At 40.5% G+C, this 144,179-nt stretch overlaps 7 protein-coding genes across 12 annotated transcripts in view; 1 reads left to right on the top strand and 6 right to left on the bottom strand.

Annotated features, from left to right (window-relative positions):
- Nucleotides 1–1,022: 1,022 nt before the first annotated feature.
- rnft2 (ring finger protein, transmembrane 2) lies at nucleotides 1,023–13,859 on the bottom strand. Its single transcript, XM_034225203.1, has 10 exons — nucleotides 13,719–13,859; nucleotides 13,518–13,586; nucleotides 11,319–11,845; nucleotides 11,135–11,211; nucleotides 10,107–10,207; nucleotides 9,637–9,790; nucleotides 5,032–5,181; nucleotides 3,156–3,221; nucleotides 2,907–3,008; nucleotides 1,023–2,188 (listed from the first exon to the last, which is right to left on the bottom strand). Exons 2-10 carry the CDS (start codon nucleotides 13,562–13,564, stop codon nucleotides 2,054–2,056), a joined length of 1,359 nt encoding a protein of 452 aa, XP_034081094.1. The 5' UTR covers nucleotides 13,565–13,586; nucleotides 13,719–13,859; the 3' UTR covers nucleotides 1,023–2,053.
- A 9-nt stretch (nucleotides 13,860–13,868) lies between these two features.
- Nucleotides 13,869–18,949, top strand: spring1 (SREBF pathway regulator in golgi 1). Its single transcript, XM_034225205.1, has 5 exons — nucleotides 13,869–14,623; nucleotides 17,035–17,191; nucleotides 17,296–17,447; nucleotides 17,640–17,753; nucleotides 18,427–18,949. Exons 1-5 carry the CDS (start codon nucleotides 14,528–14,530, stop codon nucleotides 18,508–18,510), a joined length of 603 nt encoding a protein of 200 aa, XP_034081096.1. The 5' UTR covers nucleotides 13,869–14,527; the 3' UTR covers nucleotides 18,511–18,949.
- Nucleotides 18,950–19,844: 895 nt separating this feature from the next.
- Nucleotides 19,845–29,248, bottom strand: LOC117552005. The gene is made up of 3 exons (XM_034225177.1): nucleotides 29,115–29,248; nucleotides 28,882–29,033; nucleotides 19,845–20,623 (listed from the first exon to the last, which is right to left on the bottom strand). The coding sequence occupies exons 1-3, from the start codon at nucleotides 29,179–29,181 to the stop codon at nucleotides 20,144–20,146; spliced, it is 699 nt and encodes a 232-aa protein (XP_034081068.1). The 5' UTR covers nucleotides 29,182–29,248; the 3' UTR covers nucleotides 19,845–20,143.
- Nucleotides 29,249–35,515: 6,267 nt separating this feature from the next.
- castor1 (cytosolic arginine sensor for mTORC1 subunit 1) lies at nucleotides 35,516–68,079 on the bottom strand. Its single transcript, XM_034225296.1, has 9 exons — nucleotides 67,754–68,079; nucleotides 57,331–57,401; nucleotides 46,503–46,696; nucleotides 44,939–45,074; nucleotides 41,914–42,037; nucleotides 40,678–40,785; nucleotides 40,372–40,454; nucleotides 38,719–38,813; nucleotides 35,516–36,474 (listed from the first exon to the last, which is right to left on the bottom strand). Exons 1-9 carry the CDS (start codon nucleotides 67,864–67,866, stop codon nucleotides 36,403–36,405), a joined length of 996 nt encoding a protein of 331 aa, XP_034081187.1. The 5' UTR covers nucleotides 67,867–68,079; the 3' UTR covers nucleotides 35,516–36,402.
- Nucleotides 68,080–71,477: 3,398 nt separating this feature from the next.
- Nucleotides 71,478–83,718, bottom strand: nipsnap1 (nipsnap homolog 1 (C. elegans)). Its single transcript, XM_034225349.1, has 10 exons — nucleotides 83,216–83,718; nucleotides 80,261–80,388; nucleotides 79,548–79,593; nucleotides 79,022–79,116; nucleotides 78,586–78,656; nucleotides 78,265–78,405; nucleotides 73,344–73,375; nucleotides 73,123–73,217; nucleotides 72,858–72,941; nucleotides 71,478–72,089 (listed from the first exon to the last, which is right to left on the bottom strand). Exons 1-10 carry the CDS (start codon nucleotides 83,284–83,286, stop codon nucleotides 72,025–72,027), a joined length of 828 nt encoding a protein of 275 aa, XP_034081240.1. The 5' UTR covers nucleotides 83,287–83,718; the 3' UTR covers nucleotides 71,478–72,024.
- Nucleotides 83,719–93,632: 9,914 nt separating this feature from the next.
- Nucleotides 93,633–126,842, bottom strand: lrrc74b (leucine rich repeat containing 74B). 5 transcript variants are annotated; one of them, XM_034225210.1, is made up of 10 exons: nucleotides 126,628–126,842; nucleotides 124,902–125,085; nucleotides 124,164–124,297; nucleotides 113,367–113,499; nucleotides 111,389–111,595; nucleotides 109,157–109,266; nucleotides 95,434–95,549; nucleotides 94,908–94,986; nucleotides 94,060–94,155; nucleotides 93,633–93,970 (listed from the first exon to the last, which is right to left on the bottom strand). In XM_034225210.1, the coding sequence occupies exons 1-10, from the start codon at nucleotides 126,643–126,645 to the stop codon at nucleotides 93,854–93,856; spliced, it is 1,194 nt and encodes a 397-aa protein (XP_034081101.1). In that variant the 5' UTR covers nucleotides 126,646–126,842; the 3' UTR covers nucleotides 93,633–93,853. The 5 variants fall into 5 exon arrangements, with proteins under 5 accessions (XP_034081101.1, XP_034081103.1, XP_034081104.1 ...); XM_034225212.1 differs by having other exon boundaries at nucleotides 126,596–126,842; XM_034225213.1 differs by lacking the exon at nucleotides 94,908–94,986 and having other exon boundaries at nucleotides 95,439–95,549.
- Nucleotides 126,843–127,108: 266 nt separating this feature from the next.
- The window catches only part of nos1 (nitric oxide synthase 1 (neuronal)), a 45,903-nt gene continuing 28,832 nt past the window's right edge, over nucleotides 127,109–144,179 (bottom strand). The window contains exons 15-30 of one of the 2 annotated variants that reach the window (XM_034225217.1): nucleotides 143,844–143,948; nucleotides 143,698–143,756; nucleotides 143,491–143,607; nucleotides 143,016–143,075; nucleotides 142,585–142,759; nucleotides 141,497–141,635; nucleotides 140,759–140,837; nucleotides 140,368–140,561; nucleotides 139,457–139,626; nucleotides 137,622–137,832; nucleotides 134,416–134,503; nucleotides 133,604–133,725; nucleotides 133,172–133,320; nucleotides 132,254–132,448; nucleotides 131,374–131,492; nucleotides 127,109–130,232 (exon numbers count right to left, since the gene is read on the bottom strand). In XM_034225217.1, the coding sequence (XP_034081108.1) occupies nucleotides 130,217–130,232; nucleotides 131,374–131,492; nucleotides 132,254–132,448; nucleotides 133,172–133,320; nucleotides 133,604–133,725; nucleotides 134,416–134,503; nucleotides 137,622–137,832; nucleotides 139,457–139,626; nucleotides 140,368–140,561; nucleotides 140,759–140,837; nucleotides 141,497–141,635; nucleotides 142,585–142,759; nucleotides 143,016–143,075; nucleotides 143,491–143,607; nucleotides 143,698–143,756; nucleotides 143,844–143,948 (1,998 nt within the window). In that variant the 3' untranslated portion in view covers nucleotides 127,109–130,216. The remainder of the gene's footprint in view (nucleotides 130,233–131,373; nucleotides 131,493–132,253; nucleotides 132,449–133,171; nucleotides 133,321–133,603; nucleotides 133,726–134,415; nucleotides 134,504–137,621; nucleotides 137,833–139,456; nucleotides 139,627–140,367; nucleotides 140,562–140,758; nucleotides 140,838–141,496; nucleotides 141,636–142,584; nucleotides 142,760–143,015; nucleotides 143,076–143,490; nucleotides 143,608–143,697; nucleotides 143,757–143,843; nucleotides 143,949–144,179) is intronic. The other variant, XM_034225218.1, reaches the window with a different exon arrangement.

A 144,179-nucleotide genomic window follows, 5' to 3' on the forward strand; every position in this document is an offset into this window, starting at 1 on the left:
AGCATGTTCCTAAAGGATTTAAACCTTTAAACCTTAAAGTCTAAATAGGAATTGTAAACAAATGCAATCGTTTACATCGTTATAAACGGCTGTGTTAATTAATAATAACATTTAATGTATGGATATGTTGTGCTAATTACTTGTATTTCTAATATATTATGTAGATGGTGCCTTTAGGAGTAGGACCATACGAGGAACGGCTAACATCATTTGCACTGAAAGCAAGGATGCAGGAGTCTGAGGAGGCGGTCATGAATGGAGGTGTGCAGCGAATATGACCCACAAAGGGAGAGGAAGCAGCGGATTTAAAAGCGTGTTTCAGGGTCGGAACTTTAAGACTGAATAAACTCAATGTGTCATGAAGACTTCATTAGGCCATGGCAGTTTAATAACGAGCTGACAGTGACACACTGAACCCTCAGCATGCCCGTCCTGCCCCCATGTGCCTCTCCGACTCTCTCATCCCAGTTACAAAACGGTGATGTAATGCTCCCCTGGTGGTGTGCAGGGAAAATCTTACGAATACACCTCATTTGACTTCCACCGCACCCACCACGATGTGAGTGCACAATGACAGAGTTTAGACTGATTCAACATTCAAATGTATGTTAAGCTACAGTTAAGGCTAAGTTAAATAAGCTAAGTGTAAACATGTAAATACTGAGAGGATGAATGTTTTTATAGATGTTTTCTACAGTGTTTAGATGATGTTTAAACATTCTTCTGTGCTTTATTATAATTATCAGTTGGGGGCAGTGTTAAGTGGCTTTTTGTCTTAAAGATACAGGACCTGTTCATAGGAAGCTATGCTGTTAATGCTGTCTGTGATTACTGGAAATAAGCTTTCTCTGATATATCAAGTGTAATGTGAGCAGCATTTCTGGAACTGTCTTTTATAAAGTGTGTGTTATTTATACTAATGAAATATTTCATATGGATTTTTAATAATTGATAATAAATGTTTCTGAAATAAATTGTCTGCAGGTGTCATTACAAAAAAACAAGAAATACACTTGACAAAGTAAGCTAAAGTACTTTAATTTAAAACTGAAAAACCTGCAATGCATTTTGCATTAAAGTCATGTGATATACAATGCAACCCAAGGATGAATTGTTCTAAATGTAATGATTCAAAATAAAAAATGAAAGTTTCCGAAGATTTGGCAAAGATTATCAGACATGAGTTCCCAATCTCAACGCAAATGAAAATATATAAGTAAGTCAAATATTAATAATTAATATTATAACAAAATGTTATGATTGTGTTGTCGTGCTTCACCATAAACAATTACACCATGTAAAGTCTGGTTATCAAACAGCCACACACCACCTTACACAATGAAAGTCTGAATTACCTTATCATTTGCTTACCAAGAGCCTGTTTTTACCTACAGGACAAACGCTCAAACTGATTTTCACAATCATTCTTTTTTTTTTTTTCTAAGTAAAACATCGAAAGTTTTCCATTTATTGCAAGCTATAAACCAAATCAAATTACATTCAATAGTTATTGTATAATAAAAAAAAAGAGTAGTAAAGACAGTATGTATATATGACAAAATCATAAAGTATAAAAAAGTGGTACATTTACAACAAATACAGCATGAATACTGTGACCATTTACATTATCACCACACTAAATCTAATTAATATTCTCGTTACAATCGTGTTTTTAGTGACATTTGATGATCACCGTAAACAAAGTTGCAAAGCCTGTGCCCATTGTGATTTAACAATGGTCCAATGGTGACACTAACAATTGTCCTAGCTTTGCGTTTCTTTTAAGTGATGTTGAGGATTTTGTTTGTGCATGTGGCTTCCAACTCCAGCTTAATTAGATGCTCAATCTGCCTTCACTGAAATTATTGTGTTCAACATCTGTTTGGGTCTTTTAAAATGGCTTCAAAACGAATCTTCCCTATATGGTGTGTTACTGCAGTTAGGCCTGCCCTGACTTGAAGAGTTAGCGCACTAAGATAATAAGATAAAAGATGACCCGGCATTATCTAACTTGCATCTCAGCACCATCATATCTCTGTTTGCGTGTCAGAGCTCAGTAGATCTGGAAGTGAGCCGAGGTCGTGCCGTCCTTCCAGCAGCGCAGGGTCTCAATGACGGTGGAGCGACACAGCGGACATGTTCTCTCCCGATCAAACCACAAGCAGAGGCACTCCTCACAGAACACGTGCTGGGGGGGGGGGGGGGGGGACATAATGCACACGCACAGATTACATTTTTGTTCCAGAGAAGAAGAAACCAACATTTATCTTTAAAATCTCTTGTTCAACTCCTCTTTACATCTTTGACTGTTGTTTTTTAGATATTATTGTAAAGTATGAATGAGACATACAATTTAGGAGCTTATTTTTTTAGCAAGAGCACTAACTAGTAGCTGATATTGACCTTTGACCTCCCTTTCAAGATCACAGTTATGATCAAATTATAGTAGCACTAGCATGCAATTGTTGTTTTCTTTCCAATTTATACTTGAAGAGTAACGGCCCCTACACACGGCGGCGTGCGTTGAAGCTTGCCGGCGGGCATGTATGACGCTCGACCAACAACCAATCACATGAATCTCCCGCCCCGGACACACAAGCAGCGGTTTGATTGGCTAGAGCTTGTACTGGCATATGATTCGATTGGCTTACACTTCTGTCGAAGCTTTAAAAGTAGAACATTGCTCTACTTTTGAAGCGAGCTACCCGAGCAAAGCTACCCTTCTGCCCATTCAAAGTGAATGGGCAGAAGCGTTGAAGCGTCAACGCACGCCGCCGTGTGTAGGGGCCGTAACAGCTGAAAGTAGTCGGACTGGATTCACTTCTGACCTATTGGCAGTGACAGTGACCCATCAGTAGTGCTGGCTGTTGTCAGAGGCTCAGCAGCCTTTAACTAAGAGGTCTTACCTGACAGAGAAGGGCTATGGGGTCTCTGAAATCTGCCTGGCAAATCGCACAGACATCCCCCGCCTCGCTGCACTGCTGACTGCCCGCCCTCACGCCATAATTCTGGATCAGACACAAAAAAGAGTGACAATTAAAAAAGGAATTAAACTCTTCCAGATATATTCTGAATTATATATGCAAAAACACAGCGTTGAGTATGTGTTTGTGTGTTTATTGATGTGAAGGGTGTCAAATGAATCTAAATCTGACCTGGGAGCTGCAGAGCATGACGAAGGCCTTGCGTATGGCGGACACACGTCCACAGATGTCGAAGGACTGCAAAACAATAAAGCAACTCTTCACAAGTGGTCCTATTTCTTTGTATTTAATATATGAAATTGCAGTATTTTGATGATGGGGCTGCATCAAATGTTAAGGGATTACCGAAGTTCATTTGGTGGGGTATGAAGTGCAGTAGAATTTAAAACATTTTACACAAAATCACCACGGTCAGCCTCATAGTGGTGCTTTATGAAAAATCATAGTATCATCAAAGTATGTATATGGATCAACCTCTTGGGACCATACATGTCATTTTAATAATTGTATCTCAATCCAGCCAGTCTGGACCAAAGTGTTGGACCACTTCGAGCAACGAACTTCCCTTTAGCCACACCACCTGCTTAATATAAGCAGCAAGAAGTCGGCACCTGTTCCACAGAATCTCACTTATGTTTCATTTCCCATCAGATTCACCGATAGCATGACAACACTGAATCAACCCCGGATGCACATCATCACACACTCAAATTCAGACTATTACTATTCCTTATCTTGGAAACACATACAGAGATAAACCCACACAGACACAGGAAACTGTCCATTCATTTCAAAACAAGCCCATAATTAAAAATGACATCCGCTGAATCACAGGAGTATTGAAAAAAAGCATTTTATAAATATTTACGTAATGATTCTATTGCCGTGCTTATACCATAAAAATGTTTCATTGTGTAAGTCTGGGTATCTAACAGCCACACACAACCTTACAATTGCTAATCAAAATCAAACTCTAAATAACCTCATAATTTGCTAATTAAGAGCCTGTTTTACCAACAGAAAGGACTAAAGAAATGGTAAAACATCCTTTTTCTTTCATTTCTAGCATTGCAAAACAAACAAAAACAAATCAAATTATGTTAAATAGCAATTGAATTGTTAAAAAAAAAAAGTAGTATAGACAGTATGTATATATGGCAAAATGATCAAGTATACATAAAATGGCCACACCACTAGCTTTATATAAACAACAACAAGTTAGCACCTGTTCCAAAGAATCTCACACCATCAGATTTTTGTGACACACAGAGCATTTCAACAATGGAAGCACATCATCATCACACTCATATATTGACACGTTAAAAGAAGTGTGGTCTATAATCGTCACGCAAGCCCACACACTCTTGAGAACACATGATAGTGACAATATCAGGGTGTAAATATGTTCAGCATTGCATCATTTAGCATACAGAAGTTTCACTACTTCCATTTTCCTACAATCTCTGTGATGACTCGAAACTGACACATGGCTCTAAATAAACTTTTTCTCAATAAGTCTTTTTAGGTTTTACAGTAACTGACATTGCTGTAACCACTAAGTTTAGTTTTCCCTTTACTGATGACACCTTTCAACTTATTGTGTTTAAAACCCAGGCCTAGATGTTGTAGTATAAATAGTACATCTCTTATAAATAGTATTGCCATGAATTCCTGAAAACATTCATGCTCATGGAACTACATTTTGACCTGCGTGACCCCACTCGTCTTGCACCACTTCTACTAATAAGAAACCAAAGCAGCCTCCAGTAAGACTCTTAGGGTAACAATATCACCATTATGTCAATTATTATTTCCAAAACATTCCTGTTGTTAGGAGTAACATACACTGTAGGCACTTAGACTTTAAGTAGAATAATCATATTGTAGGTCCTTCACTTGTCTCTTCATCTGTTGTCAGAAGATGTATTCTGATGAATTAAGCACATTTTTTGTAGTCTGTATTTGCATTCTCTCATCAGATTTTGAGAGATAAAGTAGAAAAATAACATTATCCGTGCTCAATATTTCTCTGCTGTGCACTGATTACCTTGCAGAGGCTGTAGATGATGATGAGTGTGGCTCCCAGGAAGTAGCTGTTTGACGGGTCTTCTCCCATGATGTACTTGTACCACAGCTGGATGGGGACCAGGGCCCGAAACAGCTGGCTCAGCTCCTCGATCAGCAGGTAGAACTTACCCTGGACAAACAAGCAATGTTAGAAATGAAAGAAGACTTCTATAAATGCTCCAATCAAACTGTGAGTTTAATGTGCCCCCATTTATTATTTTTAGACAGACAAAACAACAAAACAAAAGCATCCTTTTTCAGTCTTCAACACAAAAAAGAAAAGTGACACAATGTGTGTGTCTTTCTTTGAAGCACTCACTAACTGTCCAAAAAGCCGAAAAGGCTTCGGGGCCCTCTTCTATCTAGTCAAGAGCAGTGCGGTATTAAAAGCTTAAAACAGCATGCCTCCAGCCCAAACATGGCTGCTGTCCAGAGCTCCACAGTTTCACAGCAGTAGATGCAATTTCCTCACACTGCAAGGGAAACTGGCAGCGACTCTTTCCACCTGCTACCCAGTGCCCACATTAAACCCGAACCCTACGGGGGCTCGCTAGCTTCCTTTAAAAAGGGCCCCTTCCCTAAATAATCACAGAAAATAACTTCTGACTGCCACAAAAGTGTGTCAAGTGAATTGGGGATGGCTAAAAACAGTGGCAACAGGAATGAAGGCAACCTTGATTCCCCGATGGCCCCCGTGGCATCCCAGCTTGCGTAATGACTTCCTGGATGTCGTCTGACAAAGATTGATGACTGTGGGTAAAGAGCCACAAGCAGCCAGGTTGGTCGGGGAGAAAGGCCTCTGCTAGCGGCCAATTCATCTTCCTCATTGTCCCCATCAGCCTCGTATCCCACAGTGCCCATCACACCCACGTAAGAAACTGTCAAATTGAAAGTTTGGACGCCAGCCAAAAAGTTTGAGTAAGCTCCACTGCAGGCCTTGTTGGAGCGGTTTCCTGCTTATTGGGTTTCATTACTTTGTCGGATCTCCCAACTGCATACACTTAAAAATATAACTTTACATTAAAGTCATCTGCAAAGCTGTTGTTATTACAGTTTTATCTCAGTCTATATAGGTACACGGGTTGGGTTAAAATGGTTATGGCCACAAGATTAGTACTGTGATATCCAAATATGTTTTATTAGCCTTCTTCTAAAAAGGTGTCATGGGAAGTTTCTGCCTAACAAGCTTCTTCATTCCTTATACAACTATTCTAACGCTGATATTTTAAAACAGCTTAAAGAGGCCCTGCCCTTTGGGGTTTTCCTTCCCTGTAGTGTGTTATATAGGTCTTGGTGCATGTAAATGGTCTGCAAAGGCTAAAATCCCAAAGTTCCATCGAGGCAGTTTCTCTCCCAGCCCCCCGCCTCGAACGCTTTCATTGGACTCCTCTGTTTACTTAGTAACACAATGACATCACTAAGTAACACTCGCGCTTCTATTGGCTCATGCTACTACAAATTGTACGACGTGATGGGCTAAGGAGCGGGATATTTCCAACACATCTTCAAGCAGTTGACCAATCACAACAGAGACGGCCAGCTAACCAATCGGAGCAGACTGGGCTCTGGTTTCGGACAGAGGGTGAAAAGAGGTTCTGCAGCACAGACAGTATGAGAAAAATAAATACTTTTTTGAACATTAAAGCAGGTAAACATCTCACAGTAAAGGCGCAAAATACAATTAACCTGAAAATAAGCATAAAATGTCCTCTTTAAATCGTTCATTGTGTACATCATGTTTGTTTCTTAGCAGTCTTCTTCACTGCTACATTTGTTGCTGCTCTACGACAACAACACTGCTGATCATTCAGTAGAAAAAACAGCAGGATGTTAATTGCTGCCTGCATGTGTGCAGAAAACAAAACTGGGACCAACTTAGTTTCAGTTGTTACCCATCCTGTATTTTCAATTGTATTCACCTGCACCTGAGTTCTTCCTTTATTTATTCCAAACCAAACATTTACATTTGACTAAGTCCGGATGTAATAAGAATTAAATGATGAGAAGGTAATCAAGCAAAAACGCATGAATGCACATTAATCAGTTATAAATGATTTCAAATAAATAATTACTCTTATACCCTTTCTTGAGTCATGCCCTTACTTAGCATTAGAAAAAACAGATTGACGTTAGGCCAACCACATTTTGGAACGAAAGTGTATGCCAAAAGACTCAGACACTTATTTACACATTTCTTGTTGATAAACAGTTGATATGAAGACTCAAAGCCTTCAAAAACAAAGCTGTCATGGAACTTCTGTAAGCGTGTCTGCAATTACTTGAACAGACTTGCACTGATTATGTAGGTTCATTAGTGTATCTGCCATTGGATGCAGTAATGAAGACATACTGTAGGCTGATTACTTGAGTTCATGGAGTTCAGGAATAGACAAGAAGACTGTTTAGCCTTTATATTACAATACACTGATAATGCAATGTGGGACTGTGAAACTACATGTGACACATACAAGCTGTACAATGATGTGTGTGTGTGTGTGTGTGTGTGTGTGTGTGTGTGTGTGTGTGTGTGTGTGTGTGTGTGTGTGTGTGTGTGTGTGTGTGTGTGTGTGTGGAGGGTACAGGTAATGGTCGAACTCTAGGGAGGGATGACCTCACCCATGCAACCCCCTCGAGGGCAAATGAGCTCAGTTGCTGGCTGCCATGGTTCTGATAGGCCTGTAGGTCTGTTTATCAGTGGAAAATGTAATCCTAATACTTTTAACCCCCCCCCCCATCTCCAACCAACACACACACCAGGAATATGAGCAGCACCTGTATGATAATCAAAGTGTGTGCGTGTGTGTGTGCGTGGTAATATTCCGTTGCCTCAGGCCAGACTAACCACGCTCACAGAAACCCATGTTGCACACGCTCACCCAAGGAGTACCATTTAAAACCTTATGAATACAAAACAGTTTCACACTGTGACCCTGTGGCACTTTCTGCACTCGGTGGAGTATTTCATCATGGCTGAGCAGGTTTTCTTTAATTATCTAGAAAGTTAGACAACTTTGTAAGTGAACTTCCTGTGACTTATATCATGGTCTTCATGATTTATGGATAAGGCTGTATACCTGAAACTTAAAACTCAGATTAAATGATGGTAGAGTGCCACACAAGGTCTTCCTCGGTTCAGTAATGTGTTAAAATGATAAATCAAGCCCTTTTAACAGTGTTTACTGTTAAACAGCTGTAAGTTGAAGAATTACATTATATAACCTGAGTTTTAAACCAAGGTTTTCTGGCATGTTTTTGCTGTCAGATGATCACAAGTACAAAAGTTAAGCCATAACTAGTTTGACAAAAAGCTCAAAACATTTATAACATTTGGGGAAATGTTAAAATGCACGTAATTAGAGCTGATATTAACAATACGTTTTATTATGTCTTAACAAAAATATTTTTTGTATTGTCTTCTTACAATGTCTTTGCATTTTTGCGTGATGATATAAAATGTTTAATCAACCTACAAAAAGAAAACTAAACAAATGTGTCAATTATTTCAACACAAACATTGTTAAAAGGTCAAACTAATGAACTATTAAAATGCTATGCTAATGCTTGTGTGATTGTTAAATGTACAGGCATAGGATATAGTTGTAATTTATGGGTATAGTTTGACTGCGTGTCCCATGCAAAAGATGAATAATAAAATCACATGTCCTCTAGATCAGTGGTTCTCAACTGGTCTCTGGCCTCGGGACCCACTTTTTCCTTTGTCAATACATCGCGACCCAACATTTTGAACCACTCAAATCTATTCAACAAAAAACCATGCTGTAATAATTAAAGTGAACTATAGTGCATCCCTTCACAGAACTAAAGTATGCTTTTAAAAAAGGTTTAATGAGATGATGGAATCAAAGCTGAACTTAACATAAAAAGGCACATGCTGAAAACCCAACCCCAGAAGGGGGGTCTGGGGGGATTCTCCCCGAGGATATTTTTAGAAATACTAACATATAAACTACACATTCTGGTACACTCTGAGAAGAAAATAAATAAATCTATTGCTACCCGACATATTAATAATATTTTATGCCATTGTTTGTGTTTCACTTTGTTCTGACAGCTGAACTTACTGCTCCTCACAGAGAGAAGAGCAAAGAGGAGAGAGTTTGTGTGAATTACTTTAAATTGTGGGTAATGGTAGATAGCCCCCATTGTTCTGTGACCTGTCAATCATCAAACCGGGGGTCATATTTCATTATGTGTTCATTTGTATCTGAAGTTGTACCCATGGATGTATAAAGAATAGTTCTACCGCAAAATTATTCTCCGCGGGGACTTCCGGAAACAATCTTGATTCTGATTGGCCAGAAGACTCGAAAAACATCAGCAAAGATGTCTTATTGAGAAGATGATCACTACGTGACAGAAGTTTTCAAAACCGTTTATGGTCTCCGGTACTTCCAGTCCAACGCCTACTGCATGCACAGCGTTAGAAAATCGGGCCTTCAAAATTAAAGTTAGATTTTTTTTCCTACACTCGCACATCTGCGATCCACTTGAAACTGGTCCGCGACCCAAAAAAACACTGCTCTAGATGTACCGAGGGACAGAGGGATACATGTGGAGTACTTACCCTTGATTTGAAGGCCAGGAGAATCTTGGGCAAAAAGAGAACAAAGCATTTCAGGCCGATGGTGAAGTACTTGAGGACAAAGTCAGTGATGCCCACGGCCCAGATCAGATCAAAAAACTCAAAGCTGTTCAGGTTGGGCTTGGCAAATATGAGGCTAGAGAAGAAAGGAAAACAACATCTAGGTGAGTTGTAATAGGGAGGTCTGGTGTTTTTCTCTTTGGATGGTGGACTGAAAAGCAACAGAAAGACAAATGCTTGAACGTTCTGGAAACAAAAAAAATGAAATAAACACAAAATACTCACAGGACAAGAGCAGACAAGAAGAGGAACGCTCCCTAAAGGAAATGAAAGTCAAAATAAAATGGCTTACAGAACACAAAATGAGTGGAAAAACCTAAATGAAATCCAAAACAAAAGATGGCACGCAAAGAAAAACACAGCTATTATTAAAATACCTGCTTGTACACTACCTGAGGTGCAGCTCCTCTTGACTGAATGTGTAATAGATGTACATTATATTCCCTGCAAGGAACATGATGATCCACAGAGCAACCACTACAGAGCGATCCGCCTGGTAACATAAAAGAAACACACAGCTATTTTAGAAAGATAACAATACATTTCTCTACACTTAAACATTTCAATACCGGTAACTGCAATAATGTCACCTTATTAATATGTTCTTAATGAAAAGTTAATAAAAACAAGACTTAAATACTGATAAACACAAAATCATCAGCCTAAGTGAAGAAAGACTGTATGTGTTAAGGTGAACGATTGTATATTGCTGCTATAAACAAAGAGGTGTAGAGAAAACAATGAGAAGATATAGTGATGCACTTATTATTCAGTATTTAACATGTTAAGCTGAAAAGAACAGATACCGGTTTGTGTGTTGGAATGTCATTCTGCGATTACAGAAAATATGAAAACTGTCAAATCAACAGAACAATAACAGTTTTATGTATTTTAAAGGATTTCAAAAACATAAAAAGATTGAAATACGGTATTTAAATACCGGCAAAACCAACAATGAATGATGAATCAAACCTAGCCTGAAACATTTAATTTCTCGGGCCGAAAATGCATTTAAACCATTAGTTCACCACTTTGTTTCCAGGTGCACAGCTGTTTTATGAACGCTTACTGAGGAGTAGTTACTAATACTTATTTTTTTTTTTTTAAATGTACATCTTCTGTATGTGTGATTGGCCTTTGAGTTGCGAGACAAAGACTTGCTACGCATGTCAGAAGGTGTTTAGAGGCAAAATAAAACATTGTAGTTTTTGGTCTTTTCTTGGGAAATTAAGAAATATGAACGAGTCTAGCCTTATCCTTTAATAGACATGTGTGGAAAAACATAGCGTTAATTTGATCTATGCCTACAGTAAATATAAGTGTATAAGTATCAGAATTGGCTCCGAAAAAGTAGAGTGTTGGGAATATCTTTAAAACCTGCATCAAACCAGAAGTTAGGAAATGTGCGTTTTTTTTATACCCGTAATGATACTTGGTGCCTACAAGTGGAATTGGCATAGGCGAAGGTGCTGGCCATGCCCACACACACAGCAATACCTGCAGGAGAGAGGAGCAACATCATAAGACCTTATGCTTCTGATGATTCTTTGATGTTAGTAATGTAAACAATGTGAGCCGCACTATTACTCCACATGCTGGTGTACCTAGCTTATGCTGGAAGCAGACTTTAGCCAGCAGAATGAGGATGAAGGGGAAGCCTCTCTGCAGCCATGTGACCACTGCCTTCAGCTCAGACAGGGCCGGGGCCGGGGTGGAGGGGTCTTCTTGCGCCTCCTCCCTGGAGCTGTGCCTCTCGGAGCCGACGGCTGTGGTGGCCTGCTGGAGCAGAGAGGAGGTCCTGTGCTGCAGGGGCTGGTGGTGGTGGTGGTGGTAGGGGTGGTGGTGATGGTGGTGGTGGTGCGGAGGTGGCCGAGGGAGGAAAGGTCCACCCTCTGTGCGGTGGGGGCCTCCTTCTTCTCTAGACGACGCAGTCATCTGGATAAAAACTTCAGGGGGAGAGCCCAGGACTAAGCCGGCTGCCTGGAATTGGGCAGAGGAGACGGAGCCGGAGGGGACACCCACCAGGCCGGAGAATATCTGCTGGGGGGAAGCGGGTGAGTCGGGTTTCAGGCAGTCAAACACACCACCCTCATCCAGGCTGCTGTCTGATCCCAGAGTTTGGCTTCGGCTCCTGGGTGGGAAAAAGGTACATTAAGTGAGGATGTGACTTTTCTGCTAAGCAGGGGCGGATCTACGGGGGCCAAGAGGGGGGCAGCTGCCCCCCTAACTTTTGTGTCCCTAAAACTGTACTTGTAGAAACAAACCTACACTATGTCCACAAGCTTCTTAAGCAACAAAACAAGCAGTTCATTAATTAAAAGTGAATCATTTTAAATATCATTTTAGGTCCGTTAAAAACGTAGCTACAGCCCTGCATTAAACTGCGGTGCGGCGTTCACAGACCGCGGCTCACACCGCTGCAGAGAGACCGAACTGTCCCAGCACCTGAAGGTGGATCAGCTTCCCCTTGGAGCATTTCCCCTTCCACTAGTTTTGTTTTTACTAAGGACGAGAGCTTGAAACAAAATATTAATAAAACGCTGCCGTTTGAATCGAGAGCATTTAACAGACAGTTGCTGTTTGGGACGTTACATTACAAAATACTACACAGACAGCGCTAAATCCACGTAAATTACACATCACAGCAATGAGGCCAGATAAATTAAACCAGGATACATCCTTTACTGTTAAACTGGATCTAAACACAGCTACCTGTGTGCGTTTGATAAATACTTTCAGATTTTATATTATATGCTACTTATTATAGCTACATGGCCCTAACGTGTAAAGTTATACAAGCATTTGTACCAGTGCTTTTCACAAGTAGACTCTTGCAGGCCAGAGTAGCTGGAGTGATTCAACAACAACAAAAAGACATATCTGAGAAGTGATCAGGACGAACAGAAAGAGGAAAAGGAAAAGAGAGTACACTGAAGAGACCAGGAGGGTCACAGCAGGAGGAAGAGGAGGATATGAAGAGACCAGGAGGAAGAGGAGGAGATGAAGACGTTAGTGAAGAAGAATAAATGTATGTGAGGAATAAAGATGAAGTGTCAGAAAGAGGGACAGAGGCAGGAATCAGGAGGCAGATGAGACTCCAGCTGGACCACATGGTATGTGCTTATTCTCCTTGCATCCATTAAAGCAGCACAATCTAGCAGCTCTTAGTATTGACAAATATTTGTTGAAATGTGTTGCTGCACAGGTCACCTTAGCTCTCTTAAGAGATGGGTGATGTCATTTGTGTACTTAATTATAACTAAGTACTTTTGCTGTACTTACAGTAACTAAATTCTAGGGTATCATGAGTATTATTTGCTGTTTTATACTATATTTTAGTTTGTTTGTCTGAACACCTTGTTTCTCTTGTGCATTAAGAACACTTGTGTAAGGGCATGATTTAACAATAAATTATATATATATATAGCATAAAATACCACGTACTCTCCGCCCTCCCATGCCACCCTGGCATGACCTCTTGCCCCCCCTTTGCCACCCCATGTAAAATGTTTCTAGAACCGCCACTGCTGCTTAGGTTTGTGACCAAATCACAAATCTATTGAAGGGTGCTTTGATCACTAATATAGCTTGGCCTCCACCTTGGAAGCACACTCTTGTTTAATATATGATTTTAAGCATAATTATTTGGATAAACCTTGACTGGAACAAAGAGGCCTTGCCAAAACCATTAATAAACAGCTCTAGGCTGAATGCATGTCGAGGGGGGGAGGCAACATGCATTTGGATGTGTATTTGTGAAAACATATAACTAATAAAAGGTTTCTTGGAGCTATTCTTCCCACCTTTCAGGGGGCATGCCATCCGTGTTGCTGCTGTGTCTCCTCTGCATGGCATCACCACATGACCCAGCCCTGCAATGCAAATCAACATCATCTGTGAGACTGACAGAGAGGCCGGGTGTGAACGTATACATTCAGCTATTCTGCTTATTGTGTGTCTCATTCATTATACAGTAAGCTGAATAACAATATAGACGACATTACCTGAATTAGCACAGTGAATTTCCCCTCAGCTCTTGACATATTTAGTGTCAGGTTAGCTAAGTTGATGATGCTGCTGCTGCAGAAGATGCTCCGACCGTCCAGCTCTAGCTACCAAAAACTTCCGGTATGGCGTCATCGACGTCGCTTATCTACCCAATCAGCGTCCTCCTACTAACCACACCACATCCGCGTTGGAAATTTGTTTTGCAGATGGTGGTTGTCAGATTCTGCTGGATAAACATCACCGTTGGTGCTTGTTTGAAGTAGTGTTGGACATTACAGAAGTGTTTTCTTCAAAGGAGGGGAAACTGCGTCACTAGGCTGCATAAAAGCTTATTAGTATTTGTTTTTATCAGCAGTGCCTGGCTTATCCAGGACAGAAAGCTAGTGCTAACAGCAGCTAGCTAGCAGACTAACAAAGCAGGCTTTAGTGATGAAACACCGTTAACTTGCCTGCATGTCCAACAGTTGACTGTTTTAGCTGTGTTAGAGCATATTTCCTATTTACAGCCATTGCCCGTGTAGTGTAATTATCACTAAGCCTGCAACATGGGTTAGCTAACGCTTCTTGACACTAACAATACAACGACTTTCCTCTTGGTGTATTTATCACATTTGCTGTCTGATAAAGCTAACAAACGTCAGTAAACAGATACAGTTTTGCTCGGTTATACAGTGTTTGAGCGAGTTTCATCACGTATGCACACATCGTTACATATTCCTGAGAAAAAACGTCAGTCAGGGAGTTGATGCCCCAGGAGGGTTGATGTTTTGGACTGTCACCGGACTCCCCCTAAGAAAGCCATGCTATGATGGTGCTACGGCGGCTACTGAGGAAGCGATGGGTGCTGGGAGTAGTCTTCGGACTGTCTCTCATCTACTTTCTCACCAGCACTCTCAAACAGGTACAGACACTACACTAACACTAAAGCTAATTGGTCCTGGGTACATGTGATTTGTTGATGAAATGTCCAGATGGAGGTGTCCTTCTTCTTTTGCACCATAGAAGAAGTCTCCTGAAAGATCAAGGTGCTCTTGCACATTGGTGCAGTCATCCTGTACATGCAATATTGCCTTAAATGAGTCCTGCTTAATATATCATTGTATTGTCTCAATGGCTTTATATACTTAATATTGAGTGACACAAGGACACTGGATAGGAGAGGACAATCTGCTTTACCTCATGAACTGTTGACATTACATTTTATACAGCCCCTAAAACATATTTAAGTAAATCGTTTTGTCTGATCAATAATATAAAACCCAAAGATATTCAGTTTACTATCACAGTTTTATTTTTTTAAACAGCCACAAGTTGACAAGTTGTAACTAGTGAATGTTCTGCATGTTTGCTGAAGATTAAGAGATTATATTATCTCGGTTTTGATTCTCTATTGACTCAGCTCTATCTGATATAAGTCTTACATTTCCGACTTTAAGTCAACTTATTGAGGCAAAAGTCTGCTGCTTAAGACACTGTCTAATACAGTGGGGAAAAAAAGTATTTAGTCAGCCACCAATTGTGCAAGTTCTCCCACTTAGAAAGACGAGAGAGGCCTGTAATTTTCATCCTAGGTACACTTCAACTATGAGAGACAGAATGGGGGGAAATAATCCAGGAAATCACATTGTAGGATTTTTAATGAATTAATTGGTAAATTCCTCGGTAAAATAAGTATTTGGTCACCTACAGTACAAACAAACAAGATTTCTGGCTCTCACAGACCTGTAACTTCTTCTTTAAGAGCCTCCTCTGTCCTCCACTTGTTAACTGTATGAATGGCACCTGTTTGAACTCGTTATCAGTATAAAAGACACCTGTCCACAACCTCAAACAGTCACACTCCAAACTCCACTATGGCCAAGACCAAAGAGCTGTCAAAGGACACCAGAAACAAAATTGTAGACCTGCACCAGGCTGGGAAGACTGAATCTGCAATAGGTAAGCAGCTTGGTGTGAAGAAATCAACTGTGGGAGCAATTATTAGAAAATGAAAGACATACAAGACCACTGATAATCTCCCTCGATCTGGGGCTCCACGCAAGATCTCACCCCGTGGGGTCAAAATGATCACAAGAACGGTGAGCAAAAATCCCAGAACCACACGGGGGGACCTAGTCAATGACCTGCAGAGAGCTGGGACCAAAGTAACAAAGGCTACCATCAGTAACACACTACGCCGCCAGGGACTCAAATCCTGCAGTGCCAGACGTGTCCCCCTGCTTAAGCCAGGCCCGTCTGAAGTTTGCTAGAGAGCATTTAGATGATCCAGAAGAGGATTGGGAGAATGTCATATGGTCAGATGAAACCAAAATAGAACTTTTTGGTAAAAACTCAACTAGACGTGTTTGGAGGAGAAAGAATGCTGAGTTGCATCCAAAGAACACCATACCTACTGTGAAACATGGGGGTGGAAACATCATGCTTTGGGGATGTTTTTCTGCAAAGGGACCAGGACGACTGATCCGTGTAAAGGAAAGAATGAATGGGGCCATGTATCGTGAGATTTTGAGTGACAACCTCCTTCCATCAGCAAGGGCATTGAAGATGAAACGTGGCTGGGTCTTTCAGCATGACAATGATCCCAAACACACCGCCCGGGCAACGAAGGAGTGGCTTCGTAAGAAGCATTTCAAGGTCCAGGAGTGGCCTAGCCAGTCTCTAGATCTCAACCCCATAGAAAATCTTTGGAGGGAGTTGAAAGTCTGTGTTGCCCAGCGACAGCCCCAAAACATCACTGCTCTAGAGGAGATCTGCATGGAGGAATGGGCCAAAATACCAGCAACAGTGTGTGAACACCTTGTGAAGACTTACAGAAAACGTTTGACCTCTGTCATTGCCAACAAAGGGTATATAACAAAGTATTGAGATGAACTTTTGTTATTGACCAAATACTTATTTTCCACCATAATTTGCAAATAAATTCTTTAAAAATCAGACAATGTGATTTTCTGGATTTTTTTTTCTTCTCATTTTGTCTCTCATAGTTGAGGTATACCTAGGATGAACATTACAGGACTCATCTTTTTAAGTGGGAGAACTTGCACAATTGGTGGCTGACTAAATACTTTTTTGCCCCACTGTATGTGGGATCTTCTTCTTTTCAATGAATAAATGAATTTAGAGACATTTGAAGTATTCCAACTAATGTCAAAATCAACAGTTTTAATGTCAGCAGCATTATTTCCAAAAATGTGAATTTCTAGTCCTCTTGCATTTTCTCACTTCAAATCTTATCATATTGTCTGACCCTTATTCCAAACTGTATTAAGTTGGTGTTTAATGGCATTTCATGACCCTGTGTGTATTTTGCAGGAGGAGCGGACCATTCGGGACCGCACGCTCTTAGAGGTCAGAGATCCAGACCATCGCATCCCATGGAAAGTCCGTTTTAACCTGGGCAACAGTAGCCGGCAGATCACTCAGTGCAGGAACTCCATCCAGGGCAAGGCGCTGCTCACAGACGAACTTGGTGAGTAATGCAGCAGCTACCACTAAACCTGATAACATCGCGGCTCAGCGAGACCGTTTCGTTTTCTCTCATCAATATCTATGCTTGTCTTATATGTTTTACAGGATACGTCTGTGAGAGAATAGACTTGCTAGTGAACGGCTGCTGTAACGTCAATGCGCCCAGCTCCAGGCAGTACATCTGTAAGAGCTGCCTGGCCAACGGCTGCTGTAGCGTCTATGAGTATTGCGTGTCTTGCTGCCTCCAGCCTGATAAGGTAACCTGTCCCATCAAGGATGCTCAGGGGCCTGGGTTATGACATAGTCCCAATGCTGCATCTTGCAAAACTTCTGCATGATCATAAAGTGCACATTTTTAGATACTTTAGCCCTCAATATTTAACAAAGACAGAAACAGGTTAAACTGATTTGACTCATTCTCACCCTCTTATCTGTGTGCTCGTCTTCAGCAACCTCTCCTTGAGCGCTTCCTGAATCGTGCAGCTGAAGGTTTCCAGAATCTCTTCACCGGCGTGGAGGATCATTTCGAGCTTTGCCTGGCCAAGTGCAGGACCTCTTCACAAGTATGTTATGAGACCAACAGCAATGAAAATGTCGCAGTCTGACAGAGCACAATCCTATATTTATAGAAACACAGACATTTGTCTGAAATCTTCCATTTGAGTTGTGTTTACACTAAGCATAATTTGTGAACATTTCTCACAGACACACAACCTTTGCAGATGCATTGATAAGTCATCATTTCACAATAAGTAAAGTCAACATTTAACAAATACTGTATATTGGTTTACTTGGGACAGTAAAAGCTAGAACAAAGATATGCGCTACACTTTCCTACATGTTTAACTATGATTCATTGAATGAGGTTTACCAACATTTTAAATACATTTTTATTTTCCTCTTTATAAATATTATTATTTTGGATTGATATCATACATAGATTCTTAAGAGATAGAAAACACACATGTATATCCATTCAACCCTCTTGACATTTGCTCTTCCTGACATAAATTGCTTACCAAATCGAAATGTAAACGTTTTCTTATTTTTATTGTCGATCTCTTTCGATAAGAGGATCAAACAAACTCCTCAAATCATGGTTTTATCGTTACTCGAGCTTAATAAATGTTGTTATCTATGAAATTCCTGATTTATCAAAATTGTTATATTTTAACCCTACTTTTCTTTATAATTATATGAAATGAATTCTGTCTAATCTTTTTCCCTCTCATTTAGAGTGTTCAACATGAGAACACTTATCGAAACCCTCAAGCAAAGTACTGCTACGGAGAGAGTCCTCCAGAGCTCCTTCCTGTCTGAGCATTTGACTTCCTTCTCAAGTTAAGCAAGTTCAGAGCGTCCCTGTTTGGACACCCCAAGGTGCTTGGAGAAGAGACTCAGCAAATGAACTGCCGTCTTGGACAATTTTTGCATTATTGGGACAAAGAAATGGAAACCTCAAAGACCGACCCCATAATGGACAAATGCTGTATGTGATTTGATTATTTACACTTCATAAGTGCATAGAATGCTTCATTCATTCATCCGTGATGATCATCAGGTCTACGTAGCAGGCAGCTCCTCCATCAGGATTCACTTCAAACCGGTTTATGTCATCGAAATAGTTTTCATTTTTTTAAAAGTAAGATCTGGTTCATGTTTTGTTAAATCATAACAACAGCAAAGAATGTGTCATTACTTGTGTGTGTAGTGCATGCATATGAAACTGCTATTTAATAAAAGTGACTGTGAAATGAAATGGGTTCTCAGTTCTGCTTTTTATAAATGGTGGCATTTTGAATGTTCCTGTTACTGGTCCAATTAGCAGTTCAATACTAGAGTTAGTACTTTATCAAAATAAAGAATATACTATAATGAAACGACCAAAGGCTCAAAGACAATTTATGAGTTTAAAGTAATTCTCCACCCATAATATGACCATTTGCAATCAATTTACTAAATAACCCCATGTTACCTTTATACTCTTGAAGAAAACATTTTCTTGGATGCCTCACTGGTGAACAAAGAAAAAGGGGCCGCGCGAACATGGCCCGTTATTAATTCAACACAACATTTTCATAAACAGGAATCTAATCAAATAGGGTGATTCATAAACTAATTACCGTTGTAAAGTATGTAGTGCTGGAGATCAAGACTTGTGCTCATTTAATTTGCCAAACAGAAAATACGTACAAGGAAAACCATTTCAAAAGCTGTTTGTTTAAAACATTTTGTTGTTAACTTGCAAGACTGTTTTGAAGCTCATTCAGAGCCACTAAACATTGGAACATTTTAATCTATATTAATTGATGTCTTAATTTGGGGATGGCGAAGCCCACATCAATCTCTGTTACCCTGTTGTTGTTCTGTAGCTTTGCTTTGATGGGAGTTTGACAGACTTATCTGCTCTACTGCCCATCTGTCCACACATTTCAATACAGTGATTGGAAACGGGTTGTGCTCTCTGAAGGTGATTCCTATCAGCTTCGCTCACTACCTCAGGTGACCCGGCCTGCTCACAAGGGATGGACGGCCAGAGCAAAACAATTAATCATTGTGGAGGCTGAGAAAACAAACTGTCGTAATTAAGAAATGAATTAGGCCCCTTTTAATTTGCCTCTTTGGCAAGTTGATTAATGACAGTCACATGGGAATTATGTCAGCTGCTGAGAAGTAGCAAGTTTATTTGAACAAAGCCATAATTCCATAGCATAATTCACATTTTGGAAAATACTTTATTTTATCTACCTGTGATTTAATCATTATTTTTGATACTACATTTGTACTAAATGTATTCATTCATTCAAACTCAATATAAAAAGTGGTACATTTCAAATGTCCCAAATGCATTAAAAAAACAAGTTGTTTACATTACAAATAAACATTAAAAAGTATTTCAACTATTATAAAAAGCTGCCATAGACTGTAAGTGTTTCTGCATCACCAACAGAGATTACAAGAGGTACCCGCTGCCCTCCAGGTACTTCTGAGGAGTGGGCTTCTTCTGAAGAGCTTTATGTTGAATCATTTTTTTCCCTTTGACCTTTGAACTCTGTTGCCCAAACTTAAGCTCCAGCCAGTCCAGATAGGCCCTGGCCGTCATCAGCAGAGTGTGACTCCACTGCTTCTTTTTAAACGCATCCTTGGGCATTTGGGGCGGGGGTGGCTTCAGGGAGCACTCCCCTCCGAGGGTATGCTTTGCACACGCTGCCAGCAGGTTGACGTTGGAAACGGTGCTGCCGAGCTTCTTGTGAAGTTCAACACTATTCGGGTTGAGGTTGTCCCTCTGGTCCTCCAGGACTTTCTTCAGGCCTTGAGCCATGAAGAGGAGGCTGCACTGGACCTTTGACCCCTGGGGGGGAGAGTCTTTCTCCACCTGGAGCTCAGGGAATCCAGGGGCCCAGATGCCCAGGGGCTCCCCATTATCTTTATCCTGGAACAGAAGACCAGCAGCAATGCTATTGAAACATCACATACAAAATCTTATCTACAATGTGACTGTTTCACAATGTTCCACCAAAACAAGACGTATCTGCATTGATCTACTGTACACTACACCCCAAAAGAAGTTCCAAAATGCTAATTCAAGCAAAAGAAAACGTAAGTGAATATAAGTAAGTGTACATTGTCTTCCAAATTTAAACAAAATGCTTTTGAAAGTGAAAAGTTATTTTATATTCATATTATTCAGAAATAGATGTCAAGAGTTGTGTAATGGCACCTATGTTATCGCAGATGTATTATTAGTGGAGGTGGGAGAAGTACTCAGATCTTGTACTTAAGTAAAAGTAGAAGTACCAAAGTGAAGGAATACTTTGTTACAAGTAAAAGTACAAAAGTATTAGCATCAAAATATAATTAAAGTACCAAAATTAATTACTCACTATGCAGATTGGCCCATTTCAAAATAATATACAATGTTTTGATCATAATGATGAAAGTGTTATCAAAGCTGCAGGTGCAGCTAGTTGAATGACTTTGTATACTGCAGGTTAGCTTGTGAATTTACTAACTAAAGTCTTATTTAAGTGTTTATATTTCACATCATTCATCTAAATCTGCATAATAACTAAAGGTACAAAATAATTGTGTGAAATGAAGCTCAGCGTAAATGCAATCAGGAAGACCGTCTATTCACTATTCCTACGTAACTCAATAAGTGATCGGGGGCGTCACTCTCCAGCTTAACCAATCACTTTGCTCTATTCCCAAGAGCCTATCATAGCGCTCTGCCAAACCTTTTAAGTCTGCTCTCCCCCCTCTGACAGCTGTCATTTCAGGTGACTCCACACAACCCTCCTCCACCCCTTTTCACCTCCTGTCCCTCTGAATCCAGGGTCAAGCTAAGCCACTCCTCTTCAGACCGACCCAACCATCTATTCACCACCACCAGTGTCTCAACCTATAGTCTCAACCCAGTCTCATGGCATTTCGTGTTCACCAATACGATTTTTAATCTATTGATTCGTGTTCACCAACACGATTTTTAATCTATTGATTCGTGTTCACCAACACGATTTTTAATCTATTGATTCGTGTTCACCAACACGATTTGTAATCTATTGATTCGTGTTCACCAACACGATTTTTAATCTATTGATTCGTGTTCACCAACACGATTTTCCCCTTTTTTTCGTGTTGCACAGCACGATTTTAAAAGCAATGTATTTCTACTGGTAATGTGTTTTGTGCCTGCAGCACGTCTTTTTCTCCGGTCGGGTCGTGGAAGACCGGAAGCTGTGTGGTTCATAAAAACATGTTCTTACTCAATATCAAGCCACAATTATTGCTTTTATTTTAAATCGTATAATTTCGGACTTTTATTTCCGTCTGTGAGGAAAATAAATGGGGCGCTCAGAGCCTCAGAATACTGAAATCTGTATTTTTTAAATATTTGTTTCCTTCTAATTTGTTATTCTTTTCAAAATAACACACTGTTATTTACTCACCAATAACACACAATTATCCTTGCTTTTATTTATTGGTTTAATTCCATAATCTCGGGCTTTTTTGGCGTCCGTCAGGAACTGAATTTCAAAATAAAAATAACCGGAAACAGACGTAGGCATTAAGAGTGATTACCCAAGACCCTCAGCTATGGTTTAAGCTCGCTGATTGGATGTTTTAGCCGCAATGCATGCTGGGATTTGGTGTTTATATGATTTGAAATCCGGAAAACATTTAAAAAGAATAAAAGAATACTTAATCCCGAGTGTTCTTGCTTTTCTCTTTGAAAGTCATCACATAACGGCATTGTAATACACGGTTCGGCTGCATTACATATTACAGATCTGCCGTAGTTCTTTATTTATAGAGCCCTGATGAGAAGACCTTTGGAAAAACTGGAAGAAATGCCGCCGAAACTGAATACTTGACGTGGATCATAAATATATCAACAATTAAACAACATCTTCAATTTCTCTTCACACAATACGTCTCCTTGCAGTATCAACAATAATTCGGCTGACTTTTATATTTGATCTAATTCATAGATAGGTTATATTTACACCATAACGGTACACAGCTGATATAAAAGGACTTGTAGTTTTTAAAGATATTACTGATTTTCTTTGAATATAAGAATGTAAATACTGAGTCTGAAATAGTATAGCAATATGCTGTAAAATTATGTGAAAGCATGAATAAAACTACACATCTTCAGATGTTGTACATACATATGTGTCCTACACTAATAATACAGTGCCTAGTGGTTAAAGCATGTTATTGAATTATTGTTTTTATGTGTTATATTTGATTAAAAAAATATTAAGAGTACATACTTTCATAGGGGGAAAGTAGAAGGTCTGTGATAGAAATATAGAATATAAAAAATCAAGAAGATACTATAAGTGATCTCTACAATAAAACAGTTTAGTGCAGGATGTACAAAGATATTAATAGGAGGAGGTGCAAAACAGAAACACGAATTAACCTTTATTTAAGCATTAAATAATACTTTAGATTAAGGTCTTCTTTTAAATAAGAAAAAAACTTTGGGGGTATCTATCTACAGATAAATATTAAGCCTGACAAAGTACTTAACGTCTAATATATTGCTTTCCTGCAATGTTAACTATGTTGAAGCACTTATTTTTAATTGATATTATACATATGAATTATACTCTTATGTATGTAGATAGAATAAGAAATGTGCAGAATATGACAGTTTAATGGTGGAGGTACACACATATTGATAGATGTCTTGTAATGCGCTGTTGAGGAACCTGTGACCCAAGATTTTCATTCATTGCATACACCGTAGTTGTGTATATGATATGTCAATAAACCTTAGAAAATCTTGAAAGGGATGTGCAAAATAGCCATAATATACAGTATTTAATTAACTATTAATAGAGAATAACGAGTAATGAATATACTTTATTGCTCGTTTCCATTCATGTCAATTGCAGATAAATGTTTAGTCTTCTCAAGCACCAACTATCAAATATCTCTCCTGATTGTTGGCACTTGACAATCACCTTCCCTGAATTTTACTCAGGTGTAACTAAAGTCTGCTTTAAGGGTTGTTTATATTTCACATCATTAATCAGAATCTCCAAAGTAACTCAAATAAGTGTAGTGGAGTAAAAATACCAGGTTAACCTCTGAATTGTAGTGGAGTAGAATTACAAAGTAACAATGAGCTGTCATGTGGGTATATATTAATGCTGCGCATTATGGACACAAGCGATTTTCACCCATTTATTAATTATATGTTTTACATTTGATAACACCAATGTGTTTAATACTGGCAACTTCTAATTGTGGGAAAAACTAAAACGTTCAGTAGAGACGTCCCATAGAACATTTTGTGAAACACAATAGCCAGCATGTGTAGTTCTGGGGGGGCGTTCGATTCCAGTTTTGGAAAAGTCTGGCGTGGTTTCGTTCCATTTCAAACTGTTTGACGCTCGCTGTAACCTTGGCACACTGCCACTCTAACATCCAATCCCAGAGCTTGAAGATTAATCACGGGGACTGTAGTCCTAAACGATAGCTGGGGATTATGGGTAGTGTAGTGTCTTCGGCCATCCTAAACTCCTAGAGGCCTACGTCTGTTTCCGGTTATTTTTATTTTGAAATTCAGTTCCTGACGGACGCCAAAAAAGCCAGAGATGGAATTAAACCAATAAATAAAAGCAAGGATAATTGTGTGTTATTGGTGAGTAAATAACAGTGTGTTATTTTGAAAAGAATAACAAATTAGAAGGAAAAAAAGATTTAAAAAATACAGATTTCAGTATTCTGAGGCTCTGAGCCCCATTTATTTCCCTCACAGACGGCAACAAAAGTCCGAAATTATACGATTTAAAATAAAAGCAATAATTGTGGCTTGATATTGAGTAAGAACATGTTCTATGAACCACACAGCTTCCGGTCTTCCACGACCCGACCGGAGAAAAATACGTGCTGCAGGCACGAAACACATTACCAGTAGAAATACATTGCTTTTAAAATCGTGCTGTGCAACACGAAAAAAAGGGGAAAATCGTGTTGGTGAACACGAATCAATAGATTAAAAATCGTGTTGGTGAACACGAAATGCCATGAGACTGGGTTGAGTGTCTAGACCCCAGAGGGGTTTCATCGGATCGGTTCTATCCTCTCGAATGATGCTTCCTGCACAATGGGGCCTAATCGCCAAAATCACCATTACATTAATTTGTGTATCTTTGCAATAAATATGTATTCTTACATCAAAACCGTCTCTCCTGATTGAAGTATAAGTACAAAGTAGCATATTGGAAATACTCAAGTGAAGTACAAGTATCTCAAAATGTTCTTAAGAACTGTACTTAGTTAGGCTACTTTATACCTCTGGTAGGGTGCGTTCACACCTGCCTTGTATAGTCCGGTTGAATCGAACCCTGGTGCGTTTAGCCGCTTGGTGCGGTTCATTTGGGTCGGTGTGAACACCATCCGAGACCTCTTAAGTGAACTAAACAACCGGACTCTGGTCCGCTAAAATAGCTGGTCTCGGAGGCTTGCTTGCAAACTCTGGAGCGGTTAATTGCTGGTGTGAACGCAGTCCGCACCAAAACATAGGAAGCGTAGTATTTACGTGTCACAAGAACGCGGATATCTTCAAAATCTTTAGCGAAAGAGTCTTTCAAGACATCCGCGGTTGTTTAGTTAAAGAGTGAAGCAGAATGAAGTGTTGAACAGTGTTGTGTAAAGTAAAACATCTCCGTCAGCTACATAAAAGTCAGAGCCACCTGTCGTCGGTGAAACGCCCCTCCTTACTGCAGAACGTCTCTCATTATATGTGTTATAATGTTTTTTAACGGACGTTGTCTGATTATATAATCATATGCGCGGGCCGCTAGAGTCTGTTGATCTCCATATTAACAGCAGCATGAGAATAACCTGCCGAAAGTGCCGATGCTCCATGGCGGAGGCTCCGGTAGAAATTGCCGGGATTTGCGTTTGTACCAAGCCCCCAGGAAGTGCGCCGGACTCAGATGAAAATATTCATGGTGGCCAAACGGCGGTACTACACTTCCGTTTGGTTGCCAGGCCCGGAAACACTTTTCCCCATTGACTTACATGGGGAAAGAGTGGTCTGTAAATCGTTGGATACTTTTTTTTAAACAAAATAAACTACCCAGTATGAACACTTGTTTTGCCCTTATTAAAAACATTCGTTCCTCAAGTTGTAAAAATGTGCTAATAACGTTATTCTGAGTTATTTCCCTCTGCATTATGAACGCGCATCTAACCCACGGGACCGCACCGCCCGGCACGTTCATGTTACGTGTTCAGCATGGTCCCGACCAATCAGAGCACACTGTGCTCACAGGGAGGGTGGGGCATGGATGTATAGGGGTGGGGGCTGGAGCTATTGGAGCTACAACGAGCCGTTAAAGGCAGAGAGTGAAATTCAGTGAATACTGAATACACATAGTTTACAGAGATGCTGTATGAGAAACCAATGTGAGTTGCGTTTATCTTTACCCATGGATGCACAATAAGAACGGACCCATATCGTCTTACTGCCATCCCACGGAGCTGTAATAATGGATATATTGCACATGTTTGCTGTAATTATTATTATACTACATGGGCAGTATGATTAAATCTTGTACCGTAAATGTTGTATTAAATAAAGTTAATATTACCGACGTTATTAACGTCCCTGTAGCGTCGTATTGCACGGTGAATATACAGTGCAATAATTATTGCATGCTAAATGAAGCTCTGTTGCTTGGATATCACTAGATCCTGTTTCAGCGTAATATAAGTACATAACGATTGATGTGTACATTAGCATAATTACTAGCTAGCCGCTAGCTGCCGCCTCGTTAATATCAAATCCATCATAATAACAAATCATTACCATGCTGTCATGAACGCGCGGTTCTGTAACTTACGTGTACGCAAATTGACGTGCTTGATGTGAACGAGCATTTTGGTTAAACTTGCGCATGCGCTATGAGCGCACATACGGGTACTTCTCAGGCATGCCGGGTAATATGTGACGTTTCACTCTCAAAAGTTGGGCCATGTTATCATCATGCGCTATTGAGCAACTCTCATAGGAATGAATGAGGCCCCGCCTCCCACGCTGTATCCAGTTCTTATTATACATCCATGGTTTGTACCCCCTTAATGTCTCACCAATTGTTGAACAGCATTTCCGTGCACATGACTTGTGTTTAAAGTTTATAGTCCGTTTGAGTTTTGCCCGTGTGAACGCAAACCGAACCTTCTGAAAAATGAAACAATGTAACAAACTGTGGTGCACCAGAAAACGGACTATTAGGTGTGAATGCACCCTTACAAGTCAGTAAAATATGCAACGCAAAAATGGTCAGACACCCACCGATGAGCTTATTCAACAATGTCAGTAAGTACCATAGACTGTATATAGGTAAGTACAAGTAATGTATACTGTAAATTACAATTTTGAGATTCAAGCTACTATATTTATACTGTATTCCAACAAATTGCAAATCAACTTCAATAGCTTATTTTTACTACTTTTATCGTTAAAGCAAACCAAAAACGTGTTTGAAAATAAGTAATTCTAGCGGTAGCATGTAGATATGTTTTTCTAGAATAATGCATCTCTTTGACATATGAAGTTTGCAGTGGCGACTGGTCATTAGGGGCAGGTGGGGCACAGCCCCACCTAGTGTCAGCAGAAAGTATTAAAAGTAATGATTACAAAAAATTGCAAAAAATAAATTAAAAAATATATAAAATATATTTTAAGATCATGTTTATTCATCTGATTCGTCTGTACATTGCTGTTTTAGTCTGTGTTCTTCTAATTAGTGTCTACAGTGTGTGCCTATTGAGCTGTTTTGAGCCATGTGGGACAAAACCCGATCCTGCCCCTCCCTCTCCCTGTTTAAGACAATGGTGACTGTAAAAACTACACTGCGCATGCTCAGAGTATTGTCCTATTTAATGTGTGTGGCAAAAAAATAATGACCATAGGGGCATAGTGCTGCCATCCCCACCATACGTCATCTCACATAATTCAGAGCTGATTGGCTGTAAGTACGTGTGCCGCGAAAAGTGTGGTGTGTGAAGAGGAGGAGAGAGAGCTGCAGTGAGGCGTCCTAAAACCCGGAAATAAACTGCGCATGGCTTCCCTCCACAAAAAAGCAATGATATTTCTCCATAGGATTTTAGAAAATAGCTCAAAATAAGATCTGTGGGAAACAAACCTGTTAGATAAATGCACGTTTTGTTCAGCCGGATAATATCCACATGTCTACCCTACTTTTATAATTTTCGAATCATAAATCTATTGATTAGATCAGATTTATGATAGACTTTTGAAACTACAAGAACATAAGGAGGACTTTTACAAAAAAGTAATAGAGATTTTTGTCCAGAAGGATAGGCAAATGGACTTAATCTTCATGTCAAGGTAAGACTGCAATTTGATTGAACATGGGATCTTACTAAGAGAGAACAATTCAATATTTAAATGATACAATTACATTTTTTGGGTATCCTTTTGTTGAACTGTCTGTTTAAAATTAATTGAAGCATCAGACAAAAAAAGCTTTTGAAAATAATATGATATTTTGATTTAGGTCAAAATATAATATTTGTAAACCTGAAGAGTCAGTGCCTCACCAGCCATGAACCTCACTGCAGAAGCTTATAGACATCTAAGTTTTTTGTGCCCCACCACTTTTGTACATATAAAAACGCCACTGGAAGTTTGTAACAGAAAGTGACTACAATTTGCTTACATTGCTCTGCATTAGCTTGTGAATAGTGAATATGCGATAGCACTTTTAAAACAACCTCTGTTAATGATGTGCAACTGTAAACTGTTGCACATCATCAGAGACACACAGTATGAAATGATGAATAGCTTATCATGCATATGTTGCTTTTTATGGTATTTTATCATTCATTTGGGTATTGTAAAATAATGTATTGATCATAGCAAATGTTTTGTAAAACATCTATAAACATAGATGGATGGACCATAAATGATTAAGCATCTATCCTCCTATTGTCTTTGTTTCCCCCCTTACTTTGGTGTTTGCGGTCAAATGTGACCGGTCCTGTTTTAACTGCTATTACATTAACACAAAAACCATTCATCATCACCAAATGTCAATTAACACTTTCAAACTGTAAATAGTGTATCAGGCTACTACATGAAAAACTGCAGTAAATAAATAATCAAAATGTCTGCAGTGAAGTATTTATTTTACTTACAAACAATTTCAAGCTCGCTACTACCAGGGTTTTGGTGAGGGCCGTCAGCTCTTTGGGTCGGCATGAAACAGCAGAGTGCTTCTTTGGCGCACGTCCTGCATCCAAGCCTTGCATCAGAACCCCCATCCAGACGAATGCCACAGACCGTAAACCTGCAAATCAAAAACAACATGTTAAATCTTTAAAAGGCACACATGTATTAATGAATGTGTAAAGTGAATAACATACTGTACCTGCTCTGTATGTCATCCTGACTTTGCTCAAGTTCTCAAAAATGACAGGGACTGATTCCTGGGTCATTTAGAATGACAGGTGTGTTTATATATTTGTGAACCTCGTTGCGTGTGATAGCAGTCCTACAGACAAAATCTCCCTTATCTCGAACTGAGTCGTATGCTTTGATGAAAAAGTAAAGCGTCCAATCAATTCCTTTGACATGTCATCACCTTACGTGGCGCTTATTTGTCACTTCCACTTAAGGAAATGCTGCAAACCACTGATGAAACTCTTGAGTAACTTTCCAGCACATAAACATTCTGCAAATAACTTCAAGAGAAAGATTAGTTTGTTCCTTGGTACAAATGTAAGTAAATAATTATTAGGACCTTGGTTTGGGAAATGTTTGTGAAAGTTTTATCAAATACATTTTTCCTCCACACTCATAAGTGGATTTTTAGAATGAATTATGTGTACTCATAACCCAACACTAAATATAAACAACCATGTCATTTCTGTTATTAGTGTTATTTTTTTTTTTATTATTACGTTTATTCTGGTTTGTTTTGTGTTGTATCTTGTATTTTAAATGTATTTATATTATGTTGTGTGAGCTTATCTCTCTGTACAGCACTTTGGTCTGAAGGTTTTAAAGTGCTATATAAATAAAGTTGGATTGGATTGGATTGTGCATCATTTCAGGGTATATATATATATACATACAGTCTATGGTAAACACCGACGGACGCATTTTTCAATATACGTCAGCTGTTATCACATATTTTCATTATGATATATTTGTGTCATGATTGATTCATTCCATCTCTGATCCTTCTCATGCAATACTTCCTGTGCATATATGAGCTAACCACACTCCTTTCAGTACATTATGCCTTTGCGTTGAGGGACATTGCTGATAAAAGATTAACTCCAAAAGTTGATTTTTTGTTGCAGTTATGAAAACAGTAAGCTCTTTTATCAAACCAAATAAAAAGCACACTTATACAGAGTATTACAGAATCTAAATTGCTTTATTAGGTTTAGTCAGAGTACAATGAATAAGGCATCCGAGGTTTTCATTAATCACAAAATAACTTACAAATAGAGCAACAAAGACTGAGGTTATGGTTAACAGGAGGTGGTGCAACAAAGTCCATCCATCCATCCATCTTCTCCCGCTTATCCGTGGTCGGGTCGCGGGGGTAGCAGTTCCAGCAGAGAGCCCCAAACTTTCTTTTCCCTGGCCACATCAACCAGCTCTGACTGGGGGATCCCAAGGCGCTCCCAGGCCAGAGAAGAGATATAATCCCTCCACCTGGTCCTAGGTCTACCCCTCGGTCTCTTCCAGGCTGGGCGTGCCTGGAACACCTCCCTAGGGAGGCGCCCAGGTGGCATCCTTACTAGGTGCCCGAACCACCTCAACTGGCTCCTTTCGATGCGAAGGAGGAGCGGCTCAACTCCGAGTCCCTCCCGGATGACCGAACTTCTCACCTTATCCCTAAGGGAGACACCAGCCACCCTGCGGAGAAAACTTATCTCGGCCGCTTGTATCCGCGATCTCGTTCTTTCGGTCATGACCCATCCTTCATGACCATAGGTGCAACAAAGTGGCCTTTATTAACAATAACAACAACAACGGAAATAAACATGTGATACTGATAAATAATATAGGTTTGATTCAAAAAATGACTTTAGTTTAAGGAAAAATAAATAACAATGATAAATAAAGCTCGTAGCCTCACTGCAAGCGGCCGGATACTTTACCACCTATCTATAATGTACCATTTGCTGCAGGTAAGCATATTGTTGAAATAAATAACACAAAGAAACCAACAGTTTTGTTATGTTAAATAATAAATTACCAATTAATAAAAGACAAGTTCACATTTCAATGGACCCATGTAAGAAAATAAATAGATATTTCATAAATATATGAATAATCCCCGTTTCAAATAAACATACAAAACAGCTTCGTCTAATTTCTCAGTTTCTGTGTTGGTAAGAACTCAAGGTGCTCTAATGTTTTTGTCCTGAACAAGTTAGTTATGTCCCCTTTAAGCTACAACAAACTGCCCATAACCTCGACTTTACATCGATTCATAATAAAAAAAATTAGAATCTATAAATAGCAGACAAAAAACATTATTTAAAGCAAGGGGTAGCATAGTCTCCACACAATACCATAACACACATTCAATGGGGTTTCAAGGCAGATATTCAGGACAATTTAAACATGTTTTTTGGCGTAATATACCAGAGAAGATGATTTGTTATCACCATTTTATCAGATTCTTTTAAAGGTCACCTTTTATGCAAAATAAACTTGTTCATGTGTTTTATACATACATGTGTCCCTTCTCTGTTAAGGGATTCGAAAAGTTTCAGGAAAAATCATTCTCTCTCTTCCTGATCCATCTATATAAAAACATGTCTGATCAGAATTTGGCCAATTTGTGATAACCATTGTAACCATTAGCCTAAACAACCAAGATAACACCCCCCCCCCCCCCCCCCTCCCCTCCCTTTACCACCTGAATCTCCTCCTAGAGCACAATTGTGTTTTTTAAACCAATCATCTCTCAGAGGGGCGTGGGGAGTGGCAGCTCATTTGCATTTAAAGCTACAGGCAGAGAATCAGCACTTTTGAAACAGGGCTGAAACAGAGGGGTTTATGGGATGCTACAATGCATGATCTGTTTGGTGTTTCCAGCCAAACACTTCAGAGACATGTTTTTATATATCTGAGACATATAACATATTGAAAGAGTATAATAGTGGACCTTTCATTTCAAGAGTAAATTCATGCAGTCTATTTGTCACACTCCTCTACTGCCTCTTCAAGTACCCTTGGCACCTGTGTAAGCCAGGCCTTCAGGTTTTCAAGGACACACTTTCCAAATATTTTTTTTCGATAGTTATGCGTGTTGGGCAACTGTGGAGTGGCTGGTGTTGGTGACAAAGCGTTCATGATTTTGAGAATATACTTTATTCTATTTGAAAGCAGGGAGAGCTTTCCCTTGACATTGCGCCGGTGATCCAAATGCTGATATTCGTTTACCTCGGTAATGTGCCAATGAAAAAGCAGATTCTTTGAGTAAATGTCCTGCATCCGCTCGGAAACGCTGGTTCCAGATATATTGGAGTCGGGATCACAATCATCAGAAGGTGTATTCTTATCGAGATGATGAAATGTTAACTGTAAAGAAAAACAAGTAATGAAAATAAATTCATTGTATAGGTGAAAGTCATTATTGTTACTTTTCAAGTGCATTAAGGTATTGAACATGAAAAAAGTTTAAGCAATTTGAATTCTTTGCAAAATGTCAATCTCTTTACAATTCTTTCAGACATAATTAGTGACTGCATTTTTGTTTACATTGATAACAACCATATAAATACAAAGACCCTAACATCTATGAGACAGTAACGTTACAATGCTAGGGTTAGCTGTTAATGGTATCTGAAAGTAAGGTTTTTTTCTAGGCATTTCATGTTTTTTATATTATTTATGGTACATGATTCATTGGCGCCACAGTATACTGTATAGGTGGTTGGATCAAGCATCTCTGTTTTTCATTTTATCACATTAATATCCGCCTAATTGTTTACACTTCAACCTCTTCAATCAATCAATCAATCAATCAATCAATCAATCAACAACTTTATTAATCCCGCAAGGGGCAATTGGTTATGAGCAGCAGCTTATGTCATGTACACAGGCAGGAACATACAAGAAGAAAACACACAGATACTCCCGGGAGCACAGATGTGGATAATTCCAATTTACACAAAAAATCTTGTCACCATATCAGCGCCGTATTAAAAGTGTCCCGTCGCTAATCCAATCTTTTTTCCCTAATTGCAGACTTCACTTTAAAGTCACTGCTAATTCAAACCAAAAACTCTAAAATACTGTATATTCAACATGCGAAACACTGGGTGGCTTTCCCTGTGAAGCAGTTACAGGAATTATTGTGCTGTGTCTCATTACAATAAGTCGATTAAAACTATATTTGTGTATACAAATATTACAGGGACTAATGCAGTGGTGGAAAGCAAGTACATTCCCTCAAGTATTATACTTAAGTACACATTTGAGGTACATTTACTTTAGACGAATATTTTCATTTTATAATACTTCATACTTCTACTTTACTACATTTTTCGAAGCCAATTTGAAAAATGTTACTCCAATACATCTATTTGACTGATTTATTCACTATTTACATTATAGATTCGATTTTAACACACAATATTTAGGACAAACTGTTAACATATGATTATTCGAATAGATTGAACTATCCATCATTATATTTAATAAACTGAGTGGTTCAACATTGGCGTACATTTTTGTAAGACGTTTTCTGTTCAAACATTATTCACAGTTAAATGTGAAGATTTGCTGCTTTTGCTTTAAAATATTTAAATATTTTAAAGTTTTTTCTGCAATGAGTACTATTAGTCCTAAAAGTGCATTTTCCTCATCGTTCTTAAATACTTAAGTACCATTCTCGATGCAGAACTTTTACTTGAAATTGAGTATTTTTACAGTGTGGTATTAGTATTTGTACATATAGCACCACTGGACTAATGGATTAAGATGGAGCAGGCATGCTTAGTTATTATGCAGTTGCACAAACTAGCTGTTATATAGTTGTATTTATGACAAAGCAGCTGCACAAGCGTTAGTACAACACTGTTGCAATAGTAAATACATGTTAAACCAAATCAGTTAAGACCGAAACCTTAAAGATTATAACCATCTGTACTCTGAGTAAGCGGAATAGGCACTATGATGGTTTCCTGTCAAACACATCAGCGATAGCATGACAAAACCCCATTAGATCTAATGAACTTGTCTGCAAGTTAACACAGATATATCACAAACCATGCCTGGAAAATATGAAAACATGGCAAAATCAAAGGGAAGGACTTACATATTGTTCCAGTAGTATATCTGTTTCATGTTTCAATAGGCCTGTAAGATCCTTAGTGCGGTTTAATTCACAGCCGCTGTCAGTCGGAGCAGAAATCACTGGCCTCCACTGAAGTCCCAGGAGCATCAAGACAAGTGCTAATCAAAGAATATGTGAATACAGGTTAATGAAAATGTAACAAATGATAGGGTTAAATGATTTCTGCTTCACATTTCTCTTTGTATTTGGCCAAAAGAGTTAAGAAAGGAAAAAGACAAATAACATGGGATTGAAATTAAGTGAGAAACAATAATCAAATATACGCTCGTGTTTTTTTTTTTTTGAGTTGTGAAACAAGGGGGAAAAAAGGAAAGGACTCTATCACATGTAAATACAAATCAGCAACATTTTCCAATATTGCCTCTCATAGCCTTGTGACTAGCCTTGCTTGCCTCTTCTGTATTCTGAGTACAAATGGAAATCCTTTCACATCACTTGAAGTATTTCCTTCGATATTGTATAGGCCTATTTAACCTGCAAATATGATGGTATTTAGGCCTGCACATTCACACAACTTTTATTTCTGATTTGTCAGCATTATGATAGGCTCTACTTTTTGGAGAAGTAACCTTAGCAGCTAAATAATAAACTGCATTATTAAATACATGATATAACAACTTAGATTTTTAAACTAGTAGTAGTATATATTATTGTTAAGATATTTACCATAGTGCCAGAGAAGTCCATTGCATTTCAAATGCATACTGTAGCAGTCAGTGATGTTGTTGAGGTTCAATCAGCAGTACTTGATAAACAACAAATCATGTAAAAATAGCAACTTTTCTGGCCTATATATACACAGTATAAGAGCTCAGTCATCAACACACACACACACACACACACACACACACGGCAAGAATGTCATTTTTCCATGATGACATTTTTTGAAATGATGACTGTGTGGTTGTTCTTAGTCCTTGAGATTAAGCAGAGGTGTTGATTACATGTATCATGAGCTCTTCAGATAATATCTGGAAAAAGGGTTAACAACCATAAATAGTTAAAACGCTTAAAATGGTATATTTAATATATTTTCATCACATTTAAGACCATTTCACTGTCTACTAGAATTTCTCACATATATAGAAACCACCTTTTAAAAAAAAAAAATTTCATGACAGTTGTTTGTTTGTTGTTCCCAACCCTTAAGGTCGTGATGGAGCAAAGGGGGCAAAGAACATAAGAAATTGTGAGATTAATATAAGAGTGAAAAATAATCAAAATATTACTGTACTTCAAGTGGACACAAGTTTAAAAAGTTTTAAGGGTTTTGATTTGAATGCCGCTCAAACCTCCCTGGTTAAGTTGAGTCATGATGGATGACCGATGTTAAAGGATACTCTGTCAGTGAGGTAGTCATTATTAGTTGGAACATGTTGTGCAATGAGATGAACTGACTCTTGACAAGAAGTCAACAAAGAGTACATGTTTTCAATACTCTTTATTGAATGAAGCAGCACAAAAATTACAAATGTTTACAGAATACGTTTACTTCAAATTGTACAAAACTTGTACCAAAGAAAATGTCTGAGTGAGCTAAATAAAAAGTGTATTGTGCAAATAACAAAAAGAAATAAGACATAGTGTTATTGACCTAGGGTAATACTAAAGTAAAGAACCACTGACCTCTTAAAAAAAAAACACTGACCAAGCCTCTGTCCTGCTTGACAGCATTTGTAGTAGTTTTAATAAGAACTACCTACACATTCGCCTCAGACCAGAACGAGTGAGTCCTGTTTGAAGACTCACTTTTGTTGCTTGAAAAGTATTGTAAGATTAACTTTCTCACAATTCACACTTTCAGTTCCACAAAAAGGATAATTGCAATTCTTGCGAATGGCTTTAAATGTTTAAGATGTTATTTAGACACATGGCCCGGAAGACTAAGTTGTGCATTTATAGCACTGGTGAAATGTATGTGAAGGCGTTCTGCTTTACAGCTAAATAATATTATAACAAAATCAACCTAAACCAAGAGATATCTGCATTCGAGAGAAAAGGTCACTCATCTGACTTTGTGCTTGTGAATTTGAATGTGTGAGTGTTTGTGTTTTGGAGTGATTGTGCATTTTGATGTGCAGGTGTCAGCTTGTGGGCCCCCTGGGATTCAGTGCATCCCGCCTTAGATAGGTAAGACAGGAGGAGACAAACTGTGTGCACACCATCGAGAAGCGCTTCTGGTGTTCATGGCAAGTCCGTAGTCGTTAATACTGCTGGCGATGCAGTGCTAGTCTAGGCACAGGGTTAGCCTCTCCTCCTGCTGCCGTGCCACCATTGGCCGCTGGAGTGAGAGGCGATGGGTCATCCAGCTCAGACGGGACGTCAGAGATCAACTGGCTGCTGGGTCTTTCCTCTGGTGCTGGAGCATGTCTGTTACGCTCACTATGTCCTCTTCTGGGACCTAGGAAATGGCAGAGGAAATGAAAGCAATGTTGGTTGATTTGTATCCTTCGCTGTACACACAACATATTCTCACTTTAAACATTCGTAATGGGGAACAAACCGTTGCCTATTTACAAATCCAGCAGACACACTTTTACCCATTCCGACATTCACTTTTGAATATTTGTGAGAAAAATAACAGATTCTTTACAGCAGGTTTTTTTTTACTACTGCTTGTTGGATCTAGAACAAAGTGTATCAGAGCTTTGAGAGTGAACCAGAAAAACACAGTGGTCATAAAACCAAAACAAGCATGCGTATAATCAGCAGCAACTCCATTTAGAACATTCATTCTGTTGGCCACTATATATTTATTAACTTTGTTGTGTAAAATAAATTGCAAAAAAATACAATCAAATATGTGAAAAGTGTATTAGTGCTTTTATATCTTGCCAGTTCACTATGGCCGTACTACCAACCCCAGAAGAAGATACATGTTTTGTCATCTCCTTCAGAGTTTCTTGCAATTGCCTGTTTTCCTGTCAATAAAAGGCATTTGATGGCCTTATACGGGTCTGACGTCACTGCTTTCAGGTGCCAACACCATGCAATCCTTGCCATTGACTGACATTCTCCCTAGATTTTTATTTAGATCAAATGACATTGAATTTGTCAGTGAGTAATTAACTGAACATTACTGTAGCATCATACCGCACACACCTTCCAGGGAAGGAAATATAGTCAGCTTTGTGACCAAGAGCTTTCTATACGAGTTCCTTTAATTGTATTCTTCCTCTTTTGCAAAACAGGGTTTTCCCCGTTCTCTGGCCTCTGTGAGGAGACCGACCAATCAACTTGTTACACGAGTCCCTGTCTAAACTGCCAATAACATAATGATGTTTCTGGAGCTTTCATGATTAGTCACATCCTGAGATACTGAGCGAGGTGTGAAAGAGAACAGGTAGATATTATTATCCATCATCACAGACTAAAGAGTAGTTGCTTTGAAAATGCAACACATGTGAACGTTTTATTTCAACTTGCAATGTTTTAGTGTTTTTGCTTTTCAATTGCAAGCGTAATTATAGCACATCAGTTAAATAACACATCACTTAAATAACACTTCGATCCGGATGACTTTTTTGAACTGAAGATTATACCTATTATGTTTTCAATCTAGGTCGTAGAGATAATTTCCCAAAAATACTATACTGTACTAAACAAGAAGATTTCAAACGGAAACAGTTGTGAGGTCACAGCTAGAACAATTTAATCAGTGGAATTTGCTATCATCAGGCCGGTCTGCGGTTCACACTGATCCCACTCAGGTTTACAAAGTTCCAGTGAAAATAGGATTTCCTGTATGACACCCATGGTTAAGTACAATGTCATGATAGACTGCATAATACAGCTCTGAAAGTGAGCACTCAAAGCATTCTGAAAGTAGGAGTACAAAGTGAACCCTTGAATACTATTTGGTATACCCAAAGATTTAACACCATGTTTTGCATCCTTTTAGAGTTCAATTCTGGTCATATATAAAGGTTTCTTCGTCATTGTTATGATAACAGGTGGTCGGAGTTAGTGATGAAGTTGGTACTAAGTCTGTCGTATATGTGGTACATTTGTAAATTTACAAACACAAAAGTAGTACTGGTTTAGGCTGAAAACAGTATTTAAAATAGTTGTGCGTTAAAAGTCCTTAACAACCTAATACATGCTAACAACCAAGAAAACATTTAATTGAAGAAACCTTGATTACAGTCTAAAAATAAAAATAAATGTCTATCATGTGACAGTTAATAAGTTAGAAAAGGAAACAATAACTTGTAAATACATTTTCAGAGTGTTTACACATTTACTTTGGACACTACATTTCAAGGATTCTTTTTTTTCTTGAATGATCTTAGCGTTTGTAAATGTGATGGTCGATTGCTATTGATCAAATTGATAATATGGATCATAGGATTTTAATAACCATATACTAGCTAAATAAATTGGTCCATTTGATGAACCTATGAAGCCATATACCTTTATTCTCACATGTATAAACCAGCTTGTAAGCTGATCTGGAATCACCTGGCTCGCTCATGATTTAACTTCACAGGAACACATATTTGTGTATCTCATCATTCTTAGTCTCCCTCATTACAGAAGAAAGACCAAACCTGGAATCTTTAAATATCTGAGCTAAGAGTAATCGCAATAATGTGGCGTGATTTTGACAGCGGCCTATCTGATGACGGTGAGATGCTGGACTCACCAGAGCGTGGTCGAAGCTGAAGGTACTGATGTAATAGGCCGAGATGTCGCTGTCTGCCAGAGGCTGAGATATCTGGGCCACTATTCCACATTCATCTGAAAAACAGAGAGAGAGTGGAGGATAAATGCATTCATATAAGTATCACATAATAAACAGCTGTTATTAAGCCAAATTAAGGATTTTTAAATGCCTGGAAATGTCATCACGTGATAATGTAACATATCTTATTTTCAATTGGTAACATTTTGTTTTAAGTATGTTAGGTAATAATACAAGGACTGGCTTACCTAAAGCCAGTTGAGTAGCACTTGAAATGTTTGGCTCTATGAAACCTGATGTACTTATATGATTCTATTTTCTTCAAGGTTGTGTCTTCCTGGTCGAATGTACTTATTGTAAGTCGCTTTGGATAAAAGCGTCAGCTAAATGCAATGTAATGTAATGTAATGTACAAACAAGATGCATGTGAGGTAAAATATTGGAGTGTACGTATAAGACATGTAATAGAAAAACAAGGAAATGACACTACTAGTGGTCCCATTACACCTCAACTGGCTGAATAATAAATAAGTTATAACAAAATAAATAAATTGAACACAGCAAGTGATAAAAAAGACATTTAGTTTAAATTATATCTCCGTCAACATTAAGCCTTACAAAATAAAGAAATGATACAACTGCCATTACAACTTGACAGCAACAACTCTTTAGACAATATTAGAACAATCCTGTCACATGTTCCAGTAAATCAAACAGCTTGTGTTTCCATTTTAATAAAAAATAAAGTGAAGTTTCACTTAATGTATTGGCTTGCTAGGTCTGAAAGGTACGCAGGATTTGTCTGGACATGCGTTTGCATAACTGCAAAGATTTCTGATGTGATGTCAGATACCACTCGATTCAATTCCATTTCAATGTAAATACTGCTATATTTTACTATATTTTTTCAATGTTATTATAGTTTTCTATCTGTGTTTTACATTTTAGTTTTACGTATGCACCAAAACACCAAGTGAAATTCCTCCTACGTGTCAACCTAGCTGGTAATAAACCTGTTTCTGATTCTGATCAATGTCAGCAGGGGAAGCAGATCCAGAAACAGGTTGGACTGTACCATATAAGTGATGCGCACTAACCTGGTTAGAGCCAGTATTTTGTTTTTTATAAGAAAGGCCACCTAATTGTGACGTCTCTAGTCAACACACTAAAAGACTACAACTCACACGGGGCCTGCGCTAAAGTGACAGTGACGGGCAACCTGCTAGAAAGACGCCGTTGAGGAACAGTTTTTAACTTACCCTTTAAGTTATTAAGTTATATAAGCCTTATCAAGAAAGAAAGAATACCTAAGTTGTTTGTTATTTTATTTGAGTTTTACCTATTTGTTTTGAATATTGTAAAGGCCTCTTTTCTTTGTTGCATGTGTAAAAGTTTGTTATTTTATTTTGAGCAAACACATCGCATAACATCTTCTAAACCACCGGAGGACAAGCAAATCTTCAACTGTAAGTAATATAAAGGAAGAAAACAAATTAAAAATGTCTGTTTAAGGCGTCTAGTGGCTTGATAGATAAGCAAGGAAGGAAGCCACGACAAACCTGTACATAGATTAAATTACTATGTGATTAAGTGTTTTAAAGAAAGCAGCCTTACCAAAGCCCAGCGGCTGTCCCCCGATACGAACCATTCGCCACAGCTCCCCAGAGGAGCTGGTGAAGAGGAGGTCAGCAGGAAACCTGCAGCACAGAGATCAAGCTGAGGTCAACCATCCCACACACAGAGACATTTCAGAAATGGAGTAGGCAATATCCTTTAACGCAAGCCCCAGATATAAGCTAGCAAATACTGACATCCGCAAAGCAGAGACACAACAAAAAAGGGAAACAATTGACTTGCTAGCTGTAGTATGTAATCAAGGAATGTGCTTTTTTAAGGTGTCAAGAGTATGCTTTTCCTTACTGTCTCTGAGCCTCGGTGTCCATCACCAGTGAGATGTAGCCATCGATGAGGGAGAAGGAGAAGAACTTGATGCAGTCCAAACCCTGGTTGGCAGCATCCTCCTTAGGACTGCAGAGGAGAAGAGGCCATTGGTGAGACATTACCGAGCAAATGGACGAGGAGAAGAGAAAAGCATTATTCAAAAGGAATAGAACCAAAACAATGAAATAGTTCCAAAATGTGATTCAATATTGTAAATAATTTGGATCTATATTATAATCAGAGTGTGTGAAAGACATGTGGCTGTGTAGGCAGGAGTGTATTTCATTTCAAATGTTGCAACTCTAGTAATGCAAGCGTTCCTATTAGTGGTTCTTCCTCTAAGGCAGGGGTGTCCAAACTTTTTTCACTGAGGGCCACATACAGAAAAACATACTGGGGCTGGGCCACTCACTAGAGGTGAGTTATACTCCCTCATAAGTTAAGTTATAAGTTAGCAAAACCAATCAAATACATTCAATGACGCTTGATATTTGAATATAAAGAGCCTACATCACAGCTCTCCATAGGGTTTCTTTTATTTTGTTACAAAAAGTGTTGGCAGCTCATTCCTTAAAAAGTGGAGCACGCTCATGAACCGTTTGCCGGAGCCTCGCAGCGGAGTTACTACGGAGCGCATAAAGCAGACCTTTCATGCGATAGCAGAGCGAACAGGTACAGGAGGGGTAGTTAATCGATCGCAGGTGGCATCGTGTTCGCGGACGAATAAACAAATATTAAACCTAGATGGGTCGCGAAATATACTTTGGTGGACGTTATGTGTGGGAAAGCCTGTACAATATAAGACAAATACAAGTTTCATGTGTGGGACATATTCCATTATACTTTTAGAATTTGCCAATTAAAAATGTAGTTTGGATACCCCTGCCCTAAGGGCTTGTAAATGAAACTTCTTGCAATAAAAAGAAAACCCTAACCTAATTTTAAATAATTTTGATTCTAAAAATGGAACAAGAAAGCAAAAAAAAAAATGAAAAAGATATGTATGGAAATTAGCCTGGACAATAATGCACATGTGTAATGTTTATAAATAATTGATTGTGACAAATTATCTAATTTTTGTCTCATGTTAGTAAACAGATGTGAAGCGATTACCTGTGTCTGTTTGTGAAACAGTTAGTGAGCTAATGCCTTGTTAGGATCACGTGCTGCCACCTTGTGTTTTACAGAGGTAATGTGGTGCTGTGAACCACTCACCTGTTGGAATAAAAGAGCACGTCGATGAGCGTGGTGGCGATGGACGGCAGAGTGTCTGGGTCCAGAGACATGACACAGAACTGGTTCTTAGGGATCACCACCGGGTGGACCGTGGGCTGGATGGCTGCGGAGTGAAAAGGAAGCATTGGTTTGTGGGAAAAGCTCAAAGTGTTTTCAGGTGAAAGCCACCACAGATATATTCAATTCAAGTGTATTTATATAGCCCAATTCACAAATCCTATTTGTCTCAGAGGGCTTCACAAGTCAACAAACACAATTGGCAATGTAAAACAATGTAAAAACAACAAACGTATCTTACAAGATCAATGTGAAAATACCAATTTAAAAAGGAACATAACACAATGACACAAATACAGTTAGGAGTACAATAAATACAATTCCATAAAACGAAGGGTCCATGAGGATGTTTAAAAAGTCTTAACTGTACGCTGTACTAAAAAGGAAAGTCTTTAACCTACTCTTAAATGTGTGGACACTGTCTGCCTCCCTAATCGTCACTGGAAGTTGATTCCAGTGCAACGGGGCTTGGTAGCCGAAAGCTCGAGCACCTGACCTTTTTTTGTGGACTCTGGGAACCACCAACAGAACTGGGATCGTAATGCCCTGGAGGGGCAATAGGAGATTAAAAGATCCTGTAGGGAGGATGGTCCCTGACCATTTAGCGCTTTGTATGCGAGTAAAAGTATTTTAAAATCAATCCTGGACTTAACTGGTAGCCAGTGTGTTGACTCGCTTTTTGTTTAAGATATTTTTCAATTGAATTAACCAAAAGTAAATGTTAAGAAATGTATTACGTAGCATTTAAATGGTCATGTCTGGCACTTTGGGGCCCAAGTATACAAATTGAGAAAACTTTGAACAACTTTGATTGTTTTTGGTAGTACATATTTTGTTAACTTCTACTTCATTACTGAAAAAAGACATGTTGTGAGGTTTTCTCGCTCCATGTTTCATTATTTTATTCGTAGGCCTTAATCCAGGGGTGTCAAACTCAAATACACAGTGGGCCAAAATAAAAAAATGGGTACTAGTCGAGGGCCGGACTGGTTCAATGTTTATTGCAAAACGTATTGAAATGAACTTATTGCACATATTAAACCTGGAACTAACAAAGCTTCAATTATTGCCTATAAAAACAACATTAAATAATCAGTTGCATTCATTTCTTATGGCTCTATCTGCAGCTTTTCCTCAGTCATTTCTTAGGATTACATTTTTCCACAGGCCAACAACAGCTTCAACAAAACTATTCCTCTCAAAGAAAAAACCAAACATGCCCTGTTGTCTCAAGAAAGAAAGTGCAGAAGGAAACATCCATGTAAACTCAGTGTGCTGCTCTGTGATGCTAGTTCAAGCCAGATACTTCTGGCATCTCATCTCGGTTGTTTGGGGTCAGGCTCTGAGCTGAGGAGACCCTCAGGATGGAGTGAAGGTGTGCGTGCAATATACCGGCGGGCCAGATCTAATAGTAATTAGAAATTATCCTGAGGGCCGAAATGAAATCTACCACGGGCCGGATTTGGCCCCCGGGCCTTGAGTTTGACACATGTGCTTTAATCAAAAATCTGAACAAAAATCACATCCCTCTATTAATGCACACAAGTTTGACTAAGTATGTTTTAAAGTGTTGCACAGGTAGATTTGATCACTATTGTGCCAAAGGTTTGTCAGTGAGTGCAATCTTGTGAACATTTCCATAGTAGTCAGACATGTGTCAAGTAAAATCCTTTTTGTTCTTTGATGTTTTCATAAAGCCGTGATCTTGAAGATGCAAAGATATGAAAGATTGGTTAGGGTGTCGATATATTCCATTATTGTTCTCTCTCTTCGTACAGCATGTTCTGCACTTTGTACAAATAACTTCCTGTGGAGGACACAGCATGTTTGTAACCCGGTGCGAACCCAGCCTGTTCACATTTTGTCATATAATATTTGTTTAAGCCAAACATAGCTTTATTAAGATCATCAGGAGTCCTTCAACAGCAGGTTCCTTTAGCTAGAAACACATATTCTATTTTACATGTAAACTGAACTCTATTTTCTCTCATGGCGCTATTAAAAAAAGAAAAAGAGAAGCTGTCTTTGCTTTTTAGAGGAACACTGAATGAAAAAGAGGCTCGCAGGTAGAGCACATTAATACATTCACAAAGTATTCATTTCTAAAGTGATTTGTTAAACTGCTTTCTAATCTAAATGTAAAAATAGGTATGATTATGTAATATCTTAAAGCAGTTGTGAATTGAATACAGTATATAATAAATGTTCATACAGCCTATTTATGTTAAGGCCTTGCTAATCTGGTAATGTGACCACCTTACATTCAAATATTAACTGTTGAGAAACAATGTTTTTAAGAAACAGAAATGATTCATGTTTCACTTGCATCTTATTTTCGACCTGTGACGATACCGTGTTTTAAGGTCACTTCCTTTTCTCAGAAACCTGAAGGTGGTGCTAGAGGATCTTTTGTAGTTTCCCTTTCCTGTAGTGTGTTCTATACGTTTTTGTGAATATAAAAGGTCTGCAAAGGCTAACATCCAGAAGTTCCCTCCAGAAGGAGTTTCTCTCCCACACACTTCCCCCCCCCCCCGGCCTGACACATCTCCATTGGACTCCTTTTTTTTAACCTCTGTTACATAATGACATCACTATGTAACATTCACGCTACTATTGGCTAACGCTCCATTGTAAGTGATACGCCAAGGGGCAGGACTTCTCTAAGCCGTTGACCAATCACAACAGAGCCGGCCAGCTAACCAATCAGAGCAGACTGGGCTCTGGTTTCAGACAGAGGGTGAAAAGAGGTGCTGCAGCACAGGCACTATGAGAACAATAAAGAGCTTTTTAAACATTAAAGCATGGACACATGTCCCAGTAGAGGATCACAATACAATTATAAAACCTGAAAGGAGCACAATAGGGCCCCTTTAACTTTCTCCCCTGAGACGAGCTTGATCAATACCTGAGAGGTAAGTGAGCTCATATCGAACAAAGTGACCTCTACCTTCTTTGCCGTTCTTCTGGAGGCCGTTGGGGACATCCTGACAGTGTATGGGGACCGACTCTCCTCCCACCTCCTTGTAGATATTGAACTCCTCCTCCAGAGTGCTGATGACTACAGACAGGTCTTTCTCTTTCACCTACACAACAAAGATGAGGATCATGAATATTGTTTAATCTACGGTGGGTGTATTGTGTAGTCAGTGTACATCATGTAGTTTCAGCCAACACTGGTTCACTTTCAGACATTATTATTAAACTTGCTGACACAAACGTCTGTCAAGTTGTTATCTATTTTTGCCCACTTAACACTTTCACAAGTAATACAACAACTAACTGTTTAGTGCCATCAGCTCAGTTGGGAATTCATTCTTTCACATTATTGCTAGTGGTGCACAATAATTATCGATTATCGGTCCGATATTAGGAATTATGACGTCATCCCGATAAAAGTATTAATAGCCCCGATAATATACAATATATTTTTTGGGTAAAAAAAAAGAAAAAATACTGCGGTGTGGGTGGATTGGGATGAGGGGCGCTTGTTTTTCACTCGGCTCCTCCCGTTTTGCCAGTACTGTGGTATTAGTGGTTTAGGAAGAGGGGAGTTTTTCACAAATCCAGCGCTCCCTAACTATTTCAGAGTTAGATAGTTCGCTTGCTATTTGTATTAACAAATGCAATGCAGAAGTTCCACGAGGAGGGAAAAAGGCAACGAGCTATAATACTTCCAACCTGATTAGTCACCTGAAACATCGCCATCGCTACGATGGTGTGTTAAAAGCGTACGAAGACGCCTGCGCTGCTAAACTAGCGGCGAATCCAAAGCCAGCTGCAAAGGCACCGGGGCTTTTACCTATCGACGAGGCTTTTGAAAAAGGCAAGAACTTTATTTGGGAAAATAAATATGGTCACTTTGAAGAGTCAAAACTGTTCTTGGCTTTGTTTTGTTCATAGTAGTAATGCTCATGTCATTTGCTCACTACTAGTCTTTTTCTTTACCACCAGGTGTGCAAAAACTACAGGTACATTTAATATATATTATATATTATATTATTATCGCTTATCGGTATCGGTCTTGAGAAGCAGGAAGTTATCGGTATCGGTTTCAAAAACCCAATATCGTGCGTCCCTAATTATTGCCGAGTGGACAAAAAGGCTTCTTTTGTCTGGCAGAGCTCAGTAGGTGAAAGGCTTCACTGCGAGATTAGAAGTCTGGAGTTTTTTGTATATGTTTAGATTTTGAAAAACTGCTCCAGACGTCTATAAATTATACAACGTCCTACCGTGCCTCTTTTATTTTAACAAGGTACTTAGGCTGGAGTGCAATAGAAATAAATAAAAGTAAATAAATGAGGCATGTACCGGTGATATAAAAGTGAAGATTGGGGGACGATGGGACCGTGTCCATTGGAGTTACAGCGACAACGTTGTTTATGGCGAAGGATACGCGTCGCCATGGTAACGCCAAATTAAGTAATGTCAGATTTCACCTAGAGCTGTTCAGGGCTGTAGTGTAAGCCATCATGTGAAGTAGAAATAAAAGTATGCAAGTAGACAGGGCTCACCAGGATGAAGTCGGTCTGATAAGTGGAGAGCATGAAGACAGAGACGTGCTGCTCTGCCAGAGGGGCGATGACCGACTTGGCGATCTTGGTCACGCCGACAGCCTGCGAGCTGCTGGAGGCGTTGCCGTTGGAGGCCACGTTGAGCGGCAGCCAGATGGAGCCTTCCACCATCAGATGCTCTGAGGGCTGGAGCTCTGAGTGGGGTGGAGGAGAGAAACGTTGCCTTTATGAAAATGTATCTCATTGAACATGTTCAATTTAGAGTGGCAAAGAAGATGTCAGATTAAAACCTAAATCATTTTTATCAAGGTTTTTTTTGTCAAAGGAGCATTTCAAAGACGTTTTATTTAGCTGAAGGTTATTACTACACATTCAAATTTAGCCATTTAGACATTGTTGATTTATTTTTTTATACGGGCATGCCATCCCATCTTTTACACAGCGTGAATAGATGAGTATTGTTGCCTTTATCAATTAAATTAAGCATATATATGCAGTTTTTTAAACAAAAAAAACTAGGGGATATATTCCTGTGCTAATGCCATTTTTTTGGCCTCCATCAATTTTCACAAATGTAAATCTTATCTAGACTTAAAAGTAGTGCTGTTGCACGATGGTTTGTTGAGAAACAAGACATCAGAGCTCTAATGAATCGAGAAAGACAGTTTAATCAAAAAAAAACTTCTGCAAAACTGATGCACTCATATCTAGAGGGAAAAATAATTGACAGCACACACCAAACAGTCAAACTGCACAAGTGATTATTTTTTATAGCAATTACAATAGTTACTTCAAAATAAAAGCCCCCTTGCAATGAAGTGTTCAGCATCTGCAGCCCATTACTATTTTATGTTACTGCTGATATAATCGTTATTTTTGTGAAGGTGTGAAATATGAGGCAGCTTTAAGAAACAACTTCCTCATGATTGCTGTTTAGTGTTACAGAGACACACACTTCCTCTGCCCGACCTCCTGTCTCTTCGTTCACCATGGAGACCTAAAACGTCCTCGCTATTTATACCGCACAGTTCAACTGAAGTGTGTGAACCTGATACCAATGCATTAGACATGCGGCTCCTAGTAGGTGGTAAAGAAGGGTCAGAGTTCAAACGGGCGTCTTTCCCTTAGACTTGGCTGTAGCAACCGAAAGTCTGCAAGCCAGAAAATGAAAGGCCTGCGGGGTGATGGGCACCCTAACCTTTTTTTATGTCACTATTCCAAATGTAGAATAAATTAACCCTCCTGTTGTCCTGGGGACATTTTTGACCCCAAAAGGAAATCTATTGCCGTCAAAAATAGGTTTTTAATTCATCAAATGGTCTGAAAATTATAGGGGTTGTTCAATACTATGCTCTTAACAATTACAATACATTTGAAGTAATTTCATTGAATTATGACACCTTAAGCCCTCTGGGGTAAAAAATGACCCCGCAGGACAAAGTGGAGCAATGGGGCACATTTTTTTTCAGCACAATGCCACACACACACACACACACACACACACACACACACACACACACACACACACACACACACACACACACACACACACACACACACACACACACACACACACACACACACACACACACACACACACACACACACACACACACACACACACACACACACACACACACACACACACACACACACACACACACACACACACACACACACACACACACACACACACACACACACACACACACACACACACACACACACACACACACACACACACACACCACACACACACACACACACACACACACACACACACACCACACACACACACACACACACACACACACACACACACACACACACACACACACACACACACACACACACACACACACGATAGGATCAATCAATTGTTAGATCAACAAAAATCATAAACAAAAAAGATAAACGAAAAACAAACAGGCCTTTTCTCACGGTTGCTGGGACATTTCACCTTTTAGTCCCTCCCTAGTTACGGCACACTCACATACACAACTTTGATGTATTGGATCAATCAATTGTCAAGTCAAAAACAAACAGGCCTTTTCTCACAAATGTTGGGGCATTTCACATTTTATTCTGAGAGAGACAGGCAGCAAAGTGAGGAGGCAGAAAATGTTGACTGTGGAGGAGGTTCATGAGCTCATCTTTAACCGTGTTATGGAGGAAAAATCAACCGATGAGGAGGATTCAGGGTCAGAAGAGGAGGAAACTCATGAAGAGGTGATCGATGTAAGTTACAGACCAAATTCTTCCTCTGAAGAAGCCCCCACATCGCCCGCTTCTGAAATGGAAGAAGGTTTTGAAATGGAGGAAAATGAATATGAAGAGGTAGAATCAGAAATGGAAGAAGTGTCAGAAGTGGAGGACCGCACTTATTTTGAGGAAGTGGAAGAATCCACTGATGAGGAAGAATCTGAGGAAGAGGACCCAGCTGAGATGGAAGAATATTTCCAATCTAAGGATGAAAAAATGATCTGGTCTTCCATCCCTCCCTGTGACGGACGTCGCACGGTAACAGCAGAGAAAGCAGAGAGAGAGACAAGCCGCCAGGGTCCAACCCTGTATGCAAGGTCTCGTATCGAGGGCATAAAGTCCGCTTTTTATCTGTTTCTGCCCAAGGCCATCGAAGAGTCAGTGCTGAACATGACTAACAAGGAGGGGCAGCGTGTTTATGGGAAACAATGGAGAAAGATGGATCAAATGGACCTGCAGGCATACGTGGGTTTGTTGGTTCTAGCTGGAGTGTACCGATCTAGCAAAGAGGCTACAGCAAGTCTATGGAATGCAGAGTCTGGCAGGGCAATTTTCCGTGCTACCATGACACTTAAAATGTTTCATAAAATCTCCAGTCATAAGATTTGATGACAAAGACACAAGAAAAGATCGCCGGGCACGAGACAAACTTGCTCCAATTCGAGACGTTTGGGACACATGGGTGTCTCTCCTGCCAATGATGTACAATCCAGGCACTAATGTGACTGTCGATGAGCGCCTGGTCCCATTCAGAGGTCGCTGTCCATTCAAACAGTATATCCCAAGCAAACCAGGGAAATATGGGATCAAAATATGGGCAGCATGCGATACCAGGTCAAGCTACGCATGGAATATGCAGATATACACTGGCAAACCTGCTGGTGGGACGTCAGAAAACAAATCAGGGCATGCGAGTTGTCCTTGACATGACAGAAGGCCTCCAGGGAAAAACGATAACCTGTGACAACTTATTTACTTCACATGCCCTTGGCCTGGCGCTGCTGAAAAGAAAGCTGTTCATGGTGGGAACAGTAAGGAGAAATAAACCTGAGCTTCCCCCTGCACTGGTGTCAAAAGTGGACAGGGCTCGTTTCTCATCAAAGTTTGCTTTCACCGAGACCCATGCTCTGGTGTCCTATCTCCCCAAGAAACAGAGAAATGTTCTTCTGATGAGCACTCTGCATCGGGATGCAGCTGTGAGCGACAGGGATGACAAAAAGCCCCAAATCATCGAAGATTACAATCACAACAAAGGGGGTGTCGATAACCTTGACAAGGTATTTCACATTTATTATTATGGAAAGGATAATGCATTGAATTTGTGTGTAGGAAATAAACATACATTTCTGAATATGTTTTGGTTTGTTTATTTTGTTTCAAGGTTACCAGTGTGTACACGTGCAAAAGAATGACAGCCCGTTGGCCCCTAGTTGTCTCCTTCAACATTCTTGACGTGCCTGCATACAATTCCTTTGCCCTGTGGTCTGAGATCAACCCAGCCTGGAATCAGGGGAAGTGCAACAAGAGGAGGCTGTTCATGGAGGAGCTTGGACGACAACTTGTGATACCTCACATCCAGCGACGCAAGGTCAGCATTAAGCTTCATTTCTGTTGCTCTTCCTTCTGTAGTGTCCTCACAATTTGAACTTTTTGTATTTGCACTGTGATTTATTATAATAAAGTTTGACTTGACTTGACAGGTTCTTCCCCGCACGCCAGCCGCTGCCAGTTTGGTTATGGAGGTCCAGCAGTTCTGCTCCAGCTCTACCTCTGCAGCAGCTACCTGTCACCCAGCTCCCACTCACCCAGCTCCCATTCGCCAAGCTCCCCCTCCTGACCCATCACCCAAAAGGAGCAGGTGCAAATTCTGCCCTCGCCAGATAGATGTCAAAACCAAGAAAATGTGCCAAAGATGCAATGCATACATCTGCAAAGATCACACCATTGTTACCTGCCCTGCATGCAACTAAGGGCACATTAAATGTGTAATACAGAAATGTGTGAGGTTTCCACTTTAAATTCTTGAAATAACAGTCAAGCAAGACGGGGTCAAAAATGACCCCAGAGGGCACAAGGTGTGATTATGTGTTGTCATTAAAAAAATATAAATTATTCAAAAAGGGCATCCTTACTAAACTTTGACATATACCAGTCTCTGATAAGACAAATAGTCACAATACGATATGTTCAAATTATTAAATAGTTTCATTTATTTTTTAACTCAGAAAACGGTAACATTTCATATAAAAAAAATCTTTTGGCCCTAAATTCTAAAACTGAGGGGAAAATGTGTGGTAATGGGTTGTACTGAAGTAGAACTAAAGGTGCAACACAAAATTGATTCACATTTTATACTTTATGCGTTAAATATCAGACAAGCCAGATGGGGTCATTTTTGACCCCAGAGGGCACAAGGTGCATAGTAATCGGGAGGACATTACGCTTCCTAGGTCTTAACACACTATTCTTTGCATGCTTGAAATGTGTCTTTATTTAAAGTCTCATAAACCTTTAAAGGAGATGTACTACTTTTTCGTTATGGTTTAGATAGCAATTTTTTTTAACCACATGGTATCTACCTCCTGCGGTGAATAGTTTTTTCTTTGCTCTCATTCAAAGAGCCACAGTTCTGGTTGGCATAATTTGTCGGCCCCTTGTGGCTTCTACACTAGCTTTCACCTCTTAAAATAGGCACTCGGTTAAAAGGAGAGCAAAGGAGACAGAGAGAAACAGAGCACCCGGAGGCAACATATGTCTTTGCAACTACATCCATGTGAAAGGACCAGACAGAAATGTCTGGATGCTGAGTGGGTGGGACTATGACATGTACACAGTAAACTATACTGTGGACTAGGGTTGCCAGAAACTGACCATGATCAAAATCGACTATTCGGTAGCCCTGGCGAATAATAATCGATTATTCGACCGACCCCCCGATTACTATTATTAGCATTAGTCTATATTTTGGTTGAAACTAAGCCAGAAAAAAAAAAACATAAATAATAATAAAAAAATATATAAATAAAATCGATTTTTTTAAATAATATTCGATTATGGAGACTGTAACGAATATTCGAATAATCGAATAATCACTGGCATCCCTACTGTGGACTCTGACCTGGAAGTGTGTTCAGGCAGGAGGGGCAACACATGAATAGAGGACAAACACATACTTTGATAATTGATACATCTATCCATTGTCTTTGGGATGATCTAAAAAATGTAAAGTATATAAAATCTCATTTTAAATAACAGATACTCATCACAATTAATCATGAAAAACACTTAAAATGTAAAGAAATAAAAATGCTTAAATCTTCAGGAAACATTGATATATTCATAATGAATTTATTTTGGAAAGTAAAAAAGGGAAGACTGCAGACATTTGAGAAGCTCAAATAAATTATTTAATTTTGCTGCTGTTTTAAATCAAAATGCACTTAAGTCCTTACAAATTACTTATTTAGGGTTTTAACCTCATGTTCAGCTCCATCACTAAGAACAACAAACAAAACAAATTGCAGTCCAGCAACTGGGAATTAAAAAACTTTAATTTCCTATTTTTCTTCAAGCTTCAGAATTGCCTGATCATAGAATTCCGATATTATGCAAAAAGTATGTTTTGTTGATTACCTTGATGTCATCACTAGGATCATTTACACACAATACATTATAAAATTGTTTTCCCATCATACCAGTGAATAGTTTAACATTTATGGAGTTCCCCTTTAAGTTTCAAAATTAGAGATTGGCAGAAGCTTCCCTAAATTGTTGTTTGGTTGACATTAATCAGTGCATGTCTTTCATCATTCTCTCCAAGTTAAAAAAGCCACGTTTCATTTATTTATCGTATTCTGGCTGCCAAACATGATACTATAAGGATCAGTATATATTGTCTTCTGTATGGTACATATATATGCTCTAAAACATGAATAAGCGGTCAGAGTGTGCATCTGGACCCGGTAACGACATTACCTATTGACGCAGCAACCACTGTAAGTTATATTCTTGTTTAATTAGACTTCTCCGTTTCATTTATTCGACTCTGTATAAATTGTTATTGTAGCTTTAACGGCTAAATCGCGTTTGAGAGATTTTAAATCTCAGATCTGCTCAGGCGAAACCTGCTTTACAGGTCTCAGCACTCAAGCCTGCATTAATATAGGCACGGCCAGTCTACTGATAGCGTGAAGTACAACCGCGTGACTCAGTCATTTTGTACCTTAAAAAGCATTTAAATACCGCATTTAAAATCTGATGAACTCAGTGTGCATCTGGACCCGGTAACGACATTACCTATTGACGCAGCACCCCTGTAAGTTATATTCTTGTTTAATTAGACTTCTCTGTTTCATTTATTCGACTCTATATAAATTGTTATTGTAGCTTTAACGGCTAAATCGCGTTTGAGAGATTTTAAATCTCAGATCTGCTCAGGCGAAACCTGCTTTACAGGTCTCAGCACTCAAGCCTGCATTAATATAGGCACGGCCAGTCTACTGATAGCGTGAAGTACAACAGCGTGACTCAGTCATTTTGTACCTTAAAAAGCATTTAAATACCGCATTTAAAATCTGATGAACTCAGTGTGCATCTGGACCCGGTAACGACATTACCTATTGACGCAGCAACCACTGTAAGTTATATTCTTGTTTAATTAGACTTCTCTGTTTCATTTATTCAACTCTGTATAAATTGTTATTGTAGCTTTAACGGCTAAATCGCGTTTGAGAGATTTTAAATCTCAGATCTGCTCAGGCGAAACCTGCTTCACAGGTCTCAGCACTCAAGCCTGCATTAATATATGCACGGCCAGTCTACTGATAGCGTGAAGTACAACCGCGTGACTCAGTCATTTTGTACCTTAAAAAGCATTTAAATACCGCATTTAAAATCTGATGAACTCAGTGTGCATCTGGACCTGGTAACGACATTACCTATTGACGCAGCAACCACTGTAAGTTATATTCTTGTTTAATTAGACTTCTCTGTTTCATTTATTCAACTCTGTATAAATTGTTATTGTAGCTTTAACGGCTAAATCGCGTTTGAGAGATTTTAAATCTCAGATCTGCTCAGGCGAAACCTGCTTTACAGGTCTCAGCACTCAAGCCTGCATTAATATAGGCACGGCCAGTCTACTGTCGCCCATCAGCTGTAGATAGTTAACTAATTAGAGGGCCATGGCCCTACAGCTGTGTGAACTGAGCAATCAGGCGTCCATTTTTGGGTAGCTCTTTCCTGGAGCGTCAGCTTCAGCGTCAGACAGCCGAACTCTGACAAAGACATTGGAGTCCTGCGGGAGTAAGACTGACAAAGACATTGGAGTCCTGCGGGAGTCACGAGGGAGGCAAAGAGGAGGCAAATCCTACTCTGATTGAGCTGGTGTCTTATTTATCTTTTCTTTAGTTTTCTAGCCCCTCATGCTATAATCATGTGTATTTTCTCCATTCCTGTTCATGTGTCTTCTCGCAATTATCACTGGCCCCGTGTATCTCCTAATCGATATAACCGGCCTGCTCTCGTCTATCCCACATGCTCCACTGAGATCCAACATCTAGTTTCAGGTGGCCTGTGGAACTGCCAGTCAGCTGTTCCTAAGGCTGACTTCATCTCTGGCTACGCCTCCCTGCAGTCTCTGGATTTCCTTGCTCTCACTGAGACCTGGATTACTCCATCCAACACATCCACCCCAGCAGCTCTCTCCACTGCATATTCCTTCTCCCATACACCCAGACCCACTGGCAGAGGAGGTGGCACTGGTCTCCTGCTATCTCCCAAATGGAGCTTTTCCCTCTTCAAGCTACCTAACTTCACTCCTTCCACCTTTGAATTCCATGCCGTCACAGTAACCCATCCTATACAGTTAACCATTGTTGTTCTCTACCGTCCACCAGGCGCCTTGGGGGACTTCTTGGAGGAATTAGATAATCTCCTCTCACTCATCCCTGAAACTGGCCCTCCCACTGTACTTCTCGGAGACTTCAACCTCCAGACGGGGAAGATAGACGAACTAACATCTCTGTTAACCGCCTTTGCTTTCTCACTGTCTCCGTCCCCACCGACTCATAAAGCTGGCAATGTCCTTGATCTCATATTCTCAAGGAACTGCTCTACTTCTAACCTCTCTGTAAACCCGCTCCACACATCCGATCACTTCTTCATTTAATTCTCTCTATCCCTTTCCAAACATAACAAACTAATCTCTTCCCATCCTGCACTTGTCCGCCGTAACCTTCGCTCCCTCTCCCCCCCCTACCTTTGCCTCGTCGGTGCTCTCAGCCCTCTCTTCCTCTGAAACTCTCCTCTCTACTCTCTCATCCACTCTGGACTCGCTCTGTCCTCTCACATCTCGGCAGACTCGTCAGTCCCCTCCTGCTCCCTGGCTAAATGATGCACTGCGTGCTAATAGAACCGTCCTTAGGGCAGCAGAGCGGAAATGGTGGAAATCCAAACACCGTGACGACCTCCTAACCTATCAAGCTCTCCTCTCCTCTTTCTCTGCTTCGATCTCTCAGGCAAAAAGCACTTTCTTTCAAGATAAGATCCAATCTTCCTATTCCAATCCTAAAAAACTATTTTCCATCTTCTCCACCCTCTTGGACCCTCCAAAAGCTCCTCCCCCCTCCTCACTTCTGTCAAGCGACTTTGTTACCCACTTTGGAAAAAAGGTTGATGATATTCGCTCTTCTTTTTCTGACTCACCTTTACTCACCGCTGGGTCACCAGACCCTCCTTCCACCAACACACTTACCTCCTTTTCCCCTCTCTCTCCAAGTGAGGTTCTTACCCTCATTACCTCTGCCCGCCCTACCACCTGTCCTCTGGACCCTATCCCTTCAAACCTCCTTCAGACTATCGCTCCTGATATTCTACCGTTTCTCACCCATTTCATCAACACTTCTCTAACTTCTGGTCACTTTCCAAACAGTCTCAAGGAGGCAAGAGTAAACCCTCTCCTAAAGAAACCCACTCTCAACCCGTCTGATGTTATAAACTACAGGCCTGTCTCTCTCCTCCCGTTCCTGTCTAAATCACTTGAACGCGCTGTCTTTAAACAACTCTCCTGTTATCTCAATCAGAACAACCTTCTGGATCCGCACCAGTCTGGTTTCAAGGCAGGTCACTCCACAGAAACTGCTCTCATTGCTGTCACGGAGGAACTGCACACTGCCAAAACTGCATCCCTCTCCTCTGTCATCATCCTATTGGACCTGTCTGCCGCATTCGACACGGTGAATCATCAGATCCTCCTTCGCACTCTCCAAAAACTTGGAGTTTCAGGCTCTGCACTTTCCCTCCTCACCTCATACCTGAAAGACCGTACCTACAGGGTGACTTGGAGAGGGTCTGAGTCCGACCCTTGTCAATTAACTACGGGGGTCCCTCAGGGCTCTGTTCTTGGTCCCCTCCTCTTCTCCGTGTACACAAACTCGCTCGGATCAGTCATTAGCCCGCATGGTTTTTCTTACCACTGCTACGCTGATGACACCCAATTAATTCTGTCCTTTCCCCGCTCAGAGACCCAGGTCGTTGCACGCATCTCTGCTTGTCTAGCTGACATCTCTCAGTGGATGTCTGCTCACCACCTCAAGCTCAACCTTGACAAGACTGAGCTGCTCTTCCTCCCGGGAAAAGATTGTCCCACTCTTGACCTAACAATCAACATCGGCACCTCAGTTGTTTCCCCGACTCAGACTGCAAGGAATCTGGGTGTGACCCTAGATAACAACCTGTCCTTCACTGCAAACATCGCTGCTACAACCCGTTGCTGCAGATACACGCTTTACAACATCAGGAAGATACGTCCCCAGCTGACTCAGAAAGCGACTCAGGTTCTGGTCCAGGCTCTCGTCATCTCACGCCTAGACTACTGCAACTCCCTCCTGGCTGGTCTACCTGCATGTGCCATCCGACCTCTGCAGCTCATCCAGAATGCAGCGGCTCGTCTGGTCTTCAACCTTCCTAAATTCTCCCACACCACTCCGCTCCTCCGCTCCCTTCACTGGCTTCCGGTAACTGCTAGAATCCACTTCAAGACACTGGTACTTGCTTACCATGCTGTGAATGGATCTGGCCCTTCCTACATCCAGGACATGGTTAAACCGTACACCCCAGCGCGTGCACTACGCTCTGCATCAGCCAAACGACTCGTTGCGCCCTCGCTGCGAGGGGGACCCAAGTTCCCATCGGCGAAAACACGTGGGTTTGCTGTCCTGGCTCCAAGATGGTGGAATGAGCTCCCCATTGACATCAGGACGGCAGATAGCTTGCACATCTTCCGGCGCAAACTGAAAACTCATCTCTTTCGACTCCACTTCGAGCGTTAGAACTACTAACGAAGCACTTTTATACTAATAAAGGACTGGCTTACCTAAAGCCAGTGGAATAGCACTTGAAATGTTTGGCTCTATGAAACCTGATGTACTTATATGATTCTGTTTTCTCCAAGGTTGTGTCTTCCTGGTCGAATGTACTTATTGTAAGTCGCTTTGGATAAAAGCGTCAGCTAAATGCAATGTAATGTAATGAGGACAGATGAAAGATATACACAAGGGTGCTTTACCTTTGAAACCTTCCTCGTCAAGGACAACTGTGTAGTTCTCTGGTGTCTCTGTCAGACTGAAAAACTTGCATCTGAAACAGAAGAGGAAGTACAGATGAGGAGAGGCATGTGGTTGGAGATAGAAAGAACATAAAAGGGCAGGAGATAAAAAGGGGGGGAGAGGTGAAAAGTGTTATGCATTTGCAACCAACTAAAGAAGGTTCAGATTTCAAGAATCAAGTAAATGGGGTTCTCCGAAAGTCACACTGGTTTCAGGACTGTCTGTCGCTCGATAAGCAAAAGCCCGAGCTCCACATTATGCCAGCATTGCTCCTTTGTCCACAGCAAATTGGTGGGTAATACAACAAACTGGGGCACTGCTGCATTCAAGGAAAGGCCTGGCATGACCTTTCTAAAATGTGATGATATGCAAGTTTCAGAAGCTGCAGCATTGCAAATAAGCATCCGATATGAAAATCGTCATATGGGATCGCAGAACTGCTTTATACAAGACATTTCCTCGATGATAATGTAGTTTACTTTCTTTCTCCAGCTTGGTATTTGTGCATCATTGGGCTTCGGGCCAAAAGCATTTGCTTTCAAAGGCTTTGGCTTGGCCTGGCCACAGTGTTCAGTTCTATTGAATGTTGCCTTTGTGAAACAAGTACAAAAAAACAACATCAAAGTACATAGGCCCAGAAGGTTTGGTATGGGTTGAGGGGAAGAACTGGGAAGTGAAACGCATTTTCTTGGATTACACCAGCTCCAAACGACTTTTATGAATCAAATCCAGTTTCTGCAACTAAGAATTTCCTTTTGTTCTTAATCCAAAGAAATACCTTTGGTAAGTGTAACAGCAAAAATAGGGAGATACATTGGAGTTTGAGGGAGTTGTTACTGTGATTACTGTGTACACCAGGAACTGCGTTTGCCCTGTGTCCTGGACATAGATATGAACTTTGACAAAGGAAAATTAGTGTCCACTATTCACTGGCTAGTCCAGAATTAAAGGGGCCCTGTTATGCTTATTTTCAGGTTCATATTTGTATTTTGTTCTTCTACTGTGACATGTTTACATGCTATAATGTTCAAAAAGCTCTTTACTTCTCTCATACTGCCTGTGCTGCAGCACCTCTTTTCACCCTCTGTCTGCAACCAAAGCCCAGTCTGCTCTGATTGGTTAGCTGGCCGGCTCTGTTGTGGTTGGTCAACCGCTAAAGCCCCTGTCACACTGTCCCGGAATTGACACACGATAAAGGAAATGTTCAAATTTGGCTCTGATCGTAACAACATCGGGCCATTCGTGAGGGCACTTAAGCCATCGTATGACTGCCGGTGGAGTTTCTCAGGCACCGGCAGCAACTTCGTGAGCGGTGGCAAAATCTTTGGCATGCCAAAAAATTGTCGAAGGACCTTGCGAAGGTTCATTTTCATGTTGAATTTGTGTGTCCATTTTGCCCTTCGTAAGGCCAGCGTGAGTGCATCTTGTCAAATCGTGTCATCTTCGTCTTTACTTCGTGTGATCATCGGTGCCATCGGGCATTTTTCGCCTCACGAAGACAATACGAAGGAAACAAGAAGCTGCCCGATTGTCTTAGGGCAATCAGGCAGGCAACACGACTATGTGAAGCCCTCGGAATGCCATCGTATTATAGTACGATGACATCGAGATTGCATTTATTGCACAACAAAATCATGTAAACATATTATGTAAATAACCCAATTTGTGTTTTGTGAAAATGAAAAGGATATTACATTTTTTTTGTTACTTTTGTTGCAGTTGTATGTCTTAAATGTAATTTAGGTTAAAGGTGGGGTAGGTAAGTTTGAGAAACCGGCTCGAGATACACTTTGTGTTATATTCCATGGAATGCTCTTAACATCCCGATAGCAATGAATATCTTAAGTGCTTTGACAAAAAAATCCATAAAAAAATGTCATCTGTGGAAGCCGTAGTACTGTAAAAAGCACAACCAATCATTTTAGCCGGCCCGGCTAAAATAACTGGATGGCCTACCTGCCTGTCAGCCTTCCATCTGTGCACAAACTTACCTCGTGCCTCATTGGTCATGTGCGCATTTGTGTGTGTTGGAGGAGGGGCTCTGTAAGGAAGTGGCAGATTTTTTCCGGTTGTGTATTTTCAAATTCCAGCGCACTCCAGCTGGTTTCACCAAAATTACCCACCCCACCTTTAACTTCCTGTTTTATTTAGATGCTTTTATTTTGAAGGCGAGTTTACGCTGTTGACAGGAAGTTGTTGTTGCTATGGAAACAACATGACGGAGTTAAGTAATATCTTCTAATCTACATATAAAGACGGAGAAAGTAAAGAATAAAGTGTATGTTTAAATGTTAGCACCCCCCGAAGAGGCACAAGCTCTTACGTTGAGTCTGGATGCATTCTAAATCATAAGTAAAGTCTACGACCATATTTCCGTGTGTGGTTCGGGTGCCATTGTGTGGCCTTCTGTAGGCATCGTACTAGCTTTGGCTGTTGCTTGGCTGTTGACCAACTTCGGGCCTTCTTCGTTCCGAAATTCACAATTCTATAATTCCATCTGGTGTCAATTTCAGGACAGTGTGACAGGGGCTTAAGAGATGTCCCGCCCCTTAGCCCATCATGTACAATGTGTTGGAGGGCTAGCCAATGGGAGTCCAATCGAGTCCTTCAGGCATCAAGCTCTGATTGGCACCTCTGACAAACTTATTCTCTATAGAGTGAGCGGACAAAGCTCAATATGGGAAATATTTAAAACAACTGACCATACTGTGGTTTTTTTCCCCCATAAGTTTTAGTGGGGAGACATTTGTGTTTTCCTTAAATCCCTCAAATTAAAGCGCTATATTATTCATGTTTTCCAGAAATGTCTCACAGGAGATACACCATTCTCTTCCTCTGCTTGTCGGTCAGCTGAAGCTATTACAGTAGGAGCCTGAGTGAGAGTGCAATACTCCTGACTCAGCAAAAAGTAATCCCTGCCATGAGACCAGACAATCACCCCACATAGAGACAAAGAGAGGGAGCACTAACTACCAGCTGTGGTAGCAACCTCAGCCAGCCTATTGTGCTATATTACACCCCCCCATTTCCTTGTGACCCCTCACCTTCCCTTGCTGGAAGTTTCCTGCAGGTAATGCGTGCCAAGCATCTATCCTGCCAATGAGACAGATAAAGAGAGGAGCTTTATAGCATGTGGTGTGCCTTTGGAGAAGACCGTTGGTGCTCTTATTTTGCACCTGCATGGCCGAACAAACCTCTACAACGTATTGGTTGTGGGTTGTTAAAAACCTGAGGGTATGCATCAGTTTGTATTTGACTTCCTGTTTATAAAGGCAGTGCACTGAGAAGCACACAGAAAGATGTACTTGCCTATCATTATTCATCTTCCTCGCATCAGTCTAAGGAGTATTGCTTTACATTACCTACGATCAGTACACCCCTGTACTTCTTATGAAGGGCAAAGACAACTTTATATCTGTTGTTGCAGAAATGAATTACACATGTCCTTCCAAAAAACTAATCTAATCAGCAAAACGAAGATGTTGTAATATATCACTTGGTAGAATAAATGTAAAAAGAGGGCCAACCCAATGTCTCCCCATAATAAAGCTTACTGCCCTTACTTTATCTTTTTTTAGCAACACATAAAAAGGACAAACAGACAAGTAGAGGACAAATACAGCCCAAATGGAACACAGTATTAGAGATGTCCCGATCCCGATCCCCGGATCGGATCGGCCCCCGATACTGGGTTTTAAGGTGGATCGGGATCGGCAGATCCAATTAAATGTCATGGCCGATCCATAGTTAATATTTCCCATGATTCCATTGTTACGTTGTTTGTCGTTGTTCTATTGCATCAGCCGCCATTATCGAGTTGGAAAAGTGGAACGGACACATATCGTTAGCTAGTTAAAATGTCTGCAGTTTGGCATCATTTTAAAATAACTACAAGTGAGTCGCCGACTGCGACATGCAAAGTCTGTGGTGTGGAAGTCTCACGAGGTGGTGCTAACAGGGTCTCCTACAACACCACAAACCTAATAAAACATCTTAAAAAGCACCACCCCGACGAACACGCCGCCTACTGTAAAGCGACAGCGTCTGCGACTGATGGACTCCATCAACAAACACTGCGGGACAGCTTGAAACGAAAGGCTTTACTTCCTCGAGACTCCGAGAGATTTCGCAAGATTACTGAGCTGATTGTGGAGTGCATAGCAGGGGACGACCAGCCAATTTCACTTGTGGAAAACTCCGGTTTTTGTCGTCTAATAAATTATTTGGGTGCCTGTCTATTTCTTAATGTATACGAAATTAAATGCTGTTTGCCAACACAAAAAGTGATATCGGAAATCGGTATCGGAAAACCGGTATCGGGAAATATCGGGATCGGATCGGAACCTATATGAAAATATCGGAATCGGATCGGAAGCTAAAAAATGAGATCGGGACATCCCTACACAGTATGTAAGGTTTTGGTTCTGCTCAACATAACTTGTTTGTACAACGTGTTGTATAACCTTGTCGGAAATGAAATATGTTGAAGTTGTTCCCACTACCTGAAAGCAGAGTAGAAAACAGGGTGTCATAGATAGGGAGGAGAGGCAATATATATATATATATATTATTTATAAATATATATTATATATAATTTATATATATATATATATATATATATATATATATATATATATTGCCTCTCCTCCCTATCTATGACACCCTGTTTTCTACTCTGCTTTCAGAGTATATGTGGGATAATGTTGGTGCACATTTTCAGACAGTCTCTCCAGAAAGTCAATGATAGCGTTGCACTAAGTGACAGAAATAGTTATGTCAAAAATGTAATAAGTTACAAAAACAGAGATAGAAAGATAAGTTAAATCCCTGGCCCCTTCTGTAGCATAAACAGTTCAACAGTTCAATTCTGGGGTAACACGGCCAATTCTGATGTTGGAAGGTGTGTGCATGTGCATGTGCGTGACTTTCCTAATCTATTAAAACATCTGACAAGCCCTTCTGAAGAAGTGACAGCTTCCCCCACATCTTCCAAGCAACTTACCCAACCAGATGAAACAAGACATCTACAAACGATTATGATATTGGCCTCAGCACAGCCCATCGTCTGTAATGTTAGTCTGTAATCATTGAAAACAATACAGATGAATCAATTGATCAAGTGAAACAAAACTATTTTAAAAGTGTGGCTGTGTGCTTCTTTTCTTGGTAAATATCAGTCAGTCAGTGCAATTTGAATGCATTTGGTTTTGGACTGTTGCCTGATGAGTTTCATGGGAACATTTCAGGTCAATAATAGGTCAACTAATATCAACATATTCGTACAGCACTCTGAAACAGTGATGATTAGCTTGTGTATGATCACTGGTGGTAGAGTGTTTGAAAAACAAGTTTCTTCTATTGAAGCATGAAGGAACACAAATAGGAGGAGACAGAAAATAACAAAAAAAGGACGAGGAAGCAACAGGTAGCGAGGAAGCGGCTGAGTGGGGAAGATGAAAACCAAGCATACCAGAGTCTGGACTTTGATCCAGCTGCACAAAGCAATGGGCGGTAGTTGGTTGTGGGGTTTGTGCAACTCATGCTCCAGCTGAGGAAACATGATAAGAAGCGGAGAAAACTGATGTTGTTGAAGCGTGAGGAAGGATCCTCAAGTCACCTCAGCCCCACTGACAGTGAACAACAAAGCTGTCTGCTACCTCGGCTGCTTTCGAAAAAATGGTCTGTAGCGTTCTCACGACCTACTCTTTATTCAGAACAATGGGGAAGGTTTTTTTTTTTTCTTCAAATGCCTGCATGTTATTAGAGGCAGGGGGGCAGCCTTGTGCAAAAGTGGGGAGCAACAGCCCCAACCTTGACAGTTCACTGAAGCAGACAAGTGGAAAACTCGCCACCGGGGTTTCTGGCTCAGCTGAGGCATTGTTCCAACCCATGCTCTCGTTAGGGAGCTGCAGAAAAAGAAGAAAGAAGGACTCTGTGGAGCCTGCAGGGCTGCATCTAAAGTACAGTAACACCGATATTTTTGGGCTGAGTACTGGGCTTAGTTTACTACCATACACTCCAAACAACAAATTACGACTATGTATAGAATGAAAGCTTGCAAGCTAATAAAAGTGTTGAACAGAAGCATACACTTTTTGTAAGAGTGCGTGAAGATACATACAAGCAAATTAAAAAAACTCATTCTCTTTGCCTGTAATCCTTACCACTATAGCACACATCTAACATGATTCATGGCAACACCGTCCTAAAACCAAACAAAAGGCCTGAGCTAAATCCTCCCTTACAGTATGAGGACATTTGACTTTTCTCATACCTTAACCCTTTTGATGTCAATAGCTAAACATCACAGATTAACATCGAAGCTGATGCAATGTTGTGCCTCATCAAAAAGGGTTCTAATTTTTTGACAAGGCAAAGTCTCAAACTACTTTCATCCTCCATCCACAGGTGTTTTAATCCCTTAGTTGTGCTGGATGATGTTAAAAAGGAACAGCTACATTCTTACAATTTCAGATAAATCCAGCTCCTATAAGTGATTATAACCTTCTTAAAATTATGCTCAGGACTGCTTTCAAATCACTTTGAGCGCACTCACAGGGAGTTGTTTGCTAATGAATAGCAGGGGCCTGAAAGAGGGAGATGGCAAAAACCAACCAAGGCAATCAGGCTTGTTTTTGCTCCATTGTTTTTAGTTGCTATGAACTCAATTTTCTCCACCACTCCCCAATCTCAATTGTCTATAGTTTGAACACAGAGGATGGGGGGGAGGGTAAACAAACCATGCTATAGAAAAAGAACAGGAAAAACCAAGCAAAACACAATAATGCCACAGTATGATGATATAACACCAAAGCATGCAAAACAACACACTGAAAAACAGACAGGGCTACTAATCAAAGGAAGAATGGCCTGCATGCTTTTTCTGGTTGATTCCTTTTCCCCCCCACACTCACAGTGACTGCATCACAGCGCCTGTTTAGGTAGAAATGTAGGCAAACACTTTTAAAACACTAACTGTAAATCTGGGAGCTGCAGTTCCTGATAATATTGCTCAGTAGGAACCTGTTGGCATGTGCCTTTGAAATACTGACGCAATTACAGAACTTGTATTATTCACAGTGGCTTGTTAGTTTTTTAGGATAGGCCTTGTAGTTTATAACGTCATCATGCCAGTGCGTCTGGTATGGACATGTCAAAACCTACTGTCTCATCCTATGCTCTGAGACAAATGCATGATGATGGATGCAGCTAGGCATGAATGGATGTGAAGCATTTGCCAGGATATAAATCTAATCTATCTGTCAATTGACAAGATATGAACAGTAAGTGTTTTCTACTCTCTCATCCTCTCTGGACTCTCTCTGTCCTCTCACATCTCGGCAGGCTCGTCAGTCCCCTCCTGCTCCCTGGCTAAATGATGCACTGCGTGCTAATAGAACCGTCCTTCGGGCAGCAGAGCGGAAATGGTGGAAATCCAAACACCGTGACGACCTCCTAACCTATCAGGCTCTCCTCTCCTCTTTCTCTGCTTCGATCTCTCAGGCAAAAAGCACTTTCTTTCAAGATAAGATCCAATCTTCCTATTCCAATCCCAAAAAACTATTTTCCATCTTCTCCTCCCTCCTGGACCCCCCCAAAGCCCCTTCCCCCTCCTCCCTTCTGTCAAGCGACTTTGTTAACCACTTTGAAAAAAGGTTGATGATATTCGCTCTTCTTTTTCTGACTCACCTCTACTCACCGCTGGGTCACCAGACCCTCCTTTCACCAACACACTGACCTCCTTTTCCCCTCTCTCTCCAAGTGAGGTTCTTACACTCATTACCTCTGCCCGCCCTACCACCTGTCCTTTGGACCCTATCCCTTCAAACCTCCTTCAGACTATCGCTCCTGATATTCTACCGTTTCTCACCCATTTCATCAACACTTCTCTAACTTCTGGTCACTTTCCAAACAGTCTCAAGGAGGCAAGAGTAAACCCTCTCCTAAAGAAACCCACTCTCAACCCGTCTGATGTTATAAACTACAGGCCTGTCTCTCTCCTCCCGTTCCTGTCTAAAACACTTGAACGCGCTGTCTTTAAACAACTCTCCTGCTATCTCCATCAGAACAACCTTCTGGATCCGCACCAGTCTGGTTTCAAGGCAGGTCACTCCACAGAAACTGCCCTCCTTGCTGTCACTGAGGAACTGCACACTGCTAAAGCAGCCTCCCTCTCCTCTGTCATCATCCTTTTGGACCCGTCTGCTGCATTCGACACGGTGAACCATCAGATCCTCCTTCGCACTCTCCAAAAACTTGGAGTTTCAGGCTCTGCACTTTCCCTCCTCACCTCATACCTCAAAGACCGCACCTACAGGGTTACTTGGAGAGGGTCCGAGTCCGACCCTTGTCAATTAACTACAGGGGTCCCTCAGGGCTCTGTTCTTGGTCCCCTCCTCTTCTCCTTGTACACAAACTCGCTCGGACCAGTCATTAGCCCGCATGGTTTTTCATACCACTGCTACGCTGACGACACCCAATTAATTCTGTCCTTTCCCCGCTCAGAGACCCAGGTCGTCGCACGCATCTCTGCTTGTCTAGCTGACATCTCTCAGTGGATGTCTGATCATCACCTCAAGCTCAACAAGACTGAACTGCTTTTCCTTCCGGGAAAAGATTGTCCCACTCTTGACCTAACAATCAACATTGGCACCTCTGTTGTTTCCCCGACTCAGACTGCAAGGAATCTGGGTGTGACCCTAGATAACAACCTGTCCTTCACTGCAAACATCGCTGCTACAACCCGCTGCTGCAGATACACGCTTTACAACATCAGGAGGATGCATCCCCAGCTGACCCAGAAAGCAACGCAGGTTCTGGTCCAGGCTCTCGTCATCTCACGCCTAGACTACTGCAACTCCCTCCTGGCTGGTCTACCTGCATGTGCCATCCGACCTCTGCAGCTCATCCAGAATGCAGCTGCTCACCTGGTCTTCAACCTTCCTAAATTCTCCCACACCACGCCGCTCCTCCGCTCCCTTCACTGGCTTCCGATAACTGCTAGAATCCACTTCAAGACAATGGTACTTGCGTACCATGCTGCGAATGGATCTGGCCCTTCCTACATCCAGGACATGGTTAAACCGTACACCCCAGCACGTGCACTCCGCTCTGCATCAACCAAACGGCTCGCTGCACCCTCGCTGCGAAGGGGACCCAAGTTCCCATCAGCAAAAACACGTGGGTTAGCTATCCTGGCTCCAAAATGGTGGAATGAGCTCCCCATTGACATCAGGACAGCAGATAGCTTACACACCTTCCGGCGCAGACTGAAAACTCATCTCTTTCGACTCTTTCGACTAACAAAGCACTTATATACTAATAAAGGACTGGCTTATCTAAAGCCAGTTGAGTAGCACTTGAAATGTTTTTGCTCTATGAAGCCTGATGTACTTATATGATTCTGTTTTCTTCAAGTTTGTATTTTGTTGGTCGAACGCACTTATTGTAAGTCACTTTGGATAAAAGCGTCAGCTAAATGCAATGTAATGTAATGTAATGATGATCCACTCACTCGTCGACATGGGTTAGTCCTGTTGCAAATAAACAGAATATTAAAGGGCTGTTACTTATAATTTAAGATGCTAAAATCCTCAAGGATGTTGTGTTATCGAGACTTCAGAAGTCACAGAGCACAAAGGCAATCAGAGGAAGAAAATCTTCTCTGACAACTTCTTCATATCTTGAAATGTAGCTGAGACACTGCCTGTCATGTATCACGGGCAGCTCAAAGACAGATGTTGAGCTCTAGCCATGCATATGTGGGACAGCCAGAGTAATAAACAATTACATAACAAAGGGAGGATATCCAGGGATTAACTGAAAACTGGTACAAATGCCAACATGTGATGCGTACAACTTGCAAACGGGATGTTGGCCTGGGTAAAGGAGGTCAAAGTTCAAGTTTGTGTTTGATAACATCTCTTAAAAGACATTGTTTCTCCATGTTCTGCTGAAGCAACATATGTGAAAAAGTATGCGTGCATGTATTTCACAGGACTACAACATACATGCATATTAAGAGCATGCAAAGTGTTTACTGGTGCAGGTTTATTCAAATGTAACCTAGATAATAAAGAAATATAATGAATATATCAAATCTCCATTGTTAGAATGCATTCCCAAAGAAAGGGCCTGTTTTTGGTTAATGTGCAGTTTTACAAACGTTATATATACGTCATAATCTACTGTTATTCCCAACAGCTACATGCATATGAGTCGCTCCCTCATGGAGGCAGAGCAGGGCATGCACAGGCAGATACCCCCAGTAATGGCTCTGCCACCCATTGAATGAAAAGGCGCTGTGGGTTATTTCATATCGGTACTGGATTACCGGGGTGATTCACACAAACATTTGACCCCGATCAATAATAATCTTCTTACCGTGTCCTGTTCCGGAGGAATATCAGTTTAATCAGGGGGTGTGTGAAATTCACCAGCCCATTCTTGGATATGCTGATGACTCGGAGCCTGTGGTCCAATATGTGCAAGTCCATATTGTCGCTAGCGTGCAGTGTCGTCTCCTCGAGTGTGCATACGGCGGAGAAAACGCCTTCCTAGCTGAGTGGTATCATTCAAATGTTAAATATAGGCCTGGATGATGAGCATTAACGACGACTACGACCAACATGTCCCGCTGTGCTCCTCTCACAAGGCGAAAAACATCCGACGCAATCCGACTCCAGCCTCGTAGAACTACTGTATATTCAAATAAAGGGACAGCACCAGAAACGACACGCCCCCTTCTCTTAAAGTGACAGGCTTATGTTTAAAGTCCCGCGCATCCACATACATTGTTCAACTGCGAACAGAAATGTAAGTTTATTCAAATTAAAGTACACGTGCACCACATGGCCAAACATTAAGGTATATACTTGTGTTACAAATGATCAAAAATGTGTAAAGAAATGTTTAATTAAAAAACGACATGTGCCTATACTTCCAGAACTTTCTGGTGGTTGCAAGCTACGTACACACATCGTCTTTTTTAAAGCAATTTGGTTTTTGTACAGACAAAATAACCGATATAACTTGTTAATGAGTTTATTTCAGAGATGCTGGTGCCATGGATGAGAAAGCGATTACAAATTCTACCAAATAAACTGGCACAGCCCAGGGGTTCCCAAACGTTGGCTCTGGCGGGGACCCCCCTGTTGCAATTTTTTTTTTTTAAATGATGAGTAGCCTACATTATGATGGAAAATATGACAAATTAATCATACCATGGTAACATGGTGACCACCTATTAATACACTGGTTCATAATTCACACATGGAACTACAGTTGGGGTTTTGTTTCCACACGGACATTGTATGTGTTGTCTATATATGTTGTGTGCCCTCCTGTCTTCTCTCTCTTCTTCCCGGACTGCAACTGGACAACATGACCTGTATTACTCTCTAATAAAGTTCCCTTTTGCACCTTCATTGCACCGTCTCTGACTCCCTATCTCTCGGCACTAACAGCTTAATACATTTTCTACTATCACCACAATGAAACACGTCCAGAAGAATGTCATGCAAAGCTGCCTGCCTGCCTTCCTTTGATTCTCTCTGAACTGCCTGGTCTTTTTAATGTTTAATGTCAACCATTTCTCCAATTGTGCCATCTCTCTGCGATACATTTCTTAAATTTTTTAAGCACTAATTAAAAGGCCACTCTAAAAGTGTTCAGTTTTTTCCCACAGCACAATGCCACAGATGTCGCAAGTTTTGAGGGAGCGTGCAATTGGCATGCTGACAGCAGGAATGTCCACCAGAGCTGTTGCCCGTGAATTGAATGTTAATTTCTCTACCATAAGCCGTCTCCAAAGGCGTTTCAGAGAATTTGGCAGTACATCCAACCGGCCTCACAACCGCAGACCACGTGTAACCACACCAGCCCAGGACCTCCACATCCAGCATGTTCACCTCCAAGATCGTCTGAGACCAGCCACTCGGACAGCTGCTGCAACAATCGGTTTGCATAACCAAATAATTTCTGCACAAACTCTCAGAAACCGTCTCAGGGAAGCTCATCTGCATGCTCGTCGTCCTCATCGGGGTCTCGACCTGACTCCTGTTCGTCGTCGTAACCGACTTGAGTGGGCAAATGCTCACATTCGATGGTGTCTGGCACGTTGGAGAGGTGTTCTCTTCACGGATGAATCCCGGTTTTCACTGTTCAGGGCAGATGGCAGACAGCGTGTGTGGCGTCGTGTGGGTGAGCGGTTTTCTGATATATATGGTATGGGCAGGCGTATGTTATGGACGACGGACACAGGTGCATTTTATTTGATGGCATTGTGAATGCACAGAGATACCGTGACGATATCCTGAGGCCCATTGTTGTGCCATTCATCCACAACCATCACCTCATGTTGCAGCATGATAATGCACGGGCCCATGTTGCAAGGATCTGTACACAATTCCTGGAGGCTGAAAACATCCCAGTTCTTGCATGGCCAGCATACTCACCGGACATGTCACCCATTGAGCATGTTTGAGATGCTCTGGATCGGCGTATACGACAGCGTGTTCCAGTTCCTGCCAATATCCAGCAACTTTGCACAGCCATTGAAGAGGAGTGGACCAACATTCCACAGGCCACAATCATCAACCTGATCAACTCTATGTGAAGGAGATGTGTTGCACTGCGTGAGGCAAATGGTGGTCACCCCAGATACTGACTGGTTTTCGGACCCCCCCAATAAAGCAAAACTGCACGTTTCAGAGTGGCCTTTTATGGTGGCCAGCCTAAGGCACACCTGTGCAATAATCATGCTGTCTAATCAGCATCTTGATATGCCACACCTGTGAGGTGGGATGGATTATCTCGGCAAAGGAGAAGTGCTCACTATCACAGATTTTTTCAGATTTGTGAACAATATTTGAGAGAAATGGTTATTTTGTGTATATAGAAAATGTTTTAGATCTTTGAGTTCATCTCATGAAAAATGGGAGTAAAAACAAAAGTGTTGCATTTATATTTTTGTTCAGTGTAGCACTTTGTCTTGACCAAAAATCGTTTATAAATGTGCTATATAAATAAAACAAACAACCTGGTACTAAGCACACAGGCATCTTGTGATTTTATTTTAGCCAGATATAATCTATCTATATGGCGCCATATAGATAGATTATATCTGGCGCTGATTTTAGCTATCTCTTAGTGGAGGAAAACAATTGTGACATCACTTACACGACTCGGGGATTTGTAGTCTAGTTGCGTATTTTTCATAGTCTTATATTTCAACAGTTTTACGACAAACTGTGACTTTTTTGACATGGACATTATTTTTTAAGATTGACAAACATCATATGTGTAATTCATGGCACAATTCAAACGGGATCGAAAGATAAGTTTTCTCTCTCCATTGACTTCAATACATTATTTTTCCGAAATAAGGTCCCATGGACCGGAAGTAGATGGGCGTGACTTCGCCACTCTATAAACATATTTATATTCATATATATAAACAACAACATTTGCTACATCCCTGCACTCATCCAGCTGCAGAGCGAAATATTCACTAGCTCTCAATTGCTCCAAAAGCTGAGCAGATACTCAGTTTCACTCTCAGTAGCGGCAGCACGATTCTGATTGGCTTGAAGGGCGGTCGTGTGATTTAGAAAATAAAAAATAAAATATTAATAAATAAAAAATAGTAAAAGATTGGCATCAAAGGACACATAGATTGATAGATATGCAGTTATTAATAACATCTAAAAAAAAAGAAAAAAGTAACTTTAAAAAAAGAAAATAAATCCCCTTTCCCTCAAACGTTGCGTGACCCCCCTGGCGGCCCCCCGGGGGGGTCGGGGCCCCCACTTTGAAAAACACTGGCCTAAGCTACCCATTAAAGTTCAGTTTAACTTAGTTTTGCTTAATTTATATTAAGCCTTTATACTAGTCTTAATAACATTAGTCATGGGTATTACAAGGACCACACTGCTGTTTTGTCAACTTTTTTTACGAAGATACAGACTGCCTCAGTTCCGCATCTTATTATTATTATTTTTGTTGTTTTGTTTCCCATTGTAATGCGTCCTTGGGTCTCTTGAAAGGCGCTATAAAAATGGAAATTATTATCTTACTGTTGAAACAGCGAAATGATCAGATATTTGTGTGAGGTTCGACAAGTTTTATTTTCAATCAAACAGCTGTGAAGCTCATTGTGATCTCATTCACTAGGATTCATTTCCAGTCATAAAAGTGCAATCATAAAAGCCTGGGTGGAGACTATTGTGAAATACAAATACACGGCCCATTACCATTATTCATCCTAAAAACAAAAAGCAGGATACACACCTCACTTGAAATGTAATTCACAATCTATAGCGTAACATACATGCAAGTAGTGGAAGAAATACCATGTGGTATTATAATGGGGCCAGTATTGTCGTGTTTTACATATTTTACCTAAACTTCTTGAACTGGGGGCATTTCAGGATCCTCAAAGTCTACTCTTCACCATTACTTTGCATAACTGGCTGGCTGCTGTGCAATTATTGAATCAGTTTACATACTTGAACTTAATACAGATCATCCAGCAGATGAAAACAATCTGACAAATTGAGCACCTGATAAATAAAATGTATTATTATTATTATTGCATTTTGCTCTGGCAGTAGGTGAATGAGATTTAGTTCATGCTCCCAGGTTCCACCATCTTCTTATTGTAAGGGTGAACTTTTGGTGGGGATCATTATCCTAGACTCCATGCTTCTGATCAATGGCACTGAGGAGAGAGAGAGAGTAACCCATTATCTTAAAGACAATACAATGAAGGGTAATTTGCTGCAACTGTTACATTATTTCACAGAATACTCTAATCACATCATGTTCACTGTTTTCACCATGTTTTACAATCTCAGAAAACTACTTATATTGCTAATATTGCTTATTGAGATATCTATCTAGCTATACATGTGTCTTAATGAGCTGAGGCTGAGTACTTGCATGTATATTTTATACAGGCAAGAAAGCGTCTCCCTAATATGCTAACTCACATATAACCCTGTGCTTACCTGCTCACTTTGCTGCTAAAAGTTTTCTCTTGGTAAATAAATCGTTGCTCCTTTCACTTCCTCAGCATCCACCTGTGGGCTCTCTTCTCCAAAACCACTGAGGATGATCTCTTCCTATATTCTCATCTGTTGCTTAAAACACTTAACAGGAAGTGATAGTCCAGTTCACTTTATATTTCAATACACCAGTTCTCTATGTACTTTAAACTCACTGCATCTGTGAAGTAAAATGTCTGCAGTGCTTCAAATGTAAAGTATGTTTATTTGACAGGCTGATTAAGCTCCTATCTGCAATCCTATCCATCGTATTTGAAGCAACACTTCTTATTGCATTCATGGAAGTTAAGCCACAAATTCAGTCACTGATTTGATCTGAATCCCTCTTTTTAAAATACAAATATATGATGATATGACACTTTTAGTTTAACTGTGGATGATTTTCTTGGGAGTGTATGTGTGGTTGTTTGCTTCTCTCATACCGGTATAATACACATTTGCATCCCATCCGTCCTTTAGCCAGGCAGAGCTCCTGGTGTCCTCTCGGGACTGGAGGCTTTCATACGCTGCAAACAAAAGTAACCAAACCGAATGTTACATTATGAGTAAATAAATAAATGATACTTATATAAAACCTTTAGCTTCCCTAAGTTAAGGGATCAGGCAAATTGTAGTTTTGGCTGTACAAATAACTTATAGCGGCAGATTTACCAAATAATTGAATGTCTTGTTATGTAACATACTCACCCCACAAATGATGAACGACATATAGGTCCCCGATCTGTGAGAAGAAGCCGCCGATTGCTTCGTTGTTTTCCTGTCTGTGCATGATTGCCCTCGCCCTGTTGTGAGACATGTTATTTTCAGGGGTATAATGATCACCTAAACACCGGTTATACTTAATGCTTACTTCTGAAAAAGTTCAGGCGGCTGATATTATCTATTTTTAGGAAAATATTAAGCCTTACCAGTGGTTTCCCCATTCAATCATGGTTCCTGGCTGAAACACAAGTGTGGAGGTAAATTATTAAAACAGTTCAAACATGACTTGACTTGTTTATTTTACACGGACCGACCAACTCAATAAGCCACATGAGCCCATATGCAGGAAGAACTTCAGATTTGGTTGCACACAGATTTGATCATAGTTGTGTTTTTAACCACTTTATCAGGTACACCTCTAAATGTGTGGACAGCTCACTACCTAACCCAATAAGTCAACTGTGAATAACAAAAGATGTACAATCACACTATTAGCATTTGTAAGGACAGGGTGGAATACAAGTATGATTGAACAAATTCCTAACCTCTTGGCATTAATGTGAGAGAAAAGAGGAAACAAATATAATTATTTCAAGACAACAGGAAGACCAAAGGTATGCAAAATATTTTAAATGTCAGTTATGTGTATGGTACCATAAAACTGTATTAAACAGTGATGGTAAACAACTAGCGTGGACAAAGATCCCCTTGGCTCATAGGCTTAAACATTTCAGCCTGATTTAAAAGGCACCTACCTCTTCATCCTCATGTTAATAATACCTGTATGTGTACAAAGTGGCTCTTACATTCAGTTTATGGACAGGCTGCTCTGTGATACAAATGGTTATATTACATACTTTGGCAAACAAAATGCATCAGTGTCAGCTAAGCCATGATAAACACTCAAAGAATATGTAATTATAAATATTAGTGTTCCTGTAAAAATATGTTTTTTGCAACAATTTGGTAGCCTTACATACTAGTAGGTACCTCTCTGAAGAACCAGCACCTTACCGTGGTAGAGAGGTTTGTGTGCCCTGATGAACCTGGGGGCTGTGTTGTCTGGAACCTTGTGTTCCTGGTAGGGTCTCCCATGGCAAATTGGTCTCAGGCAAGGGGCCAGACTAAGATTGGTTCAAAAGACCTCATGAAAGACGACACAAGAAGTGAGGATACCCGGCCCGGAGGAAGCCCGGGGTCCCCTTCTGGAGCCAGGCCCAGAAGGAGGACTCGTCGGCGAGCGTCTGGTGGCCGGACTTGCCACGGAGCCCGGCCGGGCCCAGCCCGAAAAGGCAACGTGGGCAACACCTCCGCTTCTCCGTCCCGCGGGGCCCACCACCTACGGGAAACATCGATGGGGTCGGGTGCGCTGCCAGAAGGGTGGCAGTGAAAGCAGAGGGTCTCGACGGACCAGACTCGGGCGACAGAATCTGGCTTTGGGGACGTGGAACGTCACCCCTCTGGGGGGGGGAAGGAGCCGGAGCTTGTGCGGGAGGTGGAGCATTACCAGTTGGATCTGGTTGGGCTCACCTCTACGCACAGCGTCGGCTCTGGAACCTTAATTCTGGATAGGGGTTGGACTCTATTCTTCTCCGGAGTTGCTCAAGGTGTGAGGCGCCGGGCGGGTGTGGGGATACTCACAAGTCCCCGGTTAGGTGCTTCGTTGTTGGAGTTTACCCCAGTGGACGAGAGGGTCGCCTCCCTACGCCTGCGGGTTATGGGGGGGGAAACTCTGACTGTTGTGTGTGCTTATGCACCCAACAGCAGTTCAGAGTATATGGCCTTCTTGGAGACCCTGGAAAGAGTCCTGTATGGGGCTCCTGAAGGGGACTCTTTAATCTTGCTGGGAGACTTCAACGCACATGTGGGCAATGATGGAGACACTTGGAGGGGCGTGATTGGGAGGAACGGCCCCCCTGATCTGAACCGGAATGGTGGTTTGTTACTGGACTTCTGTGCTAGTCATGGATTGGCCATAACAAACACCATGTTCGAACATAAGGATGCTCATAAGTGTACGTGGTACCAGAGCACCCTAGGCAGAAGGTCCATGATCGATTTCGTTATCGTATCATCGGACCTGAGGCCGTATGTTTTGGACACTCGGGTAAAGAGAGGGGCGAAGTTGTCAACTGATCACCATCTGGTGGTGAGTTGGGTCGAGTGGCGGGGGAAGCCTCTGGATAGACCTGGTAAGCCCAAACGTGTAGTTCGGGTAAACTGGGAACATCTGGAGGAGGCCCAAGTTCAGGAGGCCTTCAACTCACACCTCCGGCGGAGCTTTTCGGGCATTCCTGTGGAGGTTGGGGACATTGAACCAGAGTGGTCGGTGTTCAAAGCTTCTATTGCCGAAGCCGCGGCGGGGAGCTGTGGTCTCAAGGTCCTAGGTGCCTCAAGGGGCGGTAACCCTCGAACCTCCTGGTGGACACCGGTGGTCAGGGAAGCCGTCCGACTGAAGAAGGAGGCCTTCAGGGATTTCTTATCCCGGGGGACTCCCGAGGCAGTTGCAAGGTACCGACAGGCCCGAAGGTCAGCAGCCTCATCCGTGGCCGAGGCAAAGCAGCGGGTGTGGGAGAAGTTCGGATAAGACATGGAGAAGGACTTTCGGGCGGCACCAAAGTTGTTCTGGAAAACTGTCCGACACCTCAGGAGGGGGAAGCAGGGAACCATCCAAGCTGTGTACAGTAAGGATGGGACGTTGTTGACCTCAACTGATGGAGTGTTAGGGCGTTGGAAGGAACACTTTGAGGAACTCCTGAACCCGACAACTCCGCCCTCTATGTTAGAGGCAGAGCTGGAGTATGACGAGGGATCAACACCAATCTCCCGGGGGGAGGTCACTGAGGTCGTCAAACAACTCCACAGTGGCAAAGCCCCGGGGGTGGATGAGAACCGCCCGGAAATGCTGAAGGCTCTGGGTGTTGAGGGACTGTCATGGTTGACACGTCTCATCAACGTTGCGTGGAAGTCGGAAACAGTACCGAAGGAGTGGCAGACCGGGGTGGTGGTTCCCTTTTTAAAAAGGGGGATCAGAGGGTGTGTGCCAATTACAGAGGCATCACACTACTCAGCCTCCCCGGGAAAGTTTACTCTAAGGTACTCGAAAGGAGGGTCAGGCCGATTGTCGAACCTCAGATTGAGGAGGAACAATGCAGATTCCGTCCTGGTCGTGGAACGACGGATCAGCTTTTTACTCTCGCAAGGATCCTGGAGGGGGCCTGGGAGTACGCTTATCCGGTCTACATGTGTTTTGTAGACTTGGAGAAGGCGTATGACCGAGTTCCCAGGGAGTTACTGTGGGAGGTGCTGCGGGAGTATGGGGTGAGGGGGTCTCTACTCAGGGCCATCCAATCTCTGTACTCCCAAAGCGAGAGCTGTGTCCGGGTCTTCGGCAGTAAGTCGGACCCATTTCCGGTGAGGGTTGGCCTCCGCCAGTGCTGCGCTTTGTCACCAATCCTGTTTGTAATATACATGGATCGGATTTCGAGGCGTAGTCATGGGGGAGGGGGTCTGCAGTTCGGTGGACTAAGGATTGCACCACTGCTTTATGCAGATGATGTGGTTCTAATGGCTTCATCGGTCTGCGACCTTCAGCACTCACTGGATCGGTTCACAACCGAGTGTGAAGCGGCTGGGATGAGGATCAGCACCTCCAAATCTGAGGCCATGGTTCTCAGCAGGAAACCGATGGACTGTCCACTTCAAGTAGGGAATGAGCCCTTACCCCAAGTGAAGGAGTTCAAGTATCTCGGGGTCTTGTTCTCGAGTGAGGGAACAATGGAGCGTGAGATGGGCCGGAGAATCGGAGCAGCGGGAGCGGTACTGCAGTCGCTTTACCGCACCGTTGTGACGAAAGGGAGCTGAGCCAGAAGGCCAAAGCTCTCTGTCTACCGGGCCATTTTCGTTCCTACCCTCACCTATGGTCATGAAGGATGGGTCATGACCGAAAGAACGAGATCGCGGATACAAGCGGCCGAGATGGGTTTTCTCCGCAGGGTGGCTGGTGTCTCCCTTAGGGATAAGGTGAGAAGTTCGGTCATCAGGGAGGGACTCGGAGTTGAGCCGCTCCTCCTTCGCGTCGAAAGGAGCCAGTTGAGGTGGTTCGGGCACCTAGTTAGGATGCCACCTGGGCGCCTCCCTAGGGAGGTGTTCCAGGCACGTCCAGCTGGGAAGAGACCAAGGGGTAGACCTAGGACCAGGTGGAGGGATTATATCTCTTCGCTGGCCTGGGAGCGCCTTGGGATCCCCCAGTCAGAGCTGGTTGATGTCGCCAGGGAAAAGAAAGTTTGGGGCTCTCAGCTGGAACTGCTACCCTCGCGACCCGACCACGGATAAGCAGGAGAAGATGGATGGATGGATGGACATACTAGTAGGGGATTAAAGAACTGCAATATTAAAGGTGGGGTTGGTAAGTTTGAGAAACCGGCTCGAGATACACTTTTTGTTATATTCCATGGAATGCTCTTAACATCCCGATAGCAATGAATATCTTAAGTGCTTTGACAAAAAATCCATAAAAATGTCATCTGTGGAAGCCGTAATACTGTAAAAAGTACGACCAATCATCTGAGCCGGCCCGGCTAAAATAACTGGATGGCCTGCCTGCCTGTCAGCCTTCCATCTGTGCACAAACTTATCTCGTGCCCTCATTGGTCATGTGCGCGTTCCTGTGTGTTGGAGGAGGGGCTCTGTAAGGAAGTGGCAGATTTTTTCCGGTTGTGTATTTTTTTTAAATTCTAGCGCACTCCAGCTGGTTTCTCCAAAATTACCTACCCCACCTTTAAGTATGGGTTCATTTATTATGAGATGACCATTACAAAATAAAAGATCTGCTGCACATTTTTATCATTTTCACGGGAGTTAAATCAGTATGTTACTTCTATAAATGTGATTTATTAAAAAAAGTCATCTTCAGAAACCTTAAACTAATACTTTTAATTCAAACTGTAAGTCCATTTGTAGTCTTAATATATGAAAAGCTTCATTAGTATTTTATTTGAATGAAACTACCCAACTGAGAGAACTGACTCATGTCAATTCTATATCATTCTGAAAATAAAATCTATAGTGTAAAGTGCAGGAACATGTTAGTCATGGCATTAATGTGTACAATATATGTGGATATACCTTGAGAAAATATGTTCGCATTTCATAGATGTTTGGTCCGGGTCTGGGCACGGGTTCATTCCAGAAACTGAACTCCAGGAGGAGCTGATTTCGCCTTGAAATCAACATTTTTGCCCTCTCTTTGCGAAACTCGAAATACGCCTGAAGGGAGATAAAAATGTTTTCAATAAGATATACTATAGTTATTTTATTTTGCTCAATTGAAAAAGGAAATTCTGGAATGCTGATAAGAAACTCAAATCAGTGTAAATTGCATTTTAAATATCAGTTTTTCCATTCTGTGCAACAAGGTTAACGCTTAAGAAACAGTTCACAGTCAACCTTGTCATTGTTCAGCTTCTTCAGGCATTCAGTCAAGGCCGGGTATCCTCCTCTGTATCGCCATAGATGCACTGCAACAAACAGAGCAGCAGATGTCACTGCAGCACTGTGTGAGGACTGAAGCCACCCACACAGCAAACAGACACGGTCCAATGCATTGTGATCACTTCTGCCTGTCACTGAATGATCCTAATGTACATTATACAGTGTAAATGAGCATGTGTAGCGGGAGAAGCGCTGGCGTGAGTCATCTGGTAGTGTCTGTACATTTCTCTGTCATGCTCTGCCAAACAATTCACTGCAGCTATGAACATTCATGGGGCCAGAAAAAAGGTACTAACCCTCAAACAAACGGTGAATGTGATCAACAAGATGTGACACTTTTTTATTTATTTTTTTAACATGTTGTCTGTTTACTGTTGTGATTGCTGCTTACCTGCTTGGTCCTGTTCTCCATACCAGGTATTCCAGCTTCCGACCACCTCACATGGGTAATCCTGGTTCTGATGGAGCCTGGTTTGCACCTCAGCCCTAAGGGCAGCATAACAAATATTACGATATTTGATCAATTGCGTGAATGTGCCAGAAGTCATAATATACTGTCACCAGGAACAACTAGAAGGCCCTCAGAGAGTAATAAATCCACAAATATCCATCTTGCTGTTACACCCAAGATATCACTTCAATTTTACAATGAATTACTCTTGAGATTCTGCAGGACTATTATGCAATATTTTCCATCTCAGAATTATACGAAACAAAATGTAATTAGCAGCCCATTAACTGAAAGCATAATTTACCTAATCTCAGTAATCTGTCTTTAATTATGTGGAAATGCAGGTTTTCAAAATGTACGTTTGAAAGAAACCTAATTAGACATGCAAAGGATGTCGTACTTGTCGAAATATACTATATTGTTTGAATAAATGCAAGACACGTTTTAAAGCAGTGAACACACTCACTCTAGACTGTTGTATGCTTCCATGCACTCTGGTTTGACGTTGTGAACTGGAAAAAAAAAGACAGTCATATCACAAAGAGGTGTTTTTTTTTTTTATAAAAGCAACCCTTAAAATTCCTCAACAAAGTAATTTCACACTCTGATTCAGCACAGGCTCCTATTCAAAAAACTGATTTGCTTTCAATAGGTTATAGGCTACGGCCGATAGAGTGTTCAAATTGAAATCCCCACATGGTGTGATGTACGCCACAAGAAAGATCAAAGCCCTAGGAAGAATGATAGATTTCTCTACAAGAGACAGACACAGTTATCACCACAGACTCAAAAGAAAACGTTGTTTTGATGTCGCTTTAAAACTGTACAGACTTGGCACCTCACACTATAATATATTGACTTGTTGCTGCCTGTATGTTTCACATGTATGATATAACAAAAATGTGTTAAAGTGCAAAGCTGTGCTTGTCCGTAATGTCATGTAACATATAGTTCTCTCTGAGGTCACTGAAGCCAGATTTAATTGTATCAATATTATTTGTTTAGCCATTTTCTACAGAGATAAATGGATAATAGACTGTTGAAACATAAAACAGAATACATTTCATTATAATATGATGCAACACATGTATCCCATTGACTTGTGTCTGGCCCTGTGCAGCCTCACACTGAATGAAGTCAAACCTTCACTTGAACCAAAGTATAGATCTTTATGCCTACATTGAATTTTATACAGGTTGCTGGTCTCTTTCTTTGACAACAAGTTGGAGTGGGCATCTTTCCTGGCATCCAGTTTGTGCGCAAATACGGAACGGAACCAGCCTTTGTCTCCGCTCTCCGAAAACCTCCTACACAGAAACGAGATGACAGAAGTATCACAAAGGCTCAAAGCAACAACGTAAAAAGTTTTTCGATTTAAAAAGGAAAAACTCAAACGTGGAGATCTGCGTGACATATCAGCTAAAATATGGTAACATTCTTTGATATGAAAAACATGCATACTGTAGGAGTGAGTGGGATGAATAGTAGCTTGTGTCTTCAGGAAAACACCTCTTCTCAACCACTCTGGAGTGGATAAGGGGAATTGTAATCACTTTAGTAACTATTGTTACTTAATCAGTATTAAGGAATGAATAACAGTCTCTCAAAGTCAGAGGTGACAGGTATTTAATCGGTTGGGTATTTTAAAGGAACTGGGCTAAAGAAAATAAACTGGAAAGGAATATAATGGTGGCATTACAGCAAACAGGGACAATTGCACTTTTGATACTAATACGTTGAGGTAAAAAAAAATATTATTTAAGGCTTGAATAATCACAAAAACAATCCATACATGTAATTGGTTGTATAGAGCTATGTCATTGTATGTATTGCTTCAACGCTCAGAATGACATTCAATCTAAACATCAGTCAGGCTTCAGAAAGCAACACAGCACCATCACTGCCACAATGAAAGTGGTGAATGACATTACGAGTATTTTAGATAATAAGCAGAGTTGTGCAGCTCTATTTATTGACCTTTCAAAAGCGTTTGATACCGTCGATCATCACATCTTAAAGCAGAGGCTAGCCAGTATAGGCATGTCCAGCCATGCGGTGGGGTGGTTTGAAAACTACCTCTCTGAAAGGTCCCAATGTGTTCACTTTGATGGGCTGTCTTCTGAGCGGTTAAACATTGCTAATGGTGTTCCTCAATGTTCTGTTTTAGGTCCACTTTTATTCTCCATATATATCAACAGCTTAGGTGAAAATGTGGATGAAGCTACTTTACATTTTTATGCTGATGATACCGTGATGTATTGTGCAGGTCCCTCCATTAAGGAGGCTGGTGTTAAATTACAGGCTGTTTTTAACATTATTCAGACTCAGCTTGCTGAACTTAAGCTTCTTTTAAATGTTGATAAAACTAAGGTAATGCTCTTTTCTAAAGCTAAAAAGACACCAGAGCCTGTTTTAGATATTGTAACTACGCAAGGAATAAAACTTGAAGTGGTTACCTGTTACAAATACCTTGGTATCTGGCTTGATGATTGTCTTACTTTTAAACTTCATGTCAATAACCTGCTTAAAAAGCTGAGGGTTAGGCTAGGTTTCTTTTTCAGAAACAAGTCCTGTTTCTCGCTTGAGGCCAGGAAAAGGCTCTGTAACCTTTTTACCTGTGCTGGACTATGGTGATTTGATTTATATGAATGCACCTGCCAATTGCCTGGTCAAGTTAGATGCTGCGTATCACAGTGCACTAAGATTTGTGACAAACTGTAAAGCATTAACGCATCACTGTACCCTGTATGCAAGGGCTGGTTTGCTTTCACTAACTGTACGGAGGCTCAGTCACTGGTACATTTTTATATACAAAGCCATGTTAGGGAAACTTCCATCTTATATCTGCTCCCTGATCTCACGGAAAATTGTAAGTGGCTACTGCCTGAGATCGAATGCTGTGGTTTTATTAAATGTGCCAACTGCTAGGACTGTCTTAGGGAAGACAGCTTTTAGATGCGCAGCTCCTCTGTCTTGGAATAGTCTGCAAATTAAATGGAAACTGAACAATCTGGTGCCACTAAATGTTTTTAAAGCTCGGTTGGATGCTACTCAATCGGAAGCTATTGGTACCTGTTTATGTGGATAGTTATGTAAATGATGCTGTATGATGTCCTTTTGTTGTTCTATTTATGTTTTCATGTGTAACTACTTGAGGTCTCCCTTGAAAAAGAGATCAATGATCTCAATGGGATTTATCTGTCTAAATAAAGGTTTGAAATGAAATGAAATCCAAGGACAGTTTAAGGATTCCCTTTTAATGGACTTTGAATTTTAAAACATTTTTAAAGCTGCTTCAATGTCAACATTAACTTCAATTTAGGGATTTCTGTGTGTGTTGGACCAAGAAGCGAGGATAGTTGGTATATGCCCACTAATGGATTAAGAAGAAGCTATATTGTGCATATGTTTACTTGTTAATTCACAGACACTTTCTAAGGCTTTATTTAATATTCTGAAATCCCCAATCAAACTTTCAAGGTCAGAGAGACTTATTTTGTATTAACCTTAAGGGCTTTAATTAGAAACTATAATTAGAATGTACCATGGCTCCTCTGAAAAATAACAAAAGTAGTAATCGAGCTAGAAAATATGTTGCTGGATAAAGCCAGATACAGGGGAGATGCATACAGTGTGGAAGCACAGATAAGATGTCAACAAGTGGTGGTTAAACTAAGTGAAGCTTTACAGGACAAAGTTCAGAGGTCCAGCAAATGATTAAAGCTGCTTTGGAAAACTGCCTGGTTGTTTAGTTAATAATGACCCTGCTGTCTTACATAGAAGGTGTTTACTTCAGCATATTGTAGGCTATTACACGCACACATTGACCCACTTTACCATTCAGTTCTTAAACTTGATGTGGATACAAATATAGATAAAAAGTTAAGATGCAGGCTGAAATAAACACAAAAGCTTCGTTTGTGTTGCATAAACACAGAAAAGTCTGTTTAGCAATATTTTTGTTTGGTAACGTTTTTAATAGCAAACTATCGCACATAATTTCCAAGTTCAGGCATGTAAGGTTAGATTTTAAAATGTAACTTACTCTTACACTTAAAGGTAAACATACAGAACGTTGCACAGACTTTTTAATAAACATGTAATTATGCTGTACAGTTAAAATAACTTATTTACCTGGTTGCTCGGTGCAGCCTCGAGGAATACCCGAACAACATCTGTCCTTTGGACCACACAGTCGTCGCCATGTTCTCTGTCAACGAAAAACTTATTTGGACAAGTAAAAGCAGCAGTGTGGTTAATGTTTAGCTCCTGGCGCTGCCCTCTGTCTTGTGACGCCGAGCTAACCCTTCAGCTGCTAAAGGGGTTAGCCCGCCGGGGATTTAAAAACACGCGAGACTCTGTGACGCAGTTACGCAGGGGTAGATGAGTTTGTCTTTATTTAAAACAGTTTGCTAATGAAATAATTTACTTAAAACATGAATGTGATGCTTTAATTGTATGCAGGACATGCATGCTTAATTTAATTGTAGGCCTTTTTATTCATGCCATTCTATAGGCTTGGCAATTTAATGATTTGGTATTTGGAGCATTTATATATTACAAGCATTAAGTTAAGTCATCAAGGTTCAAGGTTCTTTATTTGTCATAAGAACATAGCTACAGAGTAGTTATGTAAATGTTCATCCCTAAAAAATAAAGCATACATTATATTACAAAATACATTATTGTAAATCCAAACAGCCTACTTACTGTAGGCCTATGGGGGATGAAACCATTCAAATATTTAAATTAAATGACTAAATGTACAATCTGAAAGGTTGTAACTATAGTTTAGCAGCTGGTAGCTACATTTGCTCTTTTGGTCAAAAACAAAATCCACATAGGCTACCTTAAAGGTCCGTGTACTTTTTGTCAGTTTGATTTTTCGTTTAAACCAAAAGCCAAAAAACGAAAATACCAGCCTTTTTCCGTTTTTTCGTTTTTGATTTAAAACGAAAAAACGGAAAACCAAAGCCGTTTTTCCGTTGTTGTTGTCTGAATAAAAACACGGATAACGAGAAAACCTGACCAAAAAAAGTCTGTACGTTTTGTTAGTTTGATTTAACGTTTGAACCAAAAAACGAAAATACCAGCCTTTTTTCGTTTTAAATCAAAAACGAAAAAACGGGAAACCAAAGCCGTTTTCCTGTTTATGTTGTCTGAATCAAAAAACGGATAACAAGAAGACCTAATAAAAAAAAACGGTCTGATTTTGGTTTTTGATAACAACTTCATTCAATTTTCCGTTTTGTATTGAAGAATGAAGTAAAGCAGTCCGGTGGACCGGAAGTTAAAGAACATATTTCAAAATAAAAGACACGAGGATATGCTGTAAAAGTTAAATCCTGGAACCCAGAAGTCTGACGAGGATAAGTTTATCTCTGCATTCACATGCAGATATGCGTTTATAGAGATCAATACAAGTATGCAAGCACTGTGCATAGCTTTATTTAGCTGACTTCCGGTTTCCGGTCTGTCCAGCTTGCCGTTGTGTGACAACCATAGACTGGTGACAGCGTCATGTTTGTTGCATACCTGCAAGATAAGATAAGAACTATCGCCCTACTTTCACCTGCACCCAGCAGCAAGCGGGAGAACGATATAGCATACAGTCGACCCCTAAAACAGTTCACACAGTAAATGGAACAGTTGTTAATTTGTCCAACATTATGAATTTGATGTTTGTCTAAACTGCTAATTTTATTTTTATTTATTTTTTATTTAACCAGATAAAAGCATTGAGATATAATCTCATTTGCAATGTTGACCTGGCCAAGAAGGCAGCAACGTTACACATAACACAAACATATAAAATACAGAGAACATAACTAAGAAAACAAAAGACAAAAAAACAGTCACTACATTGTGCACATTAGGACAGTAAGGAGCTGACAGCTGAGTTAGAACAGAAAGACATGCAGGCCATAATCACTCGACGCTCAAAAGAGGAATGTGTGTGTAAGGCTTACATGAACTGAATTGAAACATTGTCCATTAGTTGATTAATAAACAAGACATTCAAGTCAAAGTTTTAGGCATTTTCATTTGTAGCACGCTGTAAATATGGACTATGAATGAACACATGCAATGTGGAAACACACAAATAGGTTTATTCTCAATACTCATAACAGTATCAGACACAATTACTTTACTGAGAGTGAAGATGACATGAACATATAGTTACTGTATGGTAGTGAAGACAAAATACAGTATATTGCATTTACCTCTTCCTCTAATTCTCTCTCCAAAAGTGGCCTCCATTGTTGTGCACAACAAAGTGTTCAAGCTCAGGTTTCTAAGTGATCTAATTGGTTACATGGCTTTGAACATGTGCATTCTGGGTGCAGGGGCTTGATAATTGAGTGTGGTATTTCAGTGGCAGTGTTTTGCAAACAACACACAGGCTGTCGGTTTTGAATAACGTGTCAAATGTAAATAAGAGTGTGTAATTATTTGGTCAATCCAGTGTCCAGCTTGTCGCTGTGTGACAACGTCATGTTTGTTGTGATATACCTACAAGATTTACCTGTGACAAATGTCAGCGATGTAAACAGAAATATCGACCTGCTTTCACCTGCACCCAGCAGCAAGCGGGAGAAATGTTTCAAGTTGTACTTGTGAAGTTACGTCTACAATTAGGAGGGTGAGTAATTAAGCTTTTATTTCTGTAATGTTAAACTTATTGTTTTTCTTCAACAAGTTTGACTACATTGAAAGACAGAGGAGGGACAGTATGTGCATTCTTAATGAACATACTTTGTATTTTAGTGTCAGGGTGTTATGCTACAGGTCCATGAGGACAGGCCCCACAGTGAGGTCAGGATGAAGTGTTACTGTCTTAGTTACCGTCTGGCTCAACATGTTCCTGGGGATTTGGCTCATTTCAGACAGGTTAGACACAGCCAATAGTAAAACATCAACTTTAATATAACTAGCACAAGGGTACTAGCTACTCCCCAGAAATGGACTGACTGGTCTGTGTGTGCTGCACAGGGGTCACAGTTGTGTTTTGTTCCTGTTCTGTTGTTAAAGAGTCATTTTTCTTCGTTCATAGTATACAAGTAAATCAATTCATATCAGTATGTATAAGAAGTTGTAAGTATAGAAAACATTTAGGAACAAATATATGACTTATTTACTCCTTAAAATAGCACAATGTTATTAAACCAAAATGTTACCCTAAAAGAAATAATACAAAGCAAACTGAATACGTATTTATTTTGTTTCTCTTCTTACAGGTGGGGCTGAAAGACTCGACCCCCATTGAGCTGGAGCATCATGGCTGCAGGTGTGACGTGTGTTACTCTCCTGCTCCAGTCACATGACTCCCAGTGGGTCCCCAGTACTCAGCTGTACAGAGCAGAGCAGCAGTGGTACAAACCAAGAACTATGGCAAGTCTGAGAATAATGTCATTGTAATTCAAATACTAAAACTACACACGGGATAGTTCTGGTCTTTTGAAGTGGGGTAGTGTGTGGTATATATCCATAATCAGTGTACTACCTACAGTAGTCGTGTGGAGAAACATACAGGAGCCCCGGCACAGCAGAGCCATGTACTGCTGAGGACGTGGGCAAAAGCAACATTTATTTTCTCCACCAAAAAAGCTATATCAGTTTAAGTGTACATTATTTAATGCTAAAAATAGCGATTTTTTTTCAGGTGGGCCTTCATTTTTGTGTGGATAAAATAGGTTTTGCTGCTGTGTTTTTAGAAAAATGTGATTATTTGTGGCCTATTACAGCTTTGTGCAATTACCAAGACACAAACTGGTACTTTTGGCACAATTATTAAACTCAAGTTGCCTTTCATCTATTGAACAGATATGGGTTAGCCCTACTAACCCTGCACCCAGAATGCACATGTTAAAATGATATCACTTAGAAACCTGAGCTTGAACACTTTGTTGTGCACAACAATGGAGGCCAATATTGGAGAGAGAGTTAGAGGAAGAGGTAAATGCAATATACTGTATGTTGTCTTCAGTACCATACAGTTACTATGTTCATGTCATCTTCACTCTCAGTAAAGTCATTGTGTCTGATACTGTTATGAGTATTGAGAATAAACCTATTTGTGTGTTTCCACATTGCATGTGTTCATTCATAGTCCATATTTACAGCGTGCTACAAATGAAAATGCCTAAAACTTTGACTTGAATGTCTTGTTTATTAATCAACTAATGGACAATGTTTCAATTCAGTTCATGTAAGCCTTACACACACATTCCTCTTTTGAGCGTCTAGTGATTATGGCCTGCATGTCTTTCTGTTCTAACTGAGCTGTCAGCTTCTTAGCAGTTTAGACAAACATCAAATTCATAATGTAGACTAGTTGGACAAAATAATGCTTAACAACTGTTCCATTACTGTGTGAACTGTTTTAGGGGTCGACTGTATGATATATTGTTCTCCCGCTTGCTGCTGGGTGCAGGTGAAAGTAGGGTGACAGTTCTGTTCACATCGCTGACATTTGTCACAGGTAAATCTTGCAGGTATGCAACAAACATGACGTTGTCACACAGCGACAAGCTGGACACTGGATTTGCCAACACAGTACAAACCGGAAGTCAAGGAATACAATTATGCCCAGAGCTTGCATACTTGTATTAATCTCTATAAACGCATATCTGCATGTGAATGCAGAAATAAACGTATCCTCGTCAGCATGGGTGCCGGAAGCAGGGGGGCCAAGGGTCGTCAGACTTATGGGTCTTTTACAGCATTGCCATTATAGCCTCGTGTCTTTTATTTTGAAATATGTTCTTTAACTTCCGGTCAAGCGGACTGCTTTTCTTCATTCTTCAATACAAAACGGAACATTGTTATCAAAAACCAAAATCAGACCGTTTTTATCTTGTTATCCGTTTTTGATTCAGACAACATAAACAGGAAAACGGCTTTGGTTTCACGTTTTTTCGTTTTTGATTTAAAACAAAAAAAGGCTGGTATTTTCATTTTTCTCATGTTTTGGTTCAAACGAAAAATCAAACTAACAAAACGTACACTTACCTTTTTTTAATTAGGTTTTCTCGTTATCGGTCTTTTTATTCAGACAACAACAACGGAAAAACGGCTTTGGTTTCCCGTTTTTTCGTTTTAAATAAAAAACGAAAAAACGGAAAAAGGCTGGTATTTCCGTTTTTTGGCTTTTGTTTAAAACGAAAAATCAAACTGACAAAAAGTACACGGACCCTTAAAACCTTTCCCTGCAAAGCAACAGACAAAGAAACAAGAACTACAACCTTTAACAAACAGTAGCGTGGCGTGGAAATTTTTTTTAGGGGAGGCCAATAATACGTCCTTTCTTTTGGGTCGGGGGTGTGGTGGTCAATGCAATAACGTAACCAGATGAGTGATTACAGCACTCGTATCATTTTACACACATTTGTATCATACAGATGCAGGATTTAAACACACCTGTTATCTAACCCAGGGGTTCCCAACCTTTATTGGGTCAAGGACCGGCAGATACATTAAAAAAAAAATCGCGGACCGGTTGTCAATTTTAACTGATTTTAATATTTACTCACCACCAGCAGGTAGCAACAGAGGCTAATTGTATGTAACAGCCTGAACAAATACTAGAACAATATGCATCCAAAACATATTAACAACGTTTAAAAAAGAACCGGTGTCGTTTTTTGGTTTTTCGGGAAAGGTGGAAAACCAAAAAACCGACGTTATTCAGATTTTAAACCAAAACGGGAAAACAGATAAATCAACGTTTTGGTTTTGTTTGTATGATTTACGGATAATCCAGTGAATGCTGGGAAAACCAGGAGAAGGCGCATTATGGTGTGTGTGTGTGTGTGTGTGTGTGTGTGTGTGTGTGTGTGTGTGTGTGTGTGTGTGTGTGTGTGTGTGTGTGTGTGTGTGTGTGTGTGTGTGTGTGTGACACTGGCAGTTGTTTTCAGAAGATATTATGATAGTGACGTTCGTTCCGGTGCACGTCCGACAGCATTTAGCACTACATCGAGATTAAGATTAAACTAATTTATTTTGGGAACACCCGCATATGGAGTTAGCCAGATGTGTAAATTACTGTTCATGGTCATTTGAAAACAAATGCCGGTGTCGGACAGACACAAACACAGAGCTGAGCAGAGCACACACACACACACACACACACACACACACACACACACACACACACACACACACACACACACACACACACACACACACACACACACACACACACACACACACACACACACACACACACACACACACACACATCATGCGCCTTGGTGACTGACATCTCCTTCATAAAACTAATAAAAGGGGGAGTAATCGGGCAGTTCGATGTGTGTAGAGGTGTGTGTGGTTAACACGTAGCAGCCTGCAGTCACTCGCTGTTCTGATGAAGGTAAACACAGCGAAGGCGGTGCGTAAAAAGGCACAGCTCTCGGCGCGCTGGTGCTGCACTTCTCAGAAGCGGAGTTACCAACACATCCTCACTCCCAGGTCGGCCTATGTTGACGTTATGTCAAGTCCCCTGTCGGCTTTTTCCAACGCAAGGGGGGGGGGGGCCTTAGCGTCCATTTTCAACGCAAGGGGGGGCCCCTTAGCGTCCATTTTCAGCTTTCCGGGATGTCCATATGCTTCTATAGACAATCATGGAAGCACGGCATTCGTTTGTGTCGGCTGCCCTTAAAGGCAATGTGAGCGTCCATTCTCATTGGATAACGGAGAATTGTACACCCGGAAGTAAGTATTCCCCTTACTGTCGATTGATTTTACAGTGATATCTGCACTACTCATCGACTAAAAAACACCAGATTATCCTTGTTAATTACACAACATTGATTGGTTTAAATTGTGTTGAATGCTTTTGTATTTTTCCCCTTCGATTCGGAGAAACAAATATGTTTTCGGAGTAAAGGATGGCAGAAGACACTACACTACCCAGAATCCCCAGCTATCGTTTGGACTACACCATGTGTGCTCTGTTTGACGTCACGTGATCTTCAAATTTCTCCCTGAAGAAAAAAAAAACATGGCCGAACTTCGTTTTATTCTCGATGGAAAATGCCTATTTTAAAGTTAGTTTGGCCATTAAAATGCGTTTTGATGTAATTTGATGCGAGAAATATGAGTTGTTATTTCAGATTATGTGTGCAGTGGATGTACATGATCTTTAGTTTGCTAGTTATTACGAAGATTACTTCAGGAAATTGCGTCCATAACGTTTTCATTGTTACCAAGGTGGTTGCTAGGGACGCTGCTATCGATATTATTTCTGTTATGTTGTTTAACTGTTTAATGGTGTTATCTTTATTGCTACCCCCTTCCCCGTCAATGTATAGTGTTGGTCCACAGCGAAAACATATTAGTTTAACAAAATCCGCATCTAAAGATAGCCTATGTTATTTTCCCCTGTGCAATTCCAGTCTCACATCTCACAGCACATCGTCATGAACAAATAACGGAAACAGACCGAAAACATTGAAAAAAAATACAATAATACTTTATTCCGAGTGTGCTTGCTTTTCTCTTTGGAAGTCATCACATAACGGCATTGTAATACACGGTTCGGCTGCATTAAATATTACATATCTGCCGTAGTTCTGTATTTATAGAGCCCTGATGAGAAGACTTCTAGACAAACATGAGGAACTGAAAACGTGACGTGGATCATAAATATATCAGCCATTAAACAACATCTTACATTTCTTTTCACACAATACGTCTCCTTGCAGTATCAACACTAATTCGGCTGACTTTTATATTTGATCCAATTGGTAGATAGGCTGTATTTACACCATAAAGGTGCACAGCTGATATAAAGGGACACCTAGTGGTTAAAGCATGTTATTGAATTTCATTATTTTTATCATTAGATATGAATAGGATCCCTATAAAGTATATTAATTACTCGTTATTCTCTACTAATAGTCAATTAAAGACTGTATATAATGACTATTTTGCACATCCCTTTCAAGATTTTCTAAGGTTTATTGACATATCATATAGGCCTACACAACTATGGTGTAGTTATGCATTGAATGAAAAACTTGGGTCGCAGGTTCCTCAATAGTGCGTTACAAGACATCTATCAATATTTGTGCGTACCTCCAGCAATGTTAACTATGTTGAAGCACTTATTTTAACTGATATTATACATAATGTATTATACTCTTATAAGATGTATGTAGATATTTCATCTCCGACCTTGTCAGGTATTGAACAATCAATAAATAAAGAACACAGAATTGTTGAATATAAAACACAGAATTTGTGTGATTATACTAAATTATTTACAAATAAACACCACTGCATATTTAACTGTTACACATGCTGATGTAACGCAAATGTTCCAACTTGAGATCAATAAAGTATATCTTATCTTAAGCTGATCGATGGCTATACTGCCATATTTGCAAAATGTGCCTCTGAAGCTTAACAAGTGCATGTTTCAGGCTTATCAATTAATGTAATGTAATGTAATGTTATCAATTAACAACAGGGGTCACAAACATAAGACCAGCTGTTAAATAAAGCTCTTCTGACCTTAGCTGGCATGTGTGTATATATATATTAATGCTGCCCATTATGGGCACAAGCAATTTTCACCCATTTATTAATTATATGTTTTAAATGTGAGTGTTTCCTATCCCCTAAACCTCCAGGGATGTACACAGTTTAATACTGGCAACTTCTTATTATGGGAAATACGAAAACGTCTTTTAAAACTACAACTCCCAGTAGAGACGTGCCATAGATACAGAACATGTTGCGAAACAGAATAGCCAGCATTTGTAGTTCTGGGGACAGGGTGGGGGAGGGGGGACACGGTGGACCCGTTCAAATCCAGTTTTGGACAGTCTGCGTGGTTCCATCCCATTTCAAGTGCTGTACGAGGCTCGGCGTAACCCTCGGAGCACACTCTCCAATCACAGAGCTTGAGGACTATCACGGGGTTTGTCAAACAGAGCACATGGTGTAGTCCAAACGATAGCTGGGGATTCTGGGTAGTGTAGTGTCTTCTGCCATCCTTTACTCAGAAAAAACATTTGTTTCTCCGAATCGAAGGGGAAAAATACAAAAGCATTGCACACAATTTAAACCAATCAATGTTGTGTAATTAACAAGGATAATCTGGTGTTTTTTAGTCGATGAGTAGTGCAGATATCACTGTAAAATCAATCGACAGTAAGGGGAATACTTACTTCCGGGTGTACAATTCTCCGTTATCCAATGAGAATGGACGCTCACATTGCCTTTAAGGGCAGCCGACACAAACGAATGCCGTGCTTCCATGAGCGTCTATAGAAGCATATGGACATCCCGGAAAGCTGAAAATGGACGCTAAGGGCCCCCCCCCTTGCGTTGAAAATGGACGCTAAGGCCCCCCCCCCTTGCGTTGGAAAAAGCCGACAGGGAACTTGACATAACGTCAACATAGGCCGACCTGGGAGTGAGGATGTGTTGGAGTTACACGTCCCGCTGCCTCCTGATGCTGCCTGCAGCCATTTCATGAAGTGAAGGAGGTTTTCCTTCTATAAAACAGCTGCGGGCAGCAGATACCGTTAGAGTCCCGGACATGAATTCATACAGTAGATCAAGGCAGACTGGTTTACTCTCCTGTTTTGCCAATCCGGTGCTTAAACAAAGGCAAGGCAAGTTTATTTATATATAGCACTTTTCAACACAAGGCAATTGAAAGTGCTTTACAAAAAAATGAAAGACATTAAGAAAATGGCATTTAAAATCAGTCATTAAGTAGCTCTACTACACCCCTGCCGACATGTCCTAAAAATGAAGTCCGAGTTTGAAATATATGCTCCTGTGCGCTCCTCTTCCTACTTGGCGCACCGGCTTCTCGTGCACACAAGAGGCTGAGACCAGGCTGAGCCGCCGAATCCCTCGGAACATCATAAAAGCCATTTTCAACGGTTATCTGGTGAAAGATTAACTATGGCTACTGGAGGAAATAATATGACTGGTATAGGTGCGAACATTAAACACTTTTTGAAAAAAATATTATGATAAAATATTTTTATATATTTATAATTCTGCAAATATTACGATAAACTCACAGCTATTTCGCGGCCCGGCACCAGTAACACCAATAACAAAATAATTACTATGGGGCGCATGTCAGTGCAGAAAATATCAAACTCAAGCAAAGAACATTAAGTATCTACTGTAGCCTAAGTATTAATGTTTAGCACCTTTCTATCCCTGGATTTAAATAAGACAACCTGTATCTAATCCTGTTGGAGTTGTTCTGCTGCAGTAAACAAGCCTCTTATCTAACAGTGGATCATTCTTTCAAAGCTGGTTTCTCTATTAGACTAGTCATGCAGTACTTATATCCTTTTTGTGCAACCCACTTTCACTTCTTTTCATACACAATGGGGTGCTCTCTGATCCTCTCTATCATTCTACCCACTGACATTATATAACATCAAATCAGATCATACCTAAAAAGAATCATACTCAATACCTATATTGTATGCCAGTGTTCAATGACTTTAACAACACCATATTTTAAGCACACACATGCGGTACTCAACATTTTTAAAACAAAGAAACAGTCGCTTAATTATATTTACGTTAGATTATCTGGCATTCAAAAAGTTTATTTCACACAAAAACCTTTCATTTAGTGGAATATATTTGTTGAATTGACATGTTTTTTAAATGATATCCTTGCATACATCCATCCTTTGGTTCATTTGTCGATGAAAACTTCCACAGTGCTTTGACAAGACTTATTCCATCTTTTCTGGCATAAAATGTAAGCAATTACAGTAACACTTCTCAAGCTTTTGCTTTTCTGAATGTGCCAATTCTGCCCCCATGATTAACTGTAAGCGCAGGGAATATTTCTTTCACTGCCCTATACAAATCTTCAAAATCCTGGTTCACCGTGATGTCCTAGAGAGAGTGATACAGAAAAGCAGTGAATAAGTTTGAAAGGGAGAATATTTGCAGAAAGTCTCATGAAGATGGAGGTGGTGAGTTACCGAGAAGTATATTGCTTCCATGGCTGAATCTGGGTTTTCTTGTACAGACTTGAGGATGGTAAAGCACCCAGCATTCTGGATGGGGTTCCTACCCATCTGGCCAAAGACAAACATTAATAATGTGAGAAAATTGCAATAGTGCAATGATTAACACCAAACATCTAAAAATAATCCTCCTATAGCCATATGAGGAATAGTTAAGCATTTTGGGAAACAGACCGATTACCCAAAACCGCAGTTCTGCCAATAGCTGGTTACAAAGATCAATCCTACTGTATACGCACGCCGAAGTTGAAATGCTCAACTTTACCCAACTCGAAAAAAAAAAAAAAAAATGTTAACAATAAACATGTTTGGTCTCGTTAGATAATTTCATAATTTGATGATGGCCTGAGCGTTAACATTCAGAGCCAACCACATTGAGCTTCACAACAACTTTTAGTAAAGTATGGGTGGCGTCACAGAGACTGCGTCTGCGCATTTTCCAAAAAGGTCAAACTATTCCTTTAAAAAATGTCCAACAAATTACAAAATCAAATCGTGCACTATCTACATTCAGCTGGTCATGGCGTGACTTCTACTTCAGACTTGTTTATTCTTACCCCAACTACATTTTCAATTTAGGAGTGCACATGTCATCAACAATAAATGCTTAAACTGTAACTCAATATCAATGTATTTATTCACCACAACTTTACAATTCCTAACTTGTTTTAGGCAGTCGAAGTAAGTCCTTGTGGCGCTGACATTAAAACAAATACAGTGATCCAGTTATTTAGCCCATTTTATCCACTGATGCCCCCCATTGCCTTGCCTTTGAAGCTAGAATCAATCTTTTAACAGCTTACATTCAGGGATTTGATTGTCTTGTTTACTTTGAGGCCCATGGCTAGGTGGATAGCTCCTTCAGGGGGTATTCGGTTGTTACTGTGGCGAGAATTGTTTGAGAGAAGAAATAAAGTGTTAGAGTGTGAGGAAAGCAATCATAAAGTGTTGTTTTTTCCCAGAAATGGCATTATTCATCCATGTACAGATTCTGAAGTGCACACATGATCTGGAAATCTGTGAGGCATGTTTTGTTTTGCTTCAGATGTTAAGAGAAAGGCAAAAGAAACTCAATTACCTCGACTATGTTAACGCTTACAGTCTCACTTTAAGAAAAAATGTCACCAGTGTTTAAAATTTGACAGTAAAACTGCAAATCTGATACAGCAGGTGGGCCTTATTAGGAGTCTCATGGAGGATATTTTGTATTAGTTTGGCCTCACAGTAAGCTACAGACCAGCATTTGATCTGATTCATGATACGAATGACCTAAACTGAATTTGTAACTCAGAGCGAGCATAAAATAATCTGATTACCAGATACTCATACCTCACATTCAACTCCTCCAGAACGATGTTTTCTTTCAGAGCCTTTCCTAAAGCACTGGCTCCTTCTTTACCAAGGCCATTGAATGACAGATCCACTGTCCTTAGGCAAATGTTTCCCTAAAAACAGAAATAATCGTTTGTAAAGCCCCTGTCACACTGTCCCGAAATTGACACCAGATGGACACACGATAAAGGAAATGTTCAAATTCGGCTCTGATCGTAACAACATCGGGCCATTCGTGAGGGCATCTTAAGCCATCGTATGACCGCAGTTGTATGTCTTAAATGTAATTTAGGTTAACTTCCTGTTTTATTTAGATGCTTTTATTTTGAAGGCGAGTTTACACTGTTGACAGGAAGTTGCTGTTGCTATGGAAAAAACATGACGGAGATAAGTAATATCTTCTAATCTACATATAAAGACGGAGAAAGTAAAGAATAAAGTGTATGTTTAAATGTTAGCACCCCCCGAAGAGGCACAAGCTCTTACGTTGAGTCTGGCTAAATCATAAGTAAAGTCTACGTGTGTGGTTCGGGTGCCATCGTGTGGCCTTCTGTAGGCATCGTACTTGCTTTGGCTGTTGCTTGGCTGTTGACCAACTTCGGGGCCATCTTCGTGCGAAATTCACAATTCCATATTTGTGTGTCCATCTGGTGTCAATTTCGGGACAGTGTGCTTAAAGTAAGCATTTAAATGCAATCACAAGAAATACTTGAACGACTTCTCTGATGTGATCAACTGAGTGAGGACCAAAGGAAGACTTTAATTTAGAGTGGGGGTGCAGAAGTATTGATCCTGATGTAATCAGTCTCTCAGGAACTAAATCAATCACACCCGTCAGTGCAGCTTACTGATCCGGGTCCTCTTTACCTCCTTGATCATTAAGATAGGACGAACCACTTACAGGGTTCCTGCGGGGTCTTATGATAAAATGATGGAATTTGAAAGGTACTTCTGTGTTGCGATCACGTCAATGTGTTTTGGGGGAAATGTTGAGAGGGGTCTGCCTGCAGGCCTTCACTCTCAGGACAGTTCCGGTATAGGCTCCACTCTCAGGACACCTCCACTCTCAGTACAGGAAGTGACGATTCTGACAAACAGGTTTTTTCCCCCGCCCCCCGAAGGACTCGTCTGATTGAAGTTTTCAAATCACAATGGAGACTCATCACGGAGGTCCACTCACCATGCACTTTCGGTTGGCCTTGGTCAAGCCCTTTTTACCCCCCCAGCCTGGTTCTCGTAAAGTTTTTTTTTTTTGCACAAATGACACCATGGAGGAATCTAACAGGAGTTGACAGGGGACTCTGCCCGCCTCATGAGTGCCTATTTTCAGACACTTTTTTTCACTTTTCCCCCTATTTTCCCCAGTTCTATTCATTTTTAATTATTATTTTTTTGACTATTTCACCTGGTTCCTTCCACCGGGGACACTGCCCGGTCTCTGGTGTCCCCCACGGCCTGTGTCCAGCCGTTTCCCCCCCCCACTCATCGACATATTAACGGATTTTGACAATTTTTGTTGCATTTTTCTCCTCTCCTCTCACTGATCGAATGGCAAACGCGACCCACCATCGGAGGGCCTCTGCCGGCTCGGCCTAGTGCCGGTGCTCTGGCGGTCGGTTCCTCCGAACTGCGGGTTCGCCGGGAGGTTTTGCTGCGGCGGGCAGAGTCCCCTGTCAACTCCCGTTACATTCCTCCAAAGTGCATGGTGAGCGGACTCATCACCTCCGTGATGAGTCTCCATTGTGATTTGAAAACTTCAATCAGACGAGTCCTTCGGGGGGCGGGCAAAAAAACGTGTTCGTCATAATCGTCACTTCCTGTACTGAGAGTGGAGCCTACACCGGAACTGTCCTGAGAGTGGAGGCCTGCAGGCAGGCTCCCATGGAGAGGTCCGGGCTGCAAAGTAACCAGTACGGCAATAGCCTTTCAGTTCCCTCCAACAATTTGTATTGAAATAAATCAACATGGAACCAGTAATCATTAACTTTGTTTCCCCCGGCCCCTTATCGGAGAACACCCAGCTAGTAACCTAGCAACCAAGCTTCAACTAGCGGCAGTCAGAAATTAGGTATCTTCTAATCTACTTACAAATAAATATGTGGAAGTGTAAGTTCAACCGTAGGGGGACGTTTTAGAAGCCCGCTGCACCTTTTACAAACAAAATTAGCGTTTGTTTTGCTAATGCAGCGTTAGCTAGTGCAGCTACTCCCGCAACAACACCGGGGGACCTCCGGGCGACGTTTGAGTCTACGTCAACCCTAAAAGCGGAGGTGCTGTGGATGCTAAACGCTGTATCTAAACACCTATACAACAGCATGAAGACAGCAGAGCTCTGACTGTAGCTCTTGTCACTCACTCACACACACACACAATTTTTTTGTCTAACACGCTAACACAGTTCTGTGTACTGTTATACTCAGTGGCGGCTGGTGGAAAATATTTTTGGTGGGGATATGGAAATAGGGACCAAACCATACTAGGGCAGTCCGGGGGGATCATCCCCCGGAAGACATTTTTGAGAAATGACCCCTTAAATTATGACTTCTTTCTGACAAAATCAGATATACTCACGACTGTTTCCACTCGGACTTTAATATAGCTACACCATTGTTTGGTTTCCATGGTAGCGTGTCTCTTTAGCAGCGCGCGCAACTCAAAGTTTGAGAGGGTGAGGAAGATGAAAACTGAACAAGAATCGACAACTCCACTCTCTGCTCACTCTTTTCCTGTAAAACACAGGTCCAGCCCACACATATGATCCATGGTGCTACACAGGCATTGCCCTTACAACTACAATAAGCATGTAAATGTTAATCTACAGCTCCGGCGATCCACTAGCACCAGAGTCTCCACCTGCAGACGGAGCCATCCTCGACAACTACTGTAGCGTCACCTTGGATACGAGTCCAAACAACTCACAGACACACAGGCCAGGGCGCTGACAGGGCGCCCTTTGAGCATCAGATCTGACGACGCTGATTGGCTGAAATTATGTTTCGGCGGCATAGTATACAGATAGCAACAGTCAGCTTGTTGGCTGCTGCTGCTCTGGCTGAGGGCTCCTTTCTACCGCCCGGACGAGAGAGGGTAATGATACACGCTGTGGCCAGGCAGGAAACATGTGACTTATCAGTAACTTTAGACATTGTAAAACAATTTTAAACGAGATTTTATTGTAGACTATACATTTTACTAATACTGTCACAATTATCGCGTTAACGGCGGTAATACATTTTTTGAATTAATTGCGTTAAAATATTTAACGCATTTAACGCATGTGCAGAATGGCCCGCCCCATACTTCCCACCAGTGGCAGCGCCAGGGTATGGCTGGGGTAGGCTACACCCATACCAAGAAATGGCTTAGCCCCACTATGAAAAATGATGTTAAAGTAAGCAAAATAAAGTCTTCCAACTCGCGCGGAGTAAATTGCACAGACAGCAGTTAGTAAGATTGATTTCAGTAGCCACTTGTCTGGAAATACCGAAGACTAGAAACGGTTTTGAAAACTTTTGTCACGTAGTGATCGTCTTCTCAATAGAACATCTTTGATAATGTATTCTGGCCAATCAGAATCAAGATAACGGCGTGGTATTGTTGCAGGAAGTCCCGACGGAGCATACTTTTGCTGTAGTACAGGGGTGCACATAACTGGGACCTCATTTATAAAGGGATATACGCTCAAAATATGGCGTACGCCAGTTTCTACGCAATGTTTGCGATTTATAAAATACTAACTTGACGGGAAAACGTGCCGTCCTCCACGCAAACTCTAACCCATGCGTACGCACTAAGCACAAAAAACGGGAGAGACGAGAAACTGCAACACCGTTGGCAGAAGGAAGAATGGAGAGAAATATGTGGAAATAATACCATAAATAAAACGTTACCTCTCATTTATCATATATGAAGAATTCATTTTCAAACATTGATTAAAGCCAATCTTAAAATGATTTAACAAACGCCTGTTTGATACTCCTCAGTGCACACAAAAACATAACTTGGAGAAATAAATAAATACGGATATGTTATTTAAAAACCACCGCGAATATGTTGTGTTAATGTTATGAAATGTTTTCTTATAAATGATGCGGTAAGCAGGAGGACAGAATTACGTCTAAACTGAGGCCGTTTAGACGTAATTGCTCGTAAAACACAGGAGGTATGGAAACTAAGAACACCATATATGGTACATTGTACAGCGAATATAACACAACACATTAGTTGTATTTCCTTTAACTGGTGGATATAGAGTTGCTGCGGGGAGGGGGGGGGGGTTGAGATGCACAGGTTGCAGCGGAGACGCTGCGCACAGCTGATCGACAGCTGGGACACAAACCACAAAATACAAAAACATAATTCAGATCCAGTCGTCATGACTCCACTCCGGAGGGATTCCCTGATCATTTCTTACAGTTTCTCATCAAGGGGGTGTCTCCTGTCCCCGGTACAAGCACACTGCCTGAGGAAGGCTATGTGTATTGTTTTTGTCATTTGCCTTTTTCGGACCACTTATTTATTTATTTTGGTGACAATCCGACCTCCATGCTGCTACTCTGGTTCAAACTGCATCCACCAAACAATATGATTGATCTCGATCACCCCAAAATAACCAAAATCTTGCACGGTGTGAGATGTATTTTTTAGCTGTTCTGTCGTCATTTCCTGCGATCTTCTTCATAAAGTCAGTCAAAATGAATGAATGAATGGGCGTTTCTTTGACTATTTATAGGCAAATATGGGCGTTACGTGAAGCCCGCAAAAGCTGCACCGCATTTCGAGTCGATTGTGATTTATAAAGGGAAACCGGCGTAGGAAGTGCTGTACGCACTTTCCTCGCCAGTAGGCCTACGCAATGTTTGGTGAATCGGAAAATGTCGGAACATTTCTGTACCTATTTTTTGGATTTCTACTACGTAAACAACCTTCCCACGTGAATCCTACGCACGGCGTTATAAATGAGGCCAACCATAGAGGCTACAACGTTAGTTAGTCATAGTACTGTACTTGACCCTTTAGCTTTAGCCGTGTTCGTGGTGATTGTGCCTTTTAGGGAATATTGTTACAAATACCAGACAATTAAAATGTCGTGCTGTGCGCTTGAATGTACTAACAAAACTTCCAAGAAGTCTAAAATGATAATATTATACATGTTAACCCCGTTCGCAGGTGTTTGTGTGCTTGGTAGCTTAGCTTGTTACTTATTAGCCAGCTAAGGACGTAACCCTTTATGCATACATATACATTTTAGTTTATGATTCAGCCTTGGGTAAGACTTTTATAGTCTATGGCTATGACGCCCATAATGCTAAACAGGAGCAAATGTTAATAGGGGACCCAATTATCCCAGTGGTGGCCGCCGGAGCTAACGGAGCCGCAGGGGCCTAGCTCCAGCCGGTGTTGCAGTATAACTTGAGTCATGACAACTGGCGACATTCTATTATTTTCGTCATAGGAATCCGGGGCGTGTACATTGAGGACCCATTGTTGACTTACCAGGAAATAAACATGTCGATCGCCTCGTTTGTCGTTTACGTTCATCTTTTGCTATATCTGCCTTCCTACGATCACTTTGATGCACATTCAGTACTCGTATCGTATGTGAGGTTGTGGGTGAGAGGTGGATATCGTGACGCTTACAGGGAGGTATCGAACATTACAAAGTAGGTGACTGTGTGGATGCCTGTTCAAAACATAGCAAACTTGAATAAATCATTTAAATTATATATTTGTGTCCGACTTTCATTTGTACATCGTTCTTAATGTGATGTATAGTAGCTTTGATAGCTGTCCATACCTTCAGATAGCCTAAAAGTAAAACACAAGTTGTTTATTCACAGCCCGAACGCTCATCGAGATGACTGGATCACTCATGACAAGTTGTGATCAGCTCCGATTAAATTGTGATATCAATTCTGTAGCTATTCTCCAGGGAGCACGTTTTTTTTAATGAAATACCTGTATCCCTCTCATCACAACAAGACTCTGTGCTGGAAAAACAATTAAATACATGAAAATAACCTTGATGCATCGGAATGAAACACACAAACTATCTTCCGTGGCTATACTGATATGTCACAGTAACGGTCAACCACAGAAAAGTAAGTCCAGTGGGGCACAAGTTGAATACATATATAACATTTGTACATTGTTCTTAATGTGATCTGTATAGTAGCTTTGATAGCGGTCCATACCTTCAGACAGCCTAAAAGTAAAACACAAGTTGTTTATTCGCAGCCCGAAAGCAGCAACGAGATGACTGGATCATCTGCAGTGTTGGGCAAGTTACTTCCAAATTGTAATACAATTACTTATTACTGTCTTTTTTAAGTAATAGCCTACGTTACATTACAATTAGGGCCGGGACTTTAACGCGTTAATTAAGATTAATTAATTACACAAAAATTAACGCATTTTAATCGCACTTATTTTTGCACCGCGGAACGTTTCTCACTGGATGAGTTTCAGGCGTACCGATTATACTGGAGCACCAACTAACGTTCATGACTTCAGACAACAACAAACCACAGTGAACAACAGTGGGAAATGTTGTTTTAAAAAACGGACGGATGGAAGCGTCGATAAGAGCACGGTTGTGTGCAAATTATGCAAAAAGGAATTCGCATATCACCGCAGCACATCAAGCCTCAAGTATCACCTCAATGCAAAACATATAGCAGCTAGCGTGGAAGCTAGCGTGGACGTTAGCCTCTTTTATCGCGTTCACACCAAAAAGAGCCGGTACTAAAATTAATTCATGAGAACCTTTTTACCCCCACGAAAGTCCCTGCTAGAGAGCAGAGAGCTGCTAGAGAGCAGGGACTTTCGTACGGCTCTCTTGTGAGAAAAGAGCTATATTTCTGATTGGCTGGGCGGATTGCAAACCACGCCCCGTAAAACTCCCAAAAAGTTTTGTGAAGCCGCCATTTTATTATCCTCGCATTAGCATTATTAGCATTAGCCCAGCGCAGAAACGCAGAGAGACTAACTTATGGCAACACAAAATAAAACATGGGAGCGGTGGAGATGAGGAGGTGTCGGTGTTCTGGCGATTTACTCGGAAGGCTTCAGTAGAAGCTGCTGGGACTCCCAGCAGCTTCTACTGAAGCCAGTCCCCAACGCCGGGGACTTTGGTGGTTTGCGGCCTGCCAGTAAACCCAAAGCAGAAGAAGAAGAAGTGACGTCAGCGGCTTCATTTGCCTAATCCAAGAGTTCTCATGAACTAAATTCTCATGAACCTTTGTGGAAAAAGTACTGCGGTGTGAATGCGCCTAATGGTATACTAAAATCCATGTGAAAAAAAATTGCTTCTCACTGTTCTTAGGTCAAATATTTATATGTGATTAAAAATGCGATTAATTTCGATTAATTAATTACAAAGCCTCTAATTAATTAGATTAATTTTTTTAATCGAGTCCCGACCCTAATTACAATATTACTGTCTCTGAAATTTAATGAGTTACACTACTTTTATATTAGCCTACTTTTGCGTTACTTTACCAAAAGAGCATCAGGACTGTTTGAGGCATATGATAGCTATGTGATTAACATGATGATTCAGCCTCTATGGAGATAGACATATGACAAGCATGATCATTTCTGACGTGGAGCTAATCTGAAGTAAACATTGAATACTGCTTTCTATTCCTCCATCTTGTGACTGTGTAACTCCCTCTCTTGGATATCAGCATGAAGGACACTGCTCAGGAACTACTTGATGCTCTGTATGTGACGACTACTTCCATTCTGGAGAGGATCACAGATACATGGGTCCTGAGGTTGAAGCTCAAGCCCGTGACGAGTGAGATTGTTCTATCAATTTCCAATGAAGGTTATTCTGAAACATAACTATCGCTGTTATCTTTCCTTCTATAACGGTAATGTAGGCCAAGAAAAACTTTGCATTGCATAATATTTAAACTTACATTCAGGCACTATAAATGAAGCCAAAAATATGTCAAGTTGGGGCTTAGCCCACCAAAAAGTGCATAGTTGCAATTTAGGCAGTTAAGCATTTTATATCAGTGGGTCCTAATGGTGCAACACGGAAGGCAGAATTGCTAAGACACAGGTGTCACATGAAATGTAAATGTTCTGGAAAGTTCCTTATACAGCTTCAGCCTTTTTTATCTCATGAAGTCCCTAAGTGACACACCCTGAACAGTCTGGTGGGTCATTATGGGCTCAGAACAGTCTCATAATACACACATGCACACAGAAGGATTCACACTTGTATTTCATGATCCGCAAAAGGATTCACACTTGTATTTCCGGATCCACACTTGTGTTTTTTAATGCACACACAAATGTGTTCCGTTTCATACATGTAAATAAAATCCAAATACAGAAAAAACTTTTACATGTGTATTTTTGATCCTCACATATTTGTTTTCCGTTTAAAACCTCTGCACCTGCAAACACAAACCACTTTCTGTGCACGGATCGCTGTGCATTCGTGTGTGGGTTTTTTGAGACTCCCCTGATGCTCACCCGATTCGTACTTGTAATTTGTTCTATCTATAGCCAATCAGATGTCTCCTTCATTCTAAGCCAATCACATGAGCGCGCCCCCACGAGGGTATGATTTATTGCGTTCATGACACTTCATATACGCATTTTGCGTATTCAGCTCGCTAAACACAGGGCGGAGCTACAGGTGATCATGCAGAGCTGCGTGTCTCCGTCAGACTCAGTAGCTGATCTGATCTCTCTCTCGCGTCCGGTTACACTTCACTCGCGTTTATGTCCATATCGATCAGATCCAGCTCTCCTGATCGGCCTTTATAGAGAGCACCGATCAAACTATTAAGAGTGAATATCGGCCGATAATGACCGGCGGGGCTCCCCCCGTTGACAGTTCACTGGCTAGCACTGGCTTCGTAGTGCACTGATCGATTAGGCTAAGCTAACTTGTAGCTGCTCCCTCCACACTCACAACAACTTCATGCAGACATAAATAAAGCAGCTGTATTCGCCATACAGGAAACACACATTTAAAACGGTTTTGCCTGCCGTTTTTGTGTAGCATTCATCAATGGTTCGGAAAGTGGCGCTGTACCTTAATAATATAACTTTAGGCTTGTATTTGCGTGCATTTCCTGTTAGGAAAGTGGCAATGTAGTGAGAGTGGACTGGAGGTGTCCTGACATTAGCGCCTGCAGGCAGGCTCCATGGACCTGTCAGCTCCCGACTGCGCAAAATGCGTATATGAAGCGCTACGTCATGAACGCAAGAAATCTACCCTCATGGGGGCGCGCTCATGTGATTGGCTTAGAATTGAGGAGACATCTGATTGGCTATAGATAGAAAAAATTACAAGTACGAATCGGCTGACCGTCAGGGGAGTCTAAAAAAACCCACACACGAATGCACAGCGATCCGTGCACAGAAAGCGGGTTGTGTTTGCAGGTATTGCGGTTTTAAACGGAAAACAAATATGTGTGGATCAAAAATACATATGTAAAACTTTTTTCTGTATTTGGATTTTATTTACATGTATGAAACGGACCACATTTGTGTGTGCATTGAAACACACAAGTGTGGATCCGGAAATACAAGTGTGAATCCTTTTGCGGATCATGAAATACAAGTGTGAATCCTTCTGTGTGCATGTGTGTATTATGAGACTGTTCTGAGCCCATAGGTCATGGTCCTTGCCATTTGCTTTTGTGTTCCCATAACAACATGTCCAAGATGTCCATGTGCCAGGCTAACACATGTGACAGAACTACCTACATTTGGAAAGGTTTTTTGTTGCTAAAGTTAACATTCAAGCCATTTAAGAATAAAAATGCTTACATGTCATTTGTTAAACATTAAGCTGTCTTCGGCTCTTTTCGGCTGTAACAAATTTAAATGTCCCCTCTGTGGGACGAATAAAGGTATTCTGATTACATTTAACCTGTTGTGGAAACATTTCTTGATTAAATTGATATGAAACAAATGCCATAAATATTGCTGTGACACTGGTGTCACATCGGGACTTTAGCCCTAAACATTCGTAGTAAACCCGGAGTGACATATATGCACAATTAGAAATAAGATTATGATCTGGTCAGTTAATTTAGCTGATTCAATTATATTTAGTTAACATATTCTTTATTCTTCAATTCAAAGTATGTTCAAACAAATGTAAACCAAAAAATCATCCTCGTTAATGAAGTTATAAATAAGAGTTACTTTACCATTGAAGCGCAGATATTTGACACTAGGGGGGGTTACTTGTCAGAAATGTGTTCTAGGTGGTCTATTTAGTCAAAATGACGTTCCCCTTAATTTCCCCAAAAGTAGAAATGGGTCCGGGTTCTTATGGGTTAAACGTATAGGCTTAAAGGCATAATAGAACTACTGTATATATATTCAACGTGTGCCCCGCTGGACTTCCGTTTCTGTGGTTGACCGTTACTGTGACATATCACTATAGCCACGGAAGATAGTTTGTGTGTTTCATTCCCATGCATCAAGGTTATTTTCATGTAGCCTAATTGTTTTTCCTGCACAGTATAGAGTATTGTTGTGATGAGAGGGATACAGGTATTTCATAAAAAAACGTGCTCCCTGGAGAATATAGCTACAGAATTTATATCACAATTTAATCACAATCAGCTGATCACAACTTGTCATGAGTGATCCAGTCATCTCGATGAGCGTTCGGGCTGTGAATAAACAACTTGTGTTTTACTTTTAGGCTGTCTGAAGGTATGGACAGCTATCAAAGCTACTATACATCACATTAAGAACGATGTACAAATGAAAGTCGGACACAAATATATAATTTAAATGATTTATTCAAGTTTGCTATGTTTTGAACAGGCATCCACACAGTCACCTACTTTGTAATGTTCGATACCTCCCTGTAAGCGTCACGATATCCACCTCTCACCCACAACCTCACATACGAGTACTGAATGTGCATCAAAGTGATCGTAGGAAGGCAGATATAGCAAAAGATGAACGTAAACGACAAACGAGGCGATCGACATGTTTATTTCCTGGTAAATCAACAATGGGTCCTCAATGTACACGCCCCGGATTCCTATGACGAAAATAATAGAATGTCGCCAGTTGTCATGACTCAATTTATACTGCAACACCGGCGTCCTGGAGCTAGCCCCCTGCGGCTCCATTAGGTCCGGGCGGTGGAATCCGTCTTTTCTTAACGTGTGAATGACAAGCATTAAGAATAACAAAATATAGCTAATTCTCTTACAGATTGTCTCATTTGATTATGAATGTAACGTTTATATAGGGGAACTACACTGTTAGCAGTAACTTGGTATGCATGTATTTCATGTTGGCTTAGCTTCTTACCCCCAAAACACACCAGGAGCGTCTGCGCCGCGTTACGTTGCGGCTGCGCCACGCTGCGACCTCCTCCTGCGACAACACACACCAGACGCGTTTCAAAACGTTGCGGAAGCGGAGCGTCGTGTGCGCAGCCTCGCAGTTGTTGTTGATTTTGGAATATTTCCTGGACATTTGTACTTCTACAAGTAAGTAGGCTATACGTAGTTAAATGGTTTATGTTTGTGTCTGTTTAAATCGTGTTTATTGTTGTTATTTCCTATTTTGTTGTGTTGTAGACTACAGACACAGTTAATAATAATTGTAATATTCCAGTTATAAACGACATGAATCAAAGATGTGTTGCTGTATTTTAGTGGTAAAAAAATATGCATTCATCATCATAATTATTCTATATATATATATCATTTACAGTGCCTGTAAACCGGAGGAGAACGCTCGCATGTATTCTCCTACTTGAAAGACTACGGGGGGATGGGGGGAGGAGTTTACCTTACGGCTGCGCCGCGGCAAAAATAGGATTCATCCTAATTTTAGAGAAGCGCTGCGCCGAGCCGCTTCTGGGACGCGTCTGAGCCGTAACACGGCGCGTGTGGTGTAACCCCCAAAACACACCAGGAGCGTCTGCGTCGTGTTACGGCCGCGCCGCGGCGGTCGTAAGGATCGCGGCCACTCTAGTCAATGGGTGCTATTACACCACACGCGCCACGTTACGGCTCAGACGCGTCCCAGAAGCGGCAACAACAACTGCGAGGCTGCACACACGACGCTCCGCTTACGCAACGTTTTGAAACGCGTCTGGTGTGTGTTGACGCAGGAGGAGGTCGCAGCGTGGCGCAGCCGCAACGTAACACGGCGCAGACGCTCCTGGTGTGTTTTGGGGGGTAATAGCACCAGTCTATGAATAGCACCCATTGACTAGAGTGGCCGCGATCCTTACGACCGCCGCGGCGCGGCCGTAACACGACGCAGACGCTCCTGGTGTGTTTTGGGGGTCAGCCTGAGCTAGCTCTGTTTACTTCCAGTTCGGAGGCAGCAGGTCCCGCCTCGGCTCCGCCTCTTTGGCCTTATTTGGAGCAGGCGGGATTAGACTCTGACGTTGCTGTCAAGCCGTTAGTGGCCGACTCCGCCTACTAAGGGTGTGGTGTTAGCTCTCGGCAACTCTGCAGAATCCTATGGGTGACGTCACGGACACTACATCCATTTATATATACAGTCTACGCAGCAACCCTATATCCACCAGTTAAAGGAAATACAACTGTGTTGTGTTATATTAGCTGTACAATTTACCACATATGGTGTTCTTAGCTTCCATACCTCCTGTGTTTTACGAGCGACTTATCAAGTCTTGGCAAACGGCATAAAACACGATTAAACATGATAGTATATAAAACCATGCTCGTATCACAACCTATAGAAATGCAAAACGGCGTCAGTTTAGACGTAATTCTGTCCTCCTGCTTACCGCATCATTTATGAGAAAACATTTCATAACATTAACACAACATATTCGAGGTGGTTTTCAATAACATATCCGTATTTATTTATTTCTCCAAGTTATGTTTTTGTGTGCACTGAGGAGTCTCAAACAGGCGTTTGTTAAATCATTTTAAGATTGGCTTTAATCAATTTGTGAAAATGAATTCTTCATATATGATAAATGAGAGGTAACATTTTATTTATGGTATTATTTCCACATATTTCTCTCCATTCTTCCTTCTGCCAACGGTGTCGCAGTTTCTCGTCTCTCCAGTTTTTGTGCTTAGTGCGTACGCATGGGTTAGAGTTTGCGTGGAGGACGGCACATTTTCCCGTCAAGTTAGTATTTTATAAATCGGAAACATTGCGTAGAAACTGGCGTACGCCATTTTTTGAGGGTATATCCCTTTATAAATGAGGCCACAGGGGGCTGTTTCAGAAATAGGATGAGCGAGTTAGCCTGGCATGCTCAAGTAGCATTAATCAACCGGCATCATGAAAAGACTTAGACATTATAAACACATTCTTAAATGGTGTCATCAGAGTATATCATGATTTTGTTCTTACAGTTACTGTACCACATTTCAGATTCTGGTTTTGGAAATCCTCTATCCCAAACATTGGCCATATAGCCAATTGACCATTTGCTGTAAGAACAAAAGGCCTTGCATAACAAAAACCACATTAGCAAATATTGACTTATACAAAATGTATGCATTAATTCAGAGTGCTTTTCATTAGCAATGTTCTTAATTTGAATTGTATTATAATTGAATTCATATGAATATTTATTGTATTGCTTCATATGATACAAGTTCACAGAACTGTCCTGGTTTTACCTCACACATTATTACCTGAAGACCACCTTTTGCTTGAATGAGTTAAAGAAAAGAAAAACTAATATGGTGTTCAAACTTTAAACCTCCAGGTGGATTACCCCTAGGCCATTAGCCAATATCGCAGCTCCTCTCCCTCGGATGCAGTTCCAGGCCAGATTTAGTGATCTCAACCCTGTGTTCTCTGACAGAGCCTGTCCCATGCTCTGCCCTTAAAGGAGAGGACAAAATAAGAAGGAATAATGTCAGTATGACAAATTAAAGGAAACATTTTTTCCATTGTAAAACCAAGAAAATAGCTAAAAACCTTGGTAACGTACAAGGGCTTGTTCTGAATTAATATAAACAACTCAGCTTCAAGCCTTTGGGACAATTTCTCAAATAGGTGCAATCTGAATTTGGAAAAAATATACACATCCAGACAGGTGGAGGGGAACATAAATCTCAATGATGGATATTTTAGACATGTTACTGGTCAGAAAGCATAATCAGAAGTACTTCAAATCAAACTCAGACTTCATGCTTAAACTCATCTTATCTCCAGATGGTAGATTCCACTGAGATGGTATGATTGTGTGTCTCATGGTCTAAAAGCACAAGTCTGTGAGGATCCTAAAAATAATGATCATCATCATTTCACTAAATGTAGCTCAAGAATAAGAATGGGCACAACACTTAGTGGATCATAACCAATGGATACGCTCAAAACGTGCTTGATCGAAAATGAAATAGAACCATAGCATGAATTCTCAGAGTGTTTTATTGGTGCACTTTCTTCTATATGGAAGAGTGCACTCAAAAAGCATGAGGATGTCCTTTGATATTTAACACAATTGGATATTTCGGGATGAATCATAGCAGCAATGAAAAATGGTGGTGCACCTTTTCCTCATTCAGATTTATTTTCAATTAAAGACGCTCATTGCTTCCTGGTCTGACATTCTCCCACAAGGTGCCTGTCACAAAGCTCATCCAAATGGTAATTACACAATTAAAAGGGGTTTTAATCCAGGCGAAATGTTCTTGACCTTTGAATGCCAAAGTCTGCTGCGGCCTGCTGCCCTACTTGCGTACCATGCTGCGAATGGATCTGGCCCTTCCTACATCCAGGACATGGTTAAACTGTACACCCCAGCACGTGCACTCCGCTCTGCATCAACCAAACGGCTCGCTGCACCCTCGCTGCAAAGGGGACCCAAGTTCCCATCAGCAAAAACACGTGGGTTTGCTATCCTGGCTCTAAAATGGTAGAATGAGCTCCCCCCATTGACATCAGGACAGCAGATAGCTTACACACCTTCCGGCGCAGACTGAAAACTCATCTCTTTCGACTCCACTTCGAGCGATAGAACTATTAACAAAGCACTTATATACTAATAAAGGACTGGCTTATCTAAAGCCAGTTGAGTAGCACTTGAAATGTTTTTGCTCTATGAAGCCTGATGTACTTATGATTCTGTTTTCCTCAAGTTTGTATTTTGTTTGTCGAACGCACTTATTGTAAGTCGCTTTGGATAAAAGCGTCAGCTAAATGCAATGTAATGTAATGTCCTGTGCATGCTTCCAAATGTTTTTTCAATGATCTAATAATAGGAGATACTAGATATTGCCTTAATTAAAGATATTCTGCACTCATAGCAAATGGTCAATTTATAGAGCTCTAATGTTTATTCAAATGGTTGGTAAATCAACTGAATTCATAGAGGGAGAGCCTGCCCTACAAGGTGAGGGTGGTGAGGGAAATGACCATTCACACACATTTACACACCATGTTAGGTCAATTTGAACTAAAGCCAATATTACATTACATGTAATTTTGTTAGACGCTTTTATCCAAAGCGACTTACATACATTCAGTACTGTGGTCAATCCCCACAGGAGCAATTTGGGGTGAAGTGTCTTGCCCAGGAACACAACGACATGCTGACTGCAGTGGGACTCGAACTTGCTAGCCCCTGAGCCACAGCCTCCCATATATTAAAGTAACATACTTACATAATGTTGTATTAAACTTTGAGCATTAATCTCCATCCCATGCAAGACTTTTGGGATTAATCAGAACTACCTGAAGTGTTAAACGGTCCATATGGGTGTAACGTTTGATTGTCCACATGCTTGATTCCATACTTTTGGCCCAGCACTCCTCTTTCATGTCCTTTGCTTTTTCAATGATCACCCATATCATTTATGGGTCCCAAATGTATTTCAAATTACCTTTATGCTAAGTATCTGAAATACAGATGGGATCCATGGGTAGAGTTACATTCCTTGAAAGACTAAGTGCTCACAGAATATATGTGACCTTTACAATAAAGAACTAATTGTTGTTCTACCTGCTTGCTCTCCCAGAGCGTTGTGGCTGAGGTCGAGTTGCTGCAGCCGAGAGTTGGTGATCAGAGCTGGGCCGAGGTGTTCAACGGACCGGTCTGTGAAATGGTTTCCCGACAGATTGAGGTTCAACAGGGTGCTGTTCTCCTTTAGCATACTAGCTATGGCTCCGGCCCCATGATCCCCAAGGCTGTTGTCGGAGAGGTCCACCTCTGTGATGACACACAAGTAGACAGGTTATGATGCAATAGGCCAGTGGAAACAACAGTACCTGGCAGGTGAAGCTGATGTGTTTCCAATTGCAAAGAGGGAATGACCGACATAGGGGAAGTAGGGTAGGTTTTTTTTCACAATTCTGTAATGTTTTATCGATTTATACTGTAGAGTGGTTGTTACAAGTTTGATAGTTTATCTTGCATATATCAGATATTGCATTTATCAGGCTCATTGGAATATATCACACCCTTTACACCAACAGCTTGAGTGCAACATATCAATTAAATTATGTCACTCTTAAATTAAGTCTCTCCTAATTCATCTAGCCTTTTTTGATTATTTGATTAAAATCTTAGTGGTTCAAAACTTTTTATGAAGCACCATCAGAAATCTTAAATTTGTTCAATACGTTGGTATACCTGTAAAATCAATGATTTCTAATCTCTAACCTTTCAGAGTTATCAATTGTTTTGTATGCCTGCATTTGAAATGCAAAAATAATGTGTGTGGGCAAATGTCTGCTACTGCATCAGCAAAATATATATTGGCAACTTGTTTTTTATTTAGGTTTTTGAGGTTTTATGTTGCCTATATGCATACAATTACCTCTGGAATTTGAATAGTGGTTTGTACAGTAGTACCCAGTAATTTATCATTTCCTGAACTGTAGGATGATAAGATTTACACCTAAACCTAAAATGTAATTAAAGCCAGTTGAGTAGCACTTGAAATGTTTTTGCTCTATGAAGCCTGATGTACTTATATGATTCTGTTTTCTTCAAGTTTGTATTTTGTTGGTCGAACGCACTTATTGTAAGTCGCTTTGGATAAAAGCGTCAGCTAAATGCAATGTAATAATTAAACTAAATAATGTAATACAACTTCCTGACTGATTTTATGGATGATTTGACATTAGTGTAATAATTAGTAAAAGTATTGTTTTCTTACAAGAAATGTGACATTTGCAAAGTTTAACAAAAATGAACCTGCACACACCCATGCTGATTGCTTGTTGTGCAAGGATCCTTCATTAGAGCAAAGTGGACCTTAGATAAGACACCATCAGTTGATTGCTAACGTCACACGAAGCGTTCTCAAATCTTTATTGTCATTTGAGTCAACAGTGATTCTTATTGAAAATAGTGTATCCATCGTTTTGCCTGATCTTATGACATATCCTGTATTACAAAAGTGTTTCAAAAATTGAATTGGAAGTTAATTTACTTTTACTCATGTTGGGGGGATCTAAAGACACATTTTCTAGTTTTAATGTAGGTCCTGACCAAAAAGCTTGATCATCACTGCCTAAACTTCCCAAAAAACAATGACCTATACCAGGAAATAAAATAAAAAATCTCAAAATTGGTATTACAGTATCAGGCGAAACGTTTTTAGTTTATTGGTCAAACTATAGGATTATATCAAGTTGCAATCATGTATAATAGGTCCAAAAGTTCAGACGAAATGACATTTTCAGGAAATTATTTCATTATTGGGATTTACATAATGTATGAAAAACAATGTAAAAAAAAATAATACCACCCCGAAGAACCTGCGTGCCTCACAGTAGTAATTCTCAATTGATCCCTCCCCAGGTTCCTGAACTGCACGAATATGACACATGTACCCCAGATATCATGGCTTATAATTGGGGTGACAATGGCACATGAGTGGGAGTGAGGGTGGCATTCTGCTTGAAAAATATGAGGCAGGCTGAGGAAAAAGGGAGAGATAATGTGAGGATGCTTGAGTGCCCAGCAAAACCACCTGTAATGTAACAATTTTCCTTTAACATCTCGGCGATAGCAGCTCCGCCCATTCCTTCCATCCAATTATCTCGCAGGTTCAGCCTCAGTATTGAAGTGTTGGTTACCAGGGGAACTGCCAGTGCTTTGGTGCCCTGCAAACACACAACCACCCCCCCCATCACCACCCCTTAAAGTAAAATTCCTCACTGCAGTACATTTTCTTATCAGTATTCCAGTTAGAAGAGCAGATTATGCAGGTGGGCAGAGAGCGAGAGAGGGGGGGGGGGGGATATTAAACCTGTGTGAAACAAATGAAGCAGAAGGGACCTGTGTGGAGGCGTGGGTCAGAAATGAAGCTCGCAAAACATGAAAATTATAGTTTCCAGCACGGCTAATGAGAACGTTGGCTGCATGGAGCTAAACTAAAAGCTCCTCCAGAGAATAGTGTGTCGAAATGCATGCAGAGTATCTTTCTCTTAGATTTCAGAAGTGTTGGGGAAATATTTTCCAAGGCCCATAACTTTGACCCAGTTTATCAGTTCATACTGTCCTGACTGAGCACACGCACCTGAAACCTTGGCTGCTGTGCTCTCAGTGTTTTGTCTCCCTGTTCCTGCCTGTTGTTGTCAGCTGATAGAGGTGTTATGATTCTGTCTTGTTATGCAGCATGTTGATGATTCTCTCTGAACTAGCTAAATACACGGGTCTGGGGTAGAGTTCTTCAGAATTGACGTGGCAACTCTACCGTGAAGTCAGAACCTCTGACTCTTGGACTTATGATGTGAATGCTCCGGCTGAAGCTCCAAATAAACCCATCAGTGTTTGCCATCAAAGCTCTCCCCGTGTCTCCTTTGAGTCGGTGACTCCTCCTGCATTGCTACACAGAAGTTTCCCCCACAAGAAGCATATCAGTCTGCAAGACATTTTAACAAATAACCTTTGGCAGTTGCACTTTGTTACTTTACTTCTCTCTGCAATGGACAGGTCAGACTTATTTGAAATCCAATTGAATCTGTCTGAATGATGTCGCTGAGGCAGAAACCGCGGGAAACGGCTTGTTGAGGAATGGATTTACTTTCACAACTTTGATTTACAGCGTGATGGACCAGTAGAAGCATGTAAAATGTCAAACTGTGTTTCTAAGAGCTCCAGGCAATGCCTTTTTTACACGTGTAGAGCAAGTACTCTCCCCTCAGTCGGAGTTATACAACAATTTTACTTTGATTTACTGCTAAAAATACAGGTGAATTTCAGATATTTTGGTCTAAAATTAGGCTATCGAGAATATAAAAACGTCTCAAAAGCTTGTTTTGTTTATGTTTCTCTGTATTTTATTGCAAAAAGTAAATAATGCATTGTTTTGCATGTACTTAACCATCCGGTATCATTCGATTGGACTACGCAAATTAGTTATTCGAGACAAAAATGTCCACTGCAAAATGCTTTGATAAAAACATTATATTAAAAGGTTTTTTTCACAACCTTTTTGGGTTCAATCTTTAAAGCAACTTCCGCCCTAATAGAAAATACCAAAAATGTAATCATTTTCAGGATTTTAACCCTTTCAATACCATTTTGAATACATGAAACCGCTGTTTTTTTTCATGATGAAAACAGAAAAAATGTGTTATTTTCCAAAAAATACATATCTGGGGACTGGCTCTTTTTTTTTTATAACAGTCTTGGATATGTCAAAGATTAGCAACAAAATGGAATTTTTTGCATTATTAGTTTTTGCACAAAATCAGATTGAACAAAAAAGTTACAAATTAGTCATTCGGGGAAAAAATGTCCACTTCCAAAAACTGCTCTAAAATGACAACACACTCTCACTCCCTAAGCGTCCAATAACGACGTTTGGTCAGTGTCCATGGCGTCCAGTTGTGACGCTCCTAGGCTCCTTCAGCGTCATAATGTGACGCAAATAGCTTTCAACTGATTGCAATGTATTCCCATCTGCGGCGGTATTTGACGCTCATGGAAGCACGGCATTCGTTTGTGTCGGCGGCCCTTAAAGGCAATGTGAGCGTCCATTCCCATTGGATAACGGAGAATTGTACACCCGGAAGTAAGTATTCCCCTTACTGTCGATTGATTTTACAGTGATATCTGCACTACTCATCGACTAAAAAACACCAGATTATCCTTGTTAATTACACAACATTGATTGGTTTAAATTGTGTGCAATGCTTTTGTATTTTTCCCCTTCGATTCGGAGAAACAAATATTTTTTCGGAGTAAAGGATGGCAGAAGACACTACACTACCCAGAATCCCCAGCTATCGATTGGACTACACCATGTGCTCTGTTTGACAAACCCGTTTTTTTCACCATTCATTCCAATGGCTGGCGTCTATGTCACGTGATCTTCAAATTTCTCCCTGCAGAAAAATAAAACATGGCCGAACTTCGTTTTATTCTCGGTGGAAAATGCCTATTTTAAAGTTAGTTTGGCCATTAAAATGCGTTTTGATGTCATTTGATGCGAGAAATATGAGTTGTTATTTCAGATTATGTGTGCAGTGGATGTACATGATCTTTAGTTTGCTAATTATTATGAAGATTACTTCAGGAAATCGCGACGTTTTCATTTTTACCAAGGTGGTTGCTAGGGACGCTGCTATCGATATTATTTCTGTTATGTTGTGTAACTGTTTAATGGTGTTATCTTTATTGCTACCCCCTTCCCCGTCAATGTATAGTGTTGTTCCACAGCGAAAACATATTAGTTTAACAAAATCCGCATCTAAAGATACGTTATTTTCCCCTGTGCAATTCCAGTCTCACATCTCACAGCACATCGTCATTAACAAATACCGGAAACAGACCGAAAACGTTTTTAAAAAATAAAATAATACTTTATTCCGAGTGTGCTTGATTTTCTCTTTGAAAGTCATCACATAACGGCATTGTAATACACGGTTCGGCTGCATTAAATATTACATATCTGCCGTAGTTCGCTATTTATAGAGCCCTGATGAGAAGACTTCTAGACAAACATGAGGAACTGAAAACGTGACGTGGGTCATAAATATATCAGCAATTAAACAACATCTTACATTTATTTTCACACAATACGTCTCCTTGCAGTATCAACACTAATTCGGCTGACTTTTATATTTGATCCAATTGGTAGATAGGCTGTATTTACACCATAAAGGTGCACAGCTGATATAAAGGGACACCTAGTGGTTAAAGCATTGTTGAATTTCATTATTTTTATTATTAGATATTAATAGGATCCCTATAAAGTATATTCATTACTCGTTATTCTCTACTAATAGTTCACTAAAGACTGTATATAATTACTATTTTGCACATCCCTTTCAAGATTTCAAGATTTTCTAAGGTTTATTGACATATCATATAGGCCTACACAACTATGGTGTAGTTCTGCATTGAATGAAAAACTTGGGTCGCAGGTTCCTCAATAGCGCATTACAAGACATCTATCAATATTTGTGCATACCTCCAGCAATGTTAACTATGTTGAAGCACTTATTTTAACTGATATTATACATCATGTATTATACTCTTATAAGATGTATGTAGATATTTCATCTCCGGCCTTGTCAGGTATTGAACAATCAATACATAAAGAACACATAATTGTTAAATATAAAACACAGAATTTGTGTGATTATACTAAATGATTTACAAATAAACACCACTGCATAATGTACAACTGTAACACATGCTGATGTAACGCAAATGTTTCCAACCTGGGATCAATAAATCTTATCTTAAGCTGATCGATGGCTACTGCCATATTTGCAAAATGTGCCTCTGAACCTTGACAAGTGCATATTTCAGGCTTATCAATTAATGTAATGTAATGTAATGTTATCTATTAACAACAGGAGGGGTCAAAAACATAAGACCAGCTGTTAAATAAAGCTCTTCTGACCTTAGCTGGCATGTGTGTATATATATATATATATATTAATGCTGCCCATTATGGGCACAAGCAATTTTCACCCATTTATTAATTATATGTTTTACATTTGAGTGTTTCCTATCCCCTAAACCTCCAAGGATGTACACAGTTTAATACTGGCAACTTCTTATTATGGGAAATACGAAAACGTCTTTTAAAACTACAACTCCCAGTAGAGACGTGCCATAGATAGAGAGCATGTTGCGAAACAGAATAGCCAGCATGTGTAGTTCTGGGGACGGGGTGGGGGAGGGGGGGACGCGGTGGACCCGTTCAAATCCAGTTTTGGACAGTCTGACGTGGTTCCATCCCATTTCAAGTGCTGTTCGAGAATCGGCGTAACCCTCGGAGCACACTCACCAATCACAGAGCTTGAGGACTATCACGGGGTTTGTCAAACAGAGCACATGGTGTAGTCCAAACGATAGCTGGGGATTCTGGGTAGTGTAGTGTTTTCTGCCATCCTTTACTCAGAAAAAATATTTGTTTCTCCGAATCGAAGGGGAAAAATACAAAAGCATTGCACACAATTTAAACCAATCAATGTTGTGTAATTAACAAGGATAATCTGGTGTTTTTTAGTCGATGAGTAGTGCAGATATCACTGTAAAATCAATCGACAGTAAGAGGAATACTTACTTCCGGGTGTACAATTATCCGTTATCCAATGGGAATGGACGCTCACATTGCCTTTAAGGGCAGCCGACACAAACGAATGCCGTGCTTCCCTGAGCGTCAAATACCGCCGCAGATGGGAATACATTGCAATCAGTTGAACGCTATTTGCGTCACTTTATGACGCTGAAGGAGCCTAGGAGCGTCACAACTGGACGCCACGGACACTGACCAAACGTCGTTATTGGACGCTTAGGGAGTGAGAGTGTGTTGAAAATGACAACAGATTAATATTTTTAAAAAGTTTTTGGGGTTAAATCTTTCAATCAACTTCAGTCCTGATCAAAAATACCAAATGTTAAATTATGTTCAGGATTTTAACAAGGCAGTTCTTTTCCATATAATGAATGTTGGGGGGGGGGTCGGCTTTTTTATCACAGTCTTGGATATGTCAAAGATTAGCAACAACATTGATTTTGGTGGATAATTAGTTTTTGCACAGAATCAGATTAAACAAAAAAGTCACTCATTAGCCACTCACGGACAAAAATGTCCCATCCACTCCCATTATAACCACATATTTTGATCTCTCCGCCATACATATCTAATCATGCATTTTGTAATGTCAGGGTTTTATATTGAAGGAAAATAGTTCAATTTGTCCTTTTTACTCTATATCACCAGATGTGACATTTTACTATTGAATTACATGCTTGTCATTTCTTGGTTTATTTGCCTGTTGTATAATGGGGCCCTGCCAGCCATTGGAATACATGTATGCAACTAATATGATATAGGTGTGTTGGGTATGGATGTGGAAGAGTGGTATCAGCTGAGAAATGTGTGTGTGTGTGTGTGTGTGTGTGTGTGTGTGTGTGTGTGTGTGTGTGTGTGTGTGTGTGTGTGTCTGGATGTACAGTGTGTGTGCACAGAGACAACAATATACAGTAGATTTGGTTTACAGCAAGTCGCAGTTTTCGCCTCATATCTTTCTTTCTCTCTCTCTTTTTCTCTCACTCCTTCATTCCCAAACTCATACACACTTTTACATATTAAACCTCCTTATACCTTGTATGTGTGTGAGTGATTGTGTGTGAGAATGAGACAGGAGTGTGCTCTCATGGCGTTCTGTTTTTCATTTGTGCTGTTTCATGTGTCTTTGAGGTAAACAGATGTATGATCTTGACCCAGCTTGACCTCGATGTTTTGAATTGTTTGGACCTTAAAAGTCCTTTGATAATGTCTCTTTAGCAAGCAGACATACACAGCCATACATATACTCCTTGAAGTAAATAAAAACACCTGGCTGCAAAGCCAAAGCTTCAAATATGTGTCGTTTGGCTGGATGGTCATTTCATTCCTGTGATACGCAACAAGCAGTAAGATGAAGAGGAGCTTCTCTGTGGGACAAGAGGTCTCATGCAACCAGTAACTTCAGCTGCAGGACTCATCCTCTGAAACAGAAACACCCTGAGAAGGAGAATCTGGTGTGGATCTGCCTGAACTGTGCTTGAAAGGAGTCAGCACAAGGATAAAACACTTTTTTGCCAAATAGTTTGCCAAACAGTTCATTTATCAGATGGGTGCAGAGAAGAAGGAACAATTCTGCCCCGAATCCCACGTTGATACAGAGGAATCGATGAGGTCCTTTGCTGAGGAGGTTGAGGAGCTGCTGAGGAGCTGCTGAGGAACAACAAGATGGTGATGAGGTTGAGATGTATGAAGGACTACAAAACCTTTTGGATGAAAAAAGCCTGATGTTCACTAAAGTGCTTAGTGATCTCCTCCTCAATGATAGCACCAGAGATTGCCACAGGAGTAACAAGAATATTCGTTGCGCCGCCATGTGAAGCCATGCTTAGAGAAATGATCAGATGCTTGTGGTGGAGTCTGATCGTTCTTCGTCTGACCCTTCCCCTGAAAGTGGAGAGGACACAGAGGATCCCATCCCGTAGCTGTGCTACATTCCTCTGCACTATCCTATCCAATGTTTGCTCAAACATCTGTGGCATCAACATCCCTCCAGTTTGCCACCGAACGTCCCCCATGCAGGTGTGTCATGTCGACAATATTGCTGATGATCTCAGGGGTAAAGAATAAATCAAAGAAGGATTCCACATCATGAATTCTTATTTATGCCACTCGTAATGGCATAACGCGTGGGCCCTGAAACCAAACCTCTGGCAGCAGGAATATAGCGTGGCGTTTCCTCGTGAGAGGGAAACCAGATTTGAAAATGTTTTGATGTCCACCCACTGCCATGACGGACACGATCCTCCGGATAGGATAGTGCAGAGGAATGTAGCTGTGCTACATTCCTCTGCACTATCCTATCCAATGTTTGCTCAAACATCTGTGGCATCAGCATCCCTCCAGTTTGCCACTGAACGTCCCCCATGCAGGTGTGTCATGTCGACAATACTGCTGATGATCTCAGGGGTAAAGAATAAATCAAAGAAGGATTCCACATCATGAATTCTTATTTATGCCACTCGTAATGGCATAACGCGTGGGCCCTGAAACCAAACCTCTGGCAGCAGGAATGTAGCGAGGCGTTTCCTCGTGAGAGGGAAACCAGATTTGAAAATGTTTTGATGTCCACCCACTGCCATGACGGACACGATCCTCCGGATAGGATAGTGCAGAGGAATGTAGCTGTGCTACATTCCTCTGCACTATCCTATCCAATGTTTGCTCAAACATCTGTGGCATCAGCATCCCTCCAGTTTGCCACTGAACGTCCCCCATGCAGGTGTGTCATGTCGACAATACTGCTGATGATCTCAGGGGTAAAGAATAAATCAAAGAAGGATTCCACATCATGAATTCTTATTTATGCCACTCGTAATGGCATAACGCGTGGGCCCTGAAACCAAACCTCTGGCAGCAGGAATGTAGCGCGGCGTTTCCTCGTGAGAGGGAAACCAGATTTGAAAATGTTTTGATGTCCACCCACTGCCATGACGGACACAATCCTCCGGATAGGATAGTGCAGAGGAATGTAGCGCAGCTACGAGATGGGATCCTCTGTGTCCTCTCCACTTTCAGGGGAAGGGTCGGACGAAGAAGGATCAGACTCCACTACAAACTCCACATCAGATTCTCATGTTTGGCAAAAAAGTGTTTTATCTTTGTGCTGACTCCTTTCAAGCACAGTTCAGATCCACACCAGATTCTCCTTCTCAGGGTGTTTCTGTTTCAGAGGATGAGTCCTGCAGCTGAAGAGACCTCTTGTCCCACAGAGAAGCTCCTCTTCATCTTACTGCTTGTTGCGTATCACAGGAATGAAATGACCAGCCAGCCAAACTACACATATTTGAAGCTTTGGCTTTGCAGCTAGGTGTTTTTATTTACTTCAAGGAGTGTATGTATCACTGTGTATGTCTGCTTGACATTATCAAAGGACTTTGAAGTTCAAACAATTCAAAACATCGAGGTCAAGCTGGGTCAAGATCATACATCTGTTTACCTCAAAGACACATGAAACAGCACAAATGAAAAACAAAACGCCATGAGAGCACACTTACTCCTGTCTCATTCTCACACACAATCACTCACATACATACAAGGTATAAGGAGGTTTAATATGTAAAAGTGTGTATGAGTTTGGGAATGAAGGAGTGAGAGAAGAAGAGAGAGAGAAAGAAAGATATGAGGTGAAAACTGCAACTTGCTGTAAACCAAATCTACTGTATATTGTTGTCTCTGTACACACACACTGTACACACACACACACACACACACACACACATACACACACACACACACACACACACACACACACACACACACACACACACACACACACACACACACACACACACACACACACACACACACACACACACACACACACACACACACACACACACACACACACACACACACACACACACACACACACGCACACATTTCTCAGCTGTTACCACTCTTCCACATCCATACCAACACACCTATATCATATTAGTTGCATACATGTATTCCAATGGCTGTCAGGGCCCCATTATACAACAGGCAAAGAAACCAAGAAATGACAAGCATGTAATTCAATGGTAAAATGTCACATCTGGTTTTTACAGTAAAAGGGACAAATTGAACTATTTTCCTCCAATATAAAACCCTGACATTACAAAATGCATGATTTTATACCGGTATGGCGGAGAGATCAAAATATGTGGTTATAATGGGAGTGGATGGGACATTTGTGTCCCATCCACTCCCTGGCTAATGTGTGACTTTTTTGTTTAATCTGATTCTGTGCAAAAACTAATAATCAACCAAAATCAATGTTGTTGCTAATCTTTGACATATCCAAGACTGTGTTAAAAAAAAACGGACCCCCCCAACATTTATTATATGGAAAATAACTGCTTTTTTGTGCATGTTTTTCATAGAAAACGCAAATTCATGTTTTCAAACTGGCAAGGGTTAAAATCCTGAAAATAATTTAAGATTTGGTATTTTTGATCATGACTGAAGTTGATTGAAAGATTTAACCCCAAAAAGTTTTAAAAAATATTAATCTGTTGTCATTTTAGAGCAGTTTTTTGAAGTGGACATTTTTGTCCCGAATGACTAATTTGTAACTTTTTTGTTCAATATGATTTTGTGCAAAAACTAATAATGCAAAAAAAATCCATTTTGTTGCTAATCTTTGACATATCCAAGACTGTTATAAAAAAAAAAGAGCCAGTCCCCAGATATGTATGTTTTGGAAAATAACACATTTTCTCTGTTTTCATCATGAAAAAAACCCAGCGGTTTCTTGTATTCAAAATGGCATTTAAAGGGTTAAAATCCTGGAAATGATTACATTTTTAATATTTTCTATTAGGGTGGAAGTTGCTTTAAAGATTGAACCCAAAAAGGTTGTGAAAAAAACCTTTTAATATAATGTTTTTATCAAAGCATTTTGCAGTGGACATTTTTGTCTCGAATGACTAATTTGCGTAGTCGATTTGTTACACAGTGAATTAAAGACCGATTTCAAAAATGTAAATCGGAATTCTAAAATAGATCGAGAAAATAGCCTTGTTACAAAAAATCAGGCCATTTGCACCAACACAACCAAAGTTATTGCAACATGAAAAGTGAAAAATGACCCATATGGACAAAAACGTCCACAGTGATACCGGAGGGTTAAAACGATCCATTTGGTTTATACAACATGTCATGGAATGGATTTCCTGTTTGGTCTAAACCTGCCAAGAGCATCTTTGATTATGTTTTTGTGGATCTGCATCTACTGTGTGTGTATTTTGGATAATAAAGAAGCTCAAACATGTATATGTAATATTGATATTATGCTGTAACAAGACCAAATAATAAAGCTATACTTTCTGTCATTTAGATAAAACATGACAACCTTTCCCCAGATGTCAATTAACATTAACATCTGCATAATGAGCTCTCTGAGTAAATCCCTGCAATCTGCCTTCTCTCTTTTTGGATAGGGAAGGGCTCTACACTTATACGTGCACCGGTATGATCAATACAGTGAACTAGAAATGTGCCATTTTTTATGTCAAGTGTTGTGTATGGCACAGATATGTACGTGCATGATCTATTTCCTGGGGAGAAACACTGAACGCTACTTGAAGCTCAGCTGCGTGCAGTTAACACGGTGCTCCCCAGACTTTGTCATGATCAGTGCTGGAGGGGAATGTGACTTTGAATTAATGAATCATTAAATGTTCTAAAATAGCATTAGAGAGTAAGGAAGGAAAAAGCAAGTACGATTCAAATACCTTACCCCGGGTGTAACTGAAAGCCATGGAGTTGGCAGAAATAAGGTGTAGGAACATTATTTATATGATAATCAGTGATATGGGGGACTTGTTAGCAAACAGTTGCTTATTAAAACATCCAGCAGTTTCAAAGCAAGATTATCATTTATTTGTAGTTGGGTTTCTTTCTCCTTTAGCCCGGTTTTTGGTCTCTGCCTCGGGTAGATGCTAACTTTGTGCTGTTTGGGGCTGAGCAGCTAGTGGACAGTGAGTCTTCTTTAGCTTTGTCACATTAAGTGATGACATTTACTAGAGTGAACTAAAGCAGTAAAGTTGCCAGACATAAAAAAATAAGCTGAAAGTTGCGAGACGAGAGGTGCTTCAGATTCAGGTGATAGTTCTCTGTAGGTTCACCATCAGGAGCAAGCCCCTTTCACATTGTCTTCACAATGCCATGTGATATATTGCTGATATAAATATAGCAATTATAAAATGTTTGTAACTTAGAGATGCAATCCCTAATTGATGGTTAAAGTACCTGAGGCCCCAGACAGCGATGCATCATGGATAGCTCGCTATTGTGCATGTTCCTCAGGAAGTTGTAGGCAGGCACCACCTGTAACGCTTCGCACGCCTCCATGTAGCCCGTCGGATCATACGCCTCCTCCTGATCTGCAATAGGAAAAAAAGACAATAGCCTGCTGAATTGTTCGCTATCAATACCTCTTTATGAAAAGCGAGATGTGGCACCTTCTCCCCGGAGGAGGACCTTTTGAGTGGGATATTGAAAACTCCCTGGTGGCTGATTTTGCCCTGTCAGTGGATCTCATTCATACCAGATAGTTTTCACTTCTAGCGAAAAAGGAGGCCTGACGCAAAGGCTGAGATGTAATCATGAGATGCAGAACAGAGCTTTACATGTGTGGGCAGCAGGCGCGCGTAGGAGTTACTGTTTTGTTTCTTTCCTGAAATCATTTAGAGAATGAGAAAACGTAATAGCAGAAGGGAGAAGATTAACAGATGGGATGACACGAGGGCTTCACTTTATCAATGCATGTTCTGATCAAGATCAAATTCAGATTCACATTCAAAGTACTTGCTGCTGGAGCCTGGTATACAATATATAATACAAGCCACAAAATAACATGATGAAATTGTTCTTTTAAAAAATGTGACACATCACCAAGCCTTTTCCTCACTTTTATTATAACAGGGAACATCACACCCTTTATCATAAAATGAATAGCTTTCCCACCCTTTATCTCCCTTCTTTTACCTCCGAGCTCCAAGTCTGTGTCGTAGTCCTCATTGAGGATCACACAGTCTTCCCCTCCCAGCTCTTCCTCTTGATCCTCTTCCTCTTCAACCTCTCTTTCACCCCTGTCTAGCAAATTCCCGCACGGACTTGAGCGTTGGTCCTTTGGCCCACGCACGTCGACCTCTGTCTGGCTCATTCTTTCCTGGATGGAGAATGAGAAAATAAGACATCGTGACTCCTAAAAGTGAGGAGATTGGATGGATTTTGAACAACTGTTTCCATCAATATGGTTGGATTGTATCACACTGTTCTCCAAGTTTTTGTAACTACTTATTTTGCCTTCCCACCTCTCTTTCGCCAGAGGCTGTTTTTGCTGTCTTTCACCCCCTTTTTCAAGGCCTAAGGCATGTCCACTACATTTCCTTTTCAAACTAGCATTATATTGTTATATTCAGGAATAAATCAGTCTGGCAACAACGCAAAAGTAAGTCCAATATGTATTGTCTTTAGTCTCAAACTCAATTTCATCACGGGCCACATCAGCATTATGGTTGCACTCAAAGGGCCGGTTGTAACTTCAAGACTATATAAAAAGACATATAAATATTGAATATATATAAAATAATGTATTATATTACATTATTGCCTCTGCATTGGATTATTATCGGAAAGGGTAATAACTTCATAATTAACTACGTCTGAAAGAAGAAGTCTGGGGCAAATAATTGCAAGTCTCTTCAGTAAGAATGTCACAATATGATTTTAAAAGAAAAGCCACATTCTGAAAAAAAAGAAGTGACATTTTGAAAAAGAGAAGTAACATTTGGAAAAAAATATCTATTTATGAGAAAAAGGCTAATTCTAAGAAAAAAGGCATATGACAAAAAAAGTCATATTCTGAGAAAAAGTCAAATTTGAGATGCATTGTGGGACATGTAGTTTATGGGCAACATGCTTCTTTAAAGTAGCATGTAACCGTATAATAAACATATTATATTCTTTGCAAGCTCTTGTGGGGCCACATAAAATGAAGTTGCGGGCCGGATTTGGCCCCCGGGCCTTGAGTTTGACACCCCTGCTTTAAACCGTCTTTTTGGTCTCCACCATCTCCTAGGGGAAGATGTCTGGATTTATTCACAAGGTAGCTGCTAACTTTGCCTTTGTGCTGGTGAAGCTTTTTCACAGAAAGTGATGATACCAGAGTAAAACCAAGAAAAGCTTCAGACTTGGGTGATCATTCTCATACGTTCTTTCTGAGGCCCTATGTGTGGACATTCAAAAATTATAAAAAATAAGCTGCCTCCATGATGTTTTTCTGACACTTACAATAGAGCATGCAGGCCTCTGATTAGATTGCATTAAAGTGTAATTAAGTCAGACTTTCAGGGTGACACTCCGAGTCCCCCCTGTTAAATAATTCATGCAAGTACACAGGTCAAAAGAACGATCTATTAAAAGAAAAATAGCAGGTCTCTCGCCTGTATTTTTTAGCCTTGCCCTAGGCATAGAAAGACCTCAGCTGTGTCTATAGAAGGTGTTATGTTGTGTCTATAGAAGGTGTTATGGTCTAGACCTAAATTTTCAAGCTTGATACACTCTTGCAGATCAAGGACATGCTTTGAATTCTCATCAAGTCCTTCTCTTATGTACTAATCAATCTCTACAATATAGAACATCTACCTGAACACTTGTACAAGTCTCCACTTGCCTACCTGGTTGTTCACACTTCAATGATCCTTCCTACCTCTCCCAGTTGCAGCATCTCACTTTCCAAATCATCGGCTTCCAGCAAAGAAGGTTGCTTTTTTGTTATCAATATTAAAATCACTGCACTGCATTTGACTAGCAGGTATGTGTCATCTTCTTCAAAAGGAGGGTCTTCTCTCTTTGGGCTAATGAGCGAGGCCAATGCTTCTCTTCCCAGTAGCCAGTCACCAATCAGAGTCCTTTATTGTAAAGTTTGGACCTCTTGTTATGTTGACACGTTTCCATGGCGATGAAAGGTATTTGTGCTCCGAGTTTAGACTCTCTAAGCCATGACTACCAGCACTTAAAGAGGCAGGAAGAACAGCGGAAGCAAATGGCTTGTTTGTATCGACTCTGTTTCAACATCTAAATCTGACCTTCATCTAAAACGCTTCAAAATGAAACGAGTTATACTGCAGGAATAAACCTGTTCAGTCCCGCTTCTCTCTTATATAAACAAGAATCACAGACAAACCACATGTGTTGACATATTCTGTAAATGTTTCTCTTTATTTGAAAGTAAATGCAAAGTCCTTGCAGTGGATGCATTAAAATGGAATATCCTCAATCAATTACACAACAAAGGTCATTATAGCAGAGGCTGATTGGATCAGAGTTGTTTATAGCAGCAGCAATATGCAAACACAGAAAAAGAAACCCCCTCCCCCATCACAATACAGTCTGACTGACAGTGCTGGTAAATAGACAGAGCTTTTAAAATATAAGCAGGAGAGAGAAGATCGCCATGCATTTAGTTAATGCTGCTGTTTTATCCCTAAACCGCAGAATAGCCTTTTTTTTGTTCTTTTTTTTTTTTTTAAATTAAGCAGAATCAAAGTGCTCCTTTACATAATCAAAATACATTCTTAGAAAAGATCGAAGTAGTACTCTTTGTATTTTATACTTTGAATATATATCTATAGAAGCTATATATAGAAGCTATATGTATCAATTGTTTGTCTTGCTGCACATTTTACATCACAGACGTTTTCTTGACGGCTCCCATTCCAATGAAACTAAATGTGTTGAAAACAAATTATACAGATTGTACAACAGTGGGGACATGGGGTATCCCCCTCTTTATCCAGGCAGTGAATAAAAGATCATTTGGAAAACGAAAAGCTGTGAGGGACGTTTGAAAATCACATTGAAATCTGTTTATCATGCTAACAGTTACCTTTAAAATTTGAATCAAAGACAAATAAAGAGAACAGACAAGACTCAGAAGCGGACAAGAAAAGCCACAAGTTACTGCAGAGTGGGTGATCAAGAAACAATGTGGCCCCTCCACCAATATATTCAATTTACAACCCTGATGCATTGGAAAGCAGAACATGACCACAGCGGCAGTGGGATTGCCTTTTGTCCCCGAATGAAAAACATCACCGGAACTTATAACAATAGTACTGAACTGCTGAGATCAAAACTTAAAAAGCCATCTGGGCAGTTTCCTGCCATTAAAATACCATCTGTAAGATTTGCAGGATTGTGTGACTCACAGAGCAACAAATTCATGCTTATTTTAAATGTGACTGTTTGACAAGGTAACAAACAACAAGCAGAATCTTCATGTAAAACATACACCTGAGCACATGCATGTTTGAATCCCACTCCTATAGAGATGCACACTTCTGAATTGTTATGGCACATACACACGCATGCGGATGCTACTGAGCAGGTGTGTGAGATCACAGTGAAAGGGTGGCGTGTAAGCCTAGGGTTGTGCACAATCATGCAGAGGGGCAAAAGAGAATGAATATGCTGTATCTAGGCAGATCGTTAATGTAAGGCAAGAGGAATAGGGAGTTATGATGTGGATAAATGCACATTTCAAAACTCAATAGCTTAAAATGTTTAGTTACATGTCATTTTTAAAGGAAACGTTTCACAGAGTAAGATGAAAAGATTGATGTTGTGCTATGGTAAATATGACGCTACAGCCAGGAGCCTTAGCATAGCTTAGAATAAAGACTGGAAAATGGTTAGCTTTGCTATCCAAATGTAACTGAATAAACAACATGTTTAAGGCTAACTATTTGAAACAACACTTTTGTTGGAAGCCAAACTATAACAAATCATACGACTTACACCAAGCCTCCATTTTTTTCAGAATTGGCTGTAGGATTGGAGTCGAGATGACTGCCATGTTGTTTTAACTCTGATTTGTGTAATATGCTTCTGCTACCACAGATGGCAGGAAAAACATGTCAACAAATGAGGACGCAGGTCTTAGTTTAGCATAATGGAGTTTAACCACATACTGTATGTAATGTCTCCATATGATAACGCAGCGTGACGGGGGGAAAAAAAGTTCACCTTTAGGGCACTGGTAGGGAGATATTGTTGCATTTCCCTAGGGTTCCAGTGTTTATGCTAAGCTAATGCTGCATTTAGATATGAAAGAACACCCCTGAATCAAATAAATCCTTGCTTTGTCTGTCTGAATGCCTCAAACGGGCTGTTGAATGTAGCTTCTCATTAACCATAGCAAAAAGTAGTGGTATCAATATTCTCATCTTACTCCTGGCAATAGAGATCAATGTATACCCAAAATAACACCTTTAACTTATAAACTAATGATTCGATCATTGAACAATAATATGCAAATCAAGAAATGTCAAAACAATGTTGCATCCAGCATGATTGATATATGATTAGGATAATATTTGATTGGGGCAAACACATCAATGATTAGATAGTTAAAATCTGAAAATGAATTGATTAGAGTTCTTTAAATATGAATCAGTAAGCCTTTTTGCTTCTTGGTTGACCTCCAAATTCCTATGCAGCTGCTGTTGGTGGGACAAGCACCAGCTGGGAGACAGAGTACCATAAGGATGTTGGGAGAATGGATAGGCCAATAAAAAGAGAGCTAGCACAGAGGCTGATGCGCTTTGATTGAGTGCCAGTAAATAGCTATATAATATGGTAGTTTAGGCTGTGAGAAAATCGCTGTTTTCATAATCAGGGCAGCCTGTTAGCATGCCAAATGAGCTTGCACAATATCTGTCTTTCAGTTGTTTCTATCTGCATGCCTGTACATCTTTGAATCATCTCTTCCATTTGACTTTTTCATTAAACTAATTGAAAATAAAACCCCAGCTCCAATAGATTTGACCAGCCCTGAATCCTTTCTGAATGTCCCTTTAATTCGTATTTCTGAAACATCTGCGGGTTTGTTATCAATGCCATACTTTAACTCGTAAAATAGGAAACCCCAATAAAAGCCTTTTAACTGTAACAATAACACAGAGTATATTATATTTCTTGAGTATATTCTCTTCTTGGTCATGCATTCACAATGAGGCAGGTCATTACACTAGGTGCACACATTATGAATCAAAATGATCAATTAATAATTTTTGGAAGTATCATCAACAAGCAAAACAGATTTTCAGAGAACAGAACATTTCCAACTTGCTACAGACAAAATTGCAGAGCCCAACAAAAACATTAAAGTGGTATAAAAAAAGAAAGAAACCTGTTTTCTTTTTTTTTTACAGTACAAAAATTGGCACAGTATTTTTTAACCAGTGTTGCTGTGTCCTCCAGATTGGTTGTTGACAGAAAGCCGCCGCTTCACGGACCTACACGCAGAAAACCCTGAGAGAGGAGACAGAAGGAGAGACAGAAAGATGGACAGAGAGAGCAGAGACATGGAAATAGAGATGTTACAGTCATTACTCATCCAACGAACCGGGGCTTTGATGGCCAAATGTGAAATTCAAGTGACAATCCACACAGGAGCCATCGTCTGTGATGCATTATGTTGGGGCTTAATGAGCCATAGTGGATATGTAAGGCCCTTGTTTTGCTCTCATGGCAAGAGTATATGAAGTGTCTAATCTTCAATGTGGACAAATGACGACAGAAACAAAAACAGAAATGGAGCAGACCCACTCGCTTTCACTCTAATCCTGTTAGTTTAAAGGCCCCTCTCCATGGGTTTCTATGGTTACCCACTCTGTTTTCATCTGAAACGAGGAGCGATAACACATCGGGCCCGCCAACAACTACAGGTTGGAGATTGGAGTTATACAAATGTCTTTCAGAGGAAAAACTGCCCTAGTCAATCAATGAGATAAATCTAAATGGGCTGTGCCAAAAAAACATTTTCTCTCTTATAATATGAGTTACCCAGCTGGCATATCGGAGTGGTTAAAAAATGATGTCTGGTAAATAAAAATAAACAAGATGATTACTAAAGCACATCATAGATCTTAAGCATCCCACGCTGTTCAGCTGTGTTGCAGATGAGTTGAGTGAGTAATCCTGGTTTCAAGGTTCAAGACATTACCATGCGTCCTAAATTCCACAACGAATCCAAAAGATGAATGATGAAGCAAAAGGGGACATGAATGGACAAATGAAAAAAATAAAATGATTCATGCCTGAGTCAGCAGGTTTGGATAACCAAATTAGCAAAAGGCTAGGCCCTTGGTCAATAACTGAGGAAGATAGTTTATAAGAAATGACGCTTATTTTTATGACTCATAGCGGATGAATCCTTCCGTTTCTGGTGACTCCAACTATCCATTTGTAGATAAGATATGTCAAAATCTACTGGGAAAGTTACTATACCATTACTATGGATGCCTTTCGTGTCATGCAAAAGCCAAAATGTTACAGGCAAGATACGTCTTTATCCACTAAGATTATTGCCTTGAAATGTGCTAAGGACATACATATTGGCTTTAGGATAAACTTTTGAATTAACCTAGGGAAAATGGAATAACACACTTACTCATCTGAGTCCTTTTTGCTCTCCTCAATGAAGGCTATGGACTCTGAGCGAAGCCTGTTGGTGACCTCATAGGTCCGCAGGGTGACTCCAAAGATGTCTTCATGGTAGCGGTTCTCATCCTGGATACAGTGGTAAGGTAAAAGTAAAGAGAAAAGGGGACACGAATATGAAATGGATATTGTTACACAGTAAATGACAGGACTGATTTTAAAGAAAGAAAATAATACCATGTATAATCAAATCTTAAACACAGCCAGAGGAGACCTTTACAATAAGAGCATGCAATTAAGATATATTATGGTTTCAGAATACTTCTTAGTTCGCTTTGGGGGTCTTAATATCATACATAGAATTTAAAATGTATAAGTAAATTGTACTTTTTATTTAAAGTTTAGAGATTTTAAAGATATCTTTATCCACTCTTACAATATAGAAAGACAGAGTTACGGACTGTGTTTACATGCCTGCAGTTGTTAGAATAGACAGATTCACTTAACAGTCAAAACGCCTCTTCAGTCAATTTGTATTCTACACATGTAAGTGTGTTAATTGTAGGCTTGTTGAAACGTGTCATTTTTTCTATTTATAGCCTGTTACCCTTGAGTTCACATGAATATATGAGCCAGTGGGGGTGTTTTTAACCTTCATTTTCTCAAGTTATCCTGACTCAACACGCCTTCTGTTTTTCGACTGCTCCATGCTAGCACTCAGTTACATTCATGTGAAGAAGCTAACCTGTAACACCTCGCCTGTTCATATTCACTTTTTTCACAGCTCATCTAGGATTCAAACCTTTGACCCTGACAGTACCAATATTCCAACCCTATAATGGTGAACATCATTGTGATAATGTTGCACGGTGACCTCTACTTGTTCTTACCCGCAGCTTGCTGATGAAGAAGCCAGCATCCTCCAGGGTCATTTTGCCTTGCTGCCTGATGATTTGCTGGATGGTCTTGAGAACATCCCCAGCCATTGTAACATCCCCACACACGTAGATGTGTCCTCCCTCCTCCCTCAGGCACTGGTACACCGTCTCTGACAGCTGCTCCCGCAGTACATCCTGTACGTATTTCTGACAGAGAGGCAATGGGAAATGATGGGTGTGAATTAGGAAGTCAAGTGTGAGACAAGTAAGGGAAGCAAACGATGTGAAAAGTCAGAAGTACTGTACAATGACAGAAAGGGAATAAAGTTAAATAAAGTAGCAAACTGCAAGCTCAAAGAGTGTTGGATACATTGGAAAAGTATCTTTCTATATAAGGAGGACCTAGAAGATGGATACAAACTAAATGCTAGATATAAAGTCAATTAGAGAGTCCAGACCTAAGCCAAGGTTGATTGTGCAGTCAAGTGCTCCTTGGGCATTTCCATTTCCACAGTGAGGAATTTCCCAAAGAACACATTTTGTCCACTTATTCCAACATTAAATAAAAGCAGCACAAATGCCCTATCTCACAATGTTAACAGCATTTAAACATTACTAGTTTATCCACCACATGATTTGGAACAGCTTTCCAATTAATGTGTTCTTCCTTTATCCAATCTTCATCTTCATAATCCTGCTAATTAATCGAAAGCATAACCTCCTCTGCAGAGATAATAACTTTACCTTGGGATCAACTGTAGAAAATCGCCAAATTGAGATACATTATGTGAATCGGAGTGAACTATCTCCTGAATACAAGCACAGCATTTTTATACAGCCTTTCTTCTACTCTAATTTTATTTTAAACCCACACAGCAACCCAACATTCTGCTGACTCATCCACAGCTATGGAATGTTTAGTGCTTGTACCTTTGGTTTGCCGGGCTCTCTTGAATAGGCCGTGTAGAGCTCCTTGAACGCTTGTTTGTTCTTGGCCTGGATGGTCTCCTCGTTGTAGATGTGGTCCATCTCAGACTGCCGACAACCGAACACCAGGGTCATGGGGCACGACTCCATTCCTAAAAATTATGACAATCAGAGTTACTTTGCTGCTCTGAATGGTGATGAAGAAGAAACAATCTGCTGTTTTGTGTATTACCTTGATCTCTGATACGGATTTGATACGACTTCTATTAATACGATATATATGCGAGGTGCACATGATAGCATTTATCCTTGATATTCTTATAATAAACCATCAATCAATACATTCCTCCAGCTAGTTCATGTTCAGCAGGGACAATCCAACGCAACGCCTCTCTCAAAGATAACAATAAATAAGGAAGGAGAAAAACAACCTACCGTTGTGTTCAAGGTCAAATAGTCTTTGTTGCCAGAAGCTTCTGAAAGGGGCGATACCTGTTCCCGGGCCCACCAGGATACAAGGTGCTTGTTTGTCTTTGGGAAGTCGGAATGATGGTGCACTAAAGTAATTCATTAGACAAAAAAATGAAGCAAACATGTAATAAAAGTGATGACTAAACTTTCGACATTGGGGAAAAGGTGTATTCTGTTTCTGGATTGTCTGACAAAAGAACATGATCTCTGGTGTCTGCCAGCTGAATATGAAACTGCAGCAGCTGGCTTACTTAGCTTAGTAGAAAGACTGGAAGCAGCTACCCTGGGTCTGTCCAACAATAACACAAAACCTACAAAGCCCACTGATCAGCACATTATGTTTTGTTTGTCTAGTCTATAATGATACAATGCTGTTTTACATGGATTTATATGGTTTTATTTCTTGGTATGCTACCAGTGGAGACTCCAGGAAGTTACTGGCTCTGACTGGGAAACAGCTTGGTTGTTTTATTGTTGATTAACATGTTCAGATCAAACATGTTAATTAGTGAGCTTTAGAGGTGCTTGTTTGTAGAGTTTGTTACTTTAGAATGAGCTAGCTGTTTTCCTGGTTTCAGTCTTTGTGCTCAGCTAAAGTAAGCTAGCTGCTGGTGGTGGTTCACATGTAGCATGCAGACATCAAAGTGTTATCTTTTCTGAGAAAGAAGATTAGCTTTTTCCCTCAAAATGTCAACATTTTCTTTTAACAAATAATACTGACTCAGCTGACATAAAACACATTTTGGGGGGAAAAAAACCTATTTTATGATATTTACCCTCTGACAAAGCATGGCACCATCTCCCCCTTCTCTATGCTGTTGAGCCACGAGGAACACACTCCATGGTGAATAGGTCCCACTCCATCTGAAAGGGATGATTATTACCAAGCAGTCACTTTACCATTTTCTCTCCACCTCCCACTCTCTTTACGAGCAAAAACCAACAGAAGAAGAGTGGCCCCAACACGTTTTCCAAGGCCAGGGCTGCTCTCCCCCTCAAGGTAAATTACATTAATTCAAAGGTTACCTTTACAAGTTATATTGTTTCCACGGGTACAAATGACACGTATGAAAGAAAATAGCAGGGTTAGCATCTGGTAATGTTTGTAATATAAGAGCCTTGTGATATTCATGCTACAGAATCCACGAAACTTGAATAGCCATAGTAATTTTAATATAGTGTCAGACAGACTGATATACCTGCAGTGTTTCCTCTTATTTGTGTCTGTAACTAGAATATGTTTGTAGATATAGGCTCTTCCTGAGGCGTTTCTAAATCTACGTTTCTTGTAATTACAGTTGTGGTCTGGTTGCCCTATGAAGCAGACCGGCTTTCCATGATAACTTCCAATCAATTTTCTTTGAGCCATTGGAGGGTTCTCACAGAGGCTGAGTCATTTGATTCTGAGTCTTTTCAGCAACCTTGAAAGAGCCACAGCACAGTGCCTTTTATCCTTGGCTCAAACTGAACTAAAGGAAAAGATATACACAGGATAGGCTCTTATTGCTAGTTTATGTGAAATGATTTAATCAGGGTTGGTTGCAAAACAATGACGCAACTGCACAAGACACATGCAGACAGCAGGCATTGAATATACTAACTGGCTGGGCAATCTGTTGATATATTGATATTGTGATATGATGCTAGATGTTGCGTTAGATGTTGTACAATGGTATTATGGCATACCTCTTTGCCTGGTTATACTGTAAAGGCTGCATTGCAGTAAGGTGATGTCATTTACTGAACTCTCCAGATTTTCCTAGCTCTTTTATTATTTGCCTTCACCCATTCCGTCATTACCAACAGAACTCTCATTGTGTTAATATCTTTTGAAAGCATCAATGGGGATTTTTTATGAATCAATATCTATTCATATCCATTTTCAAATACTTTAATGGCATGATTATCCGGTACCACTTTACAATAAGACTACCCTTATAAAGGATTCATAAAGGGTTTATAATTAGGTTATTAACAGGTTGTAAACACTTAAGTAATCATTAATAACCATTTATAAACCAGTTCTAACATAGTTTGCATACATCAACACAGGCTCACTATTTGGCAAGAGGACTAAGCCTTATATTGGCTACCTAGCGAGAATCAACTCAGTGAGCAACAGATACCAAGGATGCTAGCTGATGAAGAAGACGAAGTAAACTAGGTAGCCAATGGCTTAGCAGTACAGATAAATGTGTGCTCACCAGGGTGGGAATTTCACGACGGCCACGACGGCCATGGCCGTCGTTGCCCCGCACTTTGGCCGTGATGCCCTGTGAAAAAAAATGCAATTCACGGCCAAAGTGGCCTTGGTGCCCCTGTTAAAAGTTCCAGTGTAAACAACGCTAGTAAAGTCATATTAGTGCGCGCAGTAGGATAGTCCCGTGTCTGTGGATCAGAGCGATTGCTCTGCTGTGATTGTTCCGTCAGAAATGCCGGTAGGGGCCCGACAGCCTCCTCCTCAGCCGCGGGAGCAAGACAAGCACAGGTAAGCAAGCGGACCAAGCTGTTTTGATATGATTTAACTGAAGTATGTGGTAGTATTTGAAAGGACTTAACATTTACGTGTTTATAGAAAGTACTATTGATAGGTAATTACCATTGTATTAGCCTATTTAAAGTCGACTCGTTACATTTTGTCATGAAAACTAGCGATAGCTAGCTAGTTTGGATAGCGCTAACGTCTTCCCTTCAAGGGGTCTACATCTAGTGTTGCTTCTACAAGCTAGCAGATAGCTGTCACCTTTGAATCTAGTATTTTTCTTGCTAAGCGGTTTTGATATAATACATGACTGACTTATGTGGTTTATGGCTGAACTTAACGTATACGTTAAAGAAACACTATTGCTATTCAGCCATTTGTAAAACGACTGGTGTTGACGTTAGTGCTACACTTTTCAGTCATGTTGATTGACCAGCGTAATTTAACCAAACGGCCTTTGTGCCCTGTCATGTGGCCTTTGTGCCCTTAAAAAAAATGTGAACGGGAAGGCCAAATGGCCTTGCCCCTAAAATGACGAAATTCCAAGCCTGGTGCTCACTATTTTTACATTACATTACATTGCATTTAGCTGACGCTTTTATCCAAAGCGACTTACAATAAGTACATTCGACCAAGAAGATACAACCTTGAAGAAAACAGAATCATATAAGTACATCAGGTTTCATAGAGCCAAACATTTCAAGTGCTACTCAACTGGCTTTAGATAAGCCAGTCCTTTATTAGTATATAAGTGCTTTGTTAGTAATTATATCGCTCGAAGTGGAGTCGAAAGAGATGAGTTTTCAGTCTGCTCCGGAAGGTGTGTAAGCTATCTGCTGTCCTGATGTCAATGGGGAGCTCATTCCACCATTTTGGAGCCAGGATAGCAAACCCACGTGTTTTTGCTGATGGGAACTTGGGTCCCCTTCGCAGCGAGGGTGCAGCGAGCTGTTTGGCTGATGCAGAGCGGAGTGCACGTGCTGGGGTGTACGGTTTAACCATGTCCTGGATGTAGGAAGGGCCACTATTTGGCAAGCAACCGGTCACAGTTGCCCTGTTTATCGCATGTCTTATAAAAGCTTATTCATGATTTATAAAGTGTTCAAAACCTAATTAATAAATGAATTACAAACTATTTGTAAACCCTTTATAAGGGTAGTCTTATTGTAAACAATTTATAAATCATGAATAAGCTTCTTTTTTTTTATCCCAACCAAATTCACAAACTTCCCTTATTTTAAGGACCTACTGTAAGGGAACCATGCTTACTGCTAAATACAGTTTAAACCACAATCATGGTTGAGCTAAATGTCAAGAAAGTGGCAATACAAAATGCCAAGAAAGAAAGAGACCAATTCCAGACCTTCAAAAGCCTAATGGGAGCATTAAAGTTCATCCTCAAAGAGAGCAGCAGAAAATACCAACGGATACAACCCACACAGTCTTAAAATCCTTGGAGACACAGCAACTAATGCTCAGAGAGCCAAGTGGGGTCCTTACCCCGAGCACGGTAAGTGACCACAGCCACGGTGAGGTGGATCTCTTCTGGGTGCAGGTCTGGAGAGGAGCTGATGGAGTAGTAGCGAGGCTGCAGCAGGGGCAGCTGGGTGAGCAGCAGAGTGGAGGGCATCTGAATGGAGGGGAACTCCTCCAGCACCTCCACCAGCGTCGGATCATTGAACCACTTCCACTCCTCGTACTCCTGCAAGCCCTGGGGGGTGATGAGAAAAAGACAAGGTGGGATAATTACAGAGGTTGAAGAAGTACTTAGATCCTTTACTAGAGTAAAAGTATGAATACTATATTCTTAAAATACTTCATTACAAGTAACAGTCCTAAATGTAACATGTTTATTGGCGACAGAATTATTATCAGGTATATGAACATAAAGTATATACTACTAAATACAGTTTAAGTAGTCTTAATGCAGAACATCATGATACTATCCTGTTTTGTACCTAATAAATATATGTAAGAACCTTTTAATGTTGGAGTTTGTCAATGTGGAGCCGATTTTAGTTACAAGATACAGCAGAGGAGTACAAAGTTAGATATTTGCCTCTGAAGTGAAGCAGTGGGGAAGTATAATGTAGCATAACATAGAATTACTCAAAGTAAGATTGTGTCAAAATAGTACTTAAGTATGGCACATGAGTTAACGTACTTAGTTTCATTGCAGCACTGGATAAGTTCAGATGGATATGTATCAGATTTAATTTCTGTCTAAGTTAGTTTTTGAATTGTTGTTGTCCTAATTAAGAAACCTGAGTAGCTGCCATGATTACAGAAAGAAAATAGGGGGTGGTTTCCTCTTTTGGAAAACGTCTGACTCGAGAGCAGGAGGCAGCCACAAGCGGAGCCATTCACCATTCACTGCCCAACTGTTTTAGTGTGTCATCATCACTTACATTTGGGTGGGATTTATTTAGAGCACTGCCACAAGGCTTAAAAACTTTGATATATCCCCAACTTTTGCTTTGTTTTCAAAGTGCTAATGAGCAACACAGTGCCCTTGAAGAAGGCGAAGCAATGTTAAAAGCGCGGTGTGAACAATTAGCAAAAGTTTAACAAAAGAATACTCTTGGGCCTGTGTTTTTTTAACCTTGATGCACAGATGGGGTTTTAGGGGGTCTTTTCATGAACTGTTTTGAGATTGCTTATGAATATGCAATCATTTTTAAGATAATTTCCTCCTTCGTGCTTTTGAAAATACATAAAAAGAACACAATAACAAAACAAACTTAACAGCTTGAATGTTCTCGAATGCTTGATATGATTAAAAATACTAGGAATGTCAGAGATCCATGCTTTAGTCCGGAAATGAGCTTGAAATTAGGGCATATACAAATTGAAATTATCTGCAGTGCTGATTCTACAGTACTGTTTCTGAATTCCTCTTGCTTTGGTGACAATGATTCGATGTATGAGCATATGAGTCACTGCTTGGCCTCAGCCAGCCTTCTCCACACATTGACAGAAATGGAGAGTGAATTGTGGGAGGCACTGCATGGGGGAATGGCTCTGACTTAGAACGAACAACGGCTATAATTTGGCGCCAGCTCACTCCTGCTGTACATATTTCTGTCGGAGCAAAGTGCAACAAATCGGCATTCAGACACAGAAAACCATGTCCCATATTCTGATGGCAAACATGAGAAATGCGTTGGTTATTGTTGTGTACACATGTCGACTCTTTCTAGAACTGTGCTTCAAAATGTGCTTCAGTATAAATATCTGCATACATTTGGCACGCAAGAAAAGAGAGCCTAATTTTGGATATAGCCTACGCACATACATTGCAAATCCAACATTTAGCTCAGTTAGACTGAATTTACCTTGCTGAGGACCTCTAGTTTCTTTTTCTGTTTGTCATTGGTTGCCAGAGCAGCAAACTGCTGCAGCAGCACAGGGCTAGGTGGGGTGGTGATGTCCAGGAAGTACTGGAAGGCCTGGTAGATGGTGCAGGGAGGGATCCGAGTTTCATTGGTCCAGTTACTGATAACACCTGTAGTAAGGAAAAAAAGATTCAAGCTGCATGCATTCATATTTTTCATCCTCAGTGCATTAATGTGTAACTGATGAGCTAGTGGTGTGGAACCCACAGAAAATTCAACGAAAAACACCCAACTGTGAATTCCCCTTAACTCCATGCAGAGTTTACGCTTCTACCTTTGAATATTTTTTTTTTTCCTGGTCTGAAAATTCACTGAAAAAAAAAAATCACAAATAAACCCATATTTCTGCCCAGCACCAAAAGGGCACACAATGGTATTACATACTTAGTTGTTCATAGGCAATTACATATCACGTACTACATATTATATATAGTCAATACTATGTGATACTGTGTTTCCAGGATTTCAATACCTATTGAAACTTTATTAAATTAGCTTCATATGAAAAATTATTTTTATTTATTATTTTATTTATTTATTAGTAAAGTTCTTATATGCTGCTTATAAATGCCACGACACAGGATGGCTTTATGTGTTAAGGTAACGTTTGTTTAAGCTCATGTGATGTGTTTGAAAAACACCTTGCTTCACAGCCACAGTTAAAATCACACTTATGTCACACGGTGTCACCACAACTGTGTCTGACTTCATCTCGTCTGTTGATTCAAGAGAGTCTGTTTCTTATTCATGTTCAGATTATGACATCCTGCCCAGATTCCAACTGCTACCCTCCAGTTTGCACGCCTGCCGTATCCGTAAAGTACCATGACGTTGCTGATAGCATCACCCACCTAGGGCAGTGTTCCTCTCATCCAGGAACTCCACTTTCATAATTTGATTGACAGGCAGAGCATCCTCCAGTTTATCTATGAGTGCTGTCACCAGGTCCTCGTGGTTGCCAGGGAAGATGCCCAGATGGTCGCCGGGCTGGTAGCTCAGTTTGTCGTGGTTGTTAGTGTGGAGCCGCACAAATATGGTGGAGCGACTGCAAAAGAGATACAGTATTTGGGGAACAGCGACGCACCATTTTCAGTCTGTTCCATTTAGTTTGTGCAGCACATTAAACCAAATGAAGGAGTTGGAAACCAGAGTGCATTACATCAAATAAGAATATATATTTTTACAAGCTTACAAAACCGTTAACATGTGACTTATCCTGTCCTGTTTTAAAAACATACTTACTTGGATTTAGAACTTTGCAAATTTTGAGATTCTAGCATCTTTGCACCGTACACCATCTTCTTGTGAACACTGTGCAATGCTGTTGATAGACAAAAACACAATTATAATTTTACAGAAACAGACTGTCTCATGGGCGGCTCTAAGGGGGGCCCAACAAGAGCCAATGCCCCTGTAACATTGAGCTTAGAGCGCTTTGTGCCCCCCTTCCAAAAGAAGAATTGATCATGTTATTGTTTGTTTTTTTTAATAATTGAATTGAATACAATTGTAAATCATTTACAGAAATAAATTAGGCTAAAAAAAAAAATTCCAACAAAAATTTAGAAATCAAATCAAATCACAGTTTGACTGTATAAATCATGTAGCAAATACATTCCTGTAACCTTGGCCAAAGTAACTCAAACTAGTAACTAAACTAAAATTGTAACTAAGTAATTGACACAAATTATATTACTAAAACAACAACCAGGTTTAGGTTTTTTGTCATACTGAACTCAAAGACTGACTTTTTAGACTACCTATAAGGCTATGTAAATTAACTACAGTAACCCCCCTTCTCTTTATAATGCAAAAGAGTCCAACAGCTAAAGAAAATGACCAAATCTCAGCTCTAGTTGACATTTTGGATGAGTCACTGCACTTGATCAATAACCTTGACGCCCCTCTGCAGATACATTATAGTGGGGATCAAGACGCCATCAATATTTTTCACTTAGCTCCCACTGGATTATTATGCACCTTCTGTGAGGGCCGGGGCCTCGGCTGTGTACGTCATGCGGAACTTGCTCTTCTTCCAGCTGCGGTCGTTACTGATCAAGGAGTTGTTGGCCTTCTCGATGTTCACGTCATCGCCAACACAAAACACGTCACAGGCAGCCTTGACATGTAACAACCGGGCAAAAGGAAAGAAAATGAACATTTTTCAAAGTGTGCCCTCAAAGGAATAACAAAGGATTTGGAAAATTATCTCTGCATTCAAAGTAGGACTTCCCCCACCAACTCAAGGTCAGTGTGTGGCCATCCATGGCCAAACAACACCACTGTTGGGGTTGTTCTAAAGGGATGAGGGTGCCTTCTGATGTAGTTTTCTTTGTTGTGGTAGCACAGAAAAATTGGGACCTATTTCAAAATGAAGTCTTGGCAAATACCCAATTAGATTTTAATGTGTCATGAATTAAAGTTAAAAATGATGTGCATGTTGTTCCCATTTGAACAACATGTAAGAATCTAGAGTCTTATCTTCTAGAACCAATTCACAATTCCAAAAGTAGATTAATGTTAATATTTAGTTTTCAATAAAATAAGCATCCTTTTTTACTGACTGACTGCCCATAACCCTACACACTGAGTCAAAGTTGTGTCAACATAATTTTTTGACATGACGGAACATACACATTTTGCAGTGTTGTTGTGCTTCCTATATGTTTCTGAGAAAAAGCCAGAAAGCCTAAGCACACCAATTGTATTTATGTGACGGGCAGCATTTGTATTTTGTGGTGAAAATGGTAGTGAGAAATAGTAATAGTAATTGTAATAGTTCTAGTTGTGAAAAGTTGGCATGATTAAATGTCACCTTTTGTCCTCGGTTTACCTTTGTGTGTTAATGTTATTACAATCAATGAATAATGTAATTTTGACAAATATGAGAACTCTAAAATCTTGTTCACACTTTACACTTCATCATGCCATAATTTGCCAAAACCCCTTTATTATTATAATGGATTAAATGCTGAAATTAACATCACTAACTGAATCGGAAATCCCTTTGAATCAAGAATCAATATTCATTTAACCAAGCCCAAAGGGTCTTGAACCATGAAACATACCTTAAAAACCTTCTTGGCCCAGGTTCTGAATGACTCCTCCTGGCCACACAGCTCATCTCCCTCTCCCATACGTAGGATGCGCTCCCCCCCCAGCTCTTCAAACAGCGTGTCCACAGCGTGGGCAAAGGCGCAGAAGTGTGGGTAGGCCCTGGAGCCAAGGCCAAACACTGAGAACCTAAACAGAGACACACACAAACACATACACAAGAAGGAAGAGAGAGAACAAGTGTGAGAGGCAGATAGCGTTAAAAAAAGATAGCGTTAAAAAAAACGTTCAAATCCAAACACAAACCAGCGTTGGCAAATCACCGCCAACAAAGCCATGTCTGAATCCCCAGAATTAGTAGTCTTAGAGCTTTTGATTAGGTAGAAAGGTGAATGAGCTGAGTTTTCAGAGGGCAAGAGATTCAAACCACAGCTTCGCAACTTACTTCAACGTACGGAGACATGTTTGTGTTTCTTTCATATTCAAAATGTCAGGAATCTGTCCACTGCAATTAGATTTGAAATCCAGAAAATAAGTTTTACATGCAAAACACATACAAATGACAAACGAAATGCTCAATTGATAAGACATACAGAAAAGGCTATGTATAACCATTGTTTAGACTATAATGACTAGTGAGAATTACCTTGAAATTATAAACTGTAAATTACTACAGTATTGCCTACTGTGTGCAGTGAAAAAAAAATAAACATGGCCTTCAACAAGTTATACATAATTGTATTAGATTAGATGAAAGCAATATAATATTATTGCTTTCAAATAACCTAATACAATAGTGTATGTGTCATTTGTTGACATAATACATGTATTTAAGTCAACGTTTCAGTTGTTTTTCAGTGTAGGATGGCTTTTGTTTGACAAGTTGTTAAAGTCTTATTGTATGGCTCATTTTTGTTTACCTGACATTTGCGAGTGGTCCGGTGCTCTCAAAGTTAATCCTGGGTTCTGGCTCGTCACTGGAGGACTTGCGAGTGTCAGAGTAGGAGGACACACTGTTGAAGCGGACCTTGTAGCTCCTGGATGGGAGGCAAAAGCGGAGAGATTAAAAGCATGGACACATAACTCAAGGAAAAAGGAGAAAAATCCACAATGCAATACAAACTCACTTTCTATCTTCTGTGTTGGATGTTGGGTGGCGCATCTCCATTAAGGCAGCTCCAAATTTCTTCAGTAGCCAAAGAAGGACTGTTAGTAATCCATGCATCTGCCTAGTGTTAAATAACCAGAGTTGTGAATATATAAATATACATACCTCTCCATTCTCTGGTGGATCACCATTGCCGAATGTGCTGGTCACCGCTAACACCAGCGTCTCGTGCTCCAGGTCCACCACATCGTATTCATCCATCGACATGACCTGCGGATAACAAAACAGGGCATCATGCAAATGAAATATTAGCCTCCACGTACAGGGTGTAGTCTTCAGTGTGAATTGAAGACTACTATTGAAGGAAAAATGGGACAATATATTTATGTAAACTTCCTTATCATCCTAGGACAAGATGATGAAGATGACATCATTAAACACCAAAGGAAAAAGGAGAGACTTAAATGTAGTTTTAAAAAAAAAAAAACATTACATGAGAAC

This window comes from Gymnodraco acuticeps, unplaced genomic scaffold, assembly GCF_902827175.1.
Source record: "Gymnodraco acuticeps unplaced genomic scaffold, fGymAcu1.1, whole genome shotgun sequence".
NCBI lineage: Eukaryota > Metazoa > Chordata > Actinopteri > Perciformes > Bathydraconidae > Gymnodraco > Gymnodraco acuticeps.

Excerpts from the sequence above, each read along its gene's own strand:
- rnft2 (XM_034225203.1), bottom strand. The coding sequence starts at position 13,564 with ATGCAGAGGAGACACAGCAGCAACACGGATGGCATGCCCCCTGAAAG. Across the intron at positions 10,208-11,134 it reads GGCACCAAGTATCATTACGG|GCGGATCGCTCTGTAGTGGT; the intron begins GTATAAAAAAAA and ends TTATGTTACCAG. Across the intron at positions 3,009-3,155 it reads TCATGCTCTGCAGCTCCCAG|AATTATGGCGTGAGGGCGGG; the intron begins GTCAGATTTAGA and ends TGTCTGATCCAG.
- spring1 (XM_034225205.1), top strand. The coding sequence starts at position 14,528 with ATGATGGTGCTACGGCGGCTACTGAGGAAGCGATGGGTGCTGGGAGTA. Across the intron at positions 17,448-17,639 it reads GCTGCCTCCAGCCTGATAAG|CAACCTCTCCTTGAGCGCTT; the intron begins GTAACCTGTCCC and ends GCTCGTCTTCAG. Across the intron at positions 17,754-18,426 it reads AGTGCAGGACCTCTTCACAA|AGTGTTCAACATGAGAACAC; the intron begins GTATGTTATGAG and ends CCTCTCATTTAG.
- LOC117552005 (XM_034225177.1), bottom strand. The coding sequence starts at position 29,181 with ATGACCCAGGAATCAGTCCCTGTCATTTTTGAGAACTTGAGCAAAGTC. Across the intron at positions 29,034-29,114 it reads CAGGATGACATACAGAGCAG|GTTTACGGTCTGTGGCATTC; the intron begins GTACAGTATGTT and ends TTTGATTTGCAG. Across the intron at positions 20,624-28,881 it reads TAGCGAGCTTGAAATTGTTT|GATAAAGATAATGGGGAGCC; the intron begins GTAAGTAAAATA and ends CTTCTGTTCCAG.
- castor1 (XM_034225296.1), bottom strand. The coding sequence starts at position 67,866 with ATGGACTTGCACATATTGGACCACAGGCTCCGAGTCATCAGCATATCC. Across the intron at positions 45,075-46,502 it reads ATCAGACCGACTTCATCCTG|GTGAAAGAGAAAGACCTGTC; the intron begins GTGAGCCCTGTC and ends TTTGTTGTGTAG. Across the intron at positions 38,814-40,371 it reads GGGACAGCCGCTGGGCTTTG|ATGAATGTGGAATAGTGGCC; the intron begins GTAAGGCTGCTT and ends TCTGTTTTTCAG.
- nipsnap1 (XM_034225349.1), bottom strand. The coding sequence starts at position 83,286 with ATGGCGACGACTGTGTGGTCCAAAGGACAGATGTTGTTCGGGTATTCC. Across the intron at positions 78,657-79,021 it reads TGGAGAACAGGACCAAGCAG|TGCATCTATGGCGATACAGA; the intron begins GTAAGCAGCAAT and ends TGTTTGTTGCAG. Across the intron at positions 73,376-78,264 it reads TGCGAACATATTTTCTCAAG|CCAGGAACCATGATTGAATG; the intron begins GTATATCCACAT and ends CTTGTGTTTCAG.
- lrrc74b (XM_034225210.1), bottom strand. Across the intron at positions 95,550-109,156 it reads TATTGGCTAATGGCCTAGGG|GGAAACATTTGCCTAAGGAC; the intron begins GTAATCCACCTG and ends TTCTGTTTTTAG. Across the intron at positions 93,971-94,059 it reads TGGAAGCAATATACTTCTCG|GACATCACGGTGAACCAGGA; the intron begins GTAACTCACCAC and ends CACTCTCTCTAG.